Source organism: Haliotis cracherodii, unplaced genomic scaffold (assembly GCF_022045235.1).
Source record: "Haliotis cracherodii isolate W230 unplaced genomic scaffold, xgHalCrac1.p SCAF_24, whole genome shotgun sequence".
In the NCBI taxonomy this organism is placed as follows: Eukaryota; Metazoa; Mollusca; class Gastropoda; order Lepetellida; family Haliotidae; genus Haliotis; species Haliotis cracherodii.
The window spans coordinates 105,828-220,792 of NW_027266280.1; the positions used below are offsets into that span (position 1 = coordinate 105,828).

Here is a 114,965-nt window from a genome sequence, read left to right on the forward strand (position 1 = left end):
ACACCTCATGGAGGGCCGAGCTGGGACCACCCTCACCTCATGTATGGCCGAACTGGAACCGCCCTCACCTCATGTACGGAAGAACTGGAACCGCCCTCAACTCATGTATGGCCGAGCTGGAACCGCCCTCACCTCATGTACGGCCGAACTGGAACCGCCCTCAACTCATGTAGGGCCGAGCTGGAACTGCCCACACCTCATGTAGGGCCGAGCAGGGACCGCCCTCACCTCATGTAACTCAGAACTGGAACCGCCCTCAACTCATGTATGGCCGAGCTGGAACCGCCCTCACCTCATGTAAGTCTGAACTGGAACCGTCCTCACTTTATGTATGGCCGAGCTGGAACCGCCCTCACCTCATATATGGCCGAGCTGGAACCGCCTTCACCTCATGTACGGGCTGGAACCGCCCTCACCTCATGTTTGGTCGAGCTGGAACCGCCCTCACCTCATGTAAGTCAGAACTGGAACCGCCCTCACCTCATGTACGGTCAAGCTGGAACCGCCCTCACCTCATGTATGGCCGAGCTGGAACCGCCCTCAACCCATTTAAGCCTGAACTGGAACCGCCCTCAACTCATGTATGGCCGAGCTGGAACCGCCCTCAACTCATGTATGGCTCAGCTGGGACCGCCTTCACCTCATGTACAGCCGAGCTGGAACCGCCGTCACCCTATGTATGGCCGAGCTGGAACCGCCCTCACCTCATGTTTGGTCGAGCTGGAACCGCCCTCACCTCATGTAAGTCAGAACTGGAACCGCCCTCACCTCATGTACGATCAAGCTGGAACCGCCCTCACCTCATGTATGGCCGAGCTGGAACCGCCCTCAACCCATTTAAGCCTGAACTGGAACCGCCCTCAACTCATGTATGGCCGAGCTGGAACCGCCCTCAACTCATGTATGGCCGAGCTGGAACCGCCGTCACCCCATGTATGGCCGAGCTGGAACCGCCCTCACCTCATGTTTGGTCGAGCTGGAACCGCCCTCACCTCATGTAAGTCAGAACTGGAACCGCCCTCACCTCATGTACGATCAAGCTGGAACCGCCCTCACCTCATGTATGGCCGAGCTGGAACCGCCCTCAACTCATTTAAGTCTGAACTGGAACCGCCCTCAACTCATGTATGGCCGAGCTGGAACCGCCCTCACCTCATGTATTGCCGAGCTGGAACCGCCCTCACCTCATGTACGGCCGAACTGGAACCGCCCTCACCTCATGTATGGCCGAGCTGGAACTGCCCACACCTCATGTAGGGCCGAGCTGGGACCGCCCTCACCTCATGTAAGTCAGAACTGGAACCGCCCTCACCTCATGTATGGCCGAGCTGGGACCGCTCTCACCTCATGTAAGTCTGAACTGGAACCGTCCTCACTTCAAGTATGGCCGAGCTGGAACCGCCCTCACCTCATATATGGCCGAGCTGGAACCGCCTTCACCTCATGTACGGCCGAGCTGGAACCGCCGTCACCCTATGTATGGCCGAGCTGGAACCGCCCTCACCTCATGTTTGGTCGAGCTGGAACCGCCCTCACTTCATGTAAGTCAGAACTGGAACCGCCCTCACCTCATGTACGGTCAAGCTGGAACCGCCCTCACCTCATGTATGGCCGAGCTGGAACCGCCCTCAACTCATTTAAGCCTGAACTGGAACCGCTCTCACATCATGTAAGTCTGAACTGGAACCGCCCTCAACTCATGTATGGCCGAGCTGGAACCGCCCTCACCTCATGTACGGCCGAACTGGAACCGCCCTCACCTCATGTATGGCCGAGCTGGAACTGCCCACACCTCATGGAGGGCCGAGCTGGGACCACCCTCACCTCATGTAACTCAGAACTGGAACCGCCCTCACCTCATGTAAGTCTGAACTGGAACCGTCCTCACTTTATGTATGGCCGAGCTGGAACCGCCCTCACCTCATATATGGCCGAGCTGGAACCGCCTTCACCTCATGTACGGCCGAGCTGGAACCGCCGTCACCCTATGTATGGCCGAGCTGGAACCGCCCTCACCTCATGTTTGGTCGAGCTGGAACCGCCCTCACCTCATGTAAGTCAGAACTGGAACCGCCCTCACCTCATATATGGCCGAGCTGGAACCGCCTTCACCTCATGTACGGGCTGGAACCGCCCTCACCTCATGTTTGGTCGAGCTGGAACCGCCCTCACCTCATGTAAGTCAGAACTCGAACCGCCCTCACCTCATGTACGGTCAAGCTGGAACCGCCCTCACCTCATGTATGGCCGAGCTGGAACCGCCCTCAACCCATTTAAGCCTGAACTGGAACCGCCCTCAACTCATGTATGGCCGAGCTGGAACCGCCCTCAACTCATGTATGGCTCAGCTGGGACCGCCTTCACCTCATGTACAGCCGAGCTGGAACCGCCGTCACCCTATGTATGGCCGAGCTGGAACCGCCCTCACCTCATGTTTGGTCGAGCTGGAACCGCCCTCACCTCATGTAAGTCAGAACTGGAACCGCCCTCACCTCATGTACGATCAAGCTGGAACCGCCCTCACCTCATGTATGGCCGAGCTGGAACCGCCCTCAACTCATTTAAGTCTGAACTGGAACCGCCCTCAACTCATGTATGGCCGAGCTGGAACCGCCCTCACCTCATGTATAGCCGAGCTGGAACCGCCCTCACCTCATGTACGGCCGAGCTGGAACCGCCCTCACCTCATGTTTGGTCAAGCTGGAACCGCCCTCACCTCATGTATGGCCGAGCTGGAACCGCCCTCAACCCATTTAAGCCTGAACTGGAACCGCCCTCAACTCATGTATGGCCGAGCTGGAACCGCCCTCAACTCATGTATGGCGAGCTGGAACCGCCGTCACCCCATGTATGGCCGAGCTGGAACCGCCCTCACCTCATGTTTGGTCGAGCTGGAACCGCCCTCACCTCATGTAAGTCTGAACTGGAACCGCCCTCACCTCATGTACGATCAAGCTGGAACCGCCCTCACCTCATGTATGGCCGAGCTGGAACCGCCCTCACTTCATGTAAGTCAGAACTGGAACCGCCCTCACTTTATGTATGGCCGAGCTGGAACCGCCCTCACCTCATATATGGCCGAGCTGGAACCGCCTTCACCTCATGTACGGCCGAGCTGGAACCGCCGTCACCCTATGTATGGCCGAGCTGGAACCGCCCTCACCTCATGTTTGGTCGAGCTGGAACCGCCCTCACCTCATGTAAGTCAGAACTGGAACCGCCCTCACCTCATGTAAGGCCGAGCTGGAACCGCCCTCACATCATGTAAGTCTGAACTGGAACCGCCCTTACCTCATGTAAGGCCGAGCTGGATCCGTCCTCACCTCATGTATGGCCGATCTGGAACCGCCCTCACCTCATGTATGGTCCAGCTGGAACTGCCCTCACCTCATGTAAGTCAGAACTGGAACCGCCCTCACCTCATGTAAGGCCGAGCTGGAACCGCCCTCACCTCATGTTTGGTCGAGCTGGAACCGCCCTCACCTCATGTAAGTCAGAACTGGAACCGCCCTCACCTCATGTACGATCAAGCTGGAACCGCCCTCACCTCATGTAAGTCAGAACTGGAACCGCCCTCACCTCATGTAAGGCCGAGCTGGATCCGTCCTCACCTCATGTATGGCCGAGCTGGAACCGCCCTCACCTCATGTATGGTCGAGCTGGAACTGCCCTCACCTCATGTATCGTCGAGCTAGAACCGCCCTCACCTCATGTTTGGTCCAGCTGGAACTGCCCTCACCTCATGTATCGTCGAGCTAGAACCGCCCTCACCTTATGTATAGCCGAGCTGGAACCGCCCTCACCTCAGATAAGTCCGAACTGGAACCGCCCTCACCTCATCTATGGCCGAGCTGGAACCGCCCTCACCTCATGTATGGCCGACCTGGAACCGCCCTCACATCATGTAAGTCTGAACTGGAACCGCCCTCACCTCATGTAAGGTCGAGCTGGAACCGCCCTCACCTCATGTATGGCCGAGCTAGAACCGCCCCCACCTCATGTATGGCCGAGCTGGAACTGCCCTCACCTCATATATCTTTTTCTTAACACGTTTCACTGATCATACGCCTGGCAATATTTCTGGAACATTTTCTTAAAATATTTTCGTGGGGTATGGTCATGCGATAACGTAGTCACAGCGTGTTTCATCTTTCTAACACAACGTTATTCCACGTCGTCGCGACAACGTCCATGGTAGTAACACTGCCACAACGTAAAATACAACATTACCAAGGCATAAAATACAACGTAACCACAACGTAAAAGCATAACGTTCCCCAAAACGTAAACTACAACTTTATCACGACGTTGTGACAACGTGAAAATGACGTATCACAACCTTGTGACAACATGAATAACGTTGCAGGGACGTTATATCACAGTATTGTATGTATGTCTGACATATCTTTGCTAAAACCGTTTTCACGGTCTGCCTCTGGTAAAAACCTTTTTTTTCAAGTGCTCTCAATATTTTAGTGTTTTTTGGAGATCATGCAAACATTTGTTATGGCGTACTCAACACACTAATAGTTCCTGGAACACACCCTCAGGGCGAAGATGATAGAACATTACAACATGACATGGAGATGCTTTTCAGGATTTATTACTCTTGCTTGTGTAGATATATAGATATATGGAACGAAACCTATGGCTAGAAAAGTCCGGCGGCTTCCTTGTCGATGGAACATCCTCTGAACATAAAACAAAATACTAAGTTTAGCACACATACATTCCTATGAGAATCACTTGAAATGAAAGGCCCTTTCGAAACATTAACAAACACTTAGATTTACCACAAACAATCTGCATCTGCCCCTATTCTATTTGAATGCATAGGCCTAGGGTAATGCATTGTTGCTTTGTTAATGAGCAGATGGTTTTAGTAGTATTACAAAATACTTCAATTTTGATTTTGTTTATGCTTTAAGGTTGAGCTCAGAATTTGCAGGATATTCGTTTTAGCTTTGATGTGATTGTAGTGTTTCTTCTTGTGCTTACTCTTTCTTATTCCAATCTCATTGACATTTATCTTGAACACTAACATGGATTACATACCCAGAACATTCATCGAGAGTTAAACCTATAACGATAAATCACGATTTAGACATAAGGTAACCGAATCTTAAAATCGAACGTGACATTGAATTGTATTCCATAGTAATTTCAGCGGGGTATTTTTTCAGCCAATAAAAGTTCCTGAGTGAAATTTATTCTCTACAAGTACTTCATGCGGTATGAACTGACGTCCAAAAGAAACTTTACCAGAGTTTGAAATCAATCTTGCTCAAAAACAACAAAACATACATACATGAAGTAAAGTGTATTGAGAAGATCAATATATCAATATAATCAACACTGAAAATGACAATTATACCGCGACCGAGAATGAGGTCAGAGCCCCCCAAATTTGGGTGTGGTACAAAACTCGAGCTTTCAGAATCATAGACAGTAGGCAGAGTATATAAACAATAGCTCACGTTCAAAAACAAGTCATTAGTAGCGTGTGTGACCACCAAATGCCTCAATACACGCAAAAACTCTTCGACGCACAGAAAAAGTCAGTCGTCTGATGAGGTCACGTGGGATTTGACGCCATTCTTCTTGGAGGGCCAAGATCAATTCTTGCCGGTTGGCTGGAGAGTGTGGTCGTTGTTCAATACGAAGATCCATCAAGTCCCAGAGGTGTTCTATGGGGAACATGTCGGGTGAGCGTGCAGGCCACGGCAGGACGTTGACGTTGCTGACTGCGAGGAAGTAAGTGACAATTCTGGCTGTATGGGCTCTAGCGTTGTCATGCTGATATATGACACCACGTGGCTGCCGTTGGAGAAATGGTATGACAACTTGACGAAGAATGTTATCCGTGTACCGCTGAGCTGTCAAGTTTCCGTCAACGATGACCAGCGGTGTTTTCTCTTGCCCACAGATCACTCCCCACACCATGACACTCCCTCCACCATAGCTTACGACCTCCTGCACGCAACACGCCGCCGTTCGTTCACCCCTTCGGCGGTAAACACGTTGTCTTCCATCAGCCCTAAACATACAGAATCGACTTTCGTCAGTGAAGACAACTCTCTGCCAGCCAACGTCGTACAGTCCGGGCCCATCTCAATCGCAGACGACGATGTTGCGCTGTGAATATGATTCCATGAGCCCTGAGACTCCTGGCCACTGTCTGTCGACTAACCCTGTGACCTAAGGCATTTGTCGCCGATGACGTCACTGTCAGGAAGCGATTTCGGAGGTGCAAGGTACGCAAGTACCGGTCATCATGGGGCCTGGTCACCCTGGGTCTGCCTGTTCTTGGCCTGTCAGCGGTCCGCCCTGTCTGTCTGTAACGTTGCATCAAGTTGGTAACGGCAGCACGGGAGCAACCGAAGGTTCGTGCAATATGGGCGTGGGTGGCTCCCATCTGTACCATACCCAAGGCTCGTTCACTTTGTTTGACTGTGAGTCGTGGCATTTCGTTTGTGTTTTTTTTATCCCTGTGGATGTCTGACTTGCCGTTGCAATGGTTTTATACCCTTACCCACACGTGCATTTGCAGTTGTCCGTGGTGCACGTGTTTTTCACTTTTTCGCGTGTTATCTCGCAAACATGTAACAGACGATTAACATTTTCTGCATACACCATTGATGTATTTAAGTTATTTGGTTTAGATAGACTTCATCGGAAAAAATTATACTTTGTCTGAAATTTATATTTTCAGTTGGTAAAGTTTCTTTTGGACGTCAGTTTAGATAGAGACGTTGTCCTGTGTAAAACACGGTATAATGATACAGACACCTATATACGGTAATCACAACTTGCAGCTTGACTTAATTAAGTGTACCTTTAGCTCATGTAGTCATTGAGGAATGCGATGGACGGAAAATCTGCATAGTCATAGCTCACGACGCTTGTCACTGTGCCATTCAGAGGGTCCACGAACTCCACCACGCTGTAACAATGAAACCCTCCTTATTGCCGTGTGGTCTAAGATCACAAAATGGTGAAACTCTAAGGCCTTGGCATTGTTGAACGTCTCGTCCGTGCATTCCAATGATGACGTAGCCATGGTTACAAACAAGGTGAGGTGAAATGAGGTTTAACGTTCCTTTCAAGATAAGTGCAGACGAAAGGGCGAAGCCAAATGACACCATTGGTGACTACAAGTTAAGGAGAAGACTATATGCTGTATCGTTTGAAGAAATAAAAAAAACCTTTAGCAACTTTTGTTGATTGGTTTCCACTGTATCGACTAGAGAGTATTGTTCTGGATATTGCTTTGAAATATTTACCTAACCAGAAACTTACTCCACTAACTCAGAAAAAGGGTGCTTGTTCTCGAATTTAAAGTTTTCAAACAAGGGAATTCATTATTGATCCTTTGAACGTGAGTAACATTCTCATCCAAAAGAGTATTTAAAAGGTCCCACAATATTTCAAATTTCAGGAATCACTTACATTTTCAGTCGCCTTTTCGAAAACCTCATTATCTTAGTTATTGAATCATAAGAACGTGTTGGAGAACGTGGACTTGGCAGCTCCTTTTGTAAATTCCACGACTGGTGGCTGCGAAGACTCACACTACTGCTATCAAACCGTTGGTCATACAATCACAGGTGATCGCTCTGTTGTTGACATTAACAACCTTTAGATTGATTATGGATGTTCTAGAAGCGTATGCCAAATAATGGGCCAATACAGAGGAGTGAGTGAGTGAATATGGTTTTACGCCGCTTTTAGCAACATTCCAGCAATATCATGGTGGGCTTCACACATTGTACCCATGTCGGGAATCGAACAACAGGCTTCGGCGTGAGGAGCGAACGATTTAACCATAGACTGCCCGACCGCCCCCAAAAGAGAAGATGGACCTGACGTTTCTCAGGATGGGTTAAGTCAATGCGCGATGTTGATGAGGAAAAAGAGGAAACAATTAGAATAAACCCATTCTGTCTCAGTCAGATGTCATCTAAAGCCCAAGATGAACAGCTTACTGTTTTTCTCATTTGTCTCAAATGTTGTAAGTAAACATAGACGTAAATGCCAGAGAATAATCGGTTTTCTGTCGAAACAGATTCCATTGGGCGCAACAGGTGTTCGCAAAAAGGGTATATCCTGCTCTACCGGTAGCACCTTCCACTCACACAGTCACTACATTGTTTGCTTGGACAAAGGCTTAGCGTAAGTGTCATATCAAATGAGACTAAATATAAGGCCAGCATGCCAACTGAGGAAGAAATCTGACAAAAAACAACCATCAGTGTTATCAGCATGTGGCTTGACACTAAAATCTGAAGACATGTCCATTCCTCTTTTGTAGTAAAAATCAAAGTTTCATACAAACCCGTGCGATGGAATGTATTCACAACCTCATCTCGTATATCGAACATTAACCATGAATATCAATACAACCATAGGCGTCCTTGTAACCTTCCTTACTATACTCGTTGGTTGTATCTCTAGATAGCTTATTTGCATTTCATATGAAAGCATGAATCACATTTCTTTCTACTTATATCAGAATAGGTAACCTCTCCAGTAAAGGGATTCAGGGACATGTGCTGTATCAAAACGCAAACCAATACACACACTATACCCACATCTCCAGGGAAAGATCTCAAGGCAAGTTCGTATCAAAACACGAATGTTATTTACTTTTCATCCAGATCCACTATGGCCAAATCTCCAGAGAAAGATCTAAAGGCAAGTTCGTATCAAAACACGAATGTTATTTACTTTTCATCCAGATACACTATGGCCACACTTCAAGGGAAGGATTTAAAGGCAAGTTCGTATCAAAAAACAAATGTTATTTACTTTTCATCCAGATACACTATGGCCACTTCTCCAGGGAAAGATCTAAAGGCAAGTTCGTATCAAAACATGAATGTTATTAACTTTTCATCCAGATACACTATGGCCACACTTCAAGGGAAAGATTTAAAGGCAAGTTCGTATCAAAACACGAATGTTATTTACTTTTCATCCAGATACACTATGGCCACACTTCAAGGGAAAGGTTTAAAGGCAAGTTCGTAACAAAACACGAATGTTTTTTTACTTTTCATCCAGACACACTATGGCCACACCTCCTGGGAAAGATTTAAAGGAAAGTTCGTATCAAAACACGAATGTTATTTACTTTTCATCCAGATACATTATGGCCACATCTCAAGGGAAGAATCTAAAGGCATGTTCGTATCAAAACACGAATGTTATTTATTTTTCATCCAGATACACTATGGCCACACCTACAGGGAAAGATCTAAAGGCAAGTTCGCATCAAAACACGAATGTTATATACTTTTCAACCAGATCCACTATAGCCACACCTCAAGGGGACGATTCAAAGGCAAGTTCGCATCAAAACACGAATGTTATTTACTTTTCATCCAGATACACTATGGCCACTTCTCCAGGGAAAGATCTAAAGGCAAGTTCGTATCAAAACATGAATGTTATTAACTTTTCATCCAGATACACTATGGCCACACTTCAAGGGAAAGATTTAAAGGCAAGTTCGTATCAAAACACGAATGTTATTTACTTTTCATCCAGATACACTATGGCCACACTTCAAGGGAAAGGTTTAAAGGCAAGTTCGTAACAAAACACGAATGTTTTTTTACTTTTCATCCAGACACACTATGGCCACACCTCCTGGGAAAGATTTAAAGGAAAGTTCGTATCAAAACACGAATGTTATTTACTTTTCATCCAGATACATTATGGCCACATCTCAAGGGAAGAATCTAAAGGCATGTTCGTATCAAAACACGAATGTTATTTATTTTTCATCCAGATACACTATGGCCACACCTACAGGGAAAGATCTAAAGGCAAGTTCGCATCAAAACACGAATGTTATATACTTTTCAACCAGATCCACTATAGCCACACCTCAAGGGGACGATTCAAAGGCAAGTTCGCATCAAAACACGAATGTTATTTACTTTTCATCCAGATACACTATGACAACACCTCAAGGGAAAGATTTAAAAGCAGGTTCGTATCAAAACACGAATGTTATATACTTTTCATCCAGATACACTATAGCCACATCTCATGGGAATGATTCAAAGGCAAGTTCGCATCAAAACACGAATGTTATTTACTTTCTATCCAGATACACTATGGCCACACGTCAAGGGAAAGATCTCAAGGCAGGTTCGTATCAAAACACGAATGTTATTTACTTTTCATCCAGATACACTATGGCCACACCTCCAGGGAAAGATCTAAAGGCAAGTTCGCATCAAAACACGAATGTTAATATACTGTTCATCCAGATAGACTATGGCCACATCTCAAGGCAACTATTCAAAGGCAAGTTCGTATCAAACCACGAATGTTATTTACTTTTCATCCAGATACACTATGCCCACATCTCAAGGGAAGAATCAAAAGGCAAGTTCGCATCAAAACACGAATGTTATTTACTTTTCATCCAGATACACGATGGCCACACCTCAAGGGAAAGATCTAAAGGCAGGTTCGTATCAAAACACAAATGTTATTTACTTTTCATCCAGATCCACTATAGCCACATCTCCTGGGAAAGATCTAAAGTCAAGTTCGTAACAAAACACGAATGTTATTTACTTTTCATCCAGATACACTATGGCCATCTCTCAAGGGAAAGATTTAAAGGCAAGTTCGTATCAAAACACGAATGTTATTTACTTTCCATCAAAATAAACTATGGCCACATCTCAAGGGAAAGATTTTATAGGCAAGTTCGTATCAAAACACGAATGTTATTTACTTTTCACCCAGATACACTATGGCCACATTTCCAGGGAAGAATCGAAAGGCAAGTTCGTATCAAAACACAAATCTTATTTACTTTTCATCCAGATACACTATGGCCACACTTCTAGGGAAAGATATAAAGGCAAGTTCCTCTCAAAACACGAATGTAATTTACTTTCCAATCATATACAGTATGGCCACATCTTAAGGGAAAGATTTAAAGGCAAGTTCGTATCAAAACACGAATGTTATTTACTTTTTATCCAGATACACTATGGCCACCCCTCCAGGGAAAGATCTAAAGGCAAGTTCGTATCAAAACACGAATGTTATTTACTTTTCATCCAGATACACTATGGTCACATCTCCAGGGAAAGATCTAAAGGCAAGTTCGTATCAAAACACAAATCTTATTTACTTTTCATCCAGATCCACTATCGCTACATCTCAAGGGAAAGATTTAAAGGCAATGTCTTATCAAAACACGAATGTTATTTACTTTTCATCCATATACACTATCGCCACACATCAAGGGAAAGATCTAAAGGCAGGTTCGTATCAAAACACGAATGTTATCTACTTTCCATTGATATACACTATGGCCACATCTCCTGGGAAAGATCTAAAGGCAAGTTCCTATCAAAACACGAATGTTATTTACTTTTCATCCAGATACACTAAGGCCACACCTCAAGGGAAAGATCTAAAGGCAGGTTCGTATCAAAACACGAATGTTATCTACTTTCCATTGATATACACTATGGCCACATCTCCTGGGAAAGATCTAAAGGCAAGTTCGTATCAAAACACGAATGTTATTTAGTTTTCATCCAGATACACTAAGGCCACATCTCCAGGGAAAGATCAAAAGGCAAGTTCGTATCAAAACACGAATGTTATTTACTTTTCATCCAGATCCACTATGGACACCCCTCCAGGGAAAGATCTAAAGGCAAGTTCGTATCAAAACACGAATGTTATTTACTTTTCACCCAGATACACTATGGCCACATCTCAAGGAAAAGATCTAAAGGCAAGTTCGTATCAAAACACAAATGTTATTTTATTCATTCAGATACACTGTAGCCACATCTCCAGCGAAAGATCTAAACGCAAGTTCGTATCACAACACGAATGTTATTTACTTTTCATCCAGTTACACCATGGCCATATCTCCAGGGAAAGATCTAAAGGCAAGTTCGTATCAAACCACGAATGTTATTTACTTTTCATCCAGATACGCTATAGCCAAATATCCAGGGAAAGATCTAAAGGCAAGTTCGTATCAAAACACGAATGTTATATACTTTTCATCCAGATACACTATGGCCACTTCTCCAGGGAAAGATCTAAAGGCAAGTTCGTATCAAAACACAAATGTTATTTACTTTTCATCCAGATACACTATGGCCACACTTCAAGGGAAAGATTTAAAGGCAAGTTTGTAACAAAACACGAATGTTTTTTTACTTTTCATCCAGACACACTATGGCCACACCTCCTGGGAAAGATTTAAAGGAAAGTTCGTATCAAAACACGAATGTTATTTACTTTTCATCCAGATACACTATGGCCACATCTCAAGGGAAGAATCTAAAGGCATGTTTGTATCAAAACACGAATGTTATTTATTTTTCATCCAGATACACTATGGCCACACCTACAGGGAAAGATCTAAAGGCAAGTTCGCATCAAAACACGAATGTTATATACTTTTTTACCAGATCCACTATAGCCACACCTCAAGGGGACGATTCAAAGGCAAGTTTGCATCAAAACACGAATGTTATTTACTTTTCATCCAGATCCACTATGGCCATCTCTCAAGGGAAAGATTTAAAAGCAGGTTCGTATCAAAACACGAATGTTATATACTTTTCATCCAGATACACTATAGCCACATCTCATGGGAATGATTCAAAGGCAAGTTCGCATCAAAACACGAATGTTATTTACTTTCTATCCAGATACACTATGGCCACACGTCAAGGGAAAGATCTCAAGGCAGGTTCGTATCAAAACACGAATGTTATTTACTTTTCATCCAGATACACTATGGCCACACCTCCAGGGAAAGATCTAAAGGCAAGTTCGCATCCAAACACGAATGTTAATATACTGTTCATCCAGATACACTATGGCCACATCTCAAGGCAACTATTCAAAGGCAAGTTCGTATCAAACCACGAATGTTATTTACTTTTCATCCAGATACACTATGGCCACATCTCCAGGGAAGAATCAAAAGGCAAGTTCGCATCAAAACACGAATGTTATTTACTTTTCATCCAGATACACGATGGCCACACCTCAAGGGAAAGATCTAAAGGCAGGTTCGTATCAAAACACAAATGTTATTTACTTTTCATCCACATCCACTATAGCCACATCTCCAGGGAAAGATCTAAAGTCAAGTTCGTAACAAAACACGAATGTTATTTACTTTTCATCCAGATACACTATGGCCATCTCTCAAGGGAAAGATTTAAAGGCAAGTTCGTATCAAAACACGAATGTTATTTACTTTCCATCAAAATAAACTATGGCCACATCTCCAGGGAAAGATTTTATAGGCAAGTTCGTATCAAACCACGAATGTTATTTACTTTTCACCCAGATACACTATGGCCACATTTCCAGGGAAGAATCGAAAGGCAAGTTCGTATCAAAACACGAATGTTATTTACTTTTCATCCAGATACACTATGGCCACATTTCTAGGGAAAGATATAAAGGCAAGTTCCTCTCAAAACACGAATGTAATTTACTTTCCAATCATATACAGTATGGCCACATCTTAAGGGAAAGATTTAAAGGCAAGTTCGTATCAAAACACGAATGTTATTTACTTTTTATCCAGATACACTATGGCCACCCCTCCAGGGAAAGATCTAAAGGCAAGTTCGTATCAAAACACGAATGTTATTTACTTTTCATCCAGATACACTATGGTCACATCTCCAGGGAAAGATCTAAAGGCAAGTTCGTATCAAAACACAAATCTTATTTACTTTTCATCCAGATCCACTATCGCCACATCTCAAGGGAAAGATTTAAAGGCAATGTCTTATCAAAACACGAATGTTATTTACTTTTCATCCATATACACTATCGCCACACCTCAAGGGAAAGATTTAAAGGCAGGTTCGTATCAAAACACGAATGTTATCTACTTTCCATTGAAATACACTATGGCCACATCTCCTGGGAAAGATCTAAAGGCAAGTTCCTATCAAAACACGAATGTTATTTACTTTTCATCCAGATACACTAAGGCCACACCTCAAAGGAAAGATCTAAAGGCAGGTTCGTATCAAAACACGAATGTTATCTACTTTCCTTTGATATACACTATAGCCACATCTCCTGGGAAAGATCTAAAGGCAAGTTCGTATCAAAACACAAATGTTATTTAGTTTTCATCCAGATACACTAAGGCCACATCTCCAGGGAAAGATCAAAAGGCAAGTTCGTATCAAAACACGAATGTTATTTACTTTTCATCCAGATCCACTATGGACACCCCTCCAGGGAAAGATCTAAAGGCAAGTTCGTATCAAAACACGAATGCTATTTACTTTTCACCCAGATACACTATGGCCACATCTCAAGGAAAAGATCTAAAGGCAAGTTCGTATCAAAACACAAATGTTATTTTATTCATTCAGATACACTGTAGCCACATCTCCAGCGAAAGATCTAAAGGCAAGTTCGTATCACAACACGAATGTTATTTACTTTTCATCCAGTTACACGATGGCCATATCTCCAGGGAAAGATCTAAAGGCAAGTTCGTATCAAACCACGAATGTTATTTACTTTTCATCCAGATACGCTATGGCCAAATATCCAGGGAAAGATCTAAAGGCAAGTTCGTATCAAAACAGGAATGTTATATACTTTTCATCCAGATACACTATGGCCACTTCTCCAGGGAAAGATCTAAAGGCAAGTTCGTATCAAAACACAAATGTTATTTTATTCATTCAGATACACTGTAGCCACATCTCCAGCGAAAGATCTAAAGGCAAGTTCGTATCAAAACACGAATGTTATTTACTTTTCATCCAGTTACACGATGGCCATATCTCCAGGGAAAGATCTAAAGGCAAGTTCGTATCAAACCACGAATGTTATTTACTTTTCATCCAGATACGCTATGGCCAAATATCCAGGGAAAGATCTAAAGGCAAGTTCGTATCAAAACACGAATGTTATATACTTTTCATCCAGATACACTATGGCCACCCCTCCAGGGAAAGATCTAAAGGCAAGTTCGTATCAAAACACGAATGTTATTTACTTTTCATCCAGATACACGATGGCCACACCTCAAGGGAAAGATCTAAAGGCAGGTTCGTATCAAAACACAAATGTTATTTACTTTTCATCCACATCCACTATAGCCACATCTCCAGGGAAAGATCTAAAGGCAAGTTCGTAACAAAACACGAATGTTATTTACTTTTCATCCAGATCCACTATGGCCATCTCTCAAGGGAAAGATCTAAAGGCAGGTTCGTATCAAAACACAAATGTTATTTACTTTTCATCCAGATCCACTATAGCCACATCTCCTGGGAAAGATCTAAAGGCAAGTTCGTATTAAAACACGAATGTTATTTACTTTCCATCAAAATAAACTATGGCCACATCTCCAGGGAAAGATTTTATAGACAAGTTCGTTTCAAAACACGAATGTTATTTACTTTTCATCCAGATACACTATGGCCACACTTCTAGGGAAAGATATAAAGGCAAGTTCCTCTCAAAACACGAATGTAATTTACTTTCCAATCATATACAGTATGGCCACATCTTAAGGGAAAGATTTAAAGGCAAGTTCGTATCAAAACACGAATGTTATTTACTTTTTATCCAGATACACTATGGCCACCCCTCCAGGGAAAGATCTAAAGGCAAGTTCGTATCAAAACACGAATGTTATTTACTTTTCATCCAGATACACTAAGGCCACATCTCCAGGGAAAGATCTAAAGGCAAGTTCGTATCAAAACACAAATGTTATTTACTTTTCATCCAGATCCACTATCGCCACATCTCAAGGGAAAGATTTAAAGGCAATGTCTTATCAAAACACGAATGTTATTTACTTTTCATCCATATACATTATCGCCACACCTCAAGGGAAAGATCTAAAGGCAGGTTCATATCAAAACATGAATGTTATCTACTTTCCATTGATATGCACTATGGCCACATCTCCTGGGAAAGATCTAAAGGCAAGTTCCTATCAAAACACGAATGTTATTTACTTTTCATCCAGATACACTAAGGCCACACCTCAAAGGAAAGATCTAAAGGCAGGTTCGTATCAAAACACGAATGTTATCTACTTTCCATTGATATACACTATGGCCACATCTCCAGGGAAAGATCTAAAGGCAAGTTCGTATCAAAACACGAATGTTATTTAGTTTTCATCCAGATACACTAAGGCCACATCTCCTGGGAAAGATCAAAAGGCAAGTTCGTATCAAAACACGAATGTTATTTACTTTTCATCCAGATACACTATGGCCACATCTCAAGGAAAAGATCTAAAGGCAAGTTCGTATCAAAACACAAATGTTATTTTATTCATTCAGATACACTGTAGCCACATCTCCAGCGAAAGATCTAAACGCAAGTTCGTATCACAACACGAATGTTATTTACTTTTCATCCAGTTACACCATGGCCATATCTCCAGGGAAAGATCTAAAGGCAAGTTCGTATCAAACCACGAATGTTATTTACTTTTCATCCAGATACGCTATGGCCAAATATCCAGGGAAAGATCTAAAGGCAAGTTCGTATCAAAACACGAATGTTATATACTTTTAATCCAGATACACGATGGCCACTTCTCCAGGGAAAGATCTAAAGGCCGGTTCGTATCAAAACACGAATGTTATTTACTTTTCATCCAGATACACTACGGCCACATCTCCAGGGAAAGATCTAAAGGCAATTCGTATCAAAACACGAATGTTATTTACTTTTCATCCATATACGCTAAGGCCACATCTCAAGGGAAAGATCTAAAGGCAAGTTCGTATCAAAAGACGAATGTAATTTAATTTTCATCCAGATACACTATGTCCACATCTCCTGGGAAAGATTTAAAGACAAGTTCCTATAAAAAAACAAATGTTATTTACTTTTCATCCAGATACACTATGGTCACATCTCAAGGGAAAGATCTAAACGCAAGTTCGTATCAAAACAGGAATGTTATTTACTTTTCATCAAGATACAGTATGGCCTCATCTCAAGGGAAAGATTTAAAGGAAAGTTCGTATCAAAACACGAATGTTATCTACTTTTCAACCAGATAGACTATGGCCACATCTCCAGGGAAAGATCTAAAGGCAAGTTCGTATCAAAACACAAATGTTATTTACTTTCCGTTCAGATACAGAAGAGCCACATCTCCAGGGAAAGATCTAAAGGCAAGTTCGTATCAAAACACGAATGTTATTTACTTTTTATCCAGATCCACTATGGCGACACCTCCAGGGAAAGATTTAAAGGCAAGTTCGTATCAAAACACGAATGTTATTTCCTTTTCATCCAGATACACTATGGCCACATCTCAAGGGAAAGATCTAAAGGCTTGTTCGTATCAAAACACGAATATTATTTAATTTTCATCCAGATACACTATGGCCACATCTCCAGGGAAAGATGAAAAGGCAAGTTCGCATCAAAACACGAATGTTATTTACTTTTCATCCAGATACACTATGGCCACTCCTCCAGGGAAAGATATATAGCCAAGTTCGTATCAAACCACGAATGTTATTTACTTTTCATCCAGATACACTATGGCCACATCTCAAGGAGATTTAAAGGCAAGTTCCTATCAAACCACGAATGTTATTTACTTTTCATCCAGATCCACTATGGCCACATCTCCAGGGAAAGATCTAAAGGCCGGTTCGTATCAAAACACAAATGTTATTTACTTTCCATTCATATACACTATGGCCACACCTCCAGGGAAAGATCTAAAGGCAAGTTCGTATCAAAACACGAATGTTATTTACTTTTCATCCATATACGCTAAGGCCACATCTCTAGCAAAAGATCAAAAGGCAAGTTCGTATCAAAACACAAATGTTATTAACTTTTCATCCAGATACACTATGGCCACATCTCCAGTGAAAGATCTAAAGGCAAGTTCGTATCAAAACACGAATGTTATTTACTTTTTATCCAGATACAGTATGGCCTCATCTCAAGGGAAATATTTAAAGGAAAGTTCGTATCAAAACACGAATGTTATCTACTTTTCATCCAGATACACTATGGCCACTTCTCCAGGGAAAGATCTAAAGGCAAGTTCGAATCAAAACACAAATGTTATTTACTTTTCCTTCAGATACAGAATAGCCACATCTCCAGGGAAAGATCTAAAGGCAAGTTCGTATCAAAACACGAATGTTATTTACTTTTCATCCAGATCCACTATGGCGACACCTCCAGGGAAAGATCTAAAGGCAAGTTCGTATCAAAACACGAATGTTATTTACTTTTCATCCAGATACACTATGGCCACATATCAAGGGAAAGATCTAAAGGCAAGTTCGTATCAAAACACGAATGTTATTTACTTTTCATCCAGATACACTATGGCCACCCCTCCAGGTAAAGATCTCAAGGCAAGTTCCTCTCAAAACACGAATGTTATTTACTTTTCATCCAGATACACTATGGCCACATCTCAAGGGAAAGATTTAAAGGCAAGTTCGTATCAAAACACGAATGTTATTTACTTTTCATCCAGATACACTATGGCCACACCTCCAGGGAAAGATCTAAAGGCAAGTTCGTATCAAACCACGAATGTTATTTACTTTTCATCCAGATACACTATGGCCACATCTCAAGGAGATTTAAAGGCAAGTTCCTATCAAACCACGAATGTTATTTACTTTTCATCCAGATCCACTATGGCCACATCTCCAGGGAAAGATAAAAAGGCAAGTTCCTCTCAAAACACGAATGTTATTTACTTTTCATCCAGATACACTACGGCCACATCTCCAGGGAAAGATCTAAAGGCAAGTTCGTATCAAAACACGAATGTTATTTACTTTTCATCCAGATACACTATGGCCACATATCAAGGGAAAGATCTAAAGTCAAGTTCGTATCAAAACACGAATGTTATTTACTTTTCATCCAGATACACTATGGCCACCCCTCCAGGTAAAGATTTATAGGCAAATTTGTATCAAAACACGAATGTTATTTACTTTTCATCCAGATACACTATGGCCACATCTCCAGGGAAAGATCCAAAGGCAAGTTCGAATCAAAACACAAATGTTATTTACTTTTCTTTCAGATCCAGAATAGCCACATCTCCAGGGAAAGATCTAAAGGCAAGTTCGTATCAAAACACGAATGTTATTTACTTTTCATCCAGATCCACTATGGCGACACCTCCAGGGAAAGATCTAAAGGCAAGTTCATATCAAAACACGAATGTTATTTACTTTTCATCCAGATACACTATGGCCACATATCAAGGGAAAGATCTAAAGGCAAGTTCGTATCAAAACACGAATGTTATTTACTTTTCATCCAGATACACTATGGCCACCCCTCCAGGTAAAGATCTCAAGGCAAGTTCCTCTCAAAACACGAATGTTATTTACTTTTCATCCAGATACACTATGGCCACATCTCCAGGGAAAGATGAAAAGGCAAGTTCGTATCAAAACACGAATGTTATTTACTTTTCATCCATATACACTATGGCCACACCTCCAGGGAAAGATCTAAAGGCAAGTTCGTATCAAACCACAAATGTTATTTACTTTTCATCCAGATACACTATGGCCACATCTCAAGGAGATTTAAAGGCAAGTTCCTATCAAACCACGAATGTTATTTACTTTTCATCCAGATACACTATGGCCACATCTCCAGGGAAAGATGAAAAGGCAAGTTCCTCTCAAAACACGAATGTTATTTACTTTTGATCCAGATACACTACGGCCACATCTCCAGGGAAAGATCTAAAGGCAAGTTCGTATCAAAACACGAATGTTATTTACTTTTCATCCAGATACACTATGGCCACATATCAAGGGAAAGATCTAAAGTCAAGTTCGTATCAAAACACGAATGTTATTTACTTTTCATCCAGATACACGATGGCCACACCTCAAGGGAAAGATATAAAGGCAGGTTCGTATCAAAACACAAATGTTATTTACTTTTCATCCACATCCACTATAGCCACATCTCCTGGGAAAGATCTAAAGTCAAGTTCGTAACAAAACACGAATGTTATTTACTTTTCATCCAGATCCACTATGGCCATCTCTCAAGGGAAAGATCTAAAGGCAAGTTCGTATCAAAACACAAATGTTATTTACTTTTCATCCAGATCCACTATCGCCACATCTCAAGGGAAAGATTTAAAGGCAATGTCTTATCAAAACACGAATGTTATTTACTTTTCATCCATATACACTATCGCCACACCTCAAGGGAAAGATCTAAAGGCAGGTTCGTATCAAAACATGAATGTTATCTACTTTCCATTGATATACACTATGGCCACATCTCCTGGGAAAGATCTAAAGGCAAGTTCCTATCAAAACACGAATGTTATTTACTTTTCATCCAGATACACTAAGGCCACACCTCAAAGGAAAGATCTAAAGGCAGGTTCGTATCAAAACATGAATGTTATCTACTTTCCATTGATATACACTATGGCCACATCTCCAGGGAAAGATCTAAAGGCAAGTTCGTATCAAAACACGAATGTTATTTAGTTTTCATCCAGATACACTAAGGCCACATCTCCAGGGAAAGATCAAAAGGCAAGTTCGTATCAAAACACGAATGTTATTTACTTTTCATCCAGATACACTATGGCCACATCTCAAGGAAAAGATCTAAAGGCAAGTTCGTATCAAAACACAAATGTTATTTTATTCATTCAGATACACTGTAGCCACATCTCCAGCGAAAGATCTAAAGGCAAGTTCGTATCACAACACGAATGTTATTTACTTTTCATCCAGTTACACCATGGCCATATCTCCAGGGAAAGATCTAAAGGCAAGTTCGTATCAAAACACGAATGTTATATACTTTTAATCCAGATACACGATGGCCACTTCTCCAGGGAAAGATCTAAAGGCCGGTTCGTATCAAAACACGAATGTTATTTACTTTTCATCCAGATACACTACGGCCACATCTCCAGGGAAAGATCTAAATGCAAGTTCGTATCAAAACACGAATGTTATTTACTTTTCATCCATATACGCTAAGGCCACATCTCAAGGGAAAGATCTAAAGGCAAGTTCGTAACAAAAGACGAATGTTATTTAATTTTCATCCAGATACACTATGTCCACATCTCCTGGGAAAGATTTAAAGACAAGTTCCTATAAAAAACCAAATGTTATTTACTTTTCATCCAGATACACTATGGCCACATCTCAAGGGAAAGATCTAAACGCAAGTTCGTATCAAAACACGAATGTTATTTACTTTTCATCAAGATACAGTATGGCCTCATCTCAAGGGAAAGATTTAAAGGAAAGTTCGTATCAAAACACGAATGTTATCTACTTTTCAACCAGATAGACTATGGCCACATCTCCAGGGAAAGATCTAAAGGCAAGTTCGTATCAAAACACAAATGTTATTTACTTTTCGTTCAGATACAGAATAGCCACATCTCCAGGGAAAGATCTAAAGGCAAGTTCGTATCAAAACACGAATGTTATTTACTTTTCATCCAGATCCACTATGGCGTCACCTCCAGGGAAAGATCTAAAGGCAAGTTCGTATCAAAACACGAATGTTATTTCCTTTTCATCCAGATACACTATGGCCACATCTCAAGGGAAAGATCTAAAGGCTTGTTCGTATCAAAACACGAATATTATTTAATTTTCATCCAGATACACTATGGCCACATCTCCAGGGAAAGATGAAAAGGCAAGTTCGCATCAAAACACGAATGTTATTTACTTTTCATCCAGATACACTATGGCCACTCCTCCAGGGAAAGATATATAGGCAAGTTCGTATCAAACCACGAATGTTATTTACTTTTCATCCAGATACACTATGGCCACATCTCAAGGAGATTTAAAGGCAAGTTCCTATCAAACCACAAATGTTATTTACTTTTCATCCAGATCCACTATGGCCACATCTCCAGGGAAAGATCTAAAGGCCGGTTCGTATCAAAACACAAATGTTATTTACTTTCCATTCATATACACTATGGCCACTTCTCCAGGGAAAGATCTCAAGGCAAGTTCGTATCAAAACACGAATGTTATTTACTTTTCATCCATATACGCTAAGGCCACATCTCTAGCAAAAGATCAAAAGGCAAGTTCGTATCAAAACACGAATGTTATTTACTTTTCATCCAGATCCACTATGGCCACACCTCCAGGGAAAGATCTAAAGGCAAGTTCGTATCAAAACACGAATGTTATTTACTTTTCATCCAGATACACTATGGCCACACCTCCAGGGAAAGATCTAAAGGCAAGTTCGTATCAAACCACGAATGTTATTTACTTTTCATCCAGATACACTATGGCCACATCTCAAGGAGATTTAAAGGCAAGTTCCTATCAAACCACGAATGTTATTTACTTTTCATCCAGATACACTATGGCCACATCTCCAGGGAAAGATAAAAAGGCAAGTTCCTCTCAAAACACGAATGTTATTTACTTTTCATCCAGATACACTACGGCCACATCTCCAGGGAAAGATCTAAAGGCAAGTTCGAATCAAAACACAAATGTTATTTACTTTTCATCCAGATCCACTATGGCGACACCTCCAGGGAAAGATCTAAAGGCAAGTTCGTATCAAAACACGAATGTTATTTACTTTTCATCCAGATACACTATGGCCACATATCAAGGGAAAGATCTAAATGCAAGTTCGTATCAAAACACGAATGTTATTTACTTTTCATCCAGATACACTATGGCCACATCTCAAGGGAAAGATCTAAAGGCAAGTTCGTATCAAAACACGAATGTTATTTACTTTTCATCCAGATACACTATGGCCACATATCAAGGGAAAGATCTAAAGGCAAGTTCGTATCAAAACACGAATGTTATTTACTTTTCATCCAGATACACTATGGCCACCCCTCCAGGTAAAGATCTCAAGGCAAGTTCCTCTCAAAACACGAATGTTATTTACTTTTCATCCAGATACACTATGGCCACATCTCCAGGGAAAGATCTAAAGGCAAGTTCGAATCAAAACACAAATGTTATTTACTTTTCCTTCAGATCCAGAATAGCCACATCTCCAGGGAAAGATCTAAAGGCAAGTTCGTATCAAAACACGAATGTTATTTACTTTTCATCCAGATCCACTATGGCGACACCTCCAGGGAAAGATTTAAAGGCAAGTTCGTATCAAAACACGAATGTTATTTACTTTTCATCCAGATACACTATGGCCACATATCAAGGGAAAGATCTAAAGGCAAGTTCGTATCAAAACACGAATGTTATTTACTTTTCATCCAGATACACTATGGCCACCCCTCCAGGTAAAGATCTCAAGGCAAGTTCCTCTCAAAACACGAATGTTATTTACTTTTCATCCAGATACACTATGGCCACATCTCCAGGGAAAGATGAAAAGGCAAGTTCGTACCAAAAACACGAATGTTATTTACTTTTCATCCAGATACACTATGGCCACACCTCCAGGGAAAGATCTAAAGGCAAGTTCGTATCAAACCACGAATGTTATTTACTTTTCATCCAGATACACTATGGCCACATCTCAAGGAGATTTAAAGGCAAGTTCCTATCAAACCACGAATGTTATTTACTTTTCATCCAGATACACTATGGCCACATCTCCAGGGAAAGATGAAAAGGCAAGTTCCTCTCAAAACACGAATGTTATTTACTTTTCATCCAGATACACTTCGGCCACATCTCCAGGGAAAGATCTAAAGGCAAGTTCGTATCAAAACACGAATGTTATTTACTTTTCATCCAGATACACTATGGCCACATATCAAGGGAAAGATCTAAAGGCAAGTTCGTATCAAAACACGAATGTTATTTACTTTTCATCCAGATACACTATGGCCACATATCAAGGGAAAGATCTAAAGGCAAGTTCATATCAAAACACGAATGTTATTTACTTTTCATCCAGATACACTATGGCCACCCCTCCAGGTAAAGATCTCAAGGGCAAGTTCCTCTCAAAACACGAATGTTATTTACTTTTCATCCAGATACACTATGGCCACATCTCAAGGGAAAGATGAAAAGGCAAGTTCGCATCAAAACACGAATGTTATTTACTTTTCATCCAGATACACTATGGCCACACCTCCAGATAAAGATATAAAGGCAAGTTCGTATCAAACCACGAATGTTATTTACTTTTCATCCAGATACAGTATGGCCACATCTCAAGGAGATTTAAAGGCAAGTTCCTATCAAACCACGAATGTTATTTACTTTTCATCCAGATCCACTATGGCCACATCTCCAGGGAAAGATGAAAAGGCAAGTTCCTCTCAAAACACGAATGTTATTTACTTTTCATCCAGATACACTATGGCCACTTATCCAGGGAAAGATCTAAAGGCAAGTTCGTATCAAAACACAAATGTTATTTACTTTTAATCCAGATCCACTATGGCCACATCTCAAGGGAAAGATTTAAAGCCAATTTTTCATCAAAACACGAATGTTATATACTTTTCATCCAGATACACTATGGCCACATCTCCAGGGAAAGATCCAAAGGCAAGTTCGTATCAAAACACGAATGTTATTTACTTTCCATTCATATACACTATGGCCAAATCTCCAGGGAAAGATCTAAAGGCAAGTTCGTATCAAAACACGAATGTTATTTACTTTTCATCCATATACGCTAAGGCCACATCTCCAGCAAAAGATGTAAAGGCAGGTTCGTATCAAACCACGAATGTTATTTACTTTTCATCCAGATACACTATGGCCACATCTCCAGGGAAAGATTTAAAGGCAAGTTCCTATCAAAACACGAATGTTAATTACTTTTCATCCAGATACACTACGGCCACTTTTCCAGGGAAAGATCTAAAGGCAAGTTTGTATCAAAACACAAATGTTATTTACTTTTAATCCAGATCCACTATCGCCACATCTCAAGGGAAAGATTTAAAGGCAATTTTTCATCAAAACACGAATGTTATTTACTTTTCATCCAGATACACTATGGCCACATCTCCAGGGAAAGATCTAAAGGCAGGTTCGTATCAAAACACGAATGTTATTTACTTTCCATTCATATACAATATGGCCACATCTCCAGCGAAAGATTTAAAGGCAAGTTCGTATCCAAACACAAATGTTATTTACTTTTCATCCAGATACAGTATGGCCACATCTCAAGAGAAAGATTTAGAGGAAAGTTCGTATCAAAACACGAATGTTATTTACTTTTCATCCAGATACACTATGGCGACATCTCAAGGGAAAGGTCTAAAGGCAAGTTCGTATCAAAACAAAAATGTTATTTACTTTTCCTTCAGATACAGAATAGCCACATCTCCAGGGAAAGATCTAAAGGCAAGTTCGTATCAAAACACGAATGTTATTTACTTTTCATCCAGATACACTATGGCCACATCTCCAGGTAAAGATTTAGAGGCAAATTTGTATCAAAACACGAATGTTATTTACTTTTCATCCAGATACACTATGGCCACATCTCCGGGGAAAAATTTAAAGGCAGGTTCGTATCACAACACGAATGTTATTTACTTTTCATCCAGATACACTATGGCCACCCCTCCAGGGAAAGATCTAAAGGCAAGTTCCTATCAAAACACGAATGTTATTTACTTTTCATCCAGATACACTATGGCGACATCTCAAGGGAAAGATTCAAAGGCAAATTTGTATCAAAACACGAATGTTATTTACTTTTCATTCAGATCCACTATGGCCACATCTCAAGGGAAAGATCTAAAGGCAAGTTCGTATCAAAACACGAATGTTATCTACTTTCCATTCATATACACTATGGCCACATCTCCAGGGAAAGAGCTAAAGGCTTGTTCGTATCAAAACACGAATGTTTTTTACTTTTCATCCAGATACACTATTGCCACATCTCCAGGGAAAGATCTCAAGGCAAGTTCGTATCAAAACACGAATGTTATTTACTTTTCATCCAGATACGCTAAGGCCACATCTCCAGCAAAAGATCAGAAGGCAGGTTCAAATAAAAACACAAATGTTATTTACTTTTCATCCAGATACACTATGTCCACATCTTCAGGGATGGATTTAAAGGCAAGTTCGTATCCAAACACGAATGTTATTTACTTTTCATCCAGATACACTACGGCCACATCTCCAGGGAAAGATCTAAAGGCAAGTTTGTATCAAAACACAAATGTTATTTACTTTTCATCCAGATCCACTATCGCCACATCTCAAGGGAAAGATTTAAAGGCAATTTTTCATCAAAACACGAATGTTATATACTTTTCATCCAGATACACTATGGCCACATATCCAGGGAAAAATCTGAAGGCAAGTTCGTATCAAAACACGAATGTTATTTACTTTCCATTCATCTACACTATGGCCATATCTCCAGCGAAAGATTTAAAGGCAAGTTCGTATCAAAACACGAATGTTATTTACTTTTCATCCAGATACACTATGGCCACATCTCAAGGGAAAGATCTAAAGGCAAGTTCGTATCAAAACACAAATGTTATTTACTTTTCATCCAGATACAGTATGGCCACATCTCAAGAGAAAGATTTAGAGGAAAGTTCGTATCAAAACACGAATGTTATCTACTTTTCATCCAGATACACTATGGCCACATCCCCGGGGAAAGATTTAAAGGCAAGTTCGTATCACAACACGAATGTTATTTACTTTTCATCCAGATACACTATGGTCACACCTCCAGGGAAAGATCTAAAGGCAAGTTCCTCTCAAAACACAAATGTTATTTACTTTTCATTCAGATACACCATGGCCACATCTCCAGGGAAAGATTCAAAGGCAAATTTGTATCAAAACACGAATGTTATTTACTTTTCATCCAGATCCACTGTGGCCACATCTCAAGGGAAAGATCTAAAGGCAAGTTCGTATCAAAACACGAATGTTATCTACTTTCCATTCATATACACTATGGTCACATCTCCAAGGAAAGAGCTAAAGGCTTGTTCGTATCAAAACACAAATGTTTTTACTTTTCATCCAGATACACTATGGCCACATCTCCAGGGAAAGATCTAAAGGCAAGTTCGTATCAAAACACGAATGTTATTTACTTTTCATCCAGATACACTATGGCCACCCCTCCAGGGAAAGATCTAAAGGCAAGTTCCTCTCAAAACACGAATGTTATTTACTTTTCATCCAGATACACTATGGCCACAACTCCAGGGAAAGATGAAAAGCAAGTTCGCATCAAAAAACGAATGTTATTTACTTTTCATCCAGATACACTATGTCCACATCACCAGGGAAAGATATAAAGGCAAGTTCGTATCAAACCACGTATGTTATTTACTTTTCATCCAGATACACTATCGCAACATCTCAAGGAGATTTAAAGGCACGTTCCTATCAAACCACGAATATTATTTACTTTTCATCCAGATCCAATATGGCCACATCTCCAGGGAAAGATATAAAGGCAAGTTCGTATCAAAAAACGAATGTTATTTACTTTTCATCCAGGTACACTATGGCCACATCTCAAGGAGATTTAAAGGCAAGTTCGTATTAAACCACGAATGTTATTTACTTTTCATCCAGATACACTATGGCCACATCTCCAGGGAAAGATCTCAAGGCAAGTTCGTATCAAAACACGAATGTTATTTACTTTTCATCCATATACGCTAAGGCCACATCTCCAGGGAAAGATCTAAAGGCAAGTTCGTATCAAAACACGAATGTTATTTACTTTTCATCCAGATACACTATGGCCACATCTCCAGGGAAAGATCTAAAGACAAGTTCCTCTCAAAACACGAATGTTATTTACTTTTCATCCAGATACACTATGGCCACATCTCAAGGAGATTTAAAGGCAAGTTCGTATCAAACCACGAATGTTATTTTCTTTTCATCCAGATCCACTATGGCCACATCTCAAAGGAAAGATCTAAAGGCCGGTTCGTATCAAAACACGAATGTTATTTACTTTCCATCCAGATACACTATGGCCACTTCTCCAGGGAAAGATCTAAAGGCAATTTCGTATAAAAACACGAATGTTATTTACTTTTCATCCATATACGCTAAGGCCACATCTGCAGGGAAAGATCTAAAGGCAAGTTCGTATCAAAACACGAATGTTATTTACTTTTCATCCAGATACACTATGTCCACATCTCCAGGGAAAGATTTTAAGGCAAGTTCCTATCAAAACACGAATGTTATTTACTTTTTATCCAGATACACTATGGCCACATCTCCAGGGAAAAATCTAAAGGCAAGTTCGTATCAAAACACGAATGTTATTTACTTTTCATCCAGATCCATTATGGCCTACCCTCAAGGGAAAGATCTAAAGGCAAGTTCGTATCAAAACACGAATGTTATTTACTTTTCATCAAGATCCACTATGGCCACATTTCAAGGGAAAGATCTAAACGGAAGTTCGTATTAAAACACGAATGTTATTTACTTTTCATCCAGATACACTATGGCCACATCTCCAGGGAAAGATCTAAAGGCAAGTTCGTAGCAAAACACGAATGTTATATACTTTTCATCCAGATACAGTATGGCCACATCTCAAGGGAAAGATCTAAAGGCAAGTTCGTATCAAAACACGAATGTTATTTACTTTTCATCAAGATACACGATGGACACACCTCCAGGGAAAGATCTAAAGGCAGGTTCGTATCAAAACACGAATGTTATTTACTTTTCATCCAGATACACTATGGCCACATCTCAAGGGAAAGATTTAAAGGCAAGTTCTTTTGAAACCACGAATGTTATCTACTTTCCATTCACATACACTATGGCCACCCCTCCAGGGAAAAACCTAAAGGCAAGTTCGTATCAAAACACATATGTTATTTACTTTTCATTCAGATACACATTAGCCAAAAATCTTCAGGGAAAGATCAAAGGGCAAGTTCGTATCAAAACACGAATGTTATTTACTTTTCATCCAGATACACTATGACCACATCTTAAGGAGATTTAAAGGCAAGTTCTTATCAAACCACGAATGTTATTTACTTTCTATCCAGATGCACTATAGCCACATCTCCAGGAAACGATGAAAAGGCAAGTTCGCATCAAAACACGAATGTTATTTACTTTTCATCCAAATCCACTATGGCCACATTTCAAGGGAAAGATCTAAAGGCAAGTTCGTATCAAAACACAAATATTATTTACTTTTCCTTCAGATACAGAGCAGCCACTTCTCCAGAGAAAGATCAAAAGGCAAGTTCTTATCAAAACATGAGTGTTATTTACTTTTCATCCAGATACACTATTGCCACCCCTCCAGGGAAAGATCTAAAGGCAAGTTCGTATCAAAACACGAATGTTATTTACTTTTCATCCAGATACACTATGGCCACATCTAGAGTGAAAGATCTTAAGGCAAGTTTGTATCAAAACACGAATGTTATTTACTTTTCATCCAGATACAATATGGTCACATCTCAAGGGAAAGATTTAAAGGCAAGTTCGTATGAAAACACGAATGTTATATACTTTCCATTTACATACACTATGGCCACCCCTCCAGGGAAAGATCTAAAGGCAAGTTCGTATCAAAACACAAATGTTATTTACTTTTCATTCAGATACACATTTGCCACATCTTCAGGGAAAGATTAAAAAGGCAAGTTCGTATCAAAACACGAATGTTATTTACTTTTCATCCAGATACACTATGGCCACACGTCAAGGGAAAGATCTAAAGGCACGTTCGTATCAAAACACAAATATTATTTACTTTTCCTTCAGATACAGAGTAGCCACATCTCCAGGGAAAGATCTCAAGGGCAAGTTCGTATCAAAACACCAATGTTATTTACTTTTCATCCAGATACACTATGGCCACATCTCAAGGGAAAGATTTAAAGGCAAGTTCTTTTGAAAACACGAATGTTATCTACTTTCCATTCACATACACTATGGCCACCCCTCCAGGGAAAAACCTAAAGGCAAGTTCGTATCAAAACACATATGTTATTTACTTTTCATTCAGATACACATTAGCCAAAAATCTTCAGGGAAAGATCAAAGGGCAAGTTCGTATCAAAACACGAATGTTATTTACTTTTCATCCAGATACACTATGACCACATCTTAAGGAGATTTAAAGGCAAGTTCTTATCAAACCACGAATGTTATTTACTTTCTATCCAGATGCACTATAGCCACATCTCCAGGAAACGATGAAAAGGCAAGTTCGCATCAAAACACGAATGTTATTTACTTTTCATCCAAATCCACTATGGCCACATTTCAAGGGAAAGATCTAAAGGCAAGTTCGTATCAAAACACAAATATTATTTACTTTTCCTTCAGATACAGAGCAGCCACTTCTCCAGAGAAAGATCAAAAGGCAAGTTCTTATCAAAACATGAGTGTTATTTACTTTTCATCCAGATACACTATTGCCACCCCTCAAGGGAAAGATCTAAAGGCAAGTTCGTATCAAAACACGAATGTTATTTACTTTTCATCCAGATACACTATGGCCACATCTCAAGTGAAAGATCTTAAGGCAAATTTGTATCAAAACACGAATGTTATTTACTTTTCATCCAGATACAATATGGTCACATCTCAAGGGAAAGATTTAAAGGCAAGTTCGTATGAAAACACGAATGTTATATACTTTCCATTTACATACACTATGGTCACCCCTCCAGGGAAAGATCTAAAGGCAAGTTCGTATCAAAACACAAATGTTATTTACTTTTCATTCAGATACACATTTGCCACATCTTCAGGGAAAGATTAAAAAGGCAAGTTCGTATCAAAACACGAATGTTATTTACTTTTCATCCAGATACACTATGGCCACACGTCAAGGGAAAGATCTAAAGGCACGTTCGTATCAAAACACAAATATTATTTACTTTTCCTTCAGATACAGAGTAGCCACATCTCCAGGGAAAGATCTCAAGGGCAAGTTCGTATCAAAACACCAATGTTATTTACTTTTCATCCAGATACACTATGGCCACACGTCAAGGGAAATATCTAAAGGCAAGTTCGTATCAAAACACGAATGTTATTTACTTTTCGTCCAAATACACTATGGACACATCTCCAGGGAAACATTTTAAGGCAAGTTCGTATCAAAACACGAAGGTTATTTACTTTTCATCCAGATACACCATGGCCACATCTCAAGGAGATTTAAAGGCTTTTTCATATCAAAACACGAATGTTATTTACTTTTCATCCAGATACACTAGCGCCACATCTCAAGGAGATTTAAAGGCAAGTTCCTATCAAAACACGAATGTTATTTACTTTTCATCCAGATACACTATGGCCACATCTCCAGGGAAAGATCAAAAGGCAAGTTCGTATCAAAACACGAATGTTATTTACTTTTCATCCAGATACACTATGGCCACATCTCCAGGGAAAGATCAAACGGCAAGTTCGTATCAAAACACAAATGTTATTTACTTTTCATCCAGATCCACTATGGCCACATTTCAAGGGAAAGATCTAAAGGCACGTTCGTATCAAAACACAAATATTATTTACTTTTCCTTCAGATACAGAGTAGCCACATCTCCAGGGAAAGATCTCAAGGGCAAGTTCGTATCAAAACACGAATGTTATTTACTTTTCATCCAGATACACTATAGCCACACGTCAAGGGAAAGATCTAAAGGCAAGTTCGTATCAAAACACGAATGTTATTTACTTTTCATCCAAATACAATATGGACACATCTCCAGGGAAAGATTTTAAGGCAAGTTCGTATCAAAACACGAATGTTATTTACTTTTCATCCACATACACCATGGCCACATCTCAAGGAGATTTAAAGGCTTCTTCGTATCAAAACACGAATGTTATTTACTTTTCATCCAGATACACTATGGCCACATCTCCAGGGAAAGATCTAAAGGCAAGTTCGTATCAAAATACGAATGTTATCTACTTTCCATTCATATACACTAAGGCCACATCTCCAGGGAAAGAGCTAAAGGCAAGTTCGTATCAAAACACGAATGTTATTTACTTTTCATCCAGATACACTATGGCCACATCTCAAGGGAAAGATGAAAAGGCAAGTTCGTATCAAAACACGAATGTTATTTACTTTTCATCCAGATACACTATGGCAACACGTCCAGGGAAAGATATAAAGTTAAGGTCGTATCAAAACACGAATATTATTTACTTTTCATCCAGATACACTATGGCCACATCTCCAGGGAAAGATCTCAAGGCAAGTTCGTATCAAAACACGAATGTTATCTATTTTTCATCCAGATCCACTGTGGCCACATCTCCAGGGAAAGATCTAAATGCAAGTTCGTATCAAAACACGAATGTTATTTACTTTTCATCCATATACGCTAAAGCCACATCTCAAGCGAAAGATCAAAAGGCAAGTTCGTATCAAAACACGAATGTTATTTACTTTTCATCCAGATACACGATGGACACATCTCCAAGGAAAGATCTAAAGGCAGGTTCGTATCAAAACACAAATGTTATTTACTTTTCATCCAAATACACTATAGCCCTTCTCCAGGGAAAGATCTAAAGGCAAGTTCGTATCAAAACACGAATGTTATTTACTTTACATCCAGATACACGATGGACACACCTCCAGGGAAAGATCTAAAGGCAAGTTCGTATCAAAACACGAATGTTATTTACTTTTCATCCAAATCCGCTATAGCCATTCTCCAGGGACAGATCTAAAGGCAAGTTCGTATCAAAACACGAATGTTATTTACTTTTCATCCACATCCATTATGGACACATCTCAAGGAGATTTAAAGGCAGGTTCGTATCAAACGACGAACGTTATTTACTTTTCATCCACATCCACTATGGCCACATCTCCAGGAAAAGATCTAAAGGCAAGTTCGTATCAAAACACGAATGTTATTTACTTTTCATCCACATCCACTTTGGCCACATCTCCAGGGAAAGATCTAAATGCAACTTCGTATCACAACACAAATGTTATTTAATTTTCATCCAGATCCACTATGGCCACATTTCAAGGGAAAGATCTAAAGGCAAGTTCGTATAAAAACACAAATGTTATTTACTTTTCATTCAGATACACTGTAGCCACATCTCCAGGGAAGGAGTTAATTGCAAGTTCGTATCAAAATACGAATGTTATTTACTTTTCATCAAGTTACACGATGGCCACATCTCCAGGGAAAGATCTCTAGGCAAGTTCGTTTTAAAACACGAATGTTATTTACTTTTCATCCAGATACACTATGGCCACCCCTCCCGGGAAAGATTTAAAGGCAAGTTCCTATCAAAACACGAATGTTATTTACTTTTCATCCAGATACACTATGGCCACATCTCCAGGGAAAGATTTCAAGGCAAGTTCGTATCAAAACACAAATGTTATTTACTTTTCATCCAGATACAGTATGGCCACATCTCCAGGGAAAGATCTCAAGGGCAACTTCGTATCAAAACACGAATGTTATTTACTTTTCATCCAGATCCACTATGGCCACCCCTCCAGGGAAAGATCTAAGGGCAAGTTCGTATCAAAACACGAATGTTATTTACTTTTCATCCAGATCCACTATGGCCACATTTCCAGGGAAATCTTTAAAGGCAAGTTCGTATCAAAACACGAATGTTGTTTACTTTTCATCCAGATCCACTATGGCCACCCCTCCAGGGAAAGATCTAAGGGCAAGTTCGTATCAAAACAATAATGTTATCTACTTTTCATCCAGATCCACTAATGCCACATTTCAAGGGAAAGATCTAAAGGCAAGTTCGTATCAAAACACGAATGTTATTTACTTTTCATTCAGATACACTGTAGCCACATCTCCAAGGAAAGATTTAAAGGCAAGTTCGTATCACAACACGAATGTTATTTACTTTTCATCAAGTTACACGATGGCCACATCTCCAGGGAAAGATCTCAAGGGCAAGTTCGTTTTAAAACACGAATGTTATTTACTTTTCATCCAGATACACTATGGCCAACCCTCCCGGGAAAGATTCAAAGGCAAGTTCCTATCAAAACACGAATGTTATTTACTTTTCATCCAGATACACTATGGCCACCCCTCCAGGGAATGATCTAAGGGCAAGTTCGTATCAAAACACGAATGTTATTTACTTTTCATCCAGATACACTATGGCCACATCTCAAGGGAAAGAGCTAAAGGCTTGTTCGTATCAAAACACGAATGTTATTTACTTTTCATCCAGATCAACTATGGCCACCCCTCCAGGGAAAGATCTAAGGGCAAGTTCGTATCAAAACACGAATGTTATTTACTTTTCATCCACATCCACTATGGCCACATCTCCAGGAAAAGATCTAAAGGCAAGTTCGTATCAAAACACAAATGTTATTTACTTTTCATCCACATCCACTATGGCCACATCTCCAGGGAAAGATCTAAATGCAACTTCGTATCACAACACGAATGTTATTTACTTTTCATCCAGATACACTATGGCCACATTTCAAGGGAAAGATCTAAATGCAAGTTCGTATCAAAACACAAATGTTATTTACTTTTCATTCAGATGCACTGTAGCCACATCTCCAGGGAAAGATTTAAAGGCAAGTTCGTATCAAAACACGAATGTTATTTACTTTTCATCAAGTTACACGATGGCCACATCTCCAGGGAAAGATCTCTAGGCAAGTTCGTTTTAAAACACGAATGTTATTTACTTTTCATCCAGATACACTATGGCCACCCCTCCCGGGAAAGATTTAAAGGCAAGTTCCTATCAAAACACGAATGTTATTTACTTTTCATCCAGATACACTATGGCCACATCTCCAGGGAAAGATCAAAACGCAAGTTCGTATCAAAACACAAATGTTATTTACTTTTCATCCAGATACAGTATGTCCACATCTCCCGGGAAAGATCTCAAGGGCAAGTTCGTATCAAAACACGAATGTTATTTACTTTTCATCCAGATACACTATGGCCACCCCTCCAGGGAAAGATCTAAAGGCAAGTTCGTATCAAAACACGAATGTTATTTACTTTTCATCCAGATCCACTATGGCCACATTTCCAGGGAAATATTTAAAGGCAAGTTCGTATCAAAACACGAATGTTGTTTACTTTTCATCCAGTTCCACTATGGCCACCCCTCCAGGGAAAGATCTAAGGGCAAGTTCGTATCAAAACACGAATGTTATCTACTTTTCATCCAGATCCACTATGGCCACATTCCAAGGGAAAGATCTAAAGGCAAGTTCGTATCAAAACACAAATGTTATTTACTTTTCATTCAGATACACTGTAGCCGCATCTCCAGGGAAAGATTTAAAGGCAAGTTCGTATCACAACACGAATGTTATTTACTTTTCATCAAGTTACACGATGGCCACATCTCCAGGGAAAGATCTCAAGGGCAAGTTCGTTTTAAAACACGAATGTTATTTACTTTTCATCCAGATACACTATGGCCAACCCTCCCGGGAAAGATTTAAAGGCAAGTTCCTAGCAGAACACGAATGTTATTTACTTTTCATCCAGATACACTATGGCCACCCCTCCAGGGAATGATCTAAGGGCAAGTTCGTATAAAAACACGAATGTTATTTACTTTTCATCCAGATACACTATGGCCACATCTCAAGGGAAAGAGCTAAAGGCTTGTTCGTATCAAAACACGAATGTTATTTACTTTTCATCCAGATACACTATGGCCACCCCTCCAGGGAAAGATCTAAGGGCAAGTTCGTATCAAAACACGAATGTTATTTACTTTTCATCCACATCCACTATGGCCACATCTCCAGGGAAAGATCTAAAGGCAAGTTCGTATCAAAACACGAATGTTATTTACTTTTCATCCACATCCACTATGGCCACATCTCCAGGGAAAGATCTAAATGCAAGTTCGTATCACAACACGAATGTTATTTACTTTTCATCCAGATCCACTATGGCCACATTTCAAGGGAAAGATCTAAATGCAAGTTCGTATCAAAACACAAATGTTATTTACTTTTCATTCAGATACACTGTAGCCACATCTCCAGGGAAAGATTTAAAGGCAAGTTCGTATCAAAACACGAATGTTATTTACTTTTCATCAAGTTACACGATGGCCACATCTCCAGGGAAAGATCTCTAGGCAAGTTCGTTTTAAAACACGAATGTTATTTACTTTTCATCCAGATACACTATGGCCACCCCTCCAGTGAAAGATCTAAGGGCAAGTTCGTATCAAAACACGAATGTTATTTACTTTTCATCCAGATACACTATGGCCACATCTCCAGGGAAAGATTTAAAGGCAAATTCGTATCAAAACACGAATGTTATTTACTTTTCATCCAGATACACTATCGCCACCCCTCCAGGGAAAGATCTAAGGGCAAGTTCGTATCAAAACACGAATGTTATTTACTTTTCATCCACATCCACTATGGCCACCCCTCCCGGGAAAGATTTGAAGGCAAGTTCGTATCAAAACACGAATGTTATTTACTTTTCATCCAGATACACTATGGCCACATCTCCAGGGAAAGATTTAAATGCAGGTTCGTATCAAAACACGAATGTTATTTACTTTTCATCCAGATACACTATGGTCACATCTCAAGGGAAAGAGCTAAAGGCAAGTTCGTATCAAAACACGAATGTTATTTACTTTTCATCCACATCCACTATGGCCACCCCTCCAGGGAAAGATCTAAAGGCAAGTTTGTATCAAAACACGAATGTTATTTACTTTTCATCCAGATACACTATGGCCACATCTCAAGGAAAAGATCTAAAGGGAAGATCGTATTAAAACACGAATGTTATTTACTTTTCATCAAGTTACACGATGGCCACCCCTCCAGGGAAAGATTTAAAGGCAAATTCGTATCAAAACACGAATGTTATTTACTTTTCATCCAGATACACTATGGCCACATCTCCGGTACAGGGGTCCACCTTCAGATCAGATATGTGTCGGCCTTGTTCGGCGATGATGATCTTGTAGCATCCCGCCGCGATGTTCTTGACAATAAGTCTTCCTTGATCATCACCAAAGTACAGTTTTGAGTCTGCAAATATGTAAAACCTCACTTAACCTTTCAAATAAAAAGTGTAAATTCACACAGAGGTGGTTGCTTTGTGTGCAACATGCATTGTGGATATGTTCGAGATATGTGACCAGTAACTCGCATACACCATCCTTATACCGTTCTCCCCGGGTAAGAATAGGTCTTCAGCAACCCATGCTTGCCGTAAAAGGAGCCTTTGCTTGTCGTAAGAAGCGACTAACGGGATCGGGTAGCCAGACTCGCTGATATGGTTCATGCAAGTCATCGTATCCCAATTGCGTGGATCGATGCTGGATTGACTGATCCAGACTCGATTATTTACAGACCGCTGTCATATAGCAGGGATATTGCTGAGCGCGATGTTAAACAACAAACAAACAAACTGAAGCTAACGCTTTAGCCGTCATTGCTTAAAAATAGAGACCGCCTCCTTGGTTTTGTGGAACGTAAAGTCCGAGGTTCGATCCCCGGCCGTGTCATACCAAAAGACGTTAAAAGATGGTACCTATTGTTACCCTTTCTCTCTCGGCATTAAGGGGCTAAAACAAGAACTGGTCGACTCGGAGTCAGTATACTGTGTAACTTCTTTACATCTTGTAAATATATAAAACGTCTTTACACAATGTAAAAATATTCATCTTCTTGACATCATGTAAATAAATTAAACGTCTTTACATCATGTATATACATGGCACTTCTTAACATCATGTAAATATATTAAACGTCTTTACGTCATGTAAATATATTAAAAGTCTTTACTCAATGTAAAAATATTAATCTTCTTGACATCATGAAAATATATTAAACGCCTTTACTCAATGTAAAAAATATAAATCTTCTTGACAGCATGCAAATAAATTAAACGTCTTTACATCATGTATATACATGACACATCATGTAGATATATTAAACGTCTTTATATCATGTAAATATATTAATGTCTTTACATCATGTAAATATATTAAACGTCTTTACATCATGAAAATATATTAAACGTGTTTACATCATGTAAATATATTAAACTTCCTAACATCATGTAAATAAATTCCTAAATACAGATGAATGCCATGCTATGCGGAAACAATACAAAAAGATCAAATGTTACACTCACAGTCTGAATTGAAGTCCAATGCAGTGACGTTGAAATATGGATAGTCGTAAAACAGAGTGACATTACCGTCCAGTTCAATTGGGATTGAAAAGATCTGAGTTCCTGATGCTACTAAAACTGAATCGCTGAAATGTCAACATAGTCTTTAGTTAGACCTTACTTTCTTTCCCCTTTGCATATTGGTTTGATTCAGCATATCAGCATGACGCTAATACATAATCACACCCGCCTGACTTTTGAAACTTAAAATAGCAACACGAGTCGATAAATGATTACAACTCCTGGAATTGCCAACCTGTTTTGTTACGAGTATTGAAATATTTTATATCAAAAGACATGAGATTATATGCGTTGTCCCAAATCATTTTGCCAACTTTACCCTTAAAGTCAACCCCAGTCATGAACCTAACTAGTATATGAATGACACAGAAGCCAAAGATGTACAAAGACATAAGCATTACGTATGACCTACACAGTGATTGTACATGGAAACTGCATATTGATGATATTGCATGTAATGTTGTCCAATGGTTAATTATTTAAGAAGTTATAAATATCGTCTATCCCGAAATACCTTAGTAAATATGTGAAAATCATTTATTTTACCAATGTTTGATTATTGTTGTCATGTTTGGCATACCTGCACTGATGAACAAGCTTATTTACTGCAAAAATTAAACTTAGATGCTCTAAGAACTATGTGTGGCGCTGTCCGAGTCACAAGAAAATGTACAATGAAACAAATAGTAAAAGACAGAAGATACAATTCATGATTGGTAACGTTTTACAAAATGAATAATCATTTCCGAATATATTTGCAGGCTTAATTATATGTCAAGGGATAAAGCTAACAGTGAAGGTATTCCAGGGATTGGGTAGGGAATAGTGGCTACAAAGAGAGAGGTGTTCCAGGAGACGGGTAGAGAATAGTGGCTACAAAGAGAGAGGTGTTCCAGGAGACGGAAAGAGAATAGTGGCTACAAAGAGAGAGGTGTTCCAGGAGACGGGTAGAGAATAGTGGCTACAAAGAGAGAGGTGTTCCAGGAGACGGGTAGAGAATAGTGGCTACAAAGAGAGAGGTATTCAGGAGATGGGTAGAGAATAGTGGCTACAAAGAGAGAGGTGTTCCAGGAGACGGAAAGAGAATAGTGGCTACAAAGAGAGAGGTGTTCCAAGAGACGGGTAGAGAATAGTGGCTACAAAGAGAGAGGTGTTCCAGGAGACGGGTAGAGAATAGTGGCTACAAAGAGAGAGGTGTTCCAGGAGACGGGTAGAGAATAGTGGCTACAAAGAGAGAGGTGTTCCAGGAGACGGGTAGAGAATAGTGGCTACAAAGAGAGAGGTGTTCCAAGAGACGGGTAGAGAATAATGGCTACATATAGAGAGAGGTGTTCAGGAGACGGAAAGAGAATAGTGGCTACAGAGAGAGAGGTGTTCCAGGAGACGGAAAGAGAATAGTGGCTACAGAGAGAGAGGTGTTCCAGGAGACGGAAAGAGAATAGTGGCTACAAAGAGAGAGGTGTTCCAGGAGACGGGTAGAGAATAGTGGCTACAAAGAGAGAGGTGTTCCAGGAGACGGGTAGAGAATAGTGGCTACAAAGAGAGAGGTATTCAGGAGATGGGTAGAGAATAGTGGCTACAAAGAGAGAGGTGTTCCAAGAGACGGGTAGAGAATAATGGCTACATATAGAGAGAGGTGTTCAGGAGACGGAAAGAGAATAGTGGCTACAGAGAGAGAGGTGTTCCAGGAGACGGAAAGAGAATAGTGGCTACAGAGAGAGAGGTGTTCCAGGAGACGGGAAGAGAATAATGGCTACATATAGAGAGAGGTGTTCCAGGAGGCGGAAAGAGAATAGTGGCTACATATAGAGAGAGGTGTTCCAGGAGACGGAAAGAGAATAGTGGCTACAGAGAGAGAGGTGTTCCAGGAGACGGGAAGAGAATAGTGGCTACATATAGAGAGAGGTGTTGCAGGAGACGGAAAGAGAATAGTGGCTACATATAGAGAGAGGTGTTCCAGGAGACGGAAAGAGAATAGTGGCTACAGAGAGAGAGGTGTTCCAGGAGACGGAAAGAGAATAGTGGCTAATATAGAGAGAGGTGTTCAGGAGACGGAAAGAGAATAGTGGCTACATAAAGAGAAGTGTTCCAGGAGGCGGAAAGAGAACAGTGGCTACAAAGAGAGAGGTGTTCCAGGAGACGGGAAGAGAATAGTGGCTACATATAGAGAGAGGTGTTCCAGGAGACGGAAAGAGAATAGTGGCTACAGAGAGAGAGGTGTTCCAGGAGATGGAAAGAGAATAGTGGCTTATATAGAGAGAGGTGTTCAGGAGACGGAAAGAGAATAGTGGCTACATAAAGAGAAGTGTTCCAGGAGGCGGAAAGAGAATAGTGGCTACAGAGAGAGAGGTGTTCCAGGAGACGGGAAGAGAATAGTGGCTACATAAAGAGAAGTGTTCCAGGAGGCGGAAAGAGAATAGTGGCTACAGAGAGAGGTGTTCCAGGAGACGGAAAGAGAATAGCGGCTACATAGAGAGAGAGGTGTTCCAGGAGAAGGGAAGAGAAAAGTGACTAATATAAAGAGAGGTGTTCCAGGAGACGGGAAGAGAAAAGTGGCTACATACAGAGAGAGATGTTTCAGGAGACGGGAAGAGAAAAGTGACAACATACAGGATGGTGTTCCAGGAGACGGGTCGGGAATAGCGAGAACACACACAAACAAACGCACTAACGCACACAAACACACACAAACACGCACACATACACACACACTCACTTGCCAGGTGATGGGTAAAAGGTGTTTCGGGTGTAAGGGGTCTGTCGAGATTCCGGCGACGGTAGGAGAGTGAAGTCGTCCCCGTTCACTCTGAAGGTTCCAGGCTCTTCGGCCCCTGAAGCTTCGGTCGTCAGTATATACTGATCACTTTGACCACTGTACGTGATACCTGTTGGCTGGAAGCCTGGAGGGAAATATAAACGTATATACTCGTCATAGATTGTTAAGAAATACGATTAATTTGACAATAATATGTTTATTTGTCGGTCTATTTGTAATAGTTTTGCTAAAAGTCTGTGGGGACATGGACTTTATGGGTAACTGTATAGGAATTTCATGGAATTTTGATTTTGTCATCAAATATTATTGTCTGTGACAATTTATTTTTGAGATATGTGTTTCACCTCAAGTATATTGTTAGTTGTTCGTTTATTTTTTACGAAACCCCCAAATTCGTAAAATATGTTAAAGATGTGTCACAATAAAGGGAGGTAACCGCATATGAGGCACAACTAACAGTGAAGCATATAAAAGTAAAACGAGTGAAAGGCATATTGTATTTTTTTCTTCTAAATGGGTCTGTGTTGCTATAACATTCAGAATAACTTTTCATCAATTTAAATTTCTTTAAAACACTCTAGTCTTTGGTCTTTTTCCTGGCTCAATGAAAACAGGATAAATCCGCATTTTTATCTCATTCAGCCGTTCTCAGCCTTTTGAATTTCATAGCGGTAGTTCACAGCTTGTTAATTATTTCAGGGCAGTTATTTTATTGTACATTTAATCTGATGAACAAAGAGTTTGCCGACGTGTTGCTTCAACGCATAAAAGGTTTTCTTGTTAGCACAAGAAGCAATTAATGAAATGATGCTGCAACAAATAGGACGTTAAGCGAACAAGTAACTACACGTGACAGAAAAAAATCACGGTGCATGGATTAAGAAACAATTGATCAGATACACCCATCCTTGAAAAAAAACATGTAAAATGTTCTTGAAGCACGAGTAACGAATCTCAATACGAGCATTCATTTGCTTTAAATAATTGGAGGGTCAACAGTTCGGAAATGTTCACATACGATTCCAGACACTCCCAGGAATGTAACGACTCCAGGGCTGAGTTGGGAGGAACAACGCCGAAAGCTATGCCAACTGTACCACCACAGAACACGATCGTCTTGGAGGTGGAACTCTATGCCAACTGTACCACCACAGAACACGATCGTCTTGGAGGTGGAACGCTATGCCAACTGAACCACCACAGAACACGATCGTCTTGGAGGTGGAACGCTATGCCAACTGTACCACCACAGAACATGATCGTCTTGGAGGTGGAACTCTATGCCAACTGTACCACCACAGAACACGACCGTCTTGGAGGTGGAACGCTATGCCAACTGTACCACCACAGAACACGATCGTCTTGGAGGTGGAACGCTATGCCAACTGAACCACCACAGAACACGATCGTCTTGGAGGTGGAACTCTATGCCAACTGTACAACCACAGAACATGATCGTCTTGGAGGTGGAACGCTATGCCAACTGTACCACCACAGAACACGATCGTCTTGGAGGTGGAACGCTATGCCAACTGTACCACCACAGAACAAGATCATCTTGGAGATGGACCGCTATGCCAACTGTACCACCATAGAACACGATCGTCTTGGAGGTGGAACGCTATGCCCACTGTACCACCACAGAACACGATCGTCTTGGAGGTGGAACGCTATGCCAAATGTACCACCACAGAACAAGATCGTCTTGGAAGTGGGATTTGCCAACTGTACCACCACAGAACACGATCGTCTTGGAGGTGGAATCCTATGCCAACTGTACCACCATTGAACACGATCGTCTTGGAGGTGGAATCCTATGCCAACTTTACCACCACTGAACACGATCGTCTTGGAGGTGGAACGCTATGCCAACTGTACCACCACAGAAAATGATCGTCTTGGAGGTGGGACGCTATGCCAACTGTACCACCACAGAACACGATCGTCTTGGAGGTGGAACTCTATGCCAACTGTACCACCACAGAACACGATCGTCTTGGAGGTGGAACGCTATGCCAACTTTACCACCACAGAACATGATCGCCTTGGAGGTGGAACTCTATGCCAACTGTACCACCACAGAACATGATCGTCTTGGAGGTGGAACGCTATGCCAACTTTACCACCACAGAACATGATCGTCTTGGAGGTGGAACGCTATGCCAACTGTACCACCACAGAACATGATCGCCTTGGAGGTGGAACTCTATGCCAACTGTACCACCACAGAACACGATCGTCTTGGAGGTGGAATCTTATGCCAACTGTACCACCACACAACACGATAGTCTTGGAGGTGGAACTCTATGCCAACTGTACCACCACAGAACACGATCGTCTTGGAGGTGGAGCGCTATACCAACTGTACCACCACAGAACATGATCGTCTTGGAGGTGGAACGCTATGCCAACTGTACCACCACAGAACACGATCGTCTTGGAGGTAGAACTCTATGCCAACTGAACCACCCCATACATGATCGTCTTGGAGGTGGAACGCTATGCCAACTGTACCACCACTGAACACCATCGTCTTGGAGGTGGAACGCTATGCCATATGTACCACCACAGAACACGATCGTCTTGGAGGTGGAACGTTATGCCAACTGTACAACCACAGAAGACGATCGTCTTGGAGGTGGAACACTATGCCAAATGTACCACCACAGAACACGATCGTCTTAGAGGTGGAACGCTATGCCAACTGTACCACCATAGAACACGATCGTCTTGGAGGTAGAACTCTATGCCAACTGAACCACCCCATACATGATCGTCTTGGAGGTGGAACGCTATGCCAACTTTACCACCACTGAACACGATCGTCTTGGAGGTGGAACGCTATGCCAACTTTACCACCACTGAACATGATCGTCTTGGAGGTGGAACACTATGCCAACTGTACCAACACACAACATGATCGTCTTGGAGGTGGAACGGTATGCCAACTGTACCACCACAGAACACAATTGTCTTGGAGGTGGAATCTTATGCCAACTGTACCACCACTCAACACGATCGTCTTGGAGGTGGAAATCTATGCCAACTGTACCACCACAGAACACGATCGTCTTGGAGGTGGAACGCTATGCCAACTGTACCACCACAGAACACGATCGTCTTGGAGGTGGAACGCTATGCCAACTGTACCACCACAGAACACGATCGTCTTGGAGGTAGAACTCTATGCCAACTGTACCACCACAGAACACGATCGTCTTGAAGGCCGAACGCTATGCCAACTTTACCACCACTGAACACAATCCTCTTGGAGGTGGAACGCTATGCCAACTGTACCACCACAGAACATGATCGTCTTGGAGGTGGAACAGTATGCCAACTGTACCACCACAGAACACAATCGTCTTGGAGGTGGAATCTTATGCCAACTGTACCACCACACAACACGATCGTCTTCGAGGTGGAACACTATGCCAAATGTACCACCACAGAACACGATCGTCTTGGAGGTGGAATCTTATGCCAACTGTACCACCACAGAACACGATCGTCTTGGAGGTGGAACGCTATGGCAACTGTACCACCACAGAACACGATCGTCTTGGAGGTGGAACGCTATGCCAACTGTACCACCACAGAACACGATCGTCTTGGAGGTTGAACGCTATGCCAACTGTACCACCACAGAACATGATCGTCTTGAAGGTAGAACTCTATGCCAACTTTACCACCACAAAACAAGATCGTCTTGGAGGTGGGCTATGCCAACTGTACCACCACAGAACAAGATCATCTTGGAGATGGACCGCTATGCCAACTGTACCACCATAGAACACGATCGTCTTGGAGGTGGAACACTATGCCCACTGTACCACCACAGAACACGATCGTCTTGGAGGTGGAACGCTATGCCAACTGTACCACCACAGAACACGATCGTCTTGGAGGTGGAACGCTATGCCAACTGTACCACCACAGAACACGATCGTCTTGGAGGTAGAACTCTATGCCAACTGTACCACCACAGAACACGATCGTCTTGAAGGTGGAACGCTATGCCAACTTTACCACCACTGAACACAATCCTCTTGGAGGTGGAACAGTATGCCAACTGTACCACCACAGAACACAATCGTCTTGGAGGTGGAATCTTATGCCAACTGTACCACCACACAACACGATCGTCTTCGAGGTGGAACACTATGCCAAATGTACCACCACAGAACACGATCGTCTTGGAGGTGGAATCTTATGCCAACTGTACCACCACAGAACACGATCGTCTTGGAGGTGGAACGCTATGGCAACTGTACCACCACAGAACACGATCGTCTTGGAGGTGGAACGCTATGCCAACTGTACCACCACAGAACACGATCGTCTTGGAGGTTGAACGCTATGCCAACTGTACCACCACAGAACACGATCGTCTTGAAGGTAGAACTCTATGCCAACTTTACCACCACAGAACAAGATCGTCTTGGAGGTGGGCTATGCCAACTGTACCACCACAGAACAAGATCATCTTGGAGATGGACTGCTATGCCAACTGTACCACCACAGAACAAGATCATCTTGGAGATGGACCGCTATGCCAACTGTACCACCATAGAACACGATCGTCTTGGAGGTGGAACACTATGCCCACTGTACCACCACAGAACACGATCGTCTTGGAGGTGGAATCCTATGCCAACTGTACCACCACAGAACACGATCGTCTTGGGGGTGGAATCCTATGCCAACTGTAGCACCACAGAACACGATCGTCTTGGAGGTGGAACGCTATGCCATTTGTACCACCACAGAACACGATCGTCTTCGAGGTGGAACGCTATGCCAACTGTACCACCACAGAACACGATCGTCTTGGAGGTAGAACTCTATGCCAACTGAACCACCCCATACATGATCGTCTTGGAGGTGGAACACTATGCCAACTGTACCACCACAGAACACGATCGTCTTGGAGGTAGAACTCTATGCCAACTGAACCACCCCATACTTGATCGTCTTGGAGGTTCAACGCTATGCCAACTTTACCACCACTGAACACGATCGTCTTGGAGGTGGAACGCTATGCCATTTGTACCACCACAGAACACAATCGTCTTGGAGGTGAAATCCTATGCCAACTGTACCACCACAGAACACGGTCGTCTTGGAGGTGGAACGCTATGCCAACTGTACCACCACAGAACATGATCGTCTTGAAGGTGGAACGCTATGCCAACTGTACCACCACAGAAAACGATCGTCTTGGAGGTGGAACTCTATGCCAACTGTACCACCACAGAACACGATCGTCTTGTAGGTGGAACGCTATGCCAACTTTACCACCACTGAACATGATCGTCTTGGAGGTGGAACACTATGCCAACTGTACCACCACAGAACATGATCGTCTTGGAGGTGGAACGGTATGCAAACTGTACCACCACAGAACACAATCGTCTTGGAGGTGGAATCTTATGCCAACTGTACCACCACACAACACGATCGTCTTGGAGGTGGAACTCTATGCCAACTGTACCACCACAGAACACGATCATCTTGGAGGTGGAACGCTATGCCAACTTTACCACCACAGAACATGATCGTTTTGGAGGTGGAACGCTATGCCAACTGTACCACCACAGAACATGATCGCCTTGGAGGTGGAACTCTATGCCAACTGTACCACCACAGAAAACGATAGTCTTGGAGGTGGAATCCTATGCCAACTGTACCACCATAGAACACGATCGTCTTGGAGGTGGAACGCTATGCAAAATGTACCACCACAGAACACGTTCGTCTTGGAGGTAGAACTCTATGCCAACTGAACCACCCCATACATGATCGTCTTGGAGGTGGAACGCTGTGCCAACTGTACAACCACAGAACACGATCGTCTTGGAAGTGGGCTATGCCAACTGTACCACCACAGAACACGATCGTCTTGGAGGTGGAATCCTATGCCAACTGTACCACAACAGAACACGATCGTCTTGGGGGTGGAATCCTATGCCAACTGTAGCACCACAGAACACGATCGTCTTGGAGGTGGAACGCTATGCCATTTGTACCACCACAGAACACGATCGTCTTGGAGGTGGAACGCTATGCCAACTGTACCACCACAGAACACGATCGTCTTGGAGGTAGAACTCTATGCCAACTGAACCACCCCATACATGATAGTCTTGGAGGTGGAACACTATGCCAACTGTACCACCACAGAACACGATCGTCTTGGAGGTAGAACTCTATGCCAACTGAACCACCCCATACTTGATCGTCTTGGAGGTTCAACGCTATGCCAACTTTATCACCACTGAACACGATAGTCTTGGAGGTGGAACGCTATGCCATTTGTACCACCACAGAACACAATCGTCTTGGAGGTGGAATCCTATGCCAACTGTACCACCACAGAACACGGTCGTCTTGGAGGTGGAACGCTATGCCAACTGTACCACCACAGAACATGATCGTCTTGAAGGTGGAACGCTATGCCAACTGTACCACCAAAGAAAACGATCGTCTTGGAGGTGGAACGCTATGCCAACTGTACCACCACAGAACACGTTCGTCTTGGAGGTAGAACTCTATGCCAACTGAACCACCCCATACATGATCGTCTTGGAGGTGGAACGCTATGCCAACTGTACCACCACTGAACATGATCGTCTTGGAGGTGGAACGCTGTGCCAACTGTACAACCACAGAACACGATCGTCTTGGAGGTGGAACGCTATGCCAACTTTACCACCACTGAACATGATCGTCTTGGAGGTGGAACACTATGCCAACTGTACCACCACACAACATGATCGTCTTGGAGGTGGAACGGTATGCCAACTGTACCACCACAGAACACAATCGTCTTGGAGGTGGAATCTTATGCCAATTGTACCACCACTCAACACGGTCGTCTTGGAGGTGGAAATCTATGCCAACTTTACCACCACAGAACACGATCGTCTTGGAGGTGGAACGCTATGCCAACTGTACCACCACAGAACACGATCGTCTTGGAGGTGGAACGCTATGCCAACTGTACCACCACAGAACACGATCGTCTTGGAGGTAGAACTCTATGCCAACTGTACCACCACAGAACACGATCGTCTTGAAGGTGGAACGCTATGCCAACTTTACCACCACAGAACATGATTGTCTTGGAGGTGGAACGCTATGCCAACTGTACCACCACAGAACATGATCGTCTTGGAGGTGGAACGGTATGCCAACTGTACCACCACAGAACACAATCGTCTTGGAGGTGGAATCTTATGCCAACTGTACCACCACACAACACGATCGTCTTGGAGGTGGAACGCTATGCCAAATGTACCACCACAGAACACGATCGTCTTGGAGGTGGAATCTTATGCCAACTGTACCACCACAGAACACGATCGTCTTGGAGGTGGAACGCTATGGCAACTGTACCACCACAGAACACGATCGTCTTGGAGGTGGAACGCTATGCCAACTGTACCACCACAGAACATGATCGTCTTGGAGGTGGAACGCTATGCCAACTGTACCACCACAGAACATGATCGTCTTGAAGGTAGAACTCTATGCCAACTTTACCACCAAAGAACAAGATCGTCTTGGAGGTGGGCTATGCCAACTGTACCACCACAGAACAAGATCATCTTGGAGATGGACCGCTATGCCAACTGTACCACCATAGAACACGATCGTCTTGGAGGTGGAACACTATGCCCACTGTACCACCACAGAACACGATCGTCTTGGAGGTGGAACGCTATGCCAACTGTACCACCACAGAACACGATCGTCTTGGAAGTGGGCTATGCCAACTGTACCACCACAGAACACGATCGTCTTGGAGGTGGAATCCTATGCCAACTGTACCACCACAGAACACGATCGTCTTGGGGGTGGAATCCTATGCCAACTGTAGCACCACAGAACACGATCGTCTTGGAGGTGGAACGCTATGCCATTTGTACCACCACAGAACACGATCGTCTTGGAGGTGGAACGCTATGCCAACTGTACCACCACAGAACACGATCGTCTTGGAGGTAGAACTCTATGCCAACTGAACCACCCCATACATGATCGTCTTGGAGGTGGAACACTATGCCAACTGTACCACCACAGAACACGATCGTCTTGGAGGTAGAACTCTATGCCAACTGAACCACCCCATACTTGATCGTCTTGGAGGTTCAACGCTATGCCAACTTTATCACCACTGAACACGATCGTCTTGGAGGTGGAACGCTATGCCATTTGTACCACCACAGAACACAATCGTCTTGGAGGTGAAATCCTATGCCAACTGTACCACCACAGAACACGGTCGTCTTGGAGGTGGAACGCTATGCCAACTGTACCACCACAGAACATGATCGTCTTGAAGGTGGAACGCTATGCCAACTGTACCACCAAAGAAAACGATCGTCTTGGAGGTGGAACTCTATGCCAACTGTACCACCACAGAACACGATTGTCTTGTAGGTGGAACGCTATGCCAACTTTACCACCACTGAACATGATCGTCTTGGAGGTGGAACACTATGCCAACTGTACCACCACAGAACATGATCGTCTTGGAGGTGGAACGGTATGCAAACTGTACCACCACAGAACACAATCGTCTTGGAGGTGGAATCTTATGCCAACTGTACCACCACACAACACGATCGTCTTGGAGGTGGAACTCTATGCCAACTGTACCACCACAGAACACGATCGTCTTGGAGGTGGAACGCTATGCCAACTGTACCACCACAGAACATGATCGTTTTGGAGGTGGAACGCTATGCCAACTGTACCACCACAGAACATGATCGCCTTGGAGGTGGAACTCTATGCCAACTGTACCACCACAGAAAACGATCGTCTTCGAGGTGGAATCCTATGCCAACTGTACCACCATAGAACACGATCGTCTTGGAGGTGGAACGCTATGCCAACTGTACCACCACAGAACACGTTCGTCTTGGAGGTAGAACTCTATGCCAACTGAACCACCCCATACATGATCGTCTTGGAGGTGGAACGCTATGCCAACTGTACCACCACTGAACATGATCGCCTTGGAGGTGGAACGCTGTGCCAACTGTACAACCACAGAACACGATCGTCTTGGAGGCTGAACGCTATGCCAACTTTACCACCACTGAACATGATCGTCTTGGAGGTGGAACACTATGCCAACTGTACCACCACACAACATGATCGTCTTGGAGGTGGAACGGTATGCCAACTGTACCACCACAGAACACAATCGTCTTGGAGGTGGAATCTTATGCCAATTGTACCACCACTCAACACGATCGTCTTGGAGGTGGAAATCTATGCCAACTTTACCACCACAGAACACGATCGTCTTGGAGGTGGAACGCTATGCCAACTGTACCACCACAGAACACGATCGTCTTGGAGGTGGAACGCTATGCCAACTGTACCACCACAGAACACGATCGTCTTGGAGGTAGAACTCTCTGCCAACTGTACCTCCACAGAACACGATCGTCTTGAAGGTGGAACGCTATGCCAACTTTACCACCACAGAACATGATTGTCTTGGAGGTGGAACGCTATGCCAACTGTACCACCACAGAACATGATCGTCTTGGAGGTGGAACGGTATGCCAACTGTACAACCACAGAACACAATCGTCTTGGAGGTGGAATCCTATGCCAACTGTACCACCACACAACACGATCGTCTTGGAGGTGGAACGCTATGCCAAATGTACCACCACAGAACACAATCGTCTTGGAGGTGGAATCTTATGCCAACTGTACCACCACAGAACACGATCGTCTTGGAGGTGGAACGCTATGGCAACTGTACCACCACAGAACACGATCGTCTTGGAGGTGGAACGCTATGCCAACTGTACCACCACAGAACATGATCGTCTTGAAGGTAGAACTCTATGCCAACTTTACCACCACAGAACAAGATCGTCTTGGAGGTGGGCTATGCCAACTGTACCACCACAGAACAAGATCATCTTGGAGATGGACCGCTATGCCAACTGTACCACCATAGAACACGATCGTCTTGGAGGTGGAACACTATGCCCACTGTACCACCACAGAACACGATCGTCTTGGAGGTGGAACGCTATGCCAACTGTACCACCACAGAACACGATCGTCTTGGAAGTGGGCTATGCCAACTGTACCACCACAGAACACGATCGTCTTGGAGGTGGAATCCTATGCCAACTGTACCACCACAGAACACGATCGTCTTGGGGGTGGAATCCTATGCCAACTGTAGCACCACAGAACACGATCGTCTTGGAGGTGGAACGCTTTGCCATTTGTACCACCACAGAACACGATCGTCTTGGAGGTGGAACGCTATGCCAACTGTACCACCACAGAACACGATCGTCTTGGAGGTAGAACTCTATGCCAACTGAACCACCCCATACATGATCGTCTTGGAGGTGGAACGCTATGCCAACTGTACCACCACAGAACACGATCGTCTTGGAGGTAGAACTCTATGCCAACTGAACCACCCCATACATGATCGTCTTGGAGGTTCAACGCTATGCCAACTTTACCACCACTGAACACGATCGTCTTGGAGGTGGAACGCTATGCCATTTGTACCACCACAGAACACAATCGTCTTGGAGGTGGAATCCTATGCCAACTGTACCACCACAGAACACGGTCGTCTTGGAGGTGGAACGCTATGCCAACTGTACCACCACAGAACATGATCGTCTTGAAGGTGGAACGCTATGCCAACTGTACCACCAAAGAAAACGATCGTCTTGGAGGTGGAACTCTATGCCAACTTTACCACCACAGAACACGACCGTCTTGTAGGTGGAACGCTATGCCAACTTTACCACCACTGAACATGATCGTCTTGGAGGTGGAACACTATGCCAACTGTACCACCACAGAACATGATCGTCTTGGAGGTGGAACGGTATGCCGACTGTACCACAACAGAACACAATTGTCTTGGAGGTGGAATCTTATGCCAACTGTACCACCACACAACACGATCGTCTTGGAGGTGGAACTCTATGCCAACTGTACCACCACAGAACACGATCGTCTTGGAGGTGGAACGCTATGCCAACTTTACCACCACAGAACATGATCGTTTTGGAGGTGGAACGCTATGCCAACTGTACCACCACAGAACATGATCGCCTTGGAGGTGGAACTCTATGCCAACTGTACCACCACAGAAAACGATCGTCTTGGAGGTGGAATCCTATGCCAACTGTACCACCATAGAACACGATTGTCTTGGAGGTGGAACGCTATGCCAACTGTACCACCACAGAACACGATCGCCTTGGAGGTAGAACTCTATGCCAACTGAACCACCCCATACATGATAGTCTTGGAGGTGGAACGCTATGCCAACTGTACCACCACTGAACATGATCGTCTTGGAGGTGGAACGCTGTGCCAACTGTACAACCACAGAACACGATCGTCTTGGAGGTGGAACGCTATGCCAACTGTACCACCACAGAACACGATCGTCTTGGAGGTGGAATCCTATGCCAACTGTACCACCACAGAACACGATCGTCTTGGGGGTGGAATCCTATGCCAATTTTAGCACCACAGAACACGATCGTCTTGGAGGTGGAACGCTATGCCATTTGTACCACCACAGAACACGATCGTCTTGGAGGTGGAACGCTATGCCAACTGTACCACCACAGAACACGATCGTCTTGGAGGTAGAACTCTATGCCAACTGAACCACCCCATACATGATCGTCTTGGAGGTGGAACGCTATGCCAACTGTACCACCACAGAACACGATCGTCTTGGAGGTAGAACTCTATGCCAACTGAACCACCCCATACATGATCGTCTTGGAGGTTCAACGCTATGCCAACTTTACCACCACAGAACACGATCGTCTTGGAGGTGGAACGCTATGCCATTTGTACCACCACAGAACACAATCGTCTTGGAGGTGGAATCCTATGCCAACTGTACCACAACAGAACACGGTCGTCTTGGAGGTGGAACGCTATGCCAACTGTACCACCACAGAACATGATCGTCTTGAAGGTGGAACGCTATGCCAACTGTACCACCAAAGAAAACGATCGTCTTGGAGGTGGAACTCTATGCCAACTTTACCACCACAGAACACGATCGTCTTGTAGGTGGAACGCTATGCCAACTTTACCACCACTGAACATGATCGTCTTGGAGGTGGAACACTATGCCAACTGTACCACCACAGAACATGATCGCCTTGGAGGTGGAACTCTATGCCAACTGTACCACCACAGAAAACGATCGTCTTGGAGGTGGAATCCTATGCCAACTGTACCACCATAGAACACGATTGTCTTGGAGGTGGAACGCTATGCCAACTGTACCACCACAGAACAAGATCGCCTTGGAGGTAGAACTCTATGCCAACTGAACCACCCCATACATGATCGTCTTGGAGGTGGAACGCTATGCCAACTGTACCACCACTGAACATGATCGTCTTGGAGGTGGAACGCTGTGCCAACTGTACAACCACAGAACACGATCGTCTTGGAGGTGGAACGCTATGCCAACTTTACCACCACAGAACACGATCGTCTTGGAGGTGGAACTCTATGCCAACTGTACCACCACAGAACACGATCGTCTTGGAGGTGGAACGCTATGCAAACTTTACCACCACAGAACATGATCGTCTTGGAGGTGGAACGCTATGCCAACTGTACCACCACAGAACATGATCGTCTTGGAGGTTGAACGGTATGCCAACTGTACCATCACAGAACACAATCGTCTTGGAGGTGGAATCTTATGCCAACTGTACCACCACACAACACGGTCGTCTTGGAGGTGGCACTCTATGCCAACTGTACCACCACAGAACACGATCGTCTTGGAGGTGGAACGCTATGCCAACTGTACCACCACAGAACTCGATCGTCTTGGAGGTGGAACACTATGCCCACTGTACCACCACAGAACACGATCGTCTTGGAGGTGGAACGCTATGCCAACTGTACCACCACAGAACAAGATCGTCTTGGAAGTGGGCTATGCCATCTGTACCACCACAGAACAAGATCGTCTTGGAGGTGGAATCCTATGCCAACTGTACCACCACAGAACACGATCGTCTTGGGGGTGGAATCCTATGCCAACTGTAGCACCACAGAACAAGATCGTCTTGGAGGTGGAACGCTATGCCAACTGTACCACCACAGAACACGATCGTCTTGGAGGTGGAACGCTATGCCAACTGTACCACCACAGAACACGATCGTCTTGGAGGTAGAACTCTATGCCAACTGAACCACCCCATACATGATCGTCTTGGAGGTGGAACGCTATGCCAACTGTACCACCACAGAACACGATCGTCTTGGAGGTGGAACGCTATGCCATTTGTACCACCACAGAACACGATCGTCTTGGAGGTGGAACGCTATGCCAACTGTACAACCACAGAACACGATCGTCTTGGAGGTGGAACGCTATGCCAACTGTACCACCACAGAACATGATCGTCTTGGAGGTGGAACGCTATGCCAACTGTACAACTACAGAACACGATCGTCTTGGAGGTGGAACGCTATGCCAACTGTACCACCACAGAACACGATCGTCTTGGAGGTGGAACGCTATGACATTTGTACCACCACAGAACATGATCGTCTTGGAGGTGGAACGCTATGCCAACTGTACAACCACAGAACACGATCGTCTTGGAGGTGGAACGCTATGCCAACTTTACCACCACAGAACACGATCGTCTTGGAGGTAGAACGCTATGCCAATTTTACCACCACTGAACACAATCGTCTTGGAGGTGGAACACTATGCCAACTGTACCACCACAGAACATGATCGTCTTGGAGGTGGAACGCTATGCCAAATGTACCACCACAGAACACGATCGTCTTGGAGGTGGAATCTTATGCCAACTGTACCACCACAGAACACGATCGACTTGGAGGTGGAACGCTATGGAAACTGTACCACCACAGAACACGATCGTCTTGGAGGTGGAACGCTATGCCAACTGTACCACCACAGAACATGATCGTCTTGGAGGTGGAACGCTATGCCAACTGTACCACCATAGAACATGATCGTCTTGAAGGTAGAACTCTATGCCAACTTTACCACCACAGAACAAGATCGTCTTGGAGGTGAGCTATGCCAACTGTACCACCACAGAACAAGATCATCTTGGAGATGGACCGCTATGCCAACTGTACCACCATAGAACACGATCGTCTTGGAGGTGGAACACTATGCCCACTGTACCACCACAGAACACGATCGTCTTGGAGGTGGAACGCTATGACAACTGTACCACCACAGAACAAGATCGTCTTGGAAGTTGGCTATGCCAACTGTACCACCACAGAACACGATCGTCTTGGAGGTGGAATCCTATGCCAACTGTACCACCACAGAACACGATCGTCTTGGAGGTGGAACGCTATGCCAACTGTACCACCACAGAACACGATCGTCTTGGAGGTGGAACGCTATGCCAACTGTACCACCACAGAACACGATCGTCTTGGAGGTAGAACTCTATGCCAACTGAACCACCCCATACATGATCGTCTTGGAGGTGGAACGCTATGCCAACTGTACCACCACAGAAAACGATCGTCTTGGAGGTGGAACGCTATGCCATTTGTACCACCACAGAACACGATCGTCTTGGAGGTGGAACGCTATGCCAACTTTACCACCACTGAACATGATCGTCTTGGAGGTGGAACACTATGCCAACTGTACCACCACAGAACATGATCGTCTTGGAGGTGGAACGGTATGCCGACTGTACCACCACAGAACACAATCGTCTTGGAGGTGGAATCTTATGCCAACTGTACCACCACACAACACGATCGTCTTGGAGGTGGAACTCTATGCCAACTGTACCACCACAGAACACGATCGTCTTGGAGGTGGAACGCTATGCCAACTTTACCACCACAGAACATGATCGTTTTGGAGGTGGAACGCTATGCCAACTGTACCAACACAGAACATGATCGCCTTGGAGGTGGAACTCTATGCCAACTGTACCACCACAGAAAACGATCGTCTTGGAGGTGGAATCCTATGCCAACTGTACCACCATAGAACACGATTGTCTTGGAGGTGGAACGCTATGCCAACTGTACCACCACAGAACAAGATCGCCTTGGAGGTAGAACTCTATGCCAACTGAACCACCCCATACATGATCGTCTTGGAGGTGGAACGCTATGCCAACTGTACCACCACTGAACATGATCGTCTTGGAGGTGGAACGCTGTGCCAACTGTACAACCACAGAACACGATCGTCTTGGAGGTGGAACGCTATGCCAACTGTACCACCACAGAACACGATCGTCTTGGAGGTGGAACTCTATGCCAACTGTACCACCACAGAACACGATCGTCTTGGAGGTGGAACGCTATGCAAACTTTACCACCACAGAACATGATCATCTTGGAGGTGGAAAACTATGCCAACTGTACCACCACAGAACATGATCGTCTTGGAGGTGGAACGGTATGCCAACTGTACCATCACAGAACACAATCGTCTTGGAGGTGGAATCTTATGCCAACTGTACCACCACACAACACGGTCGTCTCGGAGGTGGCACTCTATGCCAACTGTACCACCACAGAACACGATCGTCTTGGAGGTGGAACGCTATGCCAACTGTACCACCACAGAACTCGATCGTCTTGGAGGTGGAACACTATGCCCACTGTACCACCACAGAACACGATCGTCTTGGAGGTGGAACGCTATGCCAACTGTACCACCACAGAACAAGATCGTCTTGGAAGTGGGCTATGCCAACTGTACCACCACAGAACAAGATCGTCTTGGAGGTGGAATCCTATGCCAACTGTACCACCACAGAACACGATCGTCTTGGGGGTGGAATCCTATGCCAACTGTAGCACCACAGAACAAGATCGTCTTGGAGGTGGAACGCTATGCCAACTGTACCACCACAGAACACGATCGTCTTGGAGGTGGAACGCTATGCCAACTGTACCACCACAGAACACGATCGTCTTGGAGGTAGAACTCTATGCCAACTGAACCACCCCATACATGATCGTCTTGGAGGTGGAACGCTATGCCAACTGTACCACCACAGAACACGATCGTCTTGGAGGTGGAACGCTATGCCATTTGTACCACCACAGAACACGATCGTCTTGGAGGTGGAACGCTATGCCAACTGTACAACCACAGAACACGATCGTCTTGGAGGTGGAACGCTATGCCAACTGTACCACCACAGAACATGATCGTCTTGGAGGTGGAACGCTATGCCAACTGTACAACTACAGAACACGATCGTCTTGGAGGTGGAACGCTATGCCAACTGTACCACCACAGAACACGATCGTCTTGGAGGTGGAACGCTATGCCATTTTCACCACCACAGAACACGATCGTCTTGGAGGTGGAACGCTATGCCAACTGTACAACCACAGAACACGATCGTCTTGGAGGTGGAACGCTATGCCAACTTTACCACCACAGAACACGATCGTCTTGGAGGTAGAACGCTATGCCAATTTTACCACCACTGAACACGATCGTCTTGGAGGTGGAACACTATGCCAACTGTACCACCACAGAACATGATCGTCTTGGAGGTGGAACGCTATGCCAAATGTACCACCACAGAACACGATCGTCTTGGAGGTGGAATCTTATGCCAACTGTACCACCACAGAACACGATCGTCTTGGAGGTGGAACGCTATGGCAACTGTACCACCACAGAACACGATCGTCTTGGAGGTGGAACGCTATGCCAACTGTACCACCACAGAACATGATCGTCTTGGAGGTGGAACGCTATGCCAACTGTACCACCACAGAACATGATCGTCTTGAAGGTAGAACTCTATGCCAACTTTACCACCACAGAACAAGATCGTCTTGGAGGTGAGCTATGCCAACTGTACCACCACAGAACAAGATCATCTTGGAGATGGACCGCTATGCCAACTGTACCACCATAGAACACGATCGTCTTGGAGGTGGAACACTATGCCCACTGTACCACCACAGAACACGATCGTCTTGGAGGTGGAACGCTATGACAACTGTACCACCACAGAACAAGATCGTCTTGGAAGTTGGCTATGCCAACTGTACCACCACAGAACACGATCGTCTTGGAGGTGGAATCCTATGCCAACTGTACCACCACAGAACACGATCGTCTTGGAGGTGGAACGCTATGCCAACTGTACCACCACAGAACACGATCGTCTTGGAGGTGGAATCCTATGCCAACTGTACCACCACAGAACACGATCGTCTTGGAGGTAGAACTCTATGCCAACTGAACCACCCCATACATGATCGTCTTGGAGGTGGAACGCTATGCCAACTGTACCACCACAGAAAACGATCGTCTTGGAGGTGGAACGCTATGCCATTTGTACCACCACAGAACACGATCGTCTTGGAGGTGGAACGCTATGCCAACTGTACAACCACAGAACACAATCGTTTTGGAGGTGGAATCCTATGCCAACTGTACCACCACAGAACATGATCGTCTTGGAGATGGAACGCTATGCCAACTTTACCACCACAGAACACGATCGTCTTGGAGGTGGAACGCTATGCCAACTGTACCACCACAGAACACGATCGTCTTGGAGGTGGAACGCTATGCCAACTTTGCCACCACGGAACACCATCGTCTTGGAGGTGGAACACTATGCCAACTGTACCACCACAGAACATGATCGTCTTGGAGGTGGAACGCTATGCCAAATGTACCACCACAGAACACGATCGTCTTGGAGGTGGAATCTTATGCCAACTGTACCACCACAGAACACGATCGTCTTGGAGGTGGAACGCTATGGCAACTGTACCACCACAGAACACGATCGTCTTGGAGGTGGAACGCTATGCCAACTGTACCACCACAGAACATGATCATCTTGAAGGTAGAACTCTATGCCAACTTTACCACCACAGAACAAGATCGTCTTGGAGGTGGGCTATGCCAACTGTACCACCACAGAACACGATCGTCTTGGAGGTGGAACGCTATGTCAACTGTACCACCACAGAACATGATCGTCTTGGAGGTGGAACGCTATGCCAACTGCACAACCACAGAACACGATCGTCTTGGAGGTTGAACGCTATGCCAACTGTACCACCACAGAACACGATCGTCTTGGAGGTGGAACGCTATGCCCACTGTACCACCACAGAACAAGATCGTCTTGGAGGTGGAACGCTATGCCAACTGTACCACCACAGAACATGATCGTCTTGGAGGTGGAACGCTATGCCATCTGTACCACTACGTAACACGATCGTCTTGGAGGTGGAACGCTATGCCAACTGTACCACCACAGAACATGATCGTCTTGAAGGTAGAACTCTATGCCAACTTTACCACCACAGAACAAGATCGTCTTGGAGGTGGGCTATGCCAACTGTACCACCACAGAACAAGATCATCTTGGAGATGGACCGCTATGCCAACTGTACCACCATAGAACATGATCATCTTGGAGGTGGAACACTATGCCCACTGTACCACCACAGAACACGATCGTCTTGGAGGTGGAGCGCTATGCCAACTGTACCACCACAGAACAAGATCGTCTTGGAAGTGGGCTATGCCAACTGTACCACCACAGAACACGATCGTCTTGGAGGTGGAATCCTATGCCAACTGTACCACCACAGAACACGATCGTCTTGGTTGTGTAATCCTATGCCAACTGTAGCACCACAGAACACGATCGTCTTGGAGGTGGAACGCTATGCCAACTGTACCACCACAGAACACGATCGTCTTGGAGGTGGAACGCTATGCCAACTGTACCACCACAGAACACGATCGTCTTGGAGGTAGAACTCTATGCCAACTGAACCACCCCATACATGATCGTCTTGGAGGTGGAACGCTATGCCAACTGTACCACCACAGAACACGATCGTCTTGGAGGTGGAACGCTATGCCATTTGTACCACCACAGAACACGATCGTCTTGGAGGTGGAACGCTATGCCAACTGTACAACCACAGAACACAATCGTCTTGGAGGTGGAACGCTATGCCAACTGTACCACCACAGAACATGATCGTCTTGGAGGTGGAACTCTATGCCAACTTTACCACCACAGAACACGATCGTCTTGGAGGTGGAACGCTATGCCAATTGTACCACCACAGAACACGATCGTCTTGGAGGTAGAACTCTATGCCAACTGAACCACCCCATACATGATCGTCTTGGAGGTGGAATCTTATGCCAACTTTACCACCACAGAACACGATCGTCTTGGAGGTGGAACGCTATGGCAACTGTACAACCACAGAACACGATCGTCTTGGAGGTTTAAACGCTATGTCAACTGTACCACCACAGAACATGACCGTCTTGGAGGTGGAACGCTATGCCAACTGTACAACCACAGAACACGATCGTCTTGGAGGTGGAACGCTATGCCAACTGTACCACCACAGAACACGATCGTCTTGGAGGTGGAACGCTATGCCCACTGTACCACCACAAAACAAGATCGTCTTGGAGGTTGAACGCTATGCCAACTGTACCACCACACAACATGATCGTCTTGGAGGTGGAACGCTATGCAATCTGTACCACTACGTAACACGATCGTCTTGGAGGTGGAACGCTATGCCAACTGTACCACTACGGAACACGATCGTCTTGGAGGTGGAACGCTATGCCAACTATACCACTACGGAACACGATCGTCTTGGAGGTGGAACGCGAAGCCAACTGTACCAATGCAGAACACGATCGTCTTGGAGGTGGAACTCTATGCCAACTGTACCACCACAGAACACGATCGTCTTGGAGGCTGAACGCTATGCCAACTGTACCAATACAGAACATGATTGTCTTAGAGGTGGAACGCTATGCCAACTGTACCACTACGGAACACGATCGTCTTGGAGTAGGAATGCTATGCCAACTGTACCAATACAGAACACGATCGTCTTGGAGGTGGAATGCTATTCTAACTGTACCACGACGGAACATGGTCGTCTTGGAGGTTGAACGCTATGCCAACTTTACCACTACGGAACACGATCGTCTTGGAGGTGGAATCTTATGCCAACTGTACCACCACACAACACGGTCGTCTTGGAGGTGGCACTCTATGCCAACTGTACCACCACAGAACACGATCGTCTTGGAGGTGGAACGCTATGCCAACTTTACCACCACAGAACATGATCGTCTTGGAGGTGAAACGCTATGCCAACTGTACCACCACAGAACATGATCGCCTTGGAGGTGGAACTCTATGCCAACTGTACCACCACAGAACACGATCGTCTTGGAGGTGGAATCCTATGCCAACTGTACCACCACAGAACACGATCGTCTTGGAGGTGGAACACTATGCCAACTGTAGCACCACAGAACACGATCGTCTTGGAGGTGGAACGCTATGCCAACTTTACCACCACAGAACATGATCGTCTTGGAGGTGAAACGCTATGCCAACTGTACCACCACAGAACATGATCGCCTTGGAGGTGGAACTCTATGCCAACTGTACCACCACAGAACACGATCGTCTTGGAGGTGGAATCCTATGCCAACTGTACCACCACAGAACACGATCGTCTTGGAGGTGGAACACTATGCCAACTGTAGCACCACAGAACACGATCGTCTTGGAGGTGGAACGCTATGCCAACTGTACCACCACAGAACACGATCGTCTTGGAGATGGAACGCTATGCCAACTGTACCACCACAGAACACGATCGTCTTGGAGGTGGAACGCTATGCCCACTGTACCACCACAGAACACGATCGTCTTGGAGGTGGAACTCTATGCCAACTGTACCACCACAGAACAAGATCGTCTTGGAAGTGGGCTATGCCAACATTACCACCACAGAACACTATCGTCTTGGAGGTGGAATCCTATGCCAACTGTACCACCACAGAACACGATCGTCTTGGAGGTGGAATCCTATGCCAACTGTACCACCACGGAACACGATCGTCTTGGAGGTGGAACGCTATGCCAACTGTACCACCACAGAACACGATCGTCTTGGAGGTGGAATCCTATGCCAACTGTACCACCACAGAACAAGATCGTCTTGGAAGTGGGCTATGCCAACATTACCACCACAGAACACTATCGTCTTGGAGGTGGAATCCTATGCCAACTGTACCACCACAGAACACGATCGTCTTGGAGGTGGAATCCTATGCCAACTGTACCACCACGGAACACGATCGTCTTGGAGGTGGAACGCTATGCCAACTGTACCACCACAGAACACGATCGTCTTGGAGGTGGAATCCTATGCCAACTGTACCACCACTGAACAAGATCGTCTTGGAGGTGGAATCTTATGCCAACTGTACCACCACAGAACACGATCGTCTTGGAGGTGGAACGCTATGCCAACTGTACCAACACAGAACACGATCGTCTTGGAGGTGGAACGCTATGCCAACTGTACCACCACAGAACACGATCGTCGTGGAGGTAGAACTCTATGCCAACTTTACCACCACAGAACATGATCGTCTTGGAGGTGGAACGCTATGCCAACTGTACCACCACAGAACACGATCGTCTTGGAGGTGGAACGCTATGCCAACTTTACCACCACAGAACACGATCGTCTTGGAGATGGAACGCTATGCCAACTGTACAACCACAGAACACGATCGTCTTGGAGGTGGAACGCTATGCCCACTGTACCACCACAGAACACGATCGTCTTGGAGGTTTAAACGCTATGCCAACTGTACCACCACAGAACAAGATCGTCTTGGAAGTGGGCTATGCCAAATGTACCACCACAGAACACGATCGTCTTGGAGGTGGAATCCTATGCCAACTGTACCACCACAGAACACGATCGTCTTGGAGGTGGAACTCTATGCCAACTGTACCACCACAGAACACGATCGTCTTGGAGGCTGAACGCTATGCCAACTGTACCAATACAGAACATGATCGTCTAAGAGTTGGAACGCTATGCCAACTGTACCACTACGGAACACGATCGTCTTGGAGTAGGAATGCTATGCCAACTGTACCAATACAGAACACGATCGTCTTGGAGGTGGAATGCTATGCTAACTGTACCACGACGGAACATGGTCGTCTTGGAGGTTGAACGCTATGCCAACTTTACCACTACGGAACACGATCGTCTTGGAGGTTGAACGCTATGCCAACTGTACCAATACAGAACATGGTCGTCTTTGAGGTGGAACACTATGCCAACTGTGCCACTACGGAACACGATCGTCTTGGAGGTTGAACACTATGCCAACTGTGCAACTACGGAACACGATCGTCTTGGAGGTGGAACACTATGCCAACTGTGCCACTACGGAACACGATCGTCTTTATGGTGTGGGGTGGCTTCCACGGTGCCTGAAGAACCGATCTGTTGACAGGATAGCATGACTGCCATAGTTTAAAAATATGATATTACCACACATCGTTCCTCTGGCAAGGTGGGCCTCTCTTCACCTTCACGAATGATAACACCCGCTCACATCGAGCAAGACTCGTGACTGATATCCTCCAGGCAAAAACATCTCGTGGACAGCGAGTTCATGGGACCTCAGTCCGAGTGAACATGTTTAGGGCATTCTTTGGAGATGTGTTTATGGTCGCCAAGGTCAGCCTCGGGATTAATGTGAACTGGCTTTACGGGCAGAAGAGCAGTATATTCTTCGGCATTAACGTAGTCGAGTCATTTGTCAATGGCAACATTACTAAATCGTGTATGGATATCCCACAATGACTAAACGTTGTGAATTGATGAAGTGCTTTTTGCACGATGTGTTCAATGGTGTATGTGTTTCTACCTGTCCTTCTCCATCATTGTTCCGTGCCTTTTGTGTCACTTTTCGTTGTTTTGCACTTAATTTGCTTTTACATTAATCTCTAACTTAGACAATCAATCATGTTGCGCAACTTTCTTAGGAGTACATCTTAAACGTTAGACACTACCACTCTCATTCACACACAATCACCTTGCCCTTCTATGTTAAAGAGACACTGGCATTCATTCACATTCACTTCTTACTTCCATGTTAAGCAGGCATTATTGGTGTGTTTATTATTATTTACAGTTTGAGATTAAAAAAAATACAGCACAGAGGGTTTTTGTGATCCTGAAACAGTCAGGCTGGTTAGGTCATCATCAGCTCAGGGCCCTTGCCCCCTCTACACGCAGCCCAGACAGCGAATGGGACTTCTTTCAGGAAGCGCTGACTCATCGAACCAACCCAAAATCTTTCGGAGAATGTGAAGACTCCCATACACTGCAGCCTTCTGCATTAGCCAGATTGTCAGAAGGGCTGTATTCCTGGTAGCAAACCCGGGTCAGTCAGCAGATTAGGAGGTACCAAAGCTAAGGCACAGAGAACGATTGGGAGTTGGACAACTTGGACTGAAGACTACAAAGCGATCTTAACCCCAAGACGATCATAACTCCCACGCTTGAACATAGCCACATGACAATCGGTGCGCTAAGACTGGTGCTCGCTTGCAAAAGCCAATTTCGATGCTTCCAATTCTCTAAATCCTGAAGATCGTGGCTTTAGCCTTCTGTTGCAATCTCCATCACAATCTCAAAGCGATTGTATTTTGGACGATTGTAAACTAATCAAAACTTACAATTGGTCCAGGTCAAACTAAGTTGGTAAGATCATTATAGTAACTGCATAGACTTGACGAAATGGCATACAATAATAGGGTTTGTTATCTACTTTACAGTCATTATCATTTTATTTTCTCGAACTGTGTAATTTGATTCAAAAGGCGGCATCATTTTGACGTAATTGTAGAGCGCACCTGATGGATAGGTCGTCAGTTCCACCTCTTCCCCATCACAGTTCCTGGTGACTAGCTTGGTCTCCCCACTGTCATAAGTAGTGAAATAGGTCACGTTGCCGTCGACTCCGACGATGCCTCCAGCATTGACTATGGATTCAATACTAAGGGTCGTGTTGAAACGGTTAAGAGCAACCAGCTTCGAGTCTGCTGCCACTATGAAGGAGCAATCTGCAAAACGATATCTATTTTATGCATTTTGACATGATTAAATATTAACTGTGATATTCGCTTCAATGAAGTTTGCATGACTTAGACATTACAAATCACGAAACAATGTAACAGGAAGTAGTATTTGAGTGGAAGAGAGAACTGAACTACTCCTTCCAATGAGTCAGGCAGTGTACAGAACATAATTATGTTACATGCGTTATACATTTAGTCACTGTTTATGTGCCCGTGAAAAGTCGGGTTAGAATTGGTCTTCAGTAACCCAGAATTGACCCCATCTGTGAATATTTGGATTAGAATTGTTTCTCAGCCACCCAATAAATGGCTGCCGACAAAGTATTCAAAACTGCTTCCAAGTAAAGTACCTTTGCAATCTGTATCCGACAGGTTTTTCAATACTTGGAGTTGATCCAGCAGATCGTCGAATAACAGGTTGATGATTTGAGCTTTACACTCAAAGCATGCCTCTTCCGTGACATTGTCAGAGGATGTGACATTGTCACAACCTGAAAGATATTGAATTGGAAACAACTTAATTTTAAAAAATGAAAACAATTTGAATGTTAATTTAAATGAGAAGCATGAATAGTTTAAAGACTGTTTAATATGTTTCTTCACAATAGTACTGTGCTCATCGGCTTCTTGGGCTGTTTATTGGAAGTTCCTTTCCTCAGTCATGTAATGTCATCACTACAAAATACTTCCAATTTATTGATAACAACTTCTTTTATTTCTGTAATGGCGACTTTTCGGTATAGATCCTCGATCCTTGAACACCCTGATCCTGAACACCCTCAGCTGAACACCTGATCCTGGACACTTTCTTCTGACCACCTCATCCTGAACACCCTGAGTAGGTGACTTGAATCTCATCAGGGGGTTGTATAGAGGTTGTGAAGACGTTTTTGGAAGTTGCATGGAGGTTGTATGGAGGTTGTGTAGAAGTTGTATGGAGGGTGCATGGAGATTGTATCGGGGTTGTATGGAGGTTGCATGGAGATTATATGGGGATTGTACGGAGGTTGCATTGAGGTTGTATAGAGATAGCATGGAGGTTGTAAGGAGGTTGCGTAGAGCTAGTATGGAAGTTCAATGGAGGTTGCATGGAGGTTTTATGAAGGTTACAAGGAGGTTGGATGGAGGTTGTTTTGAAGTTGCATGTTAGTTGTATGGTGAGTAGGTGAGTTGGGTTTAACGCCGCTTTTTATAGTATTCCAGTTATATCACTGCGTGTCAGCTTAATGTGGGAGGAAAGCCCGAAGTGATGCAGGTCTCGGACGTTTACCACTTCGATGAAACCCACGAGCACGGGTCTGGTGCTGACAAACCTAGAAACATAATCGGGGCAAACCGGGATTCGAACCCACAATCATAAGTTTCTGGCGTGCCGAAGGGACGCAACTCTGCACAGCGAATCGCGGCGCCTCAGACGACTGGGCCACCCGTGCCCCACTTGAAGTTGTATGGACGTTGTGTAGGTTGCATGGAGGTTGTGTAGAGGTTTATGGAAGTTGCATGAAAGTTGTATGGAGGTTGTGTAGAAGTTGTATGGAGGTTGCATTGAGGTTGTATGGAGGTTGTATGAAGGTTGCATGGAGCTTGTATGGAGGTTGTATTGAGGTTGTATGGAGGTTGTATGGAGGTTGCGTCGAGGTAGTATGGGAGTTCAATGGAGGTTCTATGGAGGCTGCATGGACGTTGTGTAGAGGTGGTATGGAGGTTGCATGGAGATTGTATGGAGGTTGTATGAAGGTTGTGAAGAGGTTGTATGAATGTTTTATGGACGTTGTGTAGAAGTTGTATGGAGGTTGCATTAAGGTGCATGGATGTTGTATGGATATTGTATGGAGGTTGCATGGAGGTTGCAAGGAGGTTGCATTGAGGTTGTATAGAGGTTGTATAGAGATTGGATAGAGGTTGTATAGTAGTTGTATGGAGGTTGCATGAAGGTTGCATGGAGGTTGCTTGGAGGTTGCACGGAGGTGTCATATGGTTGTAAGGAGGTTGTATTGAAGTAGTGTTCAGTTTGTATGGAAGTTGCATGGAGGTTGCATAGAGGTTGTTTTGAGATTGCATGGAAGGTGCATGTATGTTGTATTGGGGTTGCATGAAGGTTGTATGGAGTTTGTGTAGAGGTTGTATATAGGTTGTATTGGGGTTCCATGGAAGTTGTATGGAGGTTGCTTGGAGGTTGCATCGATGTTGTATAAAGGATGTGTAGAAGTTCTACGGAGGTTGTTTGGAGGTTGTATAAAGGTTCTATTAAGGATGCATGGAGGTTGTTTTAAGGTTGTGTTCAGGTTGTATTGAGGTTACAAGGAGGTTGTATGGAAGTTGTTTAGAGGCTGCTTTGAGTGAGCGAGTAAGTGAGTTTGGTTTAACGCCGCTTTTAACAGTATTCCAGTTATATCACTGCGTGTCAGCTTAATGTGGGAGGAAGGCCCGAAGTGATGCAGGTCTCGGACGTTTACCACTTTGGTGAAACCCACGAGCACGGGTACGGTGCTGACAAACCAAACCTAGAAACATAATCGGGGCGAACCGGGATTCGAACCCACAATCATAAGTTTCTGGCGTGCCCAAGGGACGCAACTCTGCACAGCGAATCGCCGCGCCCTACACGACTGGGCCACCCGTGCCCCATGGCTGCTTTGAGGTTTTATGGAGGTTGCATGGATGTTGTATGGAGGTTGTATGGAGGTTGTAGTGTGATTGTGTAGAGGTTGTTTGTAGGTTGAATGGACGTTGTATGGAGGTTGTTTTGAGATTTTATGGAGGATGTATTGACGTTTTATGGATATTGCCTGTATGTTGCATTTCGGCTGTATTCACATTGTATAGAGGTTGCATGGAGGTTTTATGGTGGTTGGATGGAGGTTGTGTAGAGGTTGTATGGATGCTTTATGGAGGTTGGATGGAGGTCGCATGGAGTTTCTATGGAGGTAGTATGGAGGTTGCATGGACGTTGCATGCAGGTTGTGTACAGGTTGTTTAGAGGTTAAATAGAGGTTGTATGGAGGTTCCATGACTGTTGTGTAGACGCTGTATTGAGGTTGTGTAGAGGTTGTATTGAGGTTGCATGGAGGTTGTTTCGAGGTTAAATAGAGGTTGCATTGAAGTCGCATGGAGGTTGTATCGAGGTTGCATGGCGGTTGTTTTTAGTTTGCATGAAGGTTACATGGAGGTTGTGTGGAGATTATTAAGAGGTTGAATAGAGGTTTCAAAAGGTTGCATCAAGGTTGGGTAGAGGTTGTATTGAGGTTGTGTTGAGGTTGTTTTTAGGCTGAGTGGAGGTTGTATGGAGATTGTGTAGAGGTTGGATGGAGGTTGCATGGAGTTTCTATGGAAGTTGCTTTGAGGTTGCATTGAGATTGCATAGGGGTTGTCCTGAGCTTGTATTGAGGTTGTCTTGAGGTTGTATGGAGGTTCCATATTTTATAAGAAGGTTGTATGAACGTTGAATGGAGGTTGCATGGAGGTTGTGTTGAGGTTGTATGGAGGTTGTATGGAGGTTGTATGGAGGTTCCCTATTTCTTTAGGAGGTTGCATGGTGGTTGCATCGAGGTTGCATGGAGGTTGTGAGGAGGTTGCATGGAGGTTCTCTTTAGCTTGTATGGAGGTTGTATTGAGGTAGTGTTCAGTATGATGGTGGCATCGAGGTTGCATAGAGGTTATTTTGAGAATGTATGGAAGGTGCATGTATGTCGTATTGGGGTTGCATGGATGCTGCATGCAGTTTGTATGAAGGTAGTATGGAGGTTGTATTGGGGTTCCATGGAGGTTGCATGGATGCTGCATGTAGTCTGTATGAAGGTCGTATTGAGTTTATGTAGAGGTTGTATGGAGGTTGTTTTGGGGTTCCATGGAGGTTACATGGAGGTTGCATGGAGATTGCATGGAGGGTGTATGGAGGATTGTAGAGGTTGTATGGAGGTTGTGTAGAGGTTGTATGGAGGTTGTGTAGAGGTTGTATGGAGGTTGCAGAGAGGTTGCATGGAGATTGTATGGAAGTTGCATGGAGGTTGCATGGAGGGTACAGGGATTTTGTATAGATATTGTATGGAGGTTGTTTAGAGGTTGTATGGAGGGTGCATAGGGGTTCCATGGAGGTTGCGTGGAGGTTTTCATGGAGGATAAGTAGAGATTGTATGGAGGTTGTGTAGAGGTTGTATGGAGGTTGCATAGATGTTGCATAGATGTTGTATTGAGCTGGTATGGAGGTTGTATGGAGGTTGATAGGGGGGTTCCATGGAGGTTGTGTTGCGCTTGTGTAGAAGTTGTGTAGAGGGGGGATGGAGTTTGTGTGGATGATGCATGGATGTTGCATGGATGCTGCCTGGAGGTTGTATGGAAGTTGTGTAGAGGTTGTATAGGGTGTGTGTATAGGTTGTATGGAGAGTGTATGGAGGTTGTATGGAGGTTGTGTTGAGCTTGTGTAGAGGTTGTATAGATGTTGCATAGAGGTTCTATAGAGGTTTATGGAAGTTGCATAGAGGTTGTATTGTGTTGTGTTGTGTTGTGTTGGCTGTATGGTTGTTGCATGGTTTTGGGATGTGGGAGGATGTATAGAGGTTGTATAGAGGTTTTATGGCGGTTGTGTAGAGGTTGTGTGGAGGTTGCATGGAGGTTGCATGGAGGTTGCATGGAGGTTGTGTTGGGGTTGTGTAGAGGTTGTATGGAGGTTGTGTACAGGTTTATAGAGGTTGCGTAGTGGTTTCATGGTGATTGTATAGAGGTTTAATTGAAGTCGTTTGGAGGTTTTATGCAGGTTGTAATGATGTTGAATGGAAGTTGTATGGAGGTTGCATGGAGGTTGTGTAGCGCTTGTATGGAGGTTGCATGAAGGTTGTGTTGAGGTTCTGAAGAAGTTGTTTGGAGGTTGTATGGGGGTTCTTTGGAGTTTGGATTAAGGTTGTGTAGAGGTTGCATAGAGGTTGTATGGCGGTTGCATGGAGGTTGCATTGAGCTTGTATGGAGGTTGTGTAAAGGTTGTATGGATGTTGTATGAAGGTTTTATGGAGGTTACATATGGAGGCCGTTTGGAGGTTGCATGACATATCCCCCCGACCGTGGCATGTCAGTAACCTTAGGCTACTGTTTAACTCATATAGATTCTAAATACAATCACAGGACTTCTACAACATTCTACTCTATAATAGTTTCTGTTAATGTTTCAAAGTGAAAGCAATATAACTTTCAATTTTCAATCTACACTTATTTAAGAAATGGTCAATACTAGTTCTATAAAAACTTCATATACCCTCTTCAAAAATAGAAACGCACAGGTAGTATGTAATGTAGTTCATTGAACTTGACTACATAAAAACTCCGGTATATAAAATGGATATATGTCATTGGTTATTGGGAAATGATGGTGGTCGATATTCGACAAACGGTGCGTCAAAACGCAGCCATTGTCGATTTGAAATGTCTTAATGGCATTGTTTTCACACTTGTTCAAAAATGTCAGGGAGGAAATCAGTAAAGCTAAATGCACGTGCAAGTTATGGCATTCGTAACTCGTGTTAGTGGCTATAAAATGGCAAGTATAAGCCAATGATCTGTCATTCAATAGTTAACATTTTTCAAGTTCGAAAATGCCGAGACTCAGCGCTGCTGATCGGAACATCGCCATAGGACGTATCCAAAGAGGGGAATCGCAGTCTTCTGCTGCACGCCACTTCAACGTCCACCACAGCACCATTTGCCGCCTTTGCGATCGATACACACAGTTCAATTCCACTGCAGAGAACCGGCCGACCAAGAGTTACCACCCCTGCACATGATCGCTACATTCGACTGTTCCACCTACGTCATCGCAATGCCACAGCTACGGAGACTGCAGGAAGGTTTGAGGAGGATATCGGACCAGACTGTCAGGAACCATCTTCGCGAGGCTGGAATCCGACCTAAAAGACCAGTTAACGTCCCTGTTTGGCAACAGATCCATCGACAATTTGACAGCAAATCGCTACATGAATCAAATTCTTCAACCTCACCTTCTTGCAATCATTGACCGCTAGAGGGAGCTGTTTCAACAGGACAACGCGCTCCACCGCACACAGCTCGTGTCACGGTAGACTACAAACATAATGCCAACATCAACGACTTGCCATGGCCGTTGAGGTCTCTATATCTCAACCCAATCGAACACCTCTGGGATGAACTCAACGTCAGAACACGCCGCAGACACTCCCACAACTGACCAACGCAGGACAGAATTCGTACACTTATCCAGTCAGTGCCGAGGAGACGCAGAGCCTTGGTGGCTGACAGGGCGGTCTTACGAGATACTGAGTTCAGCGCAATCTTGTGGCCTTATGTGACATGACAATGAACTGTTTTCAATGCCTTTGTACAACATGTGACAATCAGAACAGAACAGAACTTTTTTACGCTCAGGCCGAGATCCTCGGCATATGAGGTACAAAATGACAGCAGAATACACATTATAATAGCGGATATGTGGTTAGCCGGAAGATTTTACAATGTGCATTACATATTTACAGAATTTACTAAGGTTTTTTAATACAGATATCTCTTTACAAGTGAAAAGTCTTTGAAATTTAATCATATTAGGTCTTTAGAATATGTAGGTGGGATATACAAAATTATTTCTATGGTAAAAATATGGACATTTAAAAATATAGTGAAATTCATCTCAAATATCATCAATAAAACACTGTTCGAGCTCCAACATTTCATATTTGTATCTATGATATTGAATTAGATATATCGACTTTATTAGGTACAATAAATTTGTAACTGCGTTTCCTTTTTTTGAAGAGTGTACATGTATTTCAAAGGCATCAATACTGGCATAACAAGAGCAGACAGTTTTCTGAAAGTTTTGTTTGGTTATTTGTTGTTTAACGCCGCACTAAGCAATATTCCTGTTATATGACGGCGGTCTGTAAATAATCGAGTCTGGACCAGACAATCCATGAGCATCGATCCACACAATTGGGATACGATGACACGCATCAGCCAAGTCAGCGAGCCTGACCAACCAATACCTTTGGTCGCCTCTTACGATAAGCATAATCGCCTTTTACGGCAAGCATGGGTTGCTGAATACCTATTCTATCCCTGATCTTCACGGGTATTTTCTGAAAGTAATTTTTAAGAGATCTATATATAGTTTTGTATTGTGTTGTATAGTTTTAGGTATACATGCTGCGGAAATGGCAAAACCCGTCAATTTTCAAAGTTCATCACGTCCCATAGAACTGTCCAAAATACAGCTTCGGAAAATCTCTAAATAGCAACAGGCTATGGTGGCCGAGTGGGTCATCGCTTTCTCGCTCCATCGCTTTCTCGCTGTATCGATTTATCTTTTTCTCGCTTTCTCACTTTATCACCTTCTCGCTCTATCGCTTTATCGCTCTATCGCTCTATCGCTTTATCGCTTTCTCGTTTACTCGCTCTATCACTTACTGGCAGTAAAGCAATATGCCCTCTCGGCCACTATAGTGGTCGCGTGTGTTATGTGTTTCTATACGATGAAAAGTATATACATAAAACAACACTAAACCTGACCTCAGTGGGGAGAGGCTGAGGAGGGTTTTAATCATAAAAGAGAGTTGAGATTTTTCCAGTCACTTTTCAAATTATACATACGGAGGGAATGTTGAAATTTTCTCACTATCTACTTAAACATAATAATTAAACTGTACAGACGCTAGTCAAAGTGTGCAGTGAGGCCGCCGTCTTTATCCAGAGTCATTTCTGACACATAAATGCAAAGTTTAATTAATTAAGTCCACTCTCATTTTTTTTGCATTGCTAATAAACTCCAATGTTAATTTCAACATTTACAGTTCATACGTATTCATAAGAAGTTAAAGAACACCATATTTTTTCATATGACTATGATTAGTCATGAGAGAAAGAGATAGAACGAGAAAGCGATTAAGCGAGAAAGTGATTAGGCGAGAAAGCGATAGAGCGAGAAAGCGATATTTCCCATACTGTCGTACATTAAAACGGATTTTGCTGATACTCTGTGATCGTTTAGTTAGAAAACACGCATGTGTTTATTGTACTGTAGTGTAGTAAATAAGAAAGATTCACAGACTACAACAGAATAGTCGCTATTCACATTCTCATTTTGTTCATGTCACCCCATTCTTCCATCACACACACACACACAAAGACACATACACACACACACACACACGCACACACGCACGCACGCGCGCACGCTCACACACACACACACAAACAAACAAACAAAGACACACACACACGCACGCACACACACACACACACAAAGACACACACACACACACACACACACACACACACACACACAAACATAATTTTGACAAAACTATGCATGTACTTAAGATATACATAAAATATTAGAATGATAGCTGATTGAACATATGTTAAATAGAGAATAGTACACTCATTCTCGTTAAATACCATTTTTACGAAACGAGTGGACTTTCTATGATATCTGACTTCGCTTTTGCTCGGTCAGATACCATAGAAAGTTCACGAGTTCTAACGAGAATGAGTGTGGTATTTTATTTATTACCCACGTTAAATACATATTTAAGTGTAAATACATAACAACTTTCGTTCGTTGACAGACCAAACTGAAACCGGTTGCAAAATCTGGTTGCACATGAATATTGATATATGACCAAATATGAGTATTGTTGACATGTTTATGCATACTCATTAACAACATGCGCCTGCTGTTCTGTTTGCAAACAAACCAGCACCGACGCTCAAGATCCTTTTGGAAGAAAGTCTTCAACTTATGGTAATTCAAGCGCTATGTTGTAGGTACGCAGGACACCGATAAGAAAATTTGAAATGTCACATTAGCGCCGTGCTTTGAATATCGGACCAACAGTCACATGCATCACACTGCCGGGGTCCCGTCTGTGCAATCAAAATGGTTCGGTTTCCTTGATCTATCAGCTGAATTTATATGATGTCCGTACCATTTTGGAAGAGGGAAATCAGACTGTTCACCAAAGACATTCATGTTAACTGTACCACCCTATACTGAAGACGTGAAAATCAACAAACTCAAATCTGCTTGCATGTCAGTGACAGCTTCGAACGATCGAAGGGCAAGGTCGCCACCGGAATAAGAAAAGACTACCGCCATCCACTCACAGCGTTTTACGCTAGAGATAGGGAATGTTACTGTTCACATTTTGGATGTTTTGGGCCACAAAATCAGAAGTCAGGCATACTTCAACGGAGTTTTCGAATGATTTGTATCGGAACTGTGAACTTTAAGTGTTCTTGTCGTGCTGTCGTGTTCGTTCATTCATGAACAACACCTCCCGAAACAGCGCCACCAAATACGCTTCAAAGGGGACACCGATGGCACAACCGGATCATCCCAAGTTAGTCTATTTATCTGTCCAGATAGTTTAAACAGACTTCATTTCACCACGCTTATCCTTTTACGTTAAATCAAATTGAAAGTTGCGAAAATGGTCGGGTGCGTCACGCTCAAGGGACGCGCTTGATCGGCAGTCGTCCATTGTAAATCGATTTATAGATCAAGCTCGATTATATGTCTGTAGGAGCTCTATGCATAACTTATATAGAATGCAAACCGAATTTGATGCGTGTGACTATCTTGTTTGGTTTAATAGAGTGTTTGTAAATATCTCTTGTTCTCATGAATTTCTTCAGTTCTGCCTTGTAATCGCAAAATGAGTCTCGCGATTTTTTATGAATCAAAAAAGTAGTCCCGGTGTGACAGAGGTCACGGTTATCCAATCAAAACGAATAAAACAAGGTCAACCTTGTACACACGTGTGACGTATGGATTTAGTATCTTACCACCTGTATCTTCACCACGCGGGTAATAAAGATAATTTTATTTCGTAAACTGAAATAAGGTCTAAATGTGATTATCCCTGGCTTCCGGCCGAAGTCACAAGCCTTTCAAAGTCACCTGAGAAAAAACGAGATCTCGTCCTTGATTCTCTGGCTTCCGAAGACGCAAGACGTGGAATTTTGCGTGCTCGTCTTGTGTTTTTCATCGTGAGCAATCTCCGATGGTGTTTCGACAGTCTTGCTCTTTTTGTAACTTTTCTTCTTGGCTTAACTCTTTTCTTCGGATTTTTAACCGTCATGAGATCGGATCATCCATCGGCTTCGGATGGCGAGGATGGAATTCCTGTTAGCCAAAAGCATGGACGCCATGTGCCTGTTAGCCAAAAGCATGGACGCCATGTGCCTGTCAGCCATGAGGCAACCACGGCCACTGGAACCAGCCATGAGGCAACCACGGCCACTGGAACCAGCCATGAGGCAACCACGGCCACTGGAACCAGCCATGAGACAACAACGGCCACTGGAACCAGCCATGAGGTAACCACGGCCACTGGAACCAGCCATGAGGCAACCACGGCCACTGGAACCAGCCATGAGGCAACCACTGCCACTGGAACCAGCCATGAGGCAACCACGGCCACTGGAACCAGCCATGAGGTAACCACGGCCACTGGAACCAGCCATGAGGCAACCACGGCCACTGGAACCAGCCATGAGGTAACCACGGCCGCTGGAACCAGCCATGAGGCAAACAATAACCAGAGCCATGAGGCAGTTGGTGACAATGGCAGACCTTATGATATTGATTTGGAGAATCGAAGCAGGAAACGAAATAGGAAGGCCTGGACAGGCTTCACAATTCCAAAACGGGACCAAGCCAAATCGCGCCATCGTCATCGCAAAAGAAGTGACAGTAGCACTAGTAGTTCTCCTTCCGATAGCTCGTCATCCAGCTCAAGTAGTGACACTAGTTCGTCAGAATCGTCAGTTTCGGAAGATTGTGTTTCCAACAATCGTACTGTTAGTACTAACAATCACCTGTATAAGCGTTTTAAGCCCACTGATGATAGGGCTGAACAAGAACTGTCTAACGAACTGCTAGATTATGCACATGAGGATTTCAACCACTACATTAAAGATGAAGTTATCATCAAGAACATATTAGAGGGCTGTCCGACCCAAAAGGATTTGTGCCACTAGAGCTTGATGAAGAATGGTCAGATATGTTGAAAGAAAAAAGATTTACTGCGACTAAATCTGTTGAAGTAGGGTTGGGAAAAATCCAATCAAGACTACCCAATGTGATGGGACCACTCGGTCAAGTGTGGCAGACAGTAGATAAAATCAGAGATAAGGGTGGTGAAGAGATTGATGTGAAAGACTTTTTGAATTTAGTTGAAAAGACTGTTTGTATGTTGGGACAAGCCAACGTTGCCACTACTTTTTATAGAAGACTGAACATTCTAACAAAGCTGATGAAAAGTCAGAAGGAAGCCCAGAAATTTCTCTCAAAGAATGAGAAAAAGTTCAGTGACAAGAAGGCCTTGTTTGGCAAAGGTTTTTACAAGAAATTGTTAAAGCTGTCCAAGGACAGAAAGAAGAGATTAGACATTGAGAGACAGTTTTCAGACTACAAAAAGCCACTATGCCTTAAAGAGCTCTACTAGAGCGTTTAACAGAGGAAACAGCCGACCCTTTCACAGAGGGCCCTCATCAAGTTACCAGGGTTACAGAGGTGGGGGCTGTTACAGTACCAACTCTTTCCAGAAGGTGCGATTCACCAACTCGACTAGAAAGCGAGACGGTGGTGACAGAGGCAGAGAGTTTCCCAGAGGAAGGTATGTATGTTTCACAATATCAAAAGGGAAACACACTGCACAGTCAGTTACAGGACTTAGACTTTCAGGTCATTCAGGAAGATCCCAAACTAGGGGGGAGATTAAAACACTTCATAAAAAATTGGCAAAAGTTGACAAAGGATCATTACATTCTAAACATTGTTCAGGGGTACAGAATAGAATTCAATCAAATTCCTCAGCAAAAATCAGAACCAACAGAACTAAAGATGCAAAAATCAGAAATGGACATCATGTCTGCAGAGGTAACAAAAATGTTAGAGAAAACAGGGGGTCACAGACCGGTATTCAATGCAAAGAAACTAAGCTGTTGTGTTGCTTACCAACACTTCCAAATGGAAGGAATAGTGACACTGACAGAACTAGTAAACAAACAGGACTATATGATAAAAAAAATCTCAAAGATGCCTATTTTTGTGTCCCAGTGTGCAACGAGCACAAGAAATACCTAAGGTTCCGCTGGCAAAACAAACGTTACGAGTTTCAGTGCCTACCCTTCGGACTTGCTTCAGCACCGAGGGTATTCACGAAGCTTTTTAAACCAGTGATATCTTTCTTACGCAGAACATGAATCCGAGCCCAAATCTATATAGACGGCTTGATTTTGGCCAATCCCCAAAAAGATGCACTGATAATAGACAGGTATTCGACCCTAGAAATTCTAGAGAAACTAGCTTTTGTGGTGAATTGGAAGAAGTCAGTCCTAGAACCATGTCAGGTAATAGAGTACTTGGGTTTCACTGTCAACTCGATAGACATGACGTTGGCACTTCCACAGGACAAAGTGACTGGCATTCTTTGACAGTGCGAAATGATGTTGACTTGTTCCAACACAACTGTACGACAACTAGCGACATTGATAGGCAAACTAACTGCCTCAATGATGGCGACGCTACCAGCACCACTATACTATCGACATTTACAAATGTTGAGAACGAACGCTATCCTACCCAAACAAAACTACGAGATGAAAGTGACTTTGACAGTAGAGTCCAAACAGGAACTTAGATGGTGGATACATCATCTCACCGATTGGAACAGCAAATCATTTCTCTCGACAGGGCCAGATGTAGTCATAACTACAGATGCCTCGAAATTGGGATGGGGAGCAGTGTATTGGAAAGTTCGGACAGCTGGAGTGTGGAGTCTCTCCGAGAGAAAACACCACATCAATGTTCTGGAGCTTATGGCTGCTTTGTTATCCATTCAGACATTTGCCAAGAGCAGAACAGATGTACACATCCATCTAAGGATGGACAACCGATCAGCAGTGGCATACCTCAACAAGAAAGGGGGAACGAAGTCCATGGACTTGTTGACGGTAGCCCAAATGATCTGGGATTTCTGCCTCGAGAAAAAGAACGTAATATCGGCCGAATACCTTCCCAGGAAGGACAATGTGGAGGCAGATGGGGAGTTGAGACACCACTCAGACTCCAGCAACTAGAAACTGAAAACAGTTTATTTCAATCAAATAGACAAAATTTGGGGATCAATAAATGTGGATCTGTTTGCCGACAGACTAAACAGACAGGTGGGCAGGTATGTCAGCTGGCGGCCATATCCGACAGCATGGCAGACGGACGCCTTCCTAATGGAATGGAAGGACATGAAACCATATGCATTTCCCCCATTCAGATTAATAGGCCGTTGCCTAATGAAGGTAAAAAGGGAGAAATCAGAACTCATACTAATAGCTCCCACATGGCAAAGCCAACAGTGGTTCTCTATTCTGATGAGCTTGTTAACAGAGGAGCCAATCCTCCTTCCACCAGACCCACAGATGTTGTCGTCTCCAGCAGGGGAGACCCACCCCATGATGGAACAAGGGTCTCTTACCCTTTCAGCCTGGAGAATCTCGGGAGTTGTAACCAGCCAGAAGGCATTTCTGAATCGGCTTCCGAGTTACTCTCCAAATCCAGGCGCCCAGGCACCAGGAACTCTTACAACAGCTCCTGGCAGAAATGGCATAGTTGGTGCATGGGGTGGGAAATTGATCCATTTCAAGCCTCTGTGGCAAATGTGATTAACTTTCTCACTCATCTGTATGAATCAGGCTATTCTTACAGCACAATCAATGCAATAAGATCTGCTATTTCAGCTGTTCATCCCCATGTGCAGGGAGAACCGGTAGGTCAAACTAAAGAAATTAAGAACACAATGAGAGCAATATTCAATGAAAGGCCTCCCCAGCCTAAGCATACCGAGACTTGGGACGTTGACACAGTGACAGAGTACATTAAAAGTTTAGGCCCAAACAGTGACTTACCTGATAAGATCCTTACACAAAAGACAGCGATTTTGTTAGCACTGACAAAAGCGAGTAGGGCTTCTGAGTTGCCCAATTTGATCCTAACAATGTTTCAGATTTTGGAGATCACATCGAATTTGTTATTACTAGATTGACAAAAACACGGAAGGTGGGGTCTTGTCCAAGCAAAGTGACCGTTTATTCATCTGACATACCCGAACTTGACCCCACACCAGCACTTAGAGCTTACCTACAAAGAACTAAGTGCTGGAGAGTATCTTCAGAGCAGGAACATCAATTGTTCTTGGGATGTTCCAAGCCACATAGACCAGTTGTCACATCAACTGTTTCTAATTGGTTGAAACAGCTGATGAAACAGGCAGGGATTGATACCAAGAAATTCCAGGCTCATTCAACTAGATCAGCGGCTACTTCCAAAGCCAGAAACTTTGGGATGTCAGTTGTTGAAATTATCAAATGTGCAGACTGGTCAAAAGCTAAAACCTTTCATAGATATTATGAAAAAGGCATTCAAAAAACCACCAATGAGAAATTTGCAAACATTGTTCTAAACTAAATGAATCGGATGATATTACAATTCAAAACTGTTAAGATACAGAATTATTAGGGACAATCATTTAAACAATAACATTTAGACCTTATTTCAGTTTACAAAATAAAATTGGGAATTTTATAAGCGTGTGGAGCACGCGCAATGAAATTGTAATTTTATGAGTAAACTGAAATAAGATCTAAATGCCTCCCTCTCCACCCTGGTGATTACACATTATGTACTTGAATGGATTCAACTTACATCTTTAGTGAAAGAATTTTGATCTGGATCATATTATTAAATGAGTTCTCAATTTATATGTGAAGAGTTTATTTAGTGAAACCATAAACTCATGAGTGTTTTTTTTGTTTTCAGTTAGAAGAGTTTGCAGACTATGGAGAAAGAAGGATCCATTTCGTGTGTTTGTTGCGGTTCTAGTTGGTTTAGGTTCTATGAAGTGGGATCATAGTACCTGTGTGTTTGGTTGGATTGCACCACAGACGTGTTCAAGACTGGTTTACTATGGTTTACAAGTTGACTTTGTTGTCTTCGAACTCTGGTGCAGAATCTGATACTTGGGCCGATGTCACAGACATTCCAAGACGTTCGGTTTTGTTGACTCGGCATGTACTGTACCAGTATCTGTTTTCTGTTGAGTAAACTGTTATCACACTTGATATTCTTGTCTGTTCTTCTTCGCTCAGAGAATCAAGGACGAGATCTCGTTTTTTCTTACGTGACTTTGAAAGGCTTGTGACTTCCGCCGGAAGCCAGGGATAATCACATTTAGACCTTATTTCAGTTTACTCATAAAATTACAATTTCATTGCGCGTTCTCCGCACGCTTATAAAATTCCCAATTATAGAAATGCACTTCTTATTGTTTTCAACGTTAACAATGTGGCTAAAATAATTAGGATGTCTCTCCTTTTGTGTAGTTCACATAAATACACATATCAACTCTGATAATGCCACAGCGATGGGGGCAGTGGGGTTACCTAATGGTTAAAGCGCTCCCTCGTCACGCCGAATTCCCAGTTCGATTCCCCACATGGGTACAATGTGTGAAGGCTATTTCTGATGTCCCCCGCCGTGATATTGCTGGATTATTGTTATAAGTGGCGTAAAACCATACTCACTCACTCACAGCCGTGTTTGTCAAATTACTATATGCAAGTACATACACTTGTAGAATTGCACAAGACAAGAGACACAATACAAGTTGATCATAAATCAAATATAAAAAAAGAGTATTTACGGACAACAGTATGACACACTGTACCATCATATACTACTGAAATCAAGTTATAGAACACCCACAATTATCAGATTGTATTTTGCATTACAATCATGACTAATTAACCATAGTCTTCTTAATTTCTTTTGAAAAGTATATATCTAGATTTTAACCTGATTTATTTGGAGCGTATTGTCAAGATCCGCCACGCGTGATGATCACATGAAACTAAATAGAGCCATAAATCAGTCAATTACATTTTACCCAGAAATATGTGGATTGTTTTAAAATCACCTACATCTATACAGTTAAATTATGCTTTAAGTAAATAGTGAGAAAAGTTCACCATTCCCTCTCAATTGAAACAGATAACACATGCGGCTCCCCTATAGTGGTCAAGGGGGGAAATAGCTTTACCGCGAGAAAGCGATGTCCCCTCTCGGCCACCACAGCAGGCACCTGTGCTCAAGGTGATCAATAAGTGTATCCAGTTTCGTGACGCTAGATTGTGTAGTGTTCAAGATATGCTCCGGAAAATGAATTTTTGCAGACGGACGGACATTCAGACTGAAATACTGAAGACTGTATATACCCCTGCCGTAATATATCGGGGATAAGTCAAGTCTTGCATGTTTTCATGATCAACATAACCACCATATGTGCCATGAACGTCGCCGGCGACAATATATGCCATAACAGGCTGTCATCATTTTGAATCTCTAGGCACAAATCCAGATGGGACACTGAATATGGTTTCTCGGTTGTTTCGTTGATTTCCAACTCTGGTAGATAGATGAGGTGGAGATATTCATGTATCGTGGCTTTGTTGAAAGAAATGAGGTCATCCAAATACGTTTGAGTGGCATTTTTGAAGCGCTCGTAAAATAAAACGGAAGCAGCGGCAAGTCGGGAGTGAGCAAACGTGACGCGTTTGATGTCTGCTTCCGGTTTTCGTCTGCTATTGGTAGATATTAGAGGATGGGTAAAAAATCATGGGAACCAGGGATAGAGGTAAAATACTTAGCAGCGAAGATATAAAATGAAAGTAAAAGTCATTTCGGGTGACGATATTTTGGGAATTCATATATCTACTGTTTCGTCTTAATTAAAAAGATTCGCAAAACTGGATCGGTAGAAAACATCCCCGAAAACACCAAACAAAAATCACTGACCGAACGAGATGAAACTTCATCAATTACCTCCCAATAAGGTTATTATTATGCACAGAATTCAATAAAAAATGCAGCAAAGACGGTTTTGTTAATCCTGGCACAGTCAGGCTGGTTTGGCTCATCATCAGCTCAGGGCCCTTGCCCCCTCTACACGCAGCCCAGACTGCGAATGGGACTTCTCCCAGGAAGCGCTGCCTAGTCAAACCCACCCACAACTTTTCGGGGAATGTGAAGACTCCCCAATACTGCAGCCTCCTACATTACCCAGATTGTCAGAAGGACTGTATTCCTGGTAGCAAACCCGTGTACTCTCCTAATGTCAACAACTTGGTACTTGGATTGCAAGCGTGACATTTCGAACGCGAAGTCCGCATATTTGCCCTGTTTTTCCTGTATCTTGTAAATCACATTTGTGTCAAAAGGGACAGAAAATACAATAATATGAATGACTTCATTGGATTTATCAAAAAGGACAAGATCAGGTTTGTTGGCCTGGATACATCTGAGGCTGTATACGGGCCTATTCCAAAGAATAGTGAATTGATCATTTTCCATGAGGCCCTCTGCATATTCCGGGTCGTTCCATGGATTGACCTCTATGTCAAAACCACAAGCATAGCGAAGACGGTAATAAAATGATCGAGCCACGCCATCATGTGGCATAAGATCCTGTGTTTGTGCCAAAAGCTGGGCATCCACTGACAATCTGTTGGACAGTCTCATTAAATTCCTTACATAATCTACATTTCATATTTACATTTTGTTGCAAAATCACACATTGACGGTTTCGAGTGGGAAGTGACTGGTCCTGAGCAGCAAACAGAAAGTCTTCTGTTTCACTTTTCAGGCCAGACAACTTCATCCAAGCGAAGGACTTGCTCTCAACACACTGCACATAAACTCGATGCTGTGGTCGTTCAGATAGCCTCTCCAAGAAAAACTGAATCTGGGCCGGTTTGATATGGCACTTCGCTTGGTTCACACTCATTTCTGTACCGTCAACATAATCAACACTGACATTGAGATTATGTCCCACACCCTTGGCTCGTTTAAGTAAACTGTGGAATGCCATGTTTTCATCATGAGTCTTGACATGTTTCACAAGAGGATCATCAGACAAATAAATGTGTGCAAAAATGCCAATAGTAGTAGTAGTAGTAGTAGTAGTAGTAGTAGTAGTAGTAGTTTCCAGGTACTAGTATGTGCTCAAACCCGGTTTTATTTGTTACCGGACCAGTGGATCAGTTTGCACTCCAGTTATCATTCTCAACTCCCTGGACCTCCACGGGTCCTGTGTTTACTGAAGTAGTAAGTGCATCAACTATGAGAGCGGCACAATTGACTTTGTCCACTAGAAACTGTAATATGGGTAAAACTCTTTTAATTTATCAATAGGGGTAGTTGTGTAAATGGTGGGAAATCAAGAGTTGTTAAATTTGAAAATATTCACCGGGTCTGAGATTGTACCAATTCAAGCAAATCTTTTCAACTTTTCCAGATCCACGTGTGATTTACCCGGTTATTTGTTTTTATATATGCTGTACATATGCTTACAACGAACTACAGTTATTACGAACTAAAATTAGTGGTCCCTTTGAGTTTGTTATAACCGTAGTTTACTGTAGTTGTAAACTGCATAATTTGAACCACTGTTTAACAATATACTTTCTTCTTTCATACGCATGATATATAAACAGGCACAGTGATTTTATTTGTTCTATCTTTTTGAATGTATGCATATTTACATTAGTTATACATGTATTTGGTAGACATGTAATTCTAATTTGAATTAAAAGTAGCACATACAAGAAGAAAAAGATATTCATCCTCTATACCTCGATCACATAAAGGACAGTTTCTCAGGTATATAGAGATTTTTAACCACCCTCCGTCATTATTTCTCAACCATGATAATCTCCCTCTAAACTTCACTATGATTTCGCTAACTGCATAAATATACTTTTCTGGTTCTCACAAACTTTTTTATTCTCTATAAAGGTTAAATCTTGAACTGTTATTTTTTAATGGTAGATATCCAACTTTGATGAACCATATTAAAGCACAATCCTAACCCAAACCACGAGAAAATAGATGATATCTAATAGTTGAAGCCCAATTTGTATACCCTAATTTATCTAAATACACTAACATGTTGTACAGAACATGTGGAGCCGGTCCCTCGTGCACTGATACTATAAAACACCAGTATCCAACACTACCAACAAGTGAGGTGATATACATAGGGTATCGGCCACATTCACCCTGAACTATAGCAGGATGTGTTTGTGATCCTATTTGTAAGAAGTTACAAGCCAGTAGGTGGATTTTCTCTATACTTTCAACTCTATTGATCCCCCAAATATCAGACCCGTACAAAAGAAGCGGACTAATCTGACAATCAAATAACACAAAAAACATTTTGGGGACAGCAATATATATTTTTTCTAGTTGCAGTTAAAGTCTTTTTTGGTACAAAGAGCTAGATCAGCAACAGATTTACTTAGGCTAAACTTACAATCGACGACTAATCCTAGATAACCATCAGTATTAACCTCTAAAATTTGTCCTCCATACACTTCTTTAGATGATACGTTTCCTCCTCTTCTAAACACAACAACATTTGATTTTTGTAAGTTAACAGTCATTCCCCACTTATCTTCATATAAATCTAGAATATGTATCTGGCGCCGTAAACCACATATAGCATTAGTCCAGGACCTTAGGGGGATATCGTGCAGATGTGTCTGCAGGCACCAAATTTGGCATAGATGTAGACCAGAACATACTAAATCCACTTTTGGAGGGGGCCAAAGCCGGCGCTCACTTGGTCGGCTATGTTGGCAAAATCCAAGATGGCCGCCAGTCCCTATTTGATTTTGCCCTAAATTCAAAACCAAGAGTAATAGGATCATGTATTAAGGCTTGTCTACAGGTTTTAGGCCTCGAGGATTCCAAACTTGATCTTTCTTTTGACATAGAAGTGCGTTTTGGCCAATTTAGTGGTTGACAACATATTTTATTCAAACCAAATATATTTTTATGGTCATTTTACCTCACAGAAAAAGTTCACAACTGAGAACAACATAATAACTCCTTTTTGTTATCCTCGTTTTTGAGAAATCCACTGTTACAGTCATGCTTTGGGATTCGTGTGTAACCATCCCCAATCCTAGTCCGTGGAGCTGTACCACAACGCTGATGTGTGAGGGATTATCTGAGACTCCAGGAATGGCACAATTTGTTGTGTAACATACTCAGCAAATGTCTTTGCTGATGTGGGCCGCACCATTTGAACAACAGCTGCCATGTCCTGCACAACAACTGTGGCTTATTTGGCTGGAAGTGCTCGACCAATTGGCGCTTTGATGCATTCCAGAATATGAGACTTTTTGCCGAATCGAAGTGAACCACGATCAGCCAAACTTGGTGGTTCCCTTTGATAGTGTTTGACATAGCCACTGTCACCTTATTGAGTGTCTGTGTCATGAACCCTAGAGAGAGATGTAACGACTTCCTGTTCCATAATTTCTTGTGTGTCGAGTGCTACAAGTTCTTGACCAGTAGTAAATGGATTGCCTAGCTGCTCAACAATCTCAAGAAATGACTGGACATCCTTCCTATACTTAACTTGCAAGCTATGTGCTTCTTCGTGATGAGCAGTGCTAGACTTCGGTGTGTCTAGGACAGCTTCAAACTCTGCAACACATCTCGAGCAGTCTGGACCTACAAACATGAAGAGTCTAAGTGCTTCAGGGTTCTCATAGAGTCCTGCTGCTCCGCCATGTGCCTGTAGACTCCTATTGGATTGTTCGTATTGGATTGTTCATCCTTTCCAATGAGGCTGAACTTGTGTGGTGACTTGAACGACAAAGTTCCCTTTGAGAAATTCAGCATGTATGTTCGGGTGTTTCTCTGACAGCTGGACCATATCCCGCACATGTATTGGAAGCAATCTTGCATAGTTTGTGTGGTCCATCATGTTCAGTGCTCATCACATACTCGGACATAGAGAAGGAAATCTCCCTCACGTAGAGACTGAATGAAGCGACACATCAATAGCTCAAGCTCCACGATGGTAGACCAGTACTTGAACTGTGGATTTTTGGTTCTGGAGCGTTGATCCCACATCTCCTGTGACTCAGGTGGTCCATGAACATTCGAACATAGGTACAAACAAGGGAGTGTTGTGTAGCTCAACTGGATGTATGATAGCATATGATTCTGGAAGTCGGGGCACAGATGTATCAGAGAAGTCCAGTTGAATAGGAGCTCACTCTACTCCTTGGTTTTCCCAAGATAGATGGTTCGTTGCACTCGAAGCAGTGCCATGAAACTCTTCCTGTGAAAAATTTACTTTATTATGACTATCCAAGTTGTCCACATCAAAGGTGACAAAACATTGCATCGCAGATTAATTAGTTGGCAGAACAATTCCATCCTCAGAATGGCGCTTGCAGACTGCTCGTGCAATAGCTTGTTTTACCTCAATATGACGGCTATAGGACACTGATAGGCTGACTTCGTGGGCATTCTCGATCTGTTTCTTAAGTCGTGCATCTCCGTGCATCTTAAGGCCTTGGTAAAGGGGGAATGGTGTCTCATGCGCTTTTCCATGTCGTAAGGTGCTTGTTTTGGTTGTGGGATGTGTCCCTCTACACGTGTTGTAAATGAGCAGTTGTGAGATTGTACATGCAATTTTTACTCTCCCGTGTACACATTCATCCATTTCGATATCACCATGCACTCGCGCAATTGATGGACCTTGGAGGATGATATTGATGAAGCTACGAAGCTCGTCTGTTACAGATGAGTTTAGGCAGTCTGGGGAGAAAGATCCATGGAAGGGTTCCTGCTTCTGGAGACAACACCTACGCAAAATCATCGCTGCCCGCATCAGTAAAAGGGCATCATCTTGACCAAGTTGGGACTCATGAGCTTTCGCGAGCAGATGTGCAATCTCTGTATAATTAGAAATGTAGATTTCCTTCCCCTGTGAAAACTCAGCCCATTCCGGGAGAAGATTGAGAATATGATCTTTAAACCTTGTTGAATGTGGCTGCCTTGTATCGTTGCAGGGACTTCTTTGTTCTTCCAACAGTTTTCGGTACATCTGCCTAAGTGCTGATAGCTTATATACTGAGTCTGAATCCTCAACAAGAGCTTCGATTGTGCTGTAGCAATTGGATGAAACTCAGGTGGAGCAGGGCTTGAGGATGCTCGACGATCGGCAGCGTGTGCAGAGTCTCGCAAATGCAAGTAGCATTGGACATGGTAAAAAAACATCACCAGCATGGGCATCCGCAGCTTGTGCATTCAATTTACCCATTAACCGGAAATTATTATTTGACTTTGCCCTGCTTCTTAGATTTGCATCTACGTTGTCAGTTGCCACCTTGCATAAATTGATCTGGTCATCTCCATCACAAATAATGCAGCATTTGACATCACTGCCTTTTCCATGTGATGTCCCCGCTGATCTGAGATTTTTTGGTGAATTCTGTGCACTGCCCTCATGTTTTTGACGCAGCCTCTTCACACGAGAACTACAACAGTAGCTCCTACACGTTTTGTGATACTTAGCATTATTGGATTGGAGTGTTGCTGCAATACCTGATCCATCATTTAGTTGATCAAGGCGACTGTAATACCAGACGGAACGGCATTGATTTTCTTAAAGTCAGTCAGGTCTCTGTCAAGAGTTAAAAGTCCTTCCTCATTTGGTGTTTGCAACTGTCCAGTTTTATCTGACTGGCAAAGACTGCAAAGTTCCCAATTGAAACTTTCCATTGTTGGCGCAGTATCACAGGTTCAATTCACCATTATTTCACCAGCACCACTGTTCTCGACAATTCAGCTAAACACACCTACAAAGACGGAAAAATATGAACACATTCACTGGGCAAGTAACCATATAGACCACCTATGTGTGAGTAATGCCCTATTAGTCATGACAACCTTTCTCAGCGTTTCTGGAAGAAGAACAAAATACATGCAAGGAACTTTTTATGTGACCTTTATGTGTTCAATAATATAAACCATTAAACGACCAAGCAGTGCATATTCTCATTTGCAGACCAGAAAATAGCATTACTGTGTTGCATCGAAATTAAGCCTGGAAGTTTTTGCCCCCAATGCCCTGACAATTAAAGTGGACAAAACATAGTTTGTATGTCAAAACAAAGCTCACTTTGTTATGGTTTTTTTTTTTTTTATGTTGTTCTCATTTGTGAACTTTTTCTGTGAAGTAAAATGACCATAAAATATATATTTGATTTGAATAAATATGTTTTCAACCACTAAATTGGCCAATAAACACTTCTACATCAAACCAAAGATCATATTTGGAAGCCTCGAGGCCAAAAACCTACAAAAAGAGCCTTAATTCAGGATCCTATGACTTTTGGTTATGAAGTTAGGACAAAATCAAATAGGGATTGGCGGCCATGTTGGATTTTGCCAATATGGCCGCCCCAATGAGCGCCGGTTTTGGCGCCCTCCAAAAATGGATTAATTATGTTCTGGTTTACATCTGTGCCAAATTTGATGCTTGTAGACACATCTGCACAATACCTCATAATGGCTCCCTAAGGGCCTGGACTATATCAGGAACCATAAATAACAACATTTGATACTTCTACTATGTCTGAAAAGAGGTGTATACCATGAGTTCAATATGTTATAATGCTTGTAGCCAATTCGTTTATAGATAATGAGAATAGCATAGGGCTCAACATACATCTTTTTCTTAAACCAAATAATCTGTGAAATCTGTATGACATCTAGCGCATACTTTTATGGATCGGTATACACTTTGCAATGCCCTCGGCATTTTACAAACTTAAGCCAGAGGAAGACAATATATTCCACGGCTTTGCTCGATTGACATACTAGTAATCAAAAGCCTTTTTAAGATCAATAAAAGCTACAAACAATATCTTCTTTTTACATAGACATTTTTCAATAATTGCACATAAGGTAAAACATGATCCATAGTCGAATAACCTGCTTTTCTCATAACACCGTCCCATTTAGTAAGTCTGTCATTTTATACACATGTATAAATCTTTCCTAGTAATGATATAACTCTGTGATTATAGGGATTATTTATGTGGCCCTTTTTATGCAGCGGGATAATATTTGCCTTAGTCCCCAAGTCTGGAAAAATCCACTGTTAGATATATTTTTAAACAAAGCTAGTAGGAAGGGCATTATAATTGGTTCCCAAGACTTAATCAATTCAAGGAGCTCATTCCAGGTGATTTTCCATTTTTTTTAAATGCGTAATAGTGTTATGTATTTCTTCAACTGTTATGGAAGATTCTAATATAAGCTCTTCAAACTGACTTATTTGTGCAGGACTTTTGATGAAATATCCCTTTTAATATTATTAAAATTGTGCGGGTATTTGAAATACGTGTTAACTCTTTCCACAAAGCTGCTGAATTTGTTATAGTTGCGTAAGGTGCAGTGGGGTAGCCTAGTGGTTAAAGCGTTCACTCGTCACGCCGAAGACCCGGGTTCGATTCCCGACATGGTTACAATGTGTGAAGCCCATTTCTGGTGTCCCCCGCCATCATGTTACTGGAATATTGCTAAACGAGGCGTAAAACCATACTGACTCACTCACTATAGTTGCAAATAGCCTTTTTCACTATTTGCCGATGGCGCTCACGTTTCCAGTATCTACAGGTACTCTTGTATTTGTTTCACAACTTACAACATTGTATTCTGCTTGAAGAACTCTTGCAATTACTGAAGTTTATTACACTACGCTTGGCTTCCATCTTTGCTTTGTGACAGCCCGGTCCATAAAAGTCAAACTTTCTGGAATTAATGGCAATTTTCTTTTTCATAGATTCTGTTGATTCACGTATACAACTGACAAAGAAATTAATGCTTCATTAACATTTCTATCTGTAACATTAACAAGGTATGTTAAGGCCATCATGTTGGCTATAACATTGTCAGCATACGACTTATTCCTTCCATACGTGACAGGACATGGTATATTTTCTACTGAACGTGACGTCTCCTATCCCTATCCCTATGACGTCACCTAACAAGGGGCGTGATAATGGCCCGTCGTCAAACAATATGAGAGCATTATCGAGTTACAGTGGCCCGCTCATTTCTGGTAACATGCGGGCGGTTTAATGATAATTCTATCCATGTTAGCTATAACAAGGGCTAACCTTCGGCACACTACATCCTGAATTCATATCTATAGGAACAGCGTACAATAAGGCATGATTGACTTCTTAACACAAACGGATCTGCCCCCGACAGTCGACCTAACTTGGAAAGTTTGATTGCATTGCTAGAAAAGAGTACAATGTCGTGTAGTTCAGGGGTAGCTATATACTTGTCTCCATTCGTTTGTAATAAACATGTGACCTAATATAGTCAAGAAAACCAATGTCATCTAGTTAACTTGGCAGACCACCTTTGTTCCATGTACATATTGATGACAATTTTATTTCACTTTATTATCTATTTGAGTCTGATGTATTAATGACTTGGCCTATTCCTATTTGGATGCATTGCTCCTCTCATTTAGTTTTAGGGACGATGAAGCCTTGAGCCTAGAGAGCTATAGTGTTTTTCTCCCCCACCTATATATATTCTGTAAAATGTTCTTCATTCTGTCTTGCTTGACCATGGTATGAGAATCTATACCGAAACGTCGCCTTTACAGTATTTAAGAAGTTGTTATCCATAAATTGTGTCTACTTTGTCATTAGGTAAACAGTACTTAATAATGGCTTTGACAAGTATTTGATAGTGCCCTAAAGAATGTGTCTATGTAGGGATTCTGATGACGCTTATCAGTCTAGTATAAAGCAGGAATGAAATATTTATCAAATGTTATAGACATTCTAGGAGTACAAAGAAAAAATTCATGATTGTCACTAATTTAACTTTTCACACAATCACTGACGTTGTATGACGCAATCGTTGATACATAAATACCAGCTTCCTTACATTAAGGTGCATCTATTATCTCTACAACATTAATTGCAAACTAACAGGCAGATGTGTCACCAGGACTAAAGGTGTAAAAGTGAAAGCCGTCTAGTCCATACCTTTACATATGTGAATACAGTGGAAGTTGCATGGCTATATTGATGTAGTATATGTGAATATGAGCGGTGTTGATAACATTGTGGTGTTTGGGAAATACTGAGTATTGGGTAGCAGCATCCGACATGTTAGCAAGAGTTAGGGTTCGGGGTAGGGTTAGGTTAGAGTCCCCCGTCCTGATATTGTGGTAATTTGGCTAAAGTCATAGCAAAGTGCCTGATGACATGCTTCGGTGGAGGTACTGTAAGTCCCCGTGGTCCCGTGTATCGTGATCTACCTTCAGGTGGCTGGCGATCTGTAGCCCGTTTTTATCATGTATTGTTATGTATAGTGCTGTCCTTTTCATGATTACATTCTAGTTTGAAATCTTTTTCTGTGATAAGTCTTGTTATTTTACTGTCCTTCGTTGGCAGGATTTTATATAGTCTAAATGTATTTATTATTTATCATCCTTGATAGTCACGATATGGCTGAAATAGTGCCAATGTGACTTTAAATGTTAACTTACTCATGCTACAGTGGACACACTCAAGATGACACAACACAAGAAAGTAATCATGATGTAAATCATCGCACAAACATCATTACTTGTAACATGGTTAATCTTAATAACCCAATTAACATAACTAAATGTATCAATTTAAACATCAAATTAAAATTAAAACCTAAATTAAAACGAAAAGAGTACCGAATGATTAATATTGTTTTCGTGCTGACAGTAATTTAGCTGAGTGTTCCGCTACAAGTCTCCAGTTGTGCTCAGTTGCCCCTTGTTGCCCCCAATGATTCCTAGTTCTCCTTAGTTGTCCTAGTTGTCCTAATTGTCCTTAGTTGTCCCTTGTTGTCCCCAATGATTCCTAGTTCTCCTTAGTTGTCCTAGTTGTCCTAATTGTCCTTAGTTGTCCCTTGTTGTCCCTAGTCGTCCTTAGATGTTCCAGGTGTCCCTTCTTCTCACAAGTTGTACCTAGTTGTCATAAATTGTCCTTAGTTGTCCCTAGTCGTCCTTTCTTGTCCCAAGTTGTCCCTAGTCGTCCTTTCTTGTCCCAAGTTGTCCCTAGTTGTCCTTTCTTGTCCCAAGTTGTCCCTAGTCGTCCTTTCTTGTCCCAAGTTGTCCCTAGTTGTCCCTAGTTGTCCCTAGTTGTCCCTAGTTGTCCCTAGTTGTCCTTAGTTGTTCTAGTTTTCCCTTGTTCTCCCTAGTTGTCCCTAGTTGTCCCTAGTTGTCCCTAGTTTTCCCAAGTTGTCCTTAGTTGTTCTTAGTTGTCCTTAGTTGTCCCTAGTTGTTTCTAGTTGTTTCTAGTTGTCCTCAGTTGTCCCAAGTTGTCCCTAGTTGTTCCTAGTTGTCCCTAGTTGTCCCTAGTTGTTCCTAGTTGTTCCTAGTTGTTCCTAGTTGTTCCTAGTTGTCCTAGTTGTCCCAAGTTGTTCCTAGTTGTCCCTAGTTGTCCCAAGTTGTTCCTAGTTGTCCCTAGTTGTCCCTAGTTGTCCCTAGTTGTTCCTAGTTGTCCCTAGTTGTCCCTAGTTGTTCCTAGTTGTTCCTAGTTGTTCCTAGTTGTTCCTAGTTGTCCTAGTTGTCCCAAGTTGTTCCTAGTTGTCCCTAGTTGTCCCTAGTTGTTCCTAGTTGTTCCTAGTTGTCCTTAGTTGTTCTAGTTGTCCCTTGTTCTCCCTAGTTGTCCCTAGTTGTTCTAGTTGTTCCTACTTGTTCCTAATTGTCCTTAGTTGTCCCTAGTTGTTCCTACTTGTTCCTAATTGTCCTTAGTTGTCCCTAGTTGTCCCTAGTTGTTCCTAGTTGTTCCTAGTTGTGCCTAGTTGTTCTAGTTGTTCCTACTTGTTCCTAGTTGTCCTAGTTGTCCTAGTTGTCCTAGTTGTCCTAGTTGTCCTTAGTTGTCCTAGTTGTCCTAGTTGTCCCTAGTTGTTCTAGTTGTTCTAGTTGTTCCTACTTGTCCTAATTGTCCTTAGTTGTCCCTAGTTGTCCTTAGTTGTTCTAGTTGTCCCTTGTTCTCCCTAGATGTTCCTAGTTGTTCTAGTTGTCCCTTGTTCTCCCTAGATGTTCCTAGTTGTTCCTAGTTGTCCCTAGTTGTTCTAGTTGTTCCTACATCTCCCTTGTTCTCCCTAGTTGTCCCTTGTTCTCCCTAGTTGTCCCTTGTTCTCCCTAGTTGTTCCTACTTGTTCCTAATTGTCCTTAGTTGTCCCTAGTTGTCCCTAGTTGTTCCTAGTTGTTCCTAGTTGTCCTAGTTGTCCCTACTTGTTCCTAGTTGTCCTAGTTGTCCTAGTTGTCCCTAGTTGTTCTAGTTGTTCTAGTTCTTCCTACTTGTCCTAGTTGTCCCTTGTTCTCCCTAGTTGTCCCTTGTTCTCCCTAGTTGTTCCTAGTTGTGCCTAGTTGTCCTAGTTGTCCCTAGTTGTCCCTAGTTGTCCCTAGTTGTTCCTAGTTGTCCCTAGATGTTCCTAGTTGTTCCTAGTTGTCCCTAGTTGTCCCTAGTTGTCCCTAGTTGTCCCTAGTTGTCCTAGTTGTCCCTAGTTGTCCCTAGTTGTCCCTAGTTGTCCTAGTTGTCCTAGTTGTCCCTAGTTGTCCTAGTTGTCCCTAGTTGTCCCTAGTTGTCCCTAGTTGTCCTAGTTGTCCTAGTTGTCCTAGTTGTCCCTAGTTGTCCCTAGTTGTCCCTAGTTGTCCCTAGTTGTCCTAGTTGTCCCTAGTTGTCCCTAGTTGTCCCTAGTTGTCCTAGTTGTCCCTAGTTGTCCCAAGTTGTTCCTAGTTGTCCCTAGTTGTCCCTAGTTGTCCCTAGTTGTTCCTAGTTGTCCCTAGTTGTCCCTAGTTGTTCCTAGTTGTTCCTAGTTGTTCCTAGTTGTTCCTAGTTGTCCCTAGTTGTCCCTAGTTGTTCCTAGTTGTGCCTAGTTGTCCTAGTTGTCCCTAGTTGTCCCTAGTTGTCCTAGTTGTTCCTAGTTGTGCCTAGTTGTCCCTAGTTGTCCCTAGTTGTTCCTAGTTGTGCCTAGTTGTTCTAGTTGTTCCTAGTTGTTCCTACTTGTTCCTAGTTGTTCCTAGTTGTCCTAGTTGTCCTAGTTGTCCCTAGTTGTCCCTAGTTGTTCTAGTTGTCGTAGTTGTTCCTACTTGTTCCTAGTTGTTCCTAGTTGTCCTAGTTGTCCTAGTTGTCCCTAGTTGTTCTAGTTGTTCTAGTTGTTCCTACTTGTCCTTGTTGTCCCTTGTTCTCCCTAGTTGTTCCTAGTTGTGCCTAGTTGTCCTAGTTGTCCCTAGTTGTCCCTAGTTGTCCCTAGTTGTCCCTAATTGTTCCTAGTTGTGCCTAGTTGTCCTAGTTGTCCCTAGTTGTCCCTAGTTGTCCTAGTTGTCCCTAGTTGTCCCTAGTTGTCCATAGGTGTCCCAAGTTGTCCCTAGTTGTTCTAGTTGTTCCTACTTGTCCCTTGTTCTCCCTAGTTGTTCCTAGTTGTTCCTAGTTGTCCCTAGTTGTCCCTTGTTCTCCCTAGTTGTCCCTAGTTGTTCTAGTTGTTCCTACTTGTCCCTGGTTCTCCCTAGTTATCCCTTGTTCTCCCTAGTTGTCCCTTGTTCTCCCTAGTTGTTCCAAGTTGTCCCTACTTATTCCTAGTTGTCCATAGGTGTCCCTAGTTGTTCTAGTTGTTCCTACTTGTTCCTAGTTGTTCTAGTTGTTCCTACTTGTTCCTAGTTGTTCTAGTTGTTCCTACTTGTTCCTAGTTGTTCTAGTTGTTCCTACTTGTTCCTAGTTGTTCTAGTTGTTCCTACTTGTTCCTAGTTGTTCTAGTTGTTCCTACTTGTTCCTAGTTGTTCTAGTTGTTCCTACTTGTTCCTAGTTGTCCATAGGTGTCCCAAGTTGTTCCTAGTTGTTCTAGTTGTTCCTACTTGTTCCTAGTTGTTCTAGTTGTTCCTACTTGTTCCTAGTTGTTCTAGTTGTTCCTACTTGTTCCTAGTTGTCCATAGGTGTCCCAAGTTGTTCCTAGTTGTTCTAGTTGTTCCTACTTGTTCCTAGTTGTTCCTACTTGTTCCTAGTTTTCCCTAGTTGTCCTTACTTGTTCCTAGTTGTCCATAGGTGTCCCAAGTTGTCCCTAGTTGTTCTAGTTGTTCCTAGTTGTCCTAGTTGTCCTAGTTGTCCCAAGTTGTCCCTAGTTGTCCTAGTTGTTCTAGTTGTTCCTACTTGTTCCTAGTTGTTCCAAGTTGTCCCTACTTGTTCCTAGTTGTCCATAGGTGTCCCAAGTTGTTCCTAGTTGTTCTAGTTGTTCCTACTTGTTCCTAGTTGTTCTAGTTGTTCCTACTTGTTCCTAGTTGTTCTAGTTGTTCCTACTTGTTCCTAGTTGTCCATAGGTGTCCCAAGTTGTTCCTAGTTGTTCTAGTTGTTCCTACTTGTTCCTAGTTGTTCCTACTTGTTCCTAGTTGTCCCTAGTTGTCCCTACTTGTTCCTAGTTGTCCATAGGTGTCCCAAGTTGTCCCTAGTTGTTCTAGTTGTTCCTAGTTGTCCTAGTTGTCCTAGTTGTCCCAAGTTGTCCCTAGTTGTCCTAGTTGTCCCAAGTTGTTCCTAGTTGTCCCTAGTTGTCCCTAGTTGTCCCTAGTTGTTCTAGTTGTTCCTACTTGTTCCTAGTTGTTCCTACTTGTTCCTAGTTGTTCCAAGTTGTCCCTAGTTGTTCTAGTTGTCCCTACTTGTTCGTAGTTGTCCATAGGTGTCCCAAGTTGTCCCTAGTTGTCCCTAGTTGTCCCTAGTTGTTCTAGTTGTCCCTACTTGTTCCTAGTTGTCCCTAGTTGTTCTAGTTGTCCCTACTTGTCCCTAGTTGTCCCTAGTTGTTCTAGTTGTCCCTACTTGTTCCTAGTTGTCCATAGGTGTCCCAAGTTGTCCCTAGTTGTCCCTAGATGTCCTTAGTTGTCCCTAGTTGTCCAAAGTGTACAAACGGCAACAGTAATAGGATTATATGAACGTACATGGCATGCCCACTGCGTCAAGTGGATGAAGCACAATAGTAACTTGAGCCTTACCTTCCCCACAGGGGCACTGGCTATCCACGAGGGGCAGGATATCTGTCCCTATCATCCCCTGGGCTGAGGTCAGGCCGTCTTGGATAGCCTGCAGTTTCAACTCCACTTTGTTTCCAGTACAGCAACACGTGTAGGTGGCCAACAAACACAGACAGTGCCATTTCACCGAGAATGTGTACAACTTCATTGCAGCGAGTCACCAGTACGATTCTGTTTCAATCCACTTGTGTGTGTGGTTGTGTCACCTTGGTCGTTTGACGAGGCCCTACGTTGCACACACTGACATACAGCGCCAGGTGTTGTAAAAGCTTCATGACACAGTATGACGCGTTTGTTTCAGTTAGTGTGTAAGGAGAGATGCAGTAAATAAATCAGAGATAGGGTTAGGTTTATGGTAACATAACATTATAGATAACAGTTAGCAAATCAAATGAATGAGGTTCGTTTCCGCTCTCACCATCGTCTTTGGGTGTGGCCAATAGCTACCTGTGCCCTCAATGTGTGTGACCAATAATTGGCATTTTTATGTTGTCAGATAAAAACTTTTTTTGATGCAGGAAAGATTTACTTATCCATGTATTCATTTGTATATCCACCATAAATTTACACAACCCCTTTGAGGAAATACTTGGTGTATTGGCGCAGTCTGAGGATATTTACAGGATGTTTGGAAGAGACTTGAATGCCAGAACTGAATCTGATTTTGTAGAAGGTGATATTCTTGAATACTTCGAGGGGCATGATAACAGTGTATGTGGATTTCTGGTAAACAGTTTCAGTTAAAAAGATCGTGTGTCCATCTATTGTTGATTAATTTCAATAAGAGCTTACAAGAATTGTTTAATTGAATATACGAACTAAGAATGGCAGGTGCGGTTCAGACGCCAGTGTGGGACATTATACTTTTACAGGGAACCATGGGGCTAGTGTGGTGGATCATGGTATTGCCTCCTCCGAATTGTTTCATGACACAGCTTTGACATAGCCTCTTGAGCCAAGAGGGCGGTGAGGTAGCCTTGTGGTTAAAGCGTTCGCTCATTACGCCGAAGACCCGGGTTCGATTCTCGACAAGGGTACAATGTGTGAAGCCCATTTCTGGCATCCCCCGTCGTGATGTTGCTGGAATATTGATAAACGCAGCGTAAAATATAAAACTCACTCACTCTTGAGCCAAGTAGACACACCTTCCGGTCACGAATTTTCTTTTTTATATTTTTGTGGGTTGAAGAAGAGGCTGAGAAATTTAGAACAAAGCTTACTTTTGAAACTGCACATGATTTACTGGACAAACCTAAGACAAAAATGGATCATTCCTTGATTCATGGGGATAATGTTACAAAACGTGGTGACCACAGATACTCTTACATATCTATCTTCGGAGGTTCCGGGCAATTTGTCAAATATGAAATAAACTCCATCTAAACTTACTGAGAAAGCAACTTAAGCTTCAGATATATCGATGATCTGATATCGTTGAATAAAATCATAGAACAAACTTCCTTCCACTGATTTACCCACCTGAACTAGAAATAAAGGAGACCAGTGAGACCGCCTCACCTGTTTCATATTTAGATCTATGCATAAAGATTCAGAGTGACAAAACACTCTCCACAAGACTGTATGACAAGAGGGATGACTACAACTTTCCAATAGTCAACTTACCCTTTATGTCGGAGAATATTCCTGCAAGTGAAGCCTTTCGTGTTAATATTTCAATTTTTTTAGATACAATAGAGCATGTCCTTCCTACCAAGATTTGAAAGAGCGTCATACAACTCTTGCTCGGAAGCTGTTTGATCAAGGTTACAACATTCAAGGCCTCAGTATAGAATTCAAAAACTTGAATGGTAGACATGAAGAGGACATTTCTAAATTTGGCGCTTCAGTGACAAAGTGATGTCCGATACAAGTCCTAATAATGACGTATACCATATTATCCCGTGGCTTTTTTCAGGTAAACAATTGACCTGTGGATGCCGCCGTTAATGAAAAATGCACTCACTTTTTCGCGTACACCTGGTATCATCACTATTTGATGGTTTTTCATAGACATAGGCAGAATCGTATAAATCGACTCTGCTTTTGGCAGATATTTCTTATGAATACGGAAAGGGTTTTGTCGCTTTTACTTACTAGAGAAGGCTATAGATATAGCATTAACGTTAACGTCGGGGAAAGTATTGGGGATATTACTTTAGCTGTTAGAATTGCTGCATCTGATATGAAATAAATTAAGGGCTTTTGGTCCTCGCCATTTGAAATAGAAAAACTAAATATAGCTACATATATGGCTATACGTATTAAGTGAAAACAAGCAAATATGTGTCTGTCAGTTGATGTGGGATGGGTACAATATCTGAAGACATTGTGTTATTTGGCTGCACTGTGTCTGTCAGTTGATGTGGGATGGGTACAGTATGTGAAGACATTGTGTTATTTGTCTCACTGTGTCTGTCAGTTGATGTGGGATGGGTACAATGTGTGAAGACATTGTGTTATTTGTCTCACTGTGTCTGTCAGTTGATGTGGGATGGGTATAATATGTGAGGACATTGTGTTATTTGTCTCACTGTGTCTGTCAGTTGATGTGGTATGGGTACAATATGTGAAGACATTGTGTTATTTGGCTGTAGTGCGTCTGTCAGTTGATGTGGGATGGGTACAATAAGTGAAGACATCGTGTTATTTGTTATTTTAAGTTTCCATCACCAAACTTGCCAATTTGACATACACGAAGTTGTATTTGGTTTAAAAATCACAGTTTAAGAGAAACGACATTCCTATGCGATGGTACTTTATTGAGAACCAATGAACCACTGTTACGAATACATGAATGTTTGTGTACTACACATATGTTGATAACACACTCAAGAAATGTATGAATATCCGTCTTGGGGTACCCCCTGGGCGGGCCGTGTCCACATCAGGCGTGGATCGATAAGCTGACAGACAGGTGTTTGTGCTAGATAAGATCATGTGGGTGTTCCCAGCCAATACAGACCAGCCGTCGTCATCGTTGATCAACTCAAACAGACCAGCCGTTGTCATCATTGATCAACTCACACAGACTGGATGTAGTTAACATTAATCAACTCACACAGACCGGCTGTCATTAACGTTGATCAACTCACACAGACTGGATGTAGTTAACATTAATCAACTCACACAGACCGGCCGTCGTTAACGTTGATCAACTCACACAGACCGGCCGTCGTTAACGACTACATCAAGTGAATAAAGAGTCTACATCAAGTGAATAAAGAGTCTATATCAAGTGAATAAAGAGTCTACATCAAGTGAATAAAGAGTCTATATCAAGTGAATAAAGAGTCTACATCAAGTGAATAAAGAGACTACATCAAGTGAATAAAGAGACTACATCAAGTAAATAAAGAGACTACATCAAGTAATAAAGAGACTACATCAAGTGAATAAAGAGACTACATCAAGTGAATAAAGAGACTACATCAAGTGAATAAAGAGTCTACATCAAGTGAATAAAGAGACTACATCAAGTAAATAAAGAGACTACATCAAGTGAATAAAGAGACTACATCAAGTGAATAAAGAGTCTATATCAAGTGAATAAAGAGACTACATCAAGTGAATAAAGAGTCTATATCAAGTAAATAAAGAGACTACATCAAGTGAATAAAGAGACTACATCAAGTGAATAAAGAGACTACATCCAGTAAATAAAGAGACTACATCAAGTGAATAAAGAGACTACATCAAGTAAATAAAGAGTCTACATCAAGTAAATAAAGAGTCTACATCAAGTGAATAAAGAGACTACATCAAGTAAATAAAGAGACTACATCAAGTAAATAAAGAGACTACATCAAGTAAATAAAGAGTCTACATCAAGTAAATAAAGAGACTACATCAAGTAAATAAAGAGTCTACATCAAGTAAATAAAGAGTCTACATCAAGTGAATAAAGAGACTACATCAAGTAAATAAAGAGACTACATCCAGTAAATAAAGAGTCTACATCAAGTGAATAAAGAGACTACATCAAGTAAATAAAGAGACTACATCAAGTAAATAAAGAGACTACATCAAGTAAATAAAGAGACTACATCAAGTAAATAAAGAGTCTACATCAAGTGAAACCTTCATGTTTTTCCTCCATTGTATACAACAATGTAACTACATTTGTACTGTTATGTTATTAATGTCCACTTAATCAAACAATATTAAATTGTGTTTAGATTTAGTCAGGGCGATGTATTACACACGGCCTTCAGCTGTCGCAAGTGCATAAGGTCTAGGTCATGTCCCAGTAGGTCAAGCAGTGAAATGTGTTTATGTCAGTTTGTTAATGTATTGTAGGGTGGAACCGGCTGCAAAAACATCTTTTGTGAAATATACTTTCGTCACTATTTTAAAACAAGCGATGTAGTACTTCGGGGCGGAGATATCTGGGCTACAGGGATCTGACATTGTATTTTCTCCACGTGAAACAGATGTCCAGCAACCTGTGGCTGGCGAACACCAGGACGACAGGTATCGATTGTGGACGCGGGCGGAACAGATGCATACAGCATAATAAGGGTTAAAATAGAGCATCTCAGCATAATAAGGGTTAACATAGAGTATCTCAGCATAATAAGGCTAGGCAGAGAATCTCAACATAATAAGGGTTAACATAGTATCTCAGCATGACAAGTGTTAACAAAGAGTATTCAGCATAAGGGTTAACAGAGTATCTCAGCATAAATAGTGTTAACATAGAACATCGCATGATAATACGGGTTACCAAAGAGTATCACAGCCTTATAACGGTAAACATGGAACATCGCAGCAAATATGTCAAGTCCTCAGTCTGGAAATGTCTAAAGAACAGCTTTACTCGTCATTAGTTAGAAAGGCCCTGTCGCTGATGGTGCAGTGAATGAATATATCCACGTTGCTGGAACACGCCTACATACACACCTGGCTTTTCAGCTATAACGTAGATAGTGAATATGAACAACACAGCTACAAACGACGAATGATCTCACCTACAAATAATCTGGGAATAATCTCCATTCACAACCAATTACTTGAGACATTACATCGCCAGCGAAGCTACATGTAGCAATAACTACATTTCCCCATCCCCAACAACACCATATAACACCATATAATTGTAACCACATATAGCCATAACACTACAGTAACAACTACATGGCCACAACCATGTAGCCATATAACACAAAGGAAAACCTGTACACATATAGCCATAACACTACAGTAACAACTACATGGCCACAACCATGTAGCCATATAACACAAAGGAAAACCTGTACACATATAGCCATAACACTACACTACCACTACATGGCCACAACCATGTAGCCATATAACACAAAGGAAAACCTGTACACTTATAGCCATAACACTACAGTAACAACTACATGGCCACAACCATGTAGCCATATAACACAAAGGAAAACCTGTACACATATAGCCATAACACTACAGTAACAACTACATGGCCACAACCATGTAGCCATATAACACAAAGGAAAACCTGTACACTTATAGCCATAACACTACAGTAACAACTACATGGCCACAACCATGTAGCCATATAACACAAAGGAAAACCTGTACACTTATAGCCATAACACTACAGTAACAACTACATGGCCACAACCATGTAGCCATATAACACAAAGGAAAACCTGTACACTTATAGCCATAACACTACACTACCACTACATGGCCACAACCATGTAGCCATATAACACAAAGGAAAACCTGTACACTTATAGCCATAACACTACAGTAACAACTACATGGCCACAACCATGTAGCCATATAACACAAAGGAAAACCTGTACACTTATAGCCATAACACTACAGTAACAACTACATGGCCACAACCATGTAGCCATATAACACAAAGGAAAACCTGTACACTTATAGCCATAACACTACAGTAACAACTACATGGCCACAACCATGTAGCCATATAACACAAAGGAAAACCTGTACACTTATAGCCATAACACTACAGTAACAACTACATGGCCACAACCATGTAGCCATATAACACAAAGGAAAACCTGTACACTTATAGCCACAACACTACAGTAACAACTACATGGCCACCTGTACACTTATAGCAAAATAGTAATTTATCATCCAAAACTGGCTTCCACAGGAGATATCGCTTGGATGAGATATAGAGAATACTACACTCATTCTCGTTAGATACCATTTTTACGAAACGAGTGGACTTTCTATGGTATCTGACCGAGCGAAAGAGAGGTCAGATACCATAAAAAGTTCACGAGTTTCGTAAAAATGGTATCTAACGAGAATAAGTGTGGTATTTTATATATTACCCATATCAAAATATGTATTTAAGTGTAAATACGTAAAAAACTTTCTCTCGCTGACAGATCAAACTGAATTAACCGGATGCAAATCTGGTTGCGCATGAATATTGATATAGGCATTGTTGACATTTCTATGCATACGCATTAACAACATGTTACTGCTGTTGTGTGTGCAAACATGACAGAATCAACGCTCAAGGTCTTATTTTTTAAAATTATTCAACTTATATTAATTAAAGCGCATTGTTAGTACGCAAGACACCTATAAGAAAATCTAAAAAGTCAATTAGCGTCGCGCTTTGAATGTCGGAAAAACAGTCGGTCACTCGCACCGCCGGATCCCGTCTGTGCAATCAAAATTTTACGGTTTCCTTGATCTATCAGCTGAATGTATATCCTGTCCGTACCATTTAGGAATAGGGAAATCAGAGTGCTCGCCAAAATCATTCATGTTAACTGTACCACCCTATACTCAAGACGTTAAAAATCAACAAACTCAAGTATGCTTGCATGTCAGTGACAGCTTCGAAAGAAGGGCAAGGTCACCATCGGAATGAGAAAAGACAACCGTGATCTACTCACAGCGTTTTTCGCTAGGGAATGATATTGTTCGCATTTGGAATCTTCTGGGCCACAAAATCAGAAGTCAGGCACACTTCCAAGGAGTTTTTAGATGAATTGTACTTTGAGTGATCTAGTATGATCTAGTATGTTTATTCATGAACAAACACCTCCCGAAACAGCGCCACAAAATACGCTTCAAAGGGGGCACTGATGGCACAAACGGAGCATCCAACGTAAGTCCCGATATATATCCAGATAGTTAAAGCTGTCTTCGTTTCACCACGCTTATCCTTTTATGTTAAATCAAATTGAAAGTCGAGAACGTAGTTACGCTCATAGGGACCCTCGATCTATCGAACCGTGGTAGTACATTGCAAATGAATATAGATCGATTATATAGTGTCTGTAGTAGCTCTGTGCATAACTAATACAGAATGCAAAGCGAAGTTGATGCGTGTGACTATCTTGTTTCAGTTTTGCATAGTTGCAAACAGAATGACGTCTCAGGAATTGTTTTTGAATGAAAATAGTAGTTCCGGTGTTACAGAGGTCACGGTTATCCAATCAAAACGACTAAAACGAGGTCAACCTTGTACGACACACGTGGAGGTACGGAATTAGTATCTTACCACCTGTATCTTCACCACGTGGGTAATAATAATTAAGAATTGACCTTCACTTTGTGTGAGTTCATTGGAGTATGAACCTTCATAGAGTGAGGGCCAAACATTGTATGAACGTCGTCGCAAGCCCCGACGTTCATACAGTTTGGCCCTCATTCTATGGAGGTTCATACTCCAATGAACTCACACAGAGTGAAAGTCAGTTCTTATAAAAAAAATCAATTCCTACAATTTCCTACATCAAAGGATGTAGGCCAAGATCTAAACACAATTTTATTAAGTAAGTGTGAATTCATGTTTACACTGACAGCCATACAACAACGAGCTATATCGCGGAGTAAAATAGTTCCTCCAAAAGAGAGGTGACATGGGCTTATAGGTGCACAACTTGCACTTCAGAAACATATTACGCAGCACATGTGATCAAATCATATCCTCATTAGATGAGAAAGGTCTGTAAAGAACTACCTCAATAAGGCAGTCACAATGGCAGCGCGTCGTAATACATTTACATCAAGTACAAGACGTCAAAATGGCTGACACGATAAACGTGACGGGAGAGATTTCTGAAGTTGTTAATGAACCTGTGGCGGTTACATGTGTAAGGCATCATTGATCAACTGGCCGATCATTGAAAGGTGAATAAAGATGCGTCAAACAGACACTAAGGTAAATTCATAGATTGCTGGAGACGGTCAATGTCAGCCTAGGCACGGATTGAGTCGATACTACGATAGTTTAGATGTGCATTTCTTCGTTTGTTCATTAGGATAGGCCGCAGCGAGGATATTCGTGAACAATCATGCAGTCACGCTCTCTGACATTTTTCAATGTATGTGTCGTTCATACACTTATGAACGCCAATTTTGCGGACATGTGACCGACCTCTCGTCCAATGGAAAAGCAGTATATCTTGCAAACTTCAAAGACTCTCCCACCCATGCGACCGACAGCCAGCCAGCATAGTACCTCTGCCACAGGCCAGCGCCATGTGACGATTCGTCATATCTTTCACAGTCCATTCAAGATATTGCATATGCTTTTCATCCGTTTCATGTTTGACAAGTTAAGAAAGTATCCTAATACGTGAAAATCTACTTGTTTTTGCGTAGTTATCCTTTGTTTACATTGGTTGTACAGCTCCACGTGCTGTCATCGAAGCCCAACGGAGAGCTAGCAATACGGTCACTTTTTTGTAAATCTTGAAATATTACAAAAACAACTTGAGCAATGACCGATTTTAATTAGAACAGACATAGACGGATTATTAAGAAAGACAACAAAGGAAACAGGAATACCACACAGTAATTACATTTACGTCATCAGTGTAAGGAAGACACATAGGGTTAAAATGAAAAGTCAATATCTGGTATGTCCGCCATTGGCAGCAACACAGGCCATGAAACGTCTTCTCATTGATCAAATAAGTCTACGAATAGTGTTCTGGGGCATTCCACTCTTGACGTAGTGTATCTTCAAGTTCTCTCAGGTTCTGTACTTGCGGACGACGTGAGAGGCGTTGACCCAGGGAATCCCATAGATGTTCAATTGGCGATAGATCGGGTGACAGAGCTGGCCATGGAAGCAGAGGCACATTATTGTTCGCTAGGTACTGTGTTGAAACACGTGCTGTGTGCGCTCTTGCATTATCTTGCTGGCAGGTGTGCATATCCTGGTGCTGATGAAAGAATGGGATGATGTGATTTGCCAATAGGTTATTCCTGTAGTAAAGGGCATTAACTCTTCCACAACAAACATGGAGCTCTGTTGGATGGTTATGGCTGATGCCCACCCATACCATGACACTCTCCCCCCCCCCCCCCCCCCCCATCGATCTGTCTGTACAACGCAGTCATTGTGGTAACGTTCTCCACGTCGACGCCACACTCGCAGTCGACCGTCAGCATTCCATAAATGAAAACGGGACTCATCAGAGAACAGCACACCATGCCACTGCCGCTATCTCCAATGACGATGCCTTTTGGCCCAACGCAGACGTTCATTTCGATCAGTGAGTATGGGTCCTATATATGGACTTCGAGCACGTAGCCCTGCTGAGCGGAGACGTCGACGTACGGTGTCAGCGCTGATCAAACCCCGTCGGCCTTGTACGTTTGCTGCAGTCCTGGTAGCCGAAAGTGTACGATCACGAAGATGCCGAAGAACAATATGGCGATCCTGACGAGGTGTAGTTACGCGACGTTGACCCGGACGTGGTCGATCTCTGGTGGTTCTTGTCTGCTGGTATCTGCTCAGTAGCCTGAGGACTGTTGAATGATGGCATTGAAACCGTTGTGCAACTACTCTACTTGACGTACCAACTTGAAGCATGCCAAAGGCACGTTCACGTTCCTCTGCTGTTAATCTTGGCATTTCTTGTGTCAGTACCCTTTACGTCTGCAGCAACAAGTGATGTGGCTTTTAAAAGTCTGTCTTTTATAGCCCTATTCTGCATTCTTCCCGTGAAATAAAACACGTTTTCCATGATGTGCACGCAATTTGTTGTGTTTTGGTGATGTCGCTCACAAAAAAATTAGGAATGTGTTTTGACGAATGGTCTTCTTCATGCTTCGTCCATAACATCGTATATTACTCATTCACTTTTATATTTTCATATGACTTAAGCCCGGATAAAAATACATCCATTTTCATGGTGGTGCGTTTTCAATGCTGTTTAGTATATATTGTGATGCAACTCACTGTCGCAGTTGTAGTAGCATATCTATATAATTATGCAAAACAATAAGTAAAGCGCCCCCAAATACTTGCATAAGTCCGTTCTATATTGATTTCTGAAAAAGAGCGTTTACAAACAAGAGAAAAGTTCGGTCACGTGACATGCAAATCAGCCTGTGGCAGTGGTGTTATGCTGAGTCACCACTGCGCCGGAGTGTGAACTTCAAATTAATTTTTTTTCAAGCGATATCTACATTGTTGATATCGCTGCAATGAAATTGCATCACAATGCTTTGCAGACCATTGTGACGTCATTGTTACCATGAGGTCACAATCAAATGACATCACTAATGGCTCTAACACTAAAGCTGTTAGTAGTACCGTTTACACTAAAGACACTGCTTATTACTGTCTAAAACTGAAAAAGTTGGAAGAATGATGTTGGATGATGAATAGAATCTCACCGATACACTCGTCGATAAAGGTTTAAAACTCCTCGGCAAGCCTTTAGACCCGTGATGATCCGGGGTAGAATAGGTCTTCAACAAAGCATGTTTGCCATAAACGGCGACTATGCTTGTCGTAAGAGGCGACTAACGAGAACGGGTGGCCAGGCTCACAGACTTGGTTGAAGCATGTCATCGTATTCCAGTTGCGTGGATCGATGCTCATGACGTCAATTACTGGGTTGTCTGGTCCAGACTTGATTATTTACAGACCGCCGTCATATAGCTAGAATATTGCTGGGTGCAGCGTTAATCAACCAACCAAACCAAACTCGGAGTTTTAAACTTCGACTCGTGTAGATACATTTGATATCAAAGGACACTTGGGCGAGATTCTCCATATCTATATAGTTAAAACAATATAGTCATATTTATGTAGTCAGTATAATAATATCAATATAGCGATAACAATATAATAATACTTATGTGGTCATATGAATATAAATTTTTATCACGTAATGGGTAGGTTTCTCGGCAGAATAAAGCCAACGGATAACAACGATATCCGTTGGGGTCATATGCGTATAGAGATGCAAATATCAAAGGTCAAGTACGGACTACTTTCAGTGTATATAAACAAACATGGCGTCGCCCTTGTCATTCGGCGATCGAGTCAGAATTAACAGTCGGGAATCTGGATAAACTAAAGGGATAATTGCTAGCATTATCATTAAGATCAGTCTAATACACAGAAAATCAGTGTCCAAATGTGACGTAGGTAAGGCATTTTATAAGTTTTGGCAACTTTGGAGACATACATTTCGAAACAATTGTGCGAGGGTATACGAGTCTCTTGACATCCTGATTAGGGATCCTGCGCCATTCCTCCTGCAGGGCAACTGCCAAGGCATGCATCCCTCGTCAATGTCGGCTGTTTACGTTTCCGAATCCAAGTTGGTCCCAGAGGTGCTTTATGGGCGACAGGTCCGGTGATCTGGCTGGCCACTGCAATACGGTAACGTTGTTGGGGTTCAGAAAGTCGCTAGTGACTCGAGCTGTGTGAGGGGTGGCGTTGTCCTGCTGAAACAGCGTCCGTGGGTGTCGTTGCAGGGAAGGCAGTACCACAAGCCGCAAGACAGCAGTGAGATAAGGCTCCACTTCTTGGACGCAACAACGTGCCATCCGTTCACAACGTCGTCGGTAGATTCGAACCTGCCCATCAGACTTGAAGAGCTGGCACCTACTCTCGTCGCTGAAGAGCACTCTTCACCAATTTCTCTGCTGCCACTGCTGTACAGTCCTGGCCCATCTCAGTCTGTGACGTCGGTGTAGAAACGTTAACGTCATGCCCTGGAAAGGTCGATAGGCACGGAGACCATACAGGCGGAGTCTTCTGCTGGCTGGATGTCCAAGGCTGTTTGTGGTTGATGACTTCACAGCACGGTGAAGCAACCGTAAATACTGGTAAATACTGCCCTTCATGTGGGGTCGTGACATTGGGTCTTCCACTCCCCGGCCTGTCTGCAGTACTGCAAGTTTGCCTGTCACGTGTGACAAGTCTGGCAATGGTGGACTTGAAGCAGCCCATCATCCTGGTAACGTGCTCCTGCGTCGTTCCCATTTGCATCATACCGATGGCTCTCTCCCTCTGCTCCGCGGTTAGTCGAGGCACGATCGTTGTTTCAAATGGTTTCAAGTGATGAGAGAGTACAATCCTGTCATGTTTTATACCTGAATTACATACGGGTAACTTTGTGCACATTTAGCATTAGAGTAACATTGGTGTCGTCATATCAATATAGTAATATCTATATAATCAAAACCGAATGTTTAGGAATACATCTCCTTATTAATATTGTAAATAATAATATGTCATGTATACTGCGCATATTTCCACACCACACAGGTGCATGCTCCAAGCGTTTATATTACCCCGGCCACGTGATCAATGTGCACGTAACAATCATTCTTAGCTCCCCGGGGAGTTTACAACCCAAGCTGCCTGTTAGGCGGTTGAAGGTTAACAACCACATTGCCATATAATTATTATTACCTGATTTATTGAGGAGGACTGAGTGTTTTTTGTTGACTGTTTAACTCCAGAAGCCTCATTTAAGGTCAAGTATGTGCAACTTCTCAATGTCTGTCTTTCCTATCGCAGCCTTGAGACCTCTTAACTACTTTACTACCGTTAGCAATGATCCAAAGCTGGAGCATTGACGATAGGAACAGTATGATCCCCGTGAAGTGCACTATTAAATGATACATGTGCTGCGAGAGTATACTTAAGAATTGAACGTCAGTTCATGGGTTTATTGAAGTGTGAACGATTTAAAAGCGCTGGTTAAACTGTGTGAACCTCCGAGCTTGCGAAAAATGGCAGAAAACTTTGTCGGCGACGTAGCGGCGAGCGGTATGCCAGGGCAACAGTTCTTGACCATTATCGGTATGAGGGCGGTAGTGTCATGGTGTGGGAGCGGTATCACAAATGAAGGGCGAAGTGATTTGGTTATTGTGAACGGACATTTCATTGGCCAGAGACACGTTGACGAAATTTTGCGACCTGTCAAGGATATATCACCAGAGTTGTCGGCAGGAATTTTGAACTGCAAGAAGATCAGATCAATGTCAGATCATATCGTTCAAAGGTCGTCACATATTATCCCCGACAAGAAGTCACACGGACATCGGTCCCCAGTAGTGCATCTGTGGGTGTTCTCGGGCAGAGAGCGTACGTCAGAGACCCGGCCATCACCGCCAACTTGGCCCAGCTTGGGGTAGCTCTTCCGGTGGAGACCTCTGAACGTAGAGAAAAGGTCTTCAGCAACCCATGCATGCCGTAAACGGCGACTATACTTGTCGTAAGAGGCGACTAACGGATCATTTGGTCAGGCTCGCTGACTTGGTTGATGCATGTCATCATATCCCAATTGCGTGGATCGATGATCATGATGTCAATCAGACTCGATTATTTACAGACTGCCGTCAAATAGCTGGAATCTGATCAAGGTTGAATAACAAAAATCATCAGGCGCAATACCAAGGCAACCATACACAAGATGATCAACAGTAGGCCATCATGTGTCCTTGACCAGATAGTGCTCTACACGCCCGAACCTTTTGAGAATCATACTGTGTGTCGATTAGTGAGTGAGTGAGTGAGTGAGTGAGTGAGTGAGTGAGTAAGTAAGGTTTACGCTGCATGTAGCAATAGGCTACTAGGCTACTAGGCTACTAGGCTAACCCACCGTCCGAATGGCATATGGAAGTTATACACATAAGGAGGAGAATATATGGATGTCAATGTCCATATTATGAGGAACACAACCTTTGGAGTATATACCTACTCCTTCATCTGGTGATATAACGGGTATTCAGATGAATAGGTGAGTATGGTTTTATGCCGCTTTTAGCAATATTCCAGCAATATCACGGCGGGGAACATTGTACCCATGTCGGGCATCGAACCTGGGTCTTCGGCGTGACGAGCGAACGCTTTAACCACTAGGCTACGATATTCAGATGAACTCTGTCCCGTAGATAAATAAAGCCTTACAATTTTCAGTATTTCTGACTGTGATTGAAGGATGGGTTCTTTAGAATCGAGGTTCATATGTTTCCGTTACATGGAGTGATGTCCTTAAGCTTAAAGCCAGAAGTACAAGCTTTGCTATAAACTGAGCAACAGTTGCTGGACTCTTAGGTGAGTGAGTGCATCCAGTTTGTGTTAGTTTCATATGTGTGTGAACTGCACGCCTAAGTGGCGCAAAATTGAAAAGCGATTTCAACGCGCCACCCATGCTCCCCCCACACAGCCCATTACCCCCCACCCAACCACCCACACACACACAGCCCATTACCCCCACACTCACACACGCACACACACACACAGCCCATTACCCCCACACACACACAGCCCATTACCCCCACACACACACAGACCATTACCCCGACACACACACACAGCCCATTACCCCCCCCCCCCCCCCCCCACACACACACACACACACAGCCCATTACCACCCCCCCACCCACCCACCCCACACACACAGCCCATTACCACCACCACCCCAAACACACACACAGTCCATTACACACACACACACACACACACACACACACACACACACACACACACACACACTCAGCCCATTACCCCCAGTAATCACTGGTTATATTTTAGGAAGGAAGATTGTATTAAATCATCAAGACGTTGCAAATGCATCTCTACCAATCATTACTTTGACACGCACGTCCCAATTTCATATCGGTGACGTCATAAAGTGTCACATTACTCTCAGAGATGCTTGTGGTAAGAGGCGACGAACGTGATCGGGCAGCCAGGCTCGCTGACTTGGTTGATACATGACATCATGTCCTAATTGGACCGATGCTCATGATGTCAATCACTGGATTGTCTGGTCCAGACTCCATTACTTACAGACAAGTGTCATACAGCTAGAATATTGCTGCGTGTGGCGTTAAATAACAAACAAACAAACGAAAAGGATCCCATATAGGTTATGTCAAAAGACACCAAAATGGTCCATGAAATTTGTTGCCTTACGACCTGACCTGGTCAGCTTCCGGCAATGATATTTACATACTCGTGATGACCTCTGATTTCATAGGGTGAAAAGGATTTAGTGAATCGGCTCTATGCCAATGAAAACGCCAACTAAAACACTTCCGGTACTTATGATCACGGTTTTTTATGAGTTCTTAAGTCATACGACGGTGTCCTCACAGTGGTCAGGACTATATGTCCATCACTAATGCAAGATTAAGATCCGTTTCCTTGCTACTTTTAGCTTCTCTGCCATTCTCAACTATATGCCTGCCTTTGTTTGTCCACCCGTCCCACCTTTATGTTCCATCTGTTCCACCACATTATGTGTTCCATCTATTCCACCTATGTGTTCCATCTATTCCACGTGTGTGTTCCATCTATTCCACCTATGTGTTCCATCTATTCCACGTGAGTGTTCCATCTGTTCCACCTATGTGTTCCATCTATTCCACGTGAGTGTTCCATCTGTTCCACCTATGTGTTCCATCTATTCCACGTGTGTGTTCCATCTGTTCCACCTATGTGTTCCATCTATTCCACGTGAGTGTTCCATCTGTTCCACCTATGTGTTCCATCTATTCCACGTGAGTGTTCCATCTGTTCCACCTATGTGTTCCATCTATTCCACGTGAGTGTTCCATCTGTTCCACCTATGTGCCTATGTGTTCCATCTATTCCACGTGTGTGTTCCATCTATTCCACGTGTGTGTTCCATCTATTCCACCAATCAATTCCACCTATGTGTTCCATCCATTCCACCTATGTGTTCCATCTATTCCATCAATGTGTTCCGTCTATTCCACCTATGTGTTCCATCAATTCCATCTATGTGTTCCATCCATTCCACGTGTGTGTTCCATCTATTCCATCAATGTGTTCCGTCTATTCCACCTATGTGTTCCATCTATTCCACGTGTGTGTTCCATCTATTCCACCTATGTGTTCCATCTATTCCACGTGTGTGTTCCATCTATTTCACCTATGTGTTCCATCAATTCCACCTATGTGTTCCATCTATTCCACCTATGTGTTCCATCTATTCCACCAATCTATTCCACGTGTGTGTTCCATCTATTCCACGTGTGTGTTCCATCTATTCCACCTATGTGTTCCATCTATTCCACCTATGTGTTCCATCTATTCCATCCATGTGTTCCATCAATTCCACCTATGTGTTCCATCTATTCCATCTATGTGTTCCATCCATTCCACCTATGTGTTCCATCTATTCAACCAATCTATTCCACGTGTGTGTTCCATCTATTCCACGTGTGTGTTCCATCTATTCCACGTGTGTGTTCAATCTATTCCACCAATCTATTCCACGTGTGTGTCCCATCTATTCCACCTATGTGTTCCATCAATTCCATCTATGTGTTCCATCTATTCCATCTATGTGTTCCATCAATTCCATCTATCTGTTCCATCTATTCCATCTATGTGTTCCATCAATTCCATCTATCTGTTCCATCTATTCCACTTATATGTGCCATCTATTCCACGTGTGTGTTCCATCTATTCTACCTATGTGTTCCATCTATTCCACCAATGTGTTCCAACCATTCCACGTGTGTGTTCCATCTATTCCACGTGTGTGTTCAATCTATTCCACCTATGTGTTCCATCTATTCTACCTATGTGTTCCATCTATTCCACCTATGTGTTCCATCTATTCCGCCTATGTCTTCCAACCATTCAACGTGTGTGTTCCATCTATTCCACGTGTGTGTTCCATCTATTCCATGTGTGTGTTCCACCTATTCCACGTGTGTGTTCCATCTATTCCACCTATGTGTTCCATTTATTCCACCTATGTGTTCCATCTATTCTGCCTATGTGTTCCATCCATTCAAACTATGTGTCCCATCTATTTTATCAATGTGTTCCATCTATTCCACGTGTGTCTTCCATCCATTCCACCTATGTGTTCCATCTATTCCACCTATGTGTTCCATCTATTCCACCTATGTGTTCCATCTATTCCACCTATGTGTTCCATCTATTCCACCTATGTGTTCCATCCATTCCACCTATGTGTTCCATCTATTCCACCTATGTGTTCCATCTATTCCACCTATGTGTTCCATCTATTCCACCTATGTGTTCCATCTATTCCACATATGTGTTCCATCCATTCCACCTATGTGTTCCAACTATTCCACCTATGTGTTCCATCCATTCCACCTATGTGTTCCATCTATTCCACCTATGTGTTCCATCTATTCCACCTATGTGTTCCATCCATTCCACCTATGTGTTCCATCTATTCCGCCTATGTCTTCCAACCATTCAACGTGTGTGTTCCATCTATTCCACGTGTGTGTTCCATCTATTCCATGTGTGTGTTCCACCTATTCCACGTGTGTGTTCCACCTATTCCACGTGTGTGTTCCATCTATTCCACCTATGTGTTCCATTTATTCCACCTATGTGTTCCATCTATTCTGCCTATGTGTTCCATCCATTCAAACTATGTGTCCCATCTATTTTATCAATGTGTTCCATCTATTCCACGTGTGTCTTCCATCCATTCCACCTATGTGTTCCATCTATTCCACCTATGTGTTCCATCTATTCCACCTATGTGTTCCATCTATTCCACCTATGTGTTCCATCTATTCCACCTATGTGTTCCATCCATTCCACCTATGTGTTCCATCTATTCCACCTATGTGTTCCATCTATTCCACCTATGTGTTCCATCTATTCCACCTATGTGTTCCATCTATTCCACCTATGTGTTCCATCCATTCCACCTATGTGTTCCAACTATTCCACCTATGTGTTCCATCCATTCCACCTATGTGTTCCATCTATTCCACCTATGTGTTCCATCTATTCCACCTATGTGTTCCATCCATTCCACCTATGTGTTCCATCTATTCCACCTATGTGTTCCATCTATTCCACCTATGTGTTCCATCTATTACACCAATCTATTCCACCTGTGTGTTCCATCTATTCCACCTATGTGTTCAATCTATTCCACCAATCTATTCCACGTGTGTTCCATCTATTCCACCAATCTATTCCACGTGTGTGTTCCTCTATTCCACCAATCCATTCCATACATCTATTCTATTTATTCCTCCAAGATGTATCATTTATTCCCAGCTGTTCCATCTATACTGAACAACAAAACTTCCTGTGAAGTTATGTTTTTTACCAAATCTGAAACAATTTCGGTTTGCAACAGATAAAAGACACCTGTAAGCGTTCAAATGGTATAATTTGCCATACTGACTTCAGAAAATGCGTGATTTCATAATAAAAAAACATGAACATGCAAAAATGTCAATTTACAAATCAATTGCGTGTGTGTCCACCTCTGGTTGCGATGCAAGCAAAACATCTTCGTCTCATGGAATGGACCAGGCATCGCACAAAGTCCTGTGGGATATCTGTCCATATCTGCTGGAGCATGTTTCGAAGTTCCTCCAGTGTCTGTGGAAAACGTGGTTGACGTCAAAGGCGCTGATCCATCTCATCCCACATGAGCTCGATTGGTGAGAGATCAGGGGAGCGAGCCAGCCAGGGGATGACATTCACGTTGTTTTGTTGAAGAGAATCCTGAACAAGTCGAGCAATTTGAGGTCGAGCGTACTCATGTTGAAAAGTAATGCCTTGGCCATGACGACGCAAAAACGGTAGAACAGGGTCCATGATCTCGTCACGGTAGCGCTGTCCATTGAGATTTCCCTCTACCACTGTCAAACGGGTCCTCTGTCTTGCTGTAATCCCACCCCATACCATAACGCTGCCGCCCCCCGAACCGATCTTCTTCCATGACACAATGATTTACGTAACG

General features: G+C 42.9%; 1 protein-coding gene and 1 pseudogene across 1 annotated transcript; one reads left to right on the top strand and one right to left on the bottom strand.

The window, feature by feature from the left end:
* Nucleotides 1-4,608: 4,608 nt before the first annotated feature.
* Nucleotides 4,609-96,186, bottom strand: LOC139472479 (uncharacterized). The gene is made up of 8 exons (XM_071254955.1): nucleotides 95,947-96,186; nucleotides 65,368-65,508; nucleotides 64,793-65,002; nucleotides 40,923-41,106; nucleotides 38,147-38,271; nucleotides 36,876-37,035; nucleotides 6,836-6,943; nucleotides 4,609-4,691 (listed from the first exon to the last, which is right to left on the bottom strand). Exons 1-7 carry the CDS (start codon nucleotides 96,131-96,133, stop codon nucleotides 6,838-6,840), a joined length of 1,113 nt encoding a protein of 370 aa, XP_071111056.1. The 5' UTR covers nucleotides 96,134-96,186; the 3' UTR covers nucleotides 4,609-4,691; nucleotides 6,836-6,837.
* Nucleotides 75,113-78,118, top strand: LOC139472412 (uncharacterized; annotated as a pseudogene).
* Nucleotides 96,187-114,965: the final 18,779 nt, after the last annotated feature.

What these genes read in the sequence shown, in the direction of transcription:
- LOC139472479 (XM_071254955.1), bottom strand. Translation starts at nt 96,133, where the DNA reads ATGAAGTTGTACACATTCTCGGTGAAATGGCACTGTCTGTGTTTGTTG. An exon ending in CCAGTGCCCCTGTGGGGAAG is followed by an intron (nt 65,509 to 95,946) that starts GTAAGGCTCAAG and finishes AATATCTTTCAG; the next exon opens with GTTGTGACAATGTCACATCC. An exon ending in GTCGGATACAGATTGCAAAG is followed by an intron (nt 65,003 to 65,367) that starts GTACTTTACTTG and finishes ATCGTTTTGCAG; the next exon opens with ATTGCTCCTTCATAGTGGCA.